The following is a 102,609-nucleotide window of genomic DNA, read 5'->3' as shown; positions in this document are numbered from 1 at the left end:
TTGATGAATATCTTTTGGAAGCTACATGGACGTTCATTTGGCTAAAGTGTGTATGATGTATTTTAGGGTTGTCACGGTATGAAAATTTAACCTCACGGTTATTGTGACCAAAATTATCACGGTTTTCGGTATTATCGCGGTATTTTTTAAACGGTGTTGCATATGTTCAGAAAGCATTGATAGTCCTGTTCTACACAAACTGAAATAGTTCTGAAAAGGTTTAACAGTGTTTATTAAACCTAAAATAACACAAAGCCTTAGCAAAAGTGCAACTTTTCACAAGTAAAGGAACAAATAGCTTATTTTTCTGGAACTTGTTACAGTAGTCAGTGCAGGTTTAAATTATACAAATCCAAACATTCAAAACATAAACAATATGTAAACAAATCAAAGAAACACCACTTGTTTTCTCATATACTTGTTTTCTTCATTATCAAAATGAAAATCTAAAACTCCAGTCCACACTTGACTTGAGCACTGTACAAGTCAACCTTAAAAAATATGTATTTAAAATAAATATCCACTTTAAACAAATTACTAAAATAACTACTACACTATGTAATCAAATCCAAATGTTCAAGTATAAATGGCATTGAATAAGTAAACAAATCCATGACAAGGAACTAATTGTATATTTCTCTTCATCATCAACAAATAAGATGCTTCATCCAGCAACAGGGTGTCCGTGACACGGTTTAAATGCTGGCAGAGGGCGCTGCGGCTGCAGTATATAGTGACTCGTTGCATTCTCCCTCAACCAAAAGTCCTCACGTCATGCATTTCAGCTAAAATGCTAATGTTAACTTACCTTGCACTGGCTGTGGAGACGTGGGTGATCGTCACGCAGATGTGCCATGAGATTTGAAGTGTTGCTGCCTTCTGCAGACACTTGTTTCCTGCACGTTCTGCAAACGGGATAGCCGTCTTCTATTAACTGTCCCTCAGCATTTTTCAGAAATCCCAAATATGCCCATACTTCCGATTTAGTCTTCTTTGAGGGCTGATGGATGTCCTGGGCGCTGCCGTCGCCTCCTTCGGCCATTATTTCAGCTTCAAAGTTTTGGTGCCGTTGCAAATTAAAAAGTGCGTGTGCGCGCCGCGGGAACTTCAGCTGAAGCGACGGTGGCTGGTAAGGGTCATCGCGCCGAAACCGCGGCCACGGTAAACCCACCGAGATAATATAGTTTTTTAAAAACTGGACGGTTATTTTTATTGTCAACTTTTTTACCGGGGTTTACCGCTATACCGGTTACCGTGACAACCCTAATGTATTTTTAATGTATCTTTGAATAGTAAGGTGAGAAATGTTAAGAAATTTTAAAATTGTCTCATGGGATGTATATGAAACATGTATTCTAATTATTTAATATTGATACTCGCTTTTGAGTAAACATGAGTTGAACATGAGCTACTCTTATTATGGTGAATTTAATATACTGTAATACTGAAAACACTTGCTACTATTCAACACAAATGCTCACTTCCATCCACTTGAAAATGAAAAAAATGTGTTAGGGTTTCTATGCGTAGGCTACATTAAGTGATATCCCATAAAAATGAAAGACCTTTACCCAAAATTTTTGTAGAGAAGATGACATGAAACATTAAACAACTGTACTTGATAATTAAAATGCCATCATGCAATCTGTTATTATTGTAGAATAATCTAGAACAGGTTTGAACAGTGTGGCTGTTGTAGTTTATGAGCTACAGCTGTTCCAGTGTTGGCCAGATGCTGAAAAAACGCATAAATCAGCCTTTGTTGAAGTTTCACAAATCAAGGAAAGGTTTCACAAATCCCAGACAAGGTTGTATGAAATCTGCTATTGTTGCAGAATAATCTAGAACAGGTTTGAACACGGTGGCTGTTATAGTTTTTGAGCTAGAGCAGATTAAAGATGGTCAGAATAGCGAAAAATTGGGTGTAATGGCCCTGTAGCCGTTTCCCGAATACTTCAGCCTCGTTGCAGCAGGCTGCTGTAAGACTATATTGGGCTCACTTCTGGCTGGCTGCTGTTCTTCCAGTTCGTCCTTCTGTGACTGCGTTGATGTTGACTGTGTTGGCGCTACAGCGTCTTCCACCACATCTTCAGGTCGTGTCTCCTCCAGGTCTTGCTCGGGCCCTGCCTCTGGCTCTGCTGACTCGAGCAGGTTAACAGCTGTCGGACGGCTGCTCGAGCAGCCCGACAGAAACTTCTGTAAAGCCCCCGCTGTCTCTTCTTTTGTTCCTCTTCATTTTTTTCTCTTTTTACGTTTTGCCGCACCCGAAAGCATCGTGAACGTTAGCCTACTCAAAAACACCTGCTAACTTTGTTGTGTCCCGCTCTGACTCTGACCGCTTCTCTGACATCCTTAATTGGGTGGCGCCCAAGTTGTAGGCTACAGTCATGGGCTGGCGTTAATGTGACGTAGCTAATGTAACCCTGTACCTCTACTGGCTGACCCTGATCTCTCTGACTGCACCTGTGTGTCGACCGGGGGCCCTCCAGAGCGCACATCTGCTCCTGACCCTCGTAAGGCCGCACCTGCACCTGTCTATAGCCTAAAGCATTCTTGGTATCAGTTTTCAGAATCCGACAATGTTTCTCTTGCTAGCCACACGTGTCTGTCTGATGCTAAACGTGGCTGTGCTTCCTCCACAGCCTCCTCTAATACGACAGTATGAGCCTGGGTCCTCTTCAGGTGTCTCACTCCGAGGACACCCAGATCTCTTGCTGTCTGACTACCGCCTGTTCACACATAAGAATTGTGTTAACATTAAACCCGCAATGGCCTGTACTCATGTAATGTTGCCAGGTAAACAGATGACCCAACCGCATCACCTGCTGTTCCAGCCAGTTCAGTCTGGTGGCGCTGTGGCTTTCACTAGTGAGCAATAGTTACAGAACCTTAACAACCATCTGCCTGCGGCGTTTTCTTTTCCACAGATAAATCTGAAGAAACCAGCTGAGGGCAGGATGACTCCTCATGATCAGATGGCCTCACATTCTGACCTCAATTTAGGTGATGAGGCCTGGTTCTCCATCTTTGCACCTAATTCTGGTCACACAAAAGTCACCGCTGGTAAACTGGTTAATAACCTTTCACAGAAACGGTCAGGTCCATACCTGACAAGTAATCCACTCTCTCCGGTTGTTTATCTGATCAAGATCACCAAAGATAACATGGATCCCATCTATTTATGGGTCCGCAGGAACAAAATCAAACTGCAAACGTTCCACTAATTTGGATGTTATTACAACCAATATAGCTGATTACCCAACCCGAACCGAGCCAGAAGGGGGTGAACTTCCATCCGCTCTTGCTGGGTTTTCTGATTCAGGTCACAGAAGTTCTGTTGAGTGTATGTGTGTGCGTGAATAGATTTCATGTCTAAACATATCATGCAGACTTGGTTGATTTTGTCGTGGTCATGCTGTGGTTTTCCATAATTATGTGATTTAAGTTCATAACTGTTCAAAGTGAGTAACTCCACTACCTGTTATGTTGATCCAAATTCCATTTTTCTTTATTTTTCAATTTCTATTGATTTTGAAAAGTTTTTTAGTTTAATCTTTTTGATAACTGATTTAAGTTCATTTTTATGATTCAGTTATTTACTAATCATTGATTCCTACTGTGATAGAGTCACATATAGGTTTAATTACTAACGATTTACATTATAGTGTTTTTATTCTTTATTTCATTACTTAGTTTAAGATGCTTTCATTCATATTTCTTTATGATTTCTTTATGATATCTACTATGGTGTCTTTATTTGACTTTTAGCCTCATGTTTTGGGGCTACAACCATTTTGCCCTTCTCTTTTGATAACATTTTGCTCAGAAACGTTGATTCCCCTAACATATAGTTAGGGGTTTTGTTAATTTAATTCTTTTTGCATCACCTTTTTCCAGTACACGTAGTGTATGGCATCCATCCATTTCACCTGGACTCTTTTCACATAATCTGCTCCACATAGGTACATACAGGTGTAGGTTTATTTTTGTTTGTTGATTTGCATCAGAAGCAATCTTCGTGTGTTTACTCTCATGTGCGCTTGTGTCTGCTCTACTCTTCTCCTGAGCTTCGCCGTTGGTCTTCGCTACCTGGGTGGACCTCTATGCTTTGCTGCCTGCTGCCTGGAGCTCCGGTTCGTTGAGTCTGGACGTCCTGTGGTCCTGCCGTGATGATGGGACCTGATCCAGCCTACTTTTCATCTGCCATCTTCCTACCTGTGGTCTATGCTGTGTGGGAACACAGAGCTCATTTATCCTTTTGAATTTCACTTCAAAGAATTACTAATGATCAGTTGCTGTTGAAATAGCTCCCTTCACAAGGATATACAAATGATCTACAGATTGTTGACTTATTCACCGGCATGGGGAATGCTTCCTCACTCCTTCTGCCTTCAACTGGGACATTACATCTGCCATTCCTCTACGGAGTCCTTTGGGCCTCTAGGATTGTACAACGCCAGGTGGTTACTGCTGACCACCGTGACCTTGAATCACTTAAATAAACTCTTTTTACTGTCAATCATCAAGGTTCATTATAACTGTGTTTAATTACTGAAATGAATTATTATTCTTTGGTTAATAATTATTTATGATAATCAGTAATGTTTGATCATGACAAGAAGAATCCTGTACACTTAGTCAGCTCACATAGGACACAGAGTGACTAGGTGAAAGGTAACTTGCACCCTCTTGATCTTTTCCCATACACACCAGAACCTTCTATCTTCAGGGAGGCGTGTTTCCGAGGGTTTGTTAAACCTTCCTTCTACATGTCAAAACCTGATTCGTTAGAATATGATAATAGCCATCCTTTTAAACAGAACTCTTGTCATTTGCGAGTGAGTTCTAGAGAAGGTTAGGACGGCCGACAAGCTAGTTACTCCGACACAACAAAACGACACCTGCAGAACAAGCTGACGCTACGAGATTCCTTAAGAATCTGCTCAGACGCAAAATTTCAGAACGGCTCATTTTAGGAGCATAGTTCCACATTCTCTGACACATTGTTTTCACATTCGGAGTGTTTATAGAGGCAGTACAGACCCACGTGGTACCACAAAATGGATGCAGAATGTGAGTTAGACTTTTTTTTATCTTGAAACTTGAAGTTTTTAATTGAGAAAATAAAAGCAGATTATATATATATATATATATGTATATATATATATATATATATATATATATATATATATATATATATATATATACATATATATATATATATATATATATATATATATATATATATATATATATATATATATATATATATATGTGTGTGTGTGTGTGTGTGTGTGTGTGTGTGTGTGTGTGTGTGTGTGTGCCAGTTTACTCAGACACAGACTGTTGTTTCCTTTTCTCTCCAGCAGATGGTGGTTTTTGAAACAAGGTCTGTGTTGTCTCACCAGACTCTAACCCCTTCTGCTCCTTCTGTCCAGCATAGCAGTAAATATTAACCTGAGCTTGTGTGTGTGTGTGTGTGTGTGTGTGGGGGGGGGGGGGGGGGGGTGTAATGTGGATAACATCACGCTTAAGCAGCATCCAGAATGTTGTTATGAACTCTCGCTGCTGGAGTGGCTCCGGATGAAGCTTTAAGGCAAATGTTTTTGGGTTCGAGCTAATGAGGTAGTCGTGGAGTGATGCCACTGCAGGGGCGCCTTTGTGTGAATGATGGTTTCAAAAGGTTTGCGCTCTGCAGCTGGGCTCTCTGCAGCCTGATTTGAACAACAAACCGAATTTCTGGGCTCCCCAATAGGCCAAAGGATCGTGAGCTTGTCGACACCATAAAGGAACTCTAGTTTAGATGATGCACACCACTGCTCACATAACACACAGATTACATAACCGAGCAAGTCGCTTACTGCTATCTAGATTAAAAGCCGCCTGATAGCATGTTGGAACCAAACTCTGAAGGGGTGAGGAGAAAGAAGCAGAGATTCAAGGCTCCCTGAACGTGTTTTTAACTGTAAACTCCAACAAAACAAGGCAGCCACACGTCTTCGTGATTAGGAAAACCTCAGAAGCCTTTCATGGGAGCGTCAGTGGACACATCTTGTGTGGCATTCGTCTCATTCAAAGACCAAACGCACTCGATCACGAGTTTCTGTCGGCAGCCGTGTGGGAAAGACGACAAAGATGCCATGCAGCATCAGGTTTTAAACAGTTAAGCAGAGATGAATCATCTTTTGTGGATTCTTGGGAGTGTTTGTGTAAATTTAGAAAAAAAAAACGTCTTCCCGGCCAAAGCGAACATGTTGCTCTGAAATATTTTTCAACATCTGCCGCCCATCAGGATGTCTGCCCTCTGAGCCGCTGCTGCATTCCTGAGCCGCTCCCTCTACCTGGATCTGAGAAGAAGCCCTTCCCTGTCGTTGCCCCTGAGCTCTGCTCTCGGTGTTTGTGCCATGCAGCTGCAGACGTCAAACCCCTTCCAGAAGAAAGAAGAACTCTGTGTCATAGCTGAATGATTTAATCATTGCACACGTTTTATGAATATTGGGGTATGCAGAGGGAAACCTGGTGACAGCAGATGATGACATAAAAACACGTCTAATTTCAGCGTAAACTTTGTTTTGCTCCAACTGAAGCCCATCCTGCTCCTGATCGTCGCTTACACGTGTCTATGGTGTCTAATCCCAGCCCGTTCACGTTAGTGTTTAAGATTCTTGGCATACTCTCACACTCATTGCTACTCACGGACTTAATCTTCACCCCCCTTCCTTCTCAGGAGCAGACAAGTGAACCGTTTAGCCGGATCAAATGAAAGCGGAACGGCATTCCGAAGCACAGGAAGTCAGGAGAGAGAGAACCTAGGTCTGAGTTGTATAAAAACACACGGGTTCGGCTCTGGATGACATAACAGGAGGAGTTCCCACTCTCCCTCCTGCCCTTCTGCACACAAGATGACTGTTTACTGTTTCTCGCAGTCAAACAAACCAGGATGAGTCCATTTCATGTTCCATAAATAAATCAGTTTTATTGTAGCATATAAAATTAAATCATTTTACAATTTATTCCAGTATTAAACATAATATCCAAATAAAGTAGCTACATTTTTTAAGATAAATAATAACAATATTAAAAACATTCATTCATCCTTTTGACATGTTTTGCGTTGGTTTTTTTGTTGGTTTTTCATGAAGGGACATCAATAGCTGCCACAAAACATGAGCAATAATGCCCACGTCAGGAGGGAAGGGACCTCGGCACTCGTTAAACAAGTCGAGGGGTCACGCCTCGAAGTCTCGTTCTTAGGATAGACAACGCTAACGGAAATTGTGGATGTGCATATCTACATATACACACGCAAGTCTACAGTCCGGGTCATGTCCGCCATGAAGGATCAAAATATACTGTACACAGTGAACAGATTTTAGCTACTAGCATAAATGTACAAATATTAATTACATCTTGCTCCATGACGAAGCTACTTTAAAGGCTCCATTAATATGAAGCAGCTTAGATAAGGGATGCTGATGTAGTCACAGCAGACAGTGCACTTCATTTAGTCCTTGTGATGTAAGCCCACAATTCCTTGGGAATCTAGTTACAACAAGAAGACGGAAGCTGGCTGGTGGTCTCGGTGTCCTCGCGCATTCATCTGGACCGCCAACGATGACGCGAGTCTTCCTCTCGCCTGACTGGGATCAGTCTCTGAACTTGTGGATGTCGTTGGAGAGGCGGTAGACGGGGTAGGAGGCTTCGTTGGCACGTGGACAGTTGTAAGTGCACTTGCAGGACTCGATCATCATGATGTTTTTATGGAAGGTCTCGCCGTCTTCGCAGCGGAACTTCACGCGGATGGTTCTGGTGTCGTGGGGGCTGCAGCAGCGGCCGTCCACGCACGCTCCGCAGTACCTGGGCTGGTACTTCTTCAAGCTGGAGCAGCCGGCGTAGGTAAACTTCACCGGCTGGCTGGACTTTTTGGTTCTGCTGCACTTCTTTCCTTTCTGCAGACATGAGCAGGAGAGAGATGATTAGTCCTGTGCACACACTCACACACCTACCCACCCAGCAGCATCATGCACACTCTCAAAACATCCGGTCGCTGTCGACTAGAGCTCACCTTCAGACTGGAGTAAGTTGAATGGGTGCATGGTCGCACTTCACAGATCCGCGTCTCTCTGACCAGCTTGCAGTCGCTGTTGTTGTTGGTCACTCTGGTGGACATGCCAGTTCCACAGCTCTTGGAGCACTGGGACCAGGGCGTGGTTTGGACAATGCACTTCTGGCTGTCAAACATGTGGACCTCAGGCTGTGATCTGAAAGCTGCAAAAGAAAATGAAATCACTGATTTATATATCACGATTACATAAGCACAGCTCCCCCCCCCCCCCCCCCCCCCCCCAAAAAAAACAAGTTTTCTGATGATTCTTACCAGGTAGGGATTTGAGTCCTCCTTTGCCAACTGGAACGAGCTCATTCTTTTTGGTAAGGTCCTTTTCCTGCTCATCAGTCAGCATGTCTTTGCCAAAGATCTTCTCTAAGATGTCCATCTGCTTGCCGTCATCGCACACCCACTCCTCACAGCACTGGCTTGCTACTTTGACCAGTCTGGGGCTGGCGCAGCCCAGGTTGGGCAGGGAGAGCTCCTGCGGGCACAGCGGCACGCATCCCACCGCTCCGTCGATGCATGTGCACTGGTGTTTACAGTTGGGCTGGAAGCTCTCTCCGTTTTGGTAGATCTTGCTGTTGTACTCACAGGGTCTGCCTTCTGACTTGGCTGCAGCACGGAAGAAGAAAAAACAGAAGGAAAGGAATGTTATTCTTTCCTGCTCTGTTCAGAGATGTCTGATAAAGACATCGCATGGCTGCCAGATATAAGGATCTGTGAAATTCTGAGGAGTCTTTTCTCCTTCACAGTGGGCTTTGAGGTTTTGACTAGTTTCTCCCTGGCTGCATTCCTCAGTGTTGAAATCACTCAGATCCTGAGTAAAATCCATCTTATTCAGGGGAGAAAGGGCTCCACGCTATCTCACAGGCACGCACATCTGGAGATGAGTACGTACCACGACAGATGCCTCGAGTTGAGGGAGCAGCAAAGCTGGCTCCGAAGTTACACTCCAGCCCTTTGGTGTGGTCGCACGGCTCGGTCAGGCTGCAGTCCTCGTTCAGCTGCCTGGCGCACACTTTGCAGCAGCCGTCCAGGACGACGCTCACGCCGGGAGCGCACTTGGGCATCTCCAGCGGGCACACGGAGGGGCAAGAGGAGGAGGAGAGGACCTGCGCGAAACCAGCAGGAACATTTAGATTAGAAAATACTGAAAGGCTTAAAAAACTACAAAACGTGTGGAAGTGTCTGAAATATATTTTTTGGGGGGGAGGGGATACATGAAGCAGTGTAAAAACTCACCAGGTTTAGGCTTCCGAGGAAAACAACAACAAACGTGGAAAACAGCATTTTGGACAGATTTCTAGTGCGCGTAAAGAGGAATCCTGTTCCCGGTTGAGGAAAAAGTCTGGGGTATTCCCTCTCTAGGTCTCGCGCTGTTTGCTCCTTGTCTCTGGCGTCCGGGGCTCCTTAGGAGTGGATGAGACTCTCGGTAAAGCGGTAGCAGTCTGCTGAGGTCTGGCCACCTCTGCGCTTATATCCACTAGTGGGAAGCTGACGTCGTCTCCGCTGAGCAGCTGCCAAGGAATGCCAGGAATGTTTCTCAGCGCATTTTCCATCCAAGACCTAAGCTCCACCCTGTCTATACCTTTCTCTTTTTTTCTTTCTCGGGTGGATTTTTCCTCCCTGCATCCCGTCTGAACACACTTTTCCAACCCATTTTTCTTTTATTTATCTTCTCTCTCAATTCCTGCTTCTCACATCCATCCACTCAGTTGTACTGAACTTAGGCGCTTTATGGATATTTATAATATTAGAATAAAATAATAGCATTTGTAACAAACAGGTGCGCGTGACACAAACATCAAACTCAAGCGTCCAGATGTTCTGAGTTAATATTCCTCGCTGCTTTTGATAATCGGGACTATTTTTGATATGAAGTGTTGAAGGCACACCTAGAACAGCAGGAGGTGCTTTTCTGTGTGACTCCAGGGCAGAAATACGTTTAACAATGTCTATTTCTGGCTCTCCAGCCTCTTTATTCGGGACAGCTAAGCGTTTCCAGATGCGCACCAGCGCGCCGACGTAACAATATTACCATATTTGGTATGGCAGTAGCCTACATAATCAACATATTTCCCCCTTTTTGTCCAGCATTCCTGACCGCTTAAAGGCTTGTTAAAATGTTTCCCATGCAGGGATTTTTTTATTATTATTATTTCATTCCTTGAGGCGCTCTGACTTTTAAACCATCCGCGTTTTGTTGAGGAAGAAAGTGAGTCATTTGCAACTTTCCTCGAGTCGCTGTGGGGATGATGGTTGGTGGTGGTGGTGTGTGTATGTGTGTATGTGTGTGTGTGTGTGTGGGGGGGGGGGGGGGGGGGGGGGGCTGTTTTACCCTCGGGGTCTCAAATCTCAAATGATTTCGACTGATCTTCACCTGACGGAAACGCGGTGCGTAAAGGCGCAACACGCTGCGGATTCCCAAGATGATTGACGATTGGAGAGCTTTTTTGGTGAGTTTTGGACTCTTTTTTTTAAATGAACCCAGTTTATGTATAAAAAAAACTCACAGAAGCCAATAATTGTCTTGGTTTAAGTTATTTTCGATTTTTGTTCTCCATCTAGACTAAGTTATGGTTTTTTGTAATTCCCTAATCCCAATTCTAGACACTAGATGGTGTTGTGACGAGATTCAGTCTGTGGATGATGTGTTCATGTGTTGTCACCGTGCCTGGACCCTGACTTTGTGTGTGTGTGTGTGTGTGTGTGTGTGTGTGTGTGTGTGTGTGTGTGTGTGTGTGTGTGTTATTGAGCACGTGGGAACTGTCCTGGTATGCAGCAGCCTATGTAACAAATGAATTTTCGAACCTAAGAGGAATTTCTCTAGTTTTAAAAATGATTTAAACTTTATTTTGAACAAAAAACTATCATTAAAAAGCTTAAAATAAAACAGGCTTTCATAACTGATTGAATAACATTTTTCAAAACCTCTCTTGCAGCACCTCTAAGTTCATGTGAACAAAAGCTGCTTGAATGCTGTTTATTGTCTGATTTGTGCCATATTTAATCAATCCTTTACAGTGACCTACATTTCCTTTTGTCTATCTGGCAGGAACAAACTATTGTCTTGTTTTCCCGTTAAATTCCACAAACCTTCCAGAGAGTACAAATAATGGAAAAAGAAGTTTTAGCAGTCAAACAAGAGCCTGTTATATTTTATTCCCGTTTTTCCGTAAAGGCAGTGGATAGTTTAGATGTTCTGAGCAGCTTCGCCACATCCAGACGGGATGTTTAAGTGATTTCATTGTTGATCACAGTTTGACAGATTGCGTGTGTTTTCTGTGGCTTGGTGTAATGGAAACCCATTGTCAGATCCCACCAGGACCACAGTTCAAAAGACAGTGGCGCTGAGGATTGATGCTGATGAAGTCTGTGGCCAGCAGCCCTCCATCCCTCCATTCAGAGAAAAACAGCAGGACAGCATGTTTAGGCCAGAGATTCCAGCGTAGCACACTTCCGATTGAATATCACGACTAGAATGCGTGCGTGTTGGTGGGGGCTTGTTTTCTGCACGGATGAGGCCAACAATAAAATACAGAGTCGAGGTCTGAAGGAGTACAGATCCTAGAAGACCGAAGGAAGACAGATGGACAAAAGCACAAACCACAAAGATTCCTGATATTCTTAAGTTAAAGCTGCAGTGTTTCATGTTTCAGATGAATGCTTCATTTATCAGTCGTGTTTCTGATGATTGGTGATAAAAGTCATGGTGTTATGGATGAATTTTGTCTCACTTTGTGGACATTTTTTAATTCAGTCTCACTGGAGGGTTTTCCTGACCTGGTAAGCCATCCTATACATGTAGTCTGGCCACTACCCACTGATGGTTCCCAGTCGTCGATGGGATCTGCGGTTGTCTATCAAACTGTCTCTGCATGCTGACAACAAATAACATGACACACTCACCGCTACGGATGTCGGTCGGTGAGACAGTCTGCCATACTCTATCAAAGAAGATGCAACTAACCTCATTTTTCTAAATAAACATGAATACTTCTATCTGCTCTTGACTCAGAAAAAGCCCGAGTCTAAACAGTCCAAAGTTGATGCCAAAGCTGTTCCAAAAGAGCTGTCGCCACATTAGTTTCACTCAGTCGCATCATCCCACCCATCAAACCAGAGCGCTGTGATTGGCCCACCATCAGACTGGCTAGAGCTGCTGAGGTTCAAATGGAGCGTTGCTAGATCAACATACAGAGCCCAATAAATGTGCTTCTGTCGGTCTAGATTTCTACACTAAGGTTTTCCAGCATGAATGACCTGTTTAAGGTCAAAGGTCAGACATTCTCCTTCATGCATTGATCAACGAACCAGCCACTCACTCACTAGTGATGTGTCAGTTGTGAACAAAAGTCGGTTCTTAGTGCACAAAACCAGTTCCAGACCGTCACACCACCACTATCTTGTTTGACTGCTGCTGGTAAGTTGTTTTTCTGTCACACAGCTTCCAAAAAGCTCCACGTTTATTTCATCCGTCCACAGAATGTTTTCCCAAAAGTCTTGGATATCAGCTCAAAGTTTTATTGTGTTGTAATTATGATAAGGAAGAGGGTTTGGTCTCCATCATAGAGGCCATTCCTCCTTAGGTATGGTTCTGAGTTATTCTGTACTTAAATGTTTTTGGAACTTTTAAACTACCTCATGCATTCAGACAGGTTCTATTGAAATTGGCTGTTGTTGGTTTAGCGCCCAGGAAACAGAACGTCTTGGCTAGCAGAAGCTAACCGTTAGCATTAACAACTCCACCACATGGCAGAACTCCTCCATCCATCCGCTTTTTGACCACTTATCCAGGGTTGGGTCGCGAGGCCAGTAGCCTAAGCAGAGAGGCCCAGACTTCCCTCTCCCCAGTCACTTGGACCAGCCCCTCTGGGGGAATCCCAAGGCGTTCCCTGGCCAGCCATGAGACGTGGTCCCTCCAGCATGTCCTGGGTTTTTCTTTGGGTCTCCTGCCAGTTGGATGTGCCCAGAAAACCTCACCAAGGAGGCATCCAGGGGGCATCCTAACGAGATGCCTGAGCCACCTCAACTGGCTCCTCTCAATGCGGAGGAGCAGCGGGTCTACTCCCTGGATGACTGAGCTTCTCACCCTATCTCTAGGGGAGAGCCCAGCCACCCTGTGGAGAAAACTCATTTCAGCTGCTTGTATCTGCGAGCTCATTCTTTCGGTCACCACCCAAAGCTCGTGGTCATAGGTGAGGGTAGGAGCGTAGATCAAACAGTAAATCAGCTCTCTCTTCACTGTGGCAGACTGGTACAACGCCCACATCACTGCAGATGCAGACACCAGTCCGCCTATCGATCTTGTGGTAGTACTCATTCAGGCTTGTATTTTTTGTGGCGATTAAACTTCAGCAGTGCAGAGCAAATAGGCAGACAAAGTCAAGTCCATTCACTTCCGGACCACTGGTCCCTGGAAGTTATAAAGAATGAATGCAAGTCAATGTAACAAAAAATGCTGTTTTCCAATCCCATTTATCTGCCATGGATTTCACATGTCTGTGAATTTTAAAGACACATTCTGATGACAAGGAAGCGCCTATTTTTGAACGGCGACAAAAGATTTTTTAGATTTTGTGTCAAATGACCTGTTGGACTACAAATGCGCATTACCAAACTTACATCATCGAACCAGATACGGAGAAGAGCAGAGGAAAAGCGCCTGTAAGTTTAGCAAACTTCAAATCCTTCTCTCAGGATGAAAGAACCACCATAAATTTGACCACGTGGTAAGTAGCAGCTACGCTAGGGCAGGGAAGATTCTGTGGTGACGTCTGATTTGTAGTCGTGCAAATTAGAACATTTACAAGCTGATGAATCTCAAAGTGCGTGACAGGCATGGCCGAAACACACATCATTACTTTTCATTTAAATCGAAGTACAACACGTGTGATTCAAGGCGTAACCCCGGTTTCACACTGCAAGCACTTGCAAACTTCAAAGCGGTCCTTTTCCCACCAGGAGAGTCTTGGCCGCTGCACGGCTTCCTCGCTGCGCCTCGCTGTACTCGCGAGATTCTAAAATCCCTCAAGACTTCCCACACCTTCCTCATGAGACAACGAATTCCCTCAAGATTTCCGCCATCCTTCCTCATCGAGAGATCACAACCCCCGTGACTTGCCAGGATTGAAGCCTCGTCGTCCATGCTGAGAATCACACCGTTGCACTTCTTGAAAGAAACTGGTGGTAAACAAAGCCGTTCGGTCACACGTGCTGACGCAAGTTACATATAACATCGCAATGTTGCATTTTATTTTGAAAATAGCCAGGGATTTTACACTGAACTGTGTGTGGCTTCCTGTCTCGCACTGGGCAGCAGTAGCTCAGGTGGTAGAGCGGTTTGCCTCATGATCGGAGGGTCATGGGTTCGATTCCAGCTCCCGCCAGGGGTATCCTGCTGTTGTGTCCTTGGGCAAGACACTTCACCCAACTTGCCTGTGTTAGTGGTGGTCAGAGGCGCCGACGGCACCAAATGGCAGCCTCGCCTCTGTCAGACCTCCCCAGGGCGGCTGTGGCTACAAGTAGCTTACCATCACTAGCAGTGTGTGAATGTGAGAGTGTGTGAAAGCATCTTTGGGTGTCTAGAAAAGCGCTATATAAGTTCAATGCATTATTATTATGTGAACTGCAGAAATTGGCGTATCCCAGACGCGGCTCGTGGAAAAAATAGAACTCTATCCTATCTTTCGCAGCGTGGCGCGAAATGCCTCTTCTGGGACGCGCCTGAAAATTGCCGTGTCGCGGCTGGTTTGAACCACTCCATAGACTATAATTGGATTCTATTTGAAGCTGTGTTGCTTAGCTACCGTTCCGTTCTGCTGATGCTTGCAGTGTGAAACCGGGGTAAGGCAAAGCAGATTAGAAAGTTGCTATTTGAGCCACATTCACTTGCATTCATTTTTTTCATTCTTCCGGGGAACCACAACCAGACCGGAAAGGGAGGAGACTTAGGCTCCTTATGGAGTCAGTGGTAGAGTTGCGAGATGTCCAACTATCAGGAAATAAGCATCCAAATTTGGTTGTCTGCAGCTATTTCCTCCTCCACCTGACTTCTACGTCCTCAAACAGGTGCACCTGAGTTTTTCCCCCAGAGAACAACTTACAAGGCATTTATTCCTACCAGAGACAACTGCAGGTGTACAAACAAATGAGAGGCGTTGGCCTGTAATTCTACTGGTTATTAATGAGGCCTGGATGTGGAACTAAACTCAGCCTAACACAGTTAATTCATGGTTTTCCTGAGGCTATTACATTTTCATACAGACATGTTTGCTTGCTTTTCTCTTATTAAATAATAATCAGAACTTTAGTGTACTCAAGTCATCTTTGTCTAATATACATTTTTGTTTGCTGATCTGAAGCACAGGAAGGTTTTTTACAGCCCTGGTAAATACAAGTTTAATTAACAAACAAAAAGTTGTGACAACAAGGGAAGAAAAAGCGGAAAGACAGCATTTTTGTGCATCGGTCAGTAAATAAGTAAACAAAAGTTCCTTTACGGTCAGATGTGGAAAACATGGATTTAAATATCCTGGGATCTGCTGAGGTGTGGTGTCAAAACCAAAAACAGAACCATGACAAACCCAAACACCATGAAATTCAATTCCAGTGCAACATTCGGAGTCATCCACTGTTGCTTTACAAAATAAAAACTAAACTTTGTACTTTCTTTGCGATTGAACCTGCCCAGTAGGATCGGATCGTAGCAGAGCTGCATCAAGGAAGCTGAAGTTATGAGTTGTGTGTTTGACATCTGCTGAAATGACAGAAAGGATGAAGATGTTCTTGTTTAGTCACCCGTGATGGGTTTAGTTTAGTGTAGAAACCACACATTGCTCCACTGTGAGGAATGTGTGAACTCAGGCATGATGCTGAATACCAAACATCAGCATCACCGTGATGCTTTTCATGTGTCGACTGCTCAAACTGTGACGGCACCAGTAAGAAAACCTACTAATCTAAGGGCTGCAGATCCACGCTTACATCTGTGAAATTATTAAACACACAGAGTTCAACTGAAAAGTACACTTACACAATATTGACTCATTATTACTTACGACTCAGTTTTAGGGCAAACATCAAATATTCGATCCCGGTTCAATGCTGCTGTTGTGTCCTTGGGCAAGACACGTAACCCACCTTGCCTGCTGCTGGTGGTCGGAGGGACCGGTGGCTCCTGTTCTCCGCAGGCCTCGCCTCTGTCAGTGCTCCCCCAAAGCAGCTGTGGTTCATCATCCCCAACGTGTGAACGTGTGGGCATGAATGGGTGAATGACAGATTGGGTTGTGAAGCACCTTGTGGGGTTGTATAACCCTAATCTTAAATTATACTTCTCCGTCAGCTCCCCCAGGGAGAGACGCACGCATGGACGGAGACATTTTGCCTTCGGACTTCTCCGTCTCCTGGGAGTCCCCGCCAGGACAGCAGAGGGCTGTTCTGCGGTATCCTGTCATGTATCCGCTCGAAGATGGTGAGTTTATTCTTGTGTTCAGACTTTTTAACAATGGACAAATTTGTCCCTCATTCTCCTTCACCTCGTCATGCGCTCGCCACCTCTAATCCCATGTTTCCCGTCATGTCCGTCCACCAGTAAAACGCTTGTGCGTATCTTTTCAGGCCTCCACTGAAAACATTTATATTTTTAGAGTTTTTCCACGAGGTATCCTTCAAGCCTCTCCGTGCCTGCCGCTAGATATCTTCAGCTCTCTTAATGTTTTTGAGGGCGCAACGGAGGCGCTGCTGTTGACGACAGCGGCATCCTGACCAATCACAAGCTTGCATTCTTCGTCTCGTTGGACTAATGTCCTGGCGAGCCTGCTGGAGAGGCTTTGAAAGGACGGATAATGGCGTTGCGTGTGTCCGTCCCGATGCAGACGGAGAAGTATAAATTAGGCTCAAGAAGGGTTAGGGTTATACAAATACAGACCACTCGCCATTCACACGCTAACCCAGTTTCCCTTCTAGAATCTATTCAAGCTCCTTAGCTTCTTACTTTGACAAAAACGTTTATTTCTTCATCATTTCTCTACATAAGATGATCTTTTGTTAGAAACTCTGGTGGTGAGCAATAAGCATTTCTTCAAGGACGTCAGGTGTTAAATTTAATAAAATTCTTTGGAAAAAAAAGTCAATAATCCCTTTTTTTGTGTGTAGATTGCAGATCTTGTTTTAGACCACAGCTTTTAAATGTAGGCCATTCAATTCCTCTCCTTCAGCATGTTGTCTGTCATTCAGCCGAATTCTATCTCTTTAATTGAAACGACTTGATTGCTGACAGTTAAATATGCATCATACACCTGTGTAGTCATGCTCATCCATGTTAGTTCTGACATCTAGAGTTTCCAGTCCAGCCGCAGAGCCATATAAAGACGTGCAGCTGGAGGACTGTGTCTGCTTTCACTGATTTAATTTCATAGCTGCACAATGTACCAGCCAGGTGTCTCCGGAGAACGAGGGCATTCCTTAAACCAAAGGAACCTAAATTCCTCAGCATGCCGTGAAAAGAGAAAAGAGAGGGTCTTTTCTTAAGCCCGGCCTGCGATGAGGAATGATGGAAAAAGGCAGGCTGGGCGGGGGCAGGTGTTAGTGTCGGGAGGTGGGTGGTGGTGTTTGGTGCTCTTGGCTGAAGTGGGAAATGGAATGCGGGGCTCCTTGGAATGTGCTGGAATGTTTGGAGCAGCAGTTGAAGACAATTTAGTGAATCTGGAACAGGAAAAGACAAACCGAGGTCCCGTGGAGGAAGAAAGTGCTTCTGGGATGTCTGAAGAAACATTCCATTCAGTCAGATGGCTTCAACGGGTCCAGAACCTTCCTTAGATGGCACCGTAGGGAATAATGGCCCCTTCCCTCGCTCCATTCCTCCCATACTTGCCCTACACTTCAGACAAGCAGAAAGCCCCCTTTTGATATTCTTTGCCCTTGAAGTTTGCGTACTGTGTTTCTGCCAGGAGCAAAGCTCTTAAATATGGAGTTGAAGTTGGAGTTGTGTTCTTCTGGGCTTTCTTTAGAAACCGTGTTCTGATATAATTTCAAAAACGATGTGATATGAATTAGATCTGCAACGAGGACACGTTTCCTTCTCAGCCACCTTTGTGTCGTTGATTCTGTTAGACAGCTGGGTAATTATGCTAAAGGATGTGCTTTCCAATCATTTTCTTTTGAGGTTTGTGTGTGTGTGTGTGTGTGTGTGTGTGTGTGCGTGCGTGTGTGTGTGTGTGTGCGTGCGTGTGCGCGTGCGTGCGTGCGTGTGTGTGTGTGTGTGTTAGGGGTTGTATCAACTAGTCGACTTTACTGCTCTGAAGTGACTTTTTGTGCCTTTCATCGACTAGTTGCTGTCACATGATAATGACCGACAAGATGCAGTCCCTGGAAAAGACAGCAGGTGACGAGCCCCTGCGCTTTGGGAGGCGATGCGCTGTGCCAGAGCGTCGGTATCTGACGCCCGCCATAAAACGGACATTTGACCGAATTGTGACCTTCACCCTCTTGCAATTTAACCTTCCCCTCACCCCCATCCTAACCTTAACCAGCTTGCGCATGCAAAGCTCTGATCGTTGACGCGCTCCAGACATCTGCGTCCTGAGCATGGCCACAGTAACATTATCAAATTAGGCGTTGCCACCTCAAAAACAAATTTAACACGAGATCGTTCATGTCGGCTCATTTCCTTTAATGTGTTCTGTCTTTTATTTTTGCCTGGTGCGTTTCGCTGCTGTGGAGTGGAGCGCATCACCTGTTTTGTCCTCGGTGATGCACCGCACTGGTGCAGCCAGCTCGCAGCGCACACTCCGCTGTTTTTGTGGTTGTTAGATCTTTTAGAACTGCAGCCAGGGCCAGATTAACACTTTGTTGTACCCTGGGCAACAATATTAAAGGGCCCCATCATCACGACCCAAGGATCACCATAATATGGTCACATACAGAATATTTTACTGTAATATGCAGTAAATATACTCAATACTTTGTAATAGTGTGATTAATTAAAGTGTAATTAATAGTATTAATAATATGAAATCTAAACTTAGAAAAGTAACTTGTGGAGTTCCGCAAGGATCTGTGTTGGGACCAAAGTGATTTTTACTTTATATAAATGATATTTGTACAGCTAGTGATATTTTAAAATATGTGATGTTTGCTGATGATACAAACTTATTTTGTTCTGGAGATAACATAAAGGAATTACTGAAAACAGTGGAAATAGAATTGATTAAGTTAAATAGATGGTTTGTATTTAATAAACTATCACTGGATGAAAGTAAAACAAAATTTATGTTGTTTGGAGGTATTAGGAGTAATATTGAAGTAAAACTGAATCTAAATAATGATGAAATTGAAAGAGTATATGAGACTACATTTTTAGAAGTAATAATTGATGATAAACTTCTTTGGAAGTCCCACATAGATCATGTGAAACGGAGATTATCTAAGTCTATTTCTATTCTTTTCGAAACAAGAGATTTATTTCACAAGAGCTGCCTTTATTTACTGTACACTTCCCTTTGCTTGCCTTATATGAGCTATTGTGTGGAAATTTGGGGGAAAACATACAAAACGTATCTGGATTCAATTTTTAAATTGCAAAAAAGAGCTATTAGAATAATAAATAAAGCTGGATATAGGGAGTCCACAAACCAATTTTTGTAGGATCAGCTAAGTTAAAATTTAAGGACATTATATATCTTAAAACTTTAGAAACGATGTACAGTGGGGCAAAAAAGTATTTAGTCAGCCACCGATTGTGCAAGTTCTCCCACTTAAAATGATGACAGAGGTCAGTAATTTACATCATAGGTACACTTCAACTGTGAGAGACAGAATGTGAAAAAAAATCCATGAATTCACATGGCAGGATTTTTAAAGAATTTATTTGTAAATCAGGGTGGAAAATAAGTATTTGGTCAATAACAAAAATTCAACTCAATACTTTGTAACATAACCTTTGTTGGCAATAACCAGAGGTGGAAAGAGTACAAAAATGTTGTACTTAAGTACAAGTATAATTACTTTCATGAAATTTTACTCAATTACAAGTAAAATTACCTGCCTCAAAATGTACTCAAGTAAAAGTAAAAAGTAGCTTATTTCAAATGTAGTCAGAGTAAAAGTTACTTAGTTACTTTTTTGACTGTGCAAGGACGGGCTCTTCTGAATAGTTAAAAAAAAGACAGTGGGGTATAAATGTCAAAGTGGCCGTTTTTTTAATTAAATGAACAAATATGCATATTGAAGTACAAAGGCAGTTACACTGCAAACTAGTAACATAAATTAGGTTATAGTCACAAGCCCATGACTTTTCCCTGAATGACCCCCCCGGCAGATCCTGATAGGCCTACCCAGTCTCTCAGCCTCTCCAGTAGCAGGTGATGGTCAACTGTGTCAAAGGCTGCAGTCAGGTCCAGCAGGACCAGAACAGAACAGTCCCCTTCATCACTGTGGGTCAGAAGGTCATTAGAGACCCTAAGAAGAGCTGTTTCAGTAGAATGAGCTCTACGAAAACCTGACTGGAAGCTATCATAGATGTTATGTTCATCAAGAGCAGCTGTGAGTTGTTTAGCCACAACCTTTTCCAAGATCTTGGAGATGAACGGAAGTTTGGAGATGGGTCTGAAGCTGCTATGGAGAGAGGGGTCGAGACTCGGTTTTTTAAGAAGCGGGTGGATTACAGCGTTCTTAAAGTAAGCAGGGACCTAACCAGAAACCAGAGAAGCATTAATAATAGAGAACACGCTGGGACCGATAGACTGAAAAGCACTTTTAAACAAAGATGAGGGTAAGATGTCGAGGGGGCATGCAGAGGTCTTCATAGAGTTAACTAGTTTGGTTAACTCAGGCAAAGAAATAGGAGCAAAGCTATCTAGGATGATGGGCCTGGTTGGAGTCGGGAGAGGCGGCGATAAGGCTGAAGGAGAGATGCTAGATCTAACCTTATTGACTTTGTCCACAAAGAAAGACAGAAAGTTCTCACAGTCTGTAACAGAGTGGATGGAGGCTGTAGGAGAGGCAGGAGAGACGATGCTGCTGATGGTGTTAAACAGCACCTTGGGGTTCCCTTTGCTCTGGGACACCAGGTTGGAGAAATAGGAAACCCTTGCGTCACTGACTGCAGAGTTAAAGGATGTCAGAAGATCCTTTAGGTGCAGCAAATGGACGTGGAGATAGGTTTTCTTCCACAAATGCTCAATTTTTCTGCACTGGCTCTTCAGGCTGCGAAGGCTGTCATTAAACCAGGGAGTAGGGTTCACTGCAGGAACTGATCTGGTTCTGACCAGACGGGGTTATCTGGGGGAGGATTAAGCTTACCAGTTGGTTTTAGAGGTATGGTGTTGTAGCATCATGAATGTCCTGTTTTTGACCTAAAGGTCATGATCTGCTGCTGCATAAAGTCTATATCTATATGAGATAGTGGCCAAGGTCTTTCATGCACTCTGCTCATCTGAACTGCTTCACATCTGTTACAGCGAAGACAAGGACTATTTTGATAAACCCATAATCAACAACTTTGTTAATTACCAATAATAATGTGAGCTCAATGTTCAATCAATCTGTGAAATAACAATGTTATTACTTGATATTATAATCCTGTGATCAGTAGTATTTTACAAGTTATTATAATCCTGGACATTTGCACTAGACACGGATGACACGTAATGCTAAAGTCACACGACACATTTCCTTTTGTCTGACCCAATCAGAACCTTCGCTTCTGGCGTGGGGCGTGGTTATCTGTGGTGTTTGTATAAACCCTCTTTTGCATGTCAAATTCTGATTCACCAGTAAACCAAAATATGACAATTATAAAAACTATTCCACGCCACCTTTTCTTTAGTTCAAGCGTTCTAGAGTAGTCTCGGACAGGCCATCCGGACTTCCTCTTCAGCCATAAAGAACCTCAACAAGCTGGATAAAATCTGTTGCAAGTTACACCTGACTGCAACGGTTCCTTCAGAATAAAAGCTGAACCTCACGACCCCTTCAGGGTCTCGGAGACACCAGTGATAACCTGTCGTGACCTGGAAGCATTCCAAGACTAGTTTGGTCGGCACTGCTGCTTTTCTACTGGCTTCGTTTCCAAAGAAGGTCCAAGAGGACCTCGACATTCTGGATCTGATCGGAGGCTTCCCCTGGGGTACGTCGACTGACAGATGGCGTTTCATGTGTGTTAGAAATCTACTAAAGTTTAGAGTGAAACAGTCACTCCCACTCTGAACTAACTGCTTCATCGGATCCGCTGGTTCTGATAATAACATTCCACACACACACCATCATCAGGCTGGTGACCATAACAGAGCTCTAATGTTTTTCATGAGCCGCGTCAACTCTGACAGGAAGTCAAACCAAAGCAGAAGAGACAGGGTGGTAAATTAAACAAAATAAAAGATACATTTCAAAATAAAACACTGCAAATGATAAATGTAATAATTTTTGTGTATCTAAACACAGAGATGAAAATGAACACACACACACACACACACACACACACACACACACACACACACACAGACACACACACACACACACACACACACACACACACACACACACACACACACACACACACACACACACACACACACACGCTCCTGCAGAGAAACACAGCGTTTCCATAACTTTAGATGCAGTTTTAACAGCAAAAGATGGATTTAACCCTCCCACTGTCCTAATGGGTGTGATCCGCGAGGAAAGTTGACCATTGAGCAGGGTTGATGGTTTATCACTTGGGTCCGTGTGGCAGGGGTGATGAGTAAGCACCACCTCACCCCTGCCACGTGGACCTCAAGGGATAAACGATCAACCCTGCTCAATGGTCAACTTTCCTCGTGGGATCACCCATAAAGACAGTGGGAGGGTTAATAAATGTGAATACAAACAAACACACAGCAGCAGGATCAGTGCAGTTTCCGATATCAGCAAGCGGGGCAAACTGGTTACACACACACACACACACACACACACACACACACACACACACACACACACACACACACACACGCGCACACGCACACACACACACACACACACACACACACACACACACACACACACACACACACACAGCAAGGACACGGGGGTGGGGTGGGTGGATTTGGAAAACAGTAGGCATAAGCAGAAGCTCCCGTTGAAAATCTCGCCTGATGTGAACAGAGGAGGAATGGACAGCGCACGAATTTCGTGAGCGATCCACTTCACGATGCTTTGCAGCTGGTGTGTTACGGGCGTTACGCTGAATTGCCGGCACAGTGTGTCTTATAAAAGCAGCTTTTGTAGTTTCAGATGGTAGGTAGATGGTGTTTTAAAAGGTATAGAAAATATTCTACTAAAGTTCAGGATTATGTGTGGTGGATGTAGGGCCCCCAAAGTAGCTCTGGCCCATGGGCTAAAATGCTTCTAAATCCGGCCCTGGTTTTGGTAATGAGATAATCTACAAAAATAAAACTGGGGAAATAGATGTATTTCTAAATATTTCACAGAGATTGCGAAAGCTTGATTGGGATTGCAGACTCTGCTGTTCTGATCCGGCGTGGCGCTGATCTCCATCAGCTCTGTGCGTTTCTGTCACTTGTTGGGCTGAACGTCGACAGACCTGCTGGCTGCACGTGATGAACGGTGCGCGTCACCGGTGCGCTGTCGCTCGCCTGGAGACCGGAGCTCGGTTGACTGACACTGAGTGCAGCAGGCAGCTACTGTAAATAAAGAATAAAACCCAACAAACTGAAATAGACAGAGCAGTCGGCATCGGGTCAGCAGAGACAGCTTCTCTCGTTCATTCGCTGAATTCTCTCTTGGTGATTTTCATTCATTCTTTTTTTTTTTCTCCCTCAGATTTGAGCTTGCCAAGAAAAAAGAGGGGGGAAACATGGCTGGTTTGATGGCAGGTTTTGGACACTACACTCACGCGCTCGTGCGGGGAGTCCCCGCGTCCCTGACCAGAGCGGCGCTCCGGATGCAGCCGACGGAGGTGGACCTGGACATGGCGCGGAGGGAGCACGAAGCCTACGTGGAGCTCCTGAGGGCGAGGCTTGGGCTGGAAGTGGTGGAGCTCCCCGCGGACGAGTCGCTCCCGGACTGCGTGTTCGTGGAGGACGCGGCCGTGGTGTGCGGGGAGACGGCGCTCATCACTAGACCCGGGGCTGAGAGCAGGAGGAGAGAGGTAGGAATGTGTCAGCATGATTCTACACCAAAAAAAAAAAAAAAAAAGTTTGATGTGAGGAGAAAGCATCCTCCCCTCCGGAGGATGCAGGGATGTTACAGAATATCACCCCTTAAACTAGATCGTGTCAGCTCCTTATTCAAATTAATTGTGGAAAACAGACTAGTCATTTTGTTGATGTTTGGCTGAATTGGCTCCAGGTTTGACAACGCCCCTTTCAAACAGCATTTTTGCTTAATAATCCATATTTTATGAAACTGCTGCACATAAAGCTGACAGGGTTTGAGTGTCTTCTTTTCCTTGATTTGTATTTTACTTCATAAAAATGTAAACTTCTGGCCTTGTTTGCATTAGATTGCTGATGAAGCATCCTAAAATTCAGCTGACAAAGTTTAAATTTAAAAAGAAGCTGTGATTCCTCATAAATTCCCTAAAAAGGATTTATTATGAGTGCAAATGGTTGTACTGTCCATGTGTGACATGTACTGAGGCAAAGGGAATGACGGATGTAGTGGAAGCCCCTGTCATGCCACATCAGAGTCACTTTACTTGGCTCACTGGTGCAAATGGTTCCCCCGCCTCACTGGCGGCAGCGATATTGACTGGAAAGCTCCGCTCAGCTACTCACATCATCACATATGACGCACATGGCGCAGGGGTTTTTGTCTTTTACATATAATCCCACACCAACAAAGCTCACATAACATTCTTTCACTTCTGCTGGGATTTTGTAACCAATCAGAAAAGGTTGATTAGCTTTATTGTCACTCTAGATTCCAGGAAGAAAACTTTGCAAAGTCTGCGATAGGTGCATAAATCATTTAAAATCAATCACTGATGAATGAATGCATGTGAGCAAAAATGCTGGTACCACAGAAGTGTTTGTAAAATTGTTACATGACACTTTTTATGCGATAAAGCGGGTTCATTGTTTTGCAAGAAATGGGTTGCTATTGTGCTTTTCATTTAACCCTCTCAGGCTCAAATAAGTTTTGATAAAAGGATGAAAAACTAAGTCCTTCAGGGGTACTTCTGAGTTAAAAAATGCTCATGAGATACGTGTGTGGAGTAACCAGGTAGGTAGGTTTTAACGTTGCTAATCTGCAACACCTGCCTCTAGAGGGTCAATGGGTTACATGGTCTGTGTGTGATATAGCGCCTTCTGGAGTTCTACAAACCCCCAAGGCGCTTTGCAACACATTCAGTCATTCACACACACATTCACACACTGGAGGTGTTGAGCTACATTGTACAGCTTCCCTGGGGCTCACTGACAGAGGCAAGGCTGCTGTACACAGGCGTTCTTCTGCAGCCAAGGAGGGCGAAGTGTTTTGCCCAAGGACACAAACACACATGAACAGGCTGAGCAGGGCTTGAACCTGCAACCTTCTGTTGACAGGGCGGACACCAAAGCCCTCTGCCACTGTCACACCAAGTCTGCATTGCTATTTTAAATCAAATGAGGTATTTATTATTATTATTATTATTATTGATTTAAAGTGATGGTTGGTTTAAAAAGCTCTAAAAATAAAAAAAAAATAACCATCTAAATTGAGATTACAATTTTTCAGGTAAGAGGCGACAGATTATATTTATATTTAAAAACATTTTCACAGTAATTATATGTCCAATCACGGACTCATCTTCATGGAATTTACTGCTTTTATCTTTATTATTATTATTTTTTTGTTTAAAATCTCTCCCTCTCTGCCTCCGTCGCTGCTTTATTTCTTTATTTAAACACATACATCGGAACAGTTTGTGCTCGCTCCAAGATGACACTGGCTCACAAGTCTGGTCATGAAGACATAACATTACCACTGCAGGAAAAACAAATGTGGGCTTGTTATCAGAAAAGCTTCACATGCTGCCGGTGAAATCGTGAACTCTGTCCAAACCCTTTGGACTGTATAGGGGAAAAAACTCTAAATCTTTTGATAAGAATTTGTAAAAAAAAAAAAAAAAGAAAAAAAAAAGAGAAGTTGTCTGTGGGAGAAGTGGTGCAGGAGTGTGCTTATCTAAGTTAAAAGGGTTTAATTACATGTTGCCGTTGTAGGAGTTTTTTCTCCAGGTCAGGTTTTAACCAGGCCCTGAGATCTGCCTGAAACTCTTTAACTTATTTTCTATAATCCTTATGAGAAGTCAGTACAGGTTAATGAGTTACCTGATCTGATCTGAAGGTCTTCCCCATGGTTCCTCGATGGGTGGGATCTTTTAGAGCTTATGGACTTTTATGGCCAAGAACACGTGAAGCAATAAAGTGGAGGTCATTTGGCGTTAGCTGTTGTCTAAACTCCCATGTTTTTGTTGACTTCTCCAAATGCTGTTTTTTATATCGGAGCTACTGTAACTGTATGCGAACCCTTTATGGTTCTGATCAATTAAAAAATGTTTAAAATAGGAAGTCATCTTGAGAATTGGTCGAAAATTGCTAGGCAGGGACACAACTTTATAACTTTAAAGCTCAACTTTACTCATATTTTTAAGACATTTGCAGTGGTCTCTAGTAGGAAAGTCGTCCTCTGGGGAAAAAAGCTCCGGCGCGCCTGTTTGGTAAGTCAGCTGGAGGAGAACCAGCTTCAGATGACAGGATTTGGATGCTTATTTCCTGATATTCAGACATCTCATCTCTGATTGGCTAACAGCAACATGACTCTACTACTGACTTTGTTTTGCAACGTTGATCTTTTATCTCCACAAATACCACAAGTCTGGAGGAGTTCTGCTGTGTGATGGCATTGCTAATGCTAATGGCTAGCTTCTACTAGCCGAAACATTTTTTGCTGTTTCCTGGACGCTGAACCAACAACAGCCTTCCCCGTCGTGAGCCAAGATAGATGAGTCCGTGAATGTCAAGTGACGTTAGAGTGACGTAGTTCTGCCAGGCTTTTGAAATCCTAGAGTTCAGAATCAGAAGCTAATGCAGACGATAGGTGTAGGAGACTATTTTCATGTTTATCCTGCATGAAAAACTCAGAGTAACTGATTATTTTCAAAATTAATAAGTAAAATAGTTTCTCAGTGTACCTGCTCATTAATAAACATGAAATTCTGCCAGACCTCCTGATTACATGTCCACATATGTTTCAGTTGGTTACTTTTATTTTACCAAGAACGATCCCATTGAGATTCAATGCTGGCCAAAACATCAGCTAAAAAAGTTCAAAATAAAAGAAGTACGGCCCAAAAACAGACAACATACATCAAGTACAAACAGTTTATAACCAGAACATTGCTTCCACTTGTTCACCTGCAGCACTTTGTTATCACTCACCTGCATCTGATAGTTTAATACTCCTTTATTCTAGATTTGGACAGTGTCATTGTTGGTGAGCTCTTATTTTAAGATGACTGCAATTTAAACCGGAATGAGGGTGCAAAAGCTTTGAAGACTTTTTACCCCCCAAACAAGAAGCTTCTGTTGGTGGTCTGATAGGAGCCAGGAGGTAACTGGAAGTAGTTCACGTCATACATTATTGGGACATTGTTCTAAAATCAAGGAAGAAGAAGTTGGACCCAGTCTGGAATGAGACTTCCCCATGATTAGTGTCACAAAACCCTCCTGGTCAGAAAGCAGTAATTGAGAAGGAGCCTAAATCTGTTTGACCATGTTTATATATAACTCCGTTCAGAAAGCTGTAGTTACTTGACTTGGCTCGGGGCTGCTATGGGTAGCCAGTGAAGCTCAGCGAGCACCTTTTTTGGTTGATCAGATGCCAGATTTGCCTCTGCTTCCTGAGCCATCTGTGGGGGGTTCAATCTGCATGCTGGGAAGTCGAGGCGAAATAATACCGAAGCATTTACCAAGAGTTGGCTAATGTACTGAGTGAAACACAAATATAACATGCTATGTTTTTTATACATTAGAGTACTTTGGAAAAGGGAACTGATCTCTTTTTATCTTCATCTGTCTGCGAGCTGACTAAAAATAGGATGGGAGGCAGATCTTTTAGCTATCAGGCTCCTCTCTTGTGGAACCAACTCTCAGCTTTAGTCCGTGAGGCAAACACCTTGTCTACTTTTATAACTCGGCTTAAAACATTTTATTTGATAGGGCCTATGGTTAAAATCTGATGTTAGCCCAGATCTGGACAAGTGGGGGAGTAGAGGGAGGTGGAGTGTACAGTCGGTAAAGACGACTCTCACTTGCCCTGCCTCCAACATGCCTCCATCTAAAAGGCTAGGTTATCCAGAGTTATCTCTGTAGTTATGCTGCTATAGACTTAGACTGCTGGAGGATACACTGACCACTTTCCACACTCGACTACTTTCTTCTACAATTTGCTCTTTAACTGTATTATTTTCTGCTATTTCAGCTGTTAACTTTATTTTTTCTCTTAAGTGTTTTTCTCCCCAGAAGAAGCTATAATGATGTTCTGTTGAGCTGTGGTGCCCTCATGGAGGGGGCCCTCGGCTTGAACAATGTTGCTAACCACTAAAACATTCTCCCTCTCCTGATAATAACATTTTACTTTCTTTGACATTGAATGTGCTACTACTGGTTTACCCGTTTAATTATAGATTCACTAGGATAAATAAAATAAAGTTTATCTCTCACCAAATAGAATATTTACTAAGAAATCACAATGTAACCATAGAAACACTACTTGGTATATATGGTGTGTGTGTGTGTGTGTGTGCGTGCGTGCGTGTGTGTGTGTGTGTGTGTGTGTGTGTGTGTGTGTGTGTGTGTGTGTGTGTGTGTGTGTGTGTGTGTGTGTGTGTGTGTGTGCTCTGTCTTCTCGATCCCCAGTGAGTCGTGGTGGATGGCTGCTTATACTGAGCCAGGATCCTCTGGAGGTTTCTTCCTGTTAAAAGGGAGTTTTCCTCTCCACTGTCGCTACATGCTTGCTTAGTATGAGGATTGCTGTAAAGTCACTGACACTCGTCAGTGACTTGATGCAATTTGTTGGGTTCCTTACATAGGAAACTTTTTACTGACTGGCTTAATGAACTGACCTGTATTGGAATGTTTACTATGTGAAGTGTTTTGGGATGACTCTTGTCGTGATTTGGCGCTATATAAATAAACTTGAATTAAATTGAATTGAATCTCAAAATCCCCGTTTTTTAATCCAGACTAAAATGAAGCTGGACTCAGATAAAAGAGTTCCTACATAGAAACACACATTTTTTTATGTAGTACTTAATAACCTGAAAGACTATCTTAGAGGCTTCCTTTGAGCTCGTCTCTGAAGGTGTGATGGTAACCACGAGTGAAAGTGGTTTTCAACACAAGAGTCTGTGCTTTTTTAGCGCAATAACAGTAAGAAGAGCAATTTCATGGATGAACAGTGTTGCAGTTCATAATCTGCTCAAACACAACCTGAGTATTTACTCTTCTGTCACCAGCTGAACAGGTTGTTAGCAGCGTTGGAGTTAGCCAGCAGTGGTTACCTTACTTGTCACTTTTTATTATCATCCCAGCTGTTTTGCAGTGATTGCTTAAAGCAATGATGTATTTAATATAATAGCATAACGCTGTTCGCTGTTACTCCTGGTCTATTTTACTCTACATAGTCTGGAAAATGGTGGTCATTAAAAAGTGTTAAATTCTCTCATGGCGGGAGTGTCTTTAGGTCTGAAGTCGAGATGGAAACTTCTGCTCCTCAGACACAATATTTAGGTCATGTTTTCACAGACGTAATATTTAGGTTTAGTCCTTGGAGTTTGCATTTCATACGGGCCCCTTTCCGGTCATGCCTCACGTAGCTGCCCCCAAACTGTAACCAGACAGTTACAGTGCAAAGGGGCCTTGTTTTGACTAGACAGCCAGCAGATGCTTATTCCTCCTCTGCTTTTACATGACTTCCCTGCCGGAACCGACCTCGCTTCCTTCAGGGAGACATGACATCCAAGTGTGAACGGGGAGGGGGAGGAAGGCGAGTCAACTGTAACCTTCCAGTAGCGTGTGGGCCGGGGTGAACGCGTCTTGCCCGACCGCCTGTCACATTCCTTCCACATCCAACATTCCCTTCCTGTTGCTGTTCCTCTGTCTGACCGCTTGTCTGGTGCTTCTGGTGTAACATCTCATTGCTGCTGCTAGTCATTATCTCACTAAGATTAAAGCATCGGATCACGTCGGGTCTTTGATGATATGAACAGTTTAAAATTAAACTACTAACCATTATGAAGAATAAGCATCCAATCAAAACTGTAGATGCTTCATGAAATCCATGAATCACATCTATGGAATAGAAAATTTAGATTCATGTTGGAAAAATTGTTATAATTTAATCTAAAATCACAAGTGAAAGGCCAGTGTTTGCATTTTTTGTAATAATAATGAATACAAGCCAAACCTCCGAGGTTTTTAAACATGCAGTAAGACGGGTTGCCATTTAAATTCTGAGAAAACTAATCAGCTGAAACTGTTTTCATGTGAGCTTTTGTCAAAACTCGTGAATGATTCAACCTCGTCATATTTCTGTAAACACAGAAGATGTCCCACTTCACTAACTGAGATAAACCTCTGCAGCTTTTAGGTTATAAAGTTTCCCTTGTTGTGATTTTTAAATATCTAACAACTCTTTTATTTTCACAAAAGTCCCAGTAAACGTCCCTCCTGTCCCGTACAAACCATCTATCTTAACTGTATTGGTTGTTAGAGAGCCAGAGGGAATATCATATTCCTTGCAGGCTGTTGTCATTAGTCCTGCTCGTCACTCTGGTTGTCAGCTATGGTCAATGCCCGTCTCTCTCTGTCGCCACCAAGCAACGAGTCTTCAGAGCCTTCATTTTATCTTCAGGCCCATTGATTTCATTTGACAGCCAACCCTGCTGGTAAAAATGAAGTTTTAACTGCATTCCCTTCATTAGCAACAAATTGTTTGTATATTTGTTGCAGATTTAATCTTAAGGGCTTTACCTACTGAATTTCCTGCAGTCGTGCAATATGAAGAACACGTAGAGATGTCCCTTTTATTTACCTCAGTATTTCTTCTCATGCTGGTTTAGTTATTTCCTCCATGTTGGATGGCGTCCTGGTAGAACAGACTAATGCAAAGCTCACTTCTGTTTTCAACATTGTTGTGGCAGCACCTGTCAGATGTATTTGGCCCGAGGATCACAGCATCAGCTACATCGTTGTTTTTACGTCTGCCTGACTCCCAGAACATTTATCATTACAAAACTATTTTTCTGACAAGAACATTTGGTGATTTCATTTTTTGGGTTTTTGATTAGTTCCAGTCATCATGTCTTTGCCTCTTGTGTGTAAAAATTGGTGTTTTATGCCTCCCGCAACACATTTGAGGGTCTCATTTGCTCAGTGCACAGATCTCAAATGTGACCTAAGGTGGAAACTATCTGAAGTATTTATTTAAAACAAAACTCTGATGTGGAAATGATTTTATCTTAAAGAAAAGTCTTGACTTGGTGTTGGAAAGTTCCTTCTGTGTTCTGTGGTTTGGGACTTTATGAACAATGCGGGGGTGACACAAGCCTGTTTTTTACCTCTTATCTTCAGGTCATACTTGCTGCCATCCTGTCTTGAAGCTTTCTTGCCTTTTTCCCCACAGATTCTCTATTTGTCATCCTACACAAATGCATTAAAGCACAATCCCAGCTAGCACAATCAAGCTAACTCCAGACAAAAAACGTATTAAAGAGAAAAGAACATTTTTACCTATTATTTTTGAAAATAGTCAGTCACTCTGAGTTAAAACATGCAGGCTGAACATGAAAATAGTCTCCTGCATTAGCGTCTGATAGAAAATAGATGGTGAAACTCTAGGATTAGAAAAGCCTGACAGATCTACGTCACTCTGTCACTTAATACAGTGGTTCCCAACCTTTTTCCCAAGGGACCCCTTTTTTACCAGTAAAATTTTTGTCGACCCCCTCCCATTCTCTCTTCCAGTACAAACAGTATTAAGAAATGATCAAATTGTTCAAGCACATTTTAATATGCTTTGATTTAATATATAACAGTAATAGTAGGCTCCAGTACAGAACAACGTCATTAACAAAACCAAACAGAGCATAATGTGCTTGACAGTTTGTATTACTTTTCTGAACACATTGTTTCTTGTAAACACGGATAAATCAATCATTCCTTTCAATAAACATTTGACACATAAAAAATACACAGAGCAAAATGTGCTTAAATGTGTATATTACTGTTTATACTAGATTATTTACTGTAAATGCTGTGATTAATCAACCAGTCCTATCTTTAATGAACTTTTGACACTTGAAAATAAAACAGTGAGCTGAGCAAAATGTTCTTAAAAGTGTGTTACTCTTTCTGTACTAATTATTTCCTGTCTTAATATCAGTAAACCTTTCACTCATGAAAAAAAATGTGAGCACAATGCAGGCTATAAACAAGTAATAAATGAAGTTTTAACCCCTTGAAGTGGAGAGGTCCTGGCGACCCACTGAGAGGCTTTGGCGCCCCCTTGTGGGGGTCGGGACCCCCAGGTTAGGAACCACTGACTTAATAGATATGGACCTACCCATCTTGACTTGCAGCGACGAAGGCTGTTGTTGGTTTTGGAAACAACCGAGAATGTCTTGGCTAGAAGAAGCTAAACAGTAGCATTAGCAAATCCACCACACGGCAGAACTCCTTCAGTTTTGTGTTATTTGCGGAGATTAAAAATTAAAGCTGCAAAGCAAATAGAGCCAGTGGTAGAGTCGCTTGTGTTGCTGTTGGCCAATCAGAGGTGAGCTGTCCAAATATCAGGAAATTAAACTCCAAATCCTGACGTCTGAAGCTCGTTTCTCCTCTGGCCTGATTCTCAGTGCTGAAACATTTACAACATAAATCACAGTGTGTGATTTACTGTCTAGCACTACGTGAACTGCGGAAATCAATGCATCCCAGAAGTGGGTTGCAGCAAAAATAGAACCCGATCCTATCTTCAGCGGCGTGGTGTGTCACTGCTGGTCTGAAACACTTCATAGACTACAATAGATTCTATTTGAAGCAGTGACATTCCTGATCAGTAAAGCCCTTTGGTGCCAGCGCTTTTCAGCGTTTTCACTGTTTTTTGAAGACTCAAAGAATGCTGTGCTCTATGATGATGCCAATGCTAAAACTACCAAAACAAAGAGTAGGCTCACCTCTTACATCAGGAAGAATCCGCGCGTTTCGTTATCCATTCTTTTATAAACCATTGTCAAATTGTGATCGGCAGAAGCTTTTCCAGTTCACGCCTCACTTTTTTTACAGCAGCGGCCCAAAACAATCTCCTAACACATGGATATTCTGCTTCCTGGTCACGTGACATGTGACGTACGTGGATGAACATCAGCTTTAGAGCTGGGATGTTTGTTCTCATGGTGCGGGGGCTCGTTCCGTCACCCACACAGTAAAAAGATGCAAATGAAGACTTTGTAATACATCTGATCTCAGTTTTTTTTCTCTTTCCAGACCCAGCGTCTAATATAGCGTCCTTCTTCATTCTATCGCTCAGATGAAGGATGCCGGTTGCAATGCAGCTTTGAATAAAAGCACTCTCAAATGAAACGCGCATTCGCTTCTTGGCCAAAGTAAAGAGGGAGATCATTCTCTTCGCTTGTTGTGTTTTATTTTTCCAGCAGTATTCTGTTGCTGCCACTTTTATTCTCATATGAGAAATGACATCACCACCCCTAATTGTAGAGCAGTTAAAGTAAGTGGGTTTAATAGAGGTCCAGTGATTTAGAGGCTTCAGGGGGGTGCCGTTCATTTTGCACTGGAGGTTCACAGAACAGAAGTCCTGGGCAGAATAAAACACCTACAAGCTTTATTCTCACCAAAACAGTTTAGATAATGAATTAAAACACATTTCTGCAGAACAGACAGAAAGCTAGACGTCTTCAGGCTTTCTCTGCCTGTTTGTAAATCACTCATCATACTGGTCATGTCCATGAATCTTCATATCCATAAAGCTTTTCAGCAGATGGAAGCATGAAGTGCTCCAAAATCTCCTGATAGCTAGCTGCATTGACCCTGCCGTTGATAAAACACAGTGGACCAACACCAGCAGCTGACATGGCACCCCAGACCATCACTGACTGTGGGAACTTGACACTGGACTTCAGGCATTTTGGCATTTCCCTCTGCCCAGTCTTCCTCCAGACTCTGGCACCTTGATTTCCGAATGACATGCAAAATTTGCTTTCATCCGAAAAAAGTACCCTGGACCACTGAGCAACAGTCCAGTGCTATTTCTCTGTAGCCCAGGTCAGGCGCTTCTGCCGCTGTTTCTGGTTCAAAAGTGGCTTGACCTGGGGAATGCGGCACCTGTAGCCCATTTCCTGCACACACCTGTACACGGTGGCTCTGGATGTTTCTACTCCAGACTCAGTCCACTGCTTCCGCAGGTCCCCTAAGGTCTGGAATCGGTCCTTCTCCACAATCTTCCTCAGGGTCCGGTCACCTCTTATCGTTGTGCAGCATTATCTGCCACACTTTTTCCTTCCCACAGACTTCCCACTGAGGTGCCTTGATACAGCACTCTGGGAACAGCCTATTCGTTCAGCAATTTCTTTCTGTGTCTTACCATCTTGCTTGAGGGTGTCAATGATGGCCTTCTGGACAGCAGTCAGGTCGGCAGTCTTACCCATTTTGAGTAATGAACCAGGCTGGGAGTTTTTAAAAGCCTCAGGAATCTTTTGCAGGTGTGTAGAGTTAATTAGTTGATTCAGATGATTAGGTTAATAGCTCGTTTATAGAACCTTTTCATGATATGCAAATTTTTTGAGATAGGAATTTTGGGTTTTCACGAGCTGTATGCCAAAATCATCAATATTAGAAACAATAAAAGGCCTGAACTACTTCAGTTGTGTGTAATGAATCTAATATATATGAAAGTCTAATGTTTATCAGTACATTACAGAAAATAATGAACTTAATCACAATATGCAAATTTTTTGAGAATGACCTATATTTGTGAAGTATATGTTGACAGAACTGGCGTCAATTCTCTTCCTCTCACCAGTATCGTGCTGCTTATGCCGTCCGGCGACTGCACCAACTGTACGTCATCATGAAGTCATGTTCTTGAGTCATTTAGAGCCAGCCCTCCTTGGAAGTGTTCTGGTTTTGGCGTAAATACTACCTTCTAGTTTCTCTGCAGGAAGTCGCACGAATGCACAATATGCATGTCTCCTCTCACACATGCACGACTACTGCGTGTGTGCATTCTCAGACACAGGACGTGAGACTGAAGTGTCTAGTTTCCACAAAAGTGGGAGATAGTATGTATCAGCTGAGTGTCAAAATGTCCTCAGACTGTCAGGAGGAGACTGGAGGTCCTGAGGAAAAAGCAGGTCTGTTGCATCTTTTTCACCTACATGTAATCTGTGGATGTGTCCAGAATTGTGGCACAACTGTGTATCCGTCCAAAGGACACACTACAGAACATTCTCAAATAATCTCTTCTCTTTAGTGAGATGTGTCATAAAGTGGCAGCAGACTTGATCACAGAAGCACAGATGGTTACATGAGGGCTGATATGAGTGGATGAAGGACAGGTGGTGAATAACAGTAAATTACACAGACTAATAAACTTAGAACACAAATCACCCAAATCATAAACTACAAAAGTATAAACAGCTGGAAATTTAGTGAGATCAAAACTAGGAATGTTCGATATCAGCTTTGCTACTGATATCCGATATATCGATCGAACTGAAACCAGTACAAACCAATACCAATCTTTCATTGCTTTTTATTGCTCATTGCTAATGAAAGGATTCTCATTGTCTTTATGAAAAAGAAATAGATATGTGGCAGGAACAGTGTGTGTGTGTGTGTGTGTGTGTGTGTGTGTGTGTGTTACCTCATCTGTTTGACTTGAGCTTTCAGTGTGGTGTGATGTACACTCAGTCTGTTCTCACGTCAAGCATCACACTGAAAACATTAATCTATCTATACTCTTCCATCTCTCTCCCTCTATCTCTCTCTCTCTCTCTCTCCCTTTCGGTCTAACTCTCCCTCCCTTTCTGTCTCTCTCTCTCTCCCTTTCTGCCCCTCTCTCTTTCTTTCTGTCTATCTCTCCCTCCCTTTCTGTCTCTCTCTCTCTCTCTCTCTCTCTCTCCCTCTCCCTTTCTGTCTATCTCCCTCCCTTTCTGTCTCTCTCTCTCTCTCTCCCTTTCTGCCTCTCTCTCTCCCTTTCTGCCTGTCTTTCTCTCCCTTTCTGCCTCTCTCTCTCTCCCTTTCTGTCTCTCTCTCTCTCTCTTTCTTTCTCTCTCTCTTTCTCTCCCTTTCGGTCTCTCTCTCCCTTTCTGTCTCTCTCTCTCTTTCTTTCTCTCTCTTTCTCTCTCTCCCTTTCTGTCTCTCTCTCTCTGTTTCTCTCTCTCTTTCCTTCTGTCTCTCTCTCTCTCTCTCTCTTTCTTTCTTTCTTTCTTTCTTTCTTTCTTTCTTTCTTTCTTTCTTTCTTTCTTTCCTTCTCTCTGTCTCTCTGTCTCTCTCTCTCTCTCTCTCTCTCTCCCTTTCTGCCTCTCTCTCTCTCCCTTTCGGTCTCTCTCTCTCCCTTTCTGTCTCTCTCTCTCTTTCTTTCTCTCTCTTTCTCTCTCTCCCTTTCTGTCTCTCTCTCTGTTTCTCTCTCTCTTTCCTTCTGTCTCTCTCTCTCTTTCCTTCTGTCTCTCTCTCTCCCTTTCTGCCTGTCTCTCTCTCCCTTTCTGCCTCTCTCTCTCTCCCTTTCGGTCTCTTTCTCTCCCTTTCTGTCTCTCTCTCTCTTTCTTTCTCTCTCTTTCTCTCTCTCCCTTTCTGTCTCTCTCTCTGTTTCTCTCTCTCTTTCCTTCTGTCTCTCTCTCTCTCTTTCCTTCTGTCTCTCTCTCTCTCTCTCTCTTTCTTTCTTTCTTTCTTTCTTTCTTTCTTTCCTTCTCTCTGTCTCTCTGTCTCTCTCTCTCTCTCTCTCTCTCTCTCTCTCTCTCTCTCTCTCTCTCTCTCTCTCTCTCTCTCTCTCTCTCTCTGGACAAATATGTTGCAAAAGCTCATTACTGGAACATGTTTACATCCATTAGAGTCACCTCGTTTTTGCTGGTAAAAGAATCCGGACAATGAAGAGTGCAGAATGTGTTGGACATTAGCCAAATATTTCACTATGAATTCAAATACATCATGGGATAATATTTATGGGATAATATTACATGGATTTACATCTGCTTTTGTATATAAAACAACAATCCTAATGAAACTCAGTTCACCCCTAATGGTCCTTGTGGTGATCCACACCAACATTTGTTGTTTTTCATCTCCGACTGGTTCACCCACGTACTCTTATTTTGAAAAGATTATTCCATAATCCTGGCAGACCCAATAAGAAAACAGTACATGCATAGCAGGTCGATTGTGTGTACATTGCGTGTTCACTCTTGGACTTGGTGCACATGTTCAGTGCTGTGAACAGTGTTACGTTTGGGCCGCTGCATGGCTGGTGGTAGTTACATAACTTCCTCTTTCCATTGTGTAACCGTGTTTGTTTAGATTTCTATCAAATGCTTTGGTGAAGAGGTGAGTCTGGTAGAGGCTCCGGAGGATACTCGGGCCCCAGAGGTGGAGCAGATGCGGCATTCTGTTGGCACTGCGCTTGGAAAAAAAGACATCAACAGTGTTGGGAAATGCTCCACAGGGGAGGTGGTGCAGGAGTTTTTTTTTCTTTCATTCATGTAGAGAATGAAATGTTAGTGTTAAGAGCTTTTACTTTCCATGTGGAAATAATTTTAGAATTTCTTTCCAATGTCAATTCGGGGCCAAATACTTCAGCATTGTTCAACCGTGTGTTGCCTTCGTTGATGTCTTCCAAAGCTGCTGTGTGTTTATACAGACTCCCTCCGCAGCCTGAATACCTTACCTGCTACAGTACTTTCATCCTGTGATGGTAGGCTGTGATGATAGACGCGCAGAAAGTGACTGGAGAAATACTGTTAAAAGGACCCTCATTTAAAAAAAAAAGCACAGTGTAGCTACAATATTCACAAATCTCACAAAATTCTCCTTCAGCCACATGTATCTGATAATAAAGTCATATATTTTGCTTGGATCACCTACCGACACAAGGTACTTAAAGGAAGTAAGAGCTACAAGATTTCAAAATGTTCTATTTTTTTCCTCCTTTTTCATAAACAGCCCCGTGGCCTTCGTCCACACTTGGCAGCCCAGAGACGATGATGTTTAGAGTAAAAAGGAAATCAACTCTGACAGAATGACAAGGTTTTCTGCTTCTTAGTGCTTACCATAAACTCATCTAATTGCTCTGGGGCTGCAGACCCACAATAAAGAGTCATCCGCTGGGGCCCGGAGCTGTGGGAAGCTTCATCTGACTTCCGAAAAAAGATTGTGTGTGTGTGTGTGCACATACACCCTAATATGCAATTAGCTTGTACATTTATGTAACATTTCTCTCTTTCACCTGCTTATACACTAATAAGAACTTTCATGTAACAGGCTAATCCTTCATGAGCTTCTGCAAGGGCATCATAAGTTCTGGTTAATAATAAAAACACAGCAGGGGGCATTGGGGGAATCACACCAGCGAGGCCAGCCTCTTGCTGAGTTTGGCTTCAGTGGAAGCAGCCTTGGCATGTGATCACATGTCAGGCTGCTGGGTCAGGAAGCTGACTGATGAACTGGAACCCATTGGCCAGCAGAGGATGTGCGTATCACCCTGTTAGCTAACAGGATTAGCACATCAACACTCCAGGAAGCTTGATTGCCAGTATCAACTGTAAAGGTCACACAGTTATATGAGTAGCCGTAATTGAGGGGCAGTGCCATTACTCAATCTAACCTGATAGGCTGGGTCTTGTAGAGTATCTTAGTTGTGAATTCTGGTCATATAGTTTTCACAGAAATGTGAACAACGGCTCCACGTCCTCTCGCTCAGACCGACTGTACTCCCAACCGTGCGCATTCCCCTCCTTCGTCTCTTCAACACTTCTCCGCATCCTCACACCTGGCCCCCAGAGATAAACTCCGCCCCCTTCACACCACACTATTCAGATCAACCATAATGCACATTTTCTTTTGGTTTCACATCTACCGTACACCCGGCTTTTTTTTTTCTTCGTTTACATTACCGCTACATCTGTCAGTGTTAGCGGTGTTTTAACCATCCTTTCTGCACCAAACGGGAGAAATAAGCTTTGGATGAACTAATGAAAAATCGTCATCAGAGGGTGGACATTACTCTTCAGAATTAGAGTCCGCCATTACCAGACAAATAGCATTGTCAATAATGAACAAACCTGTCTGTATTGTAAGTTTCTTTTCTCTATTTAATGTATCATTACATATAATATATATGTTATTATACCATATTTTCCGGACTATAAGTCGCACTTTTTTTCACAGTCTGGCTGGTCCTGTGACTTATATACCAAAGTGACTTATATACCAAATAATGTATACCGTGCTGCTGCGAGCCGGCTCCGGACCAGGAATGAGCTACCCTGCCCCGCTGGGAGGGTTTCAAACACCGTCATCCTCTGCTGGAGACCGTGAGGCGCTGCTGCGCCGGCGTTCTTTATTCTGTCATTGTTACCCGTACTTGTCTTGCAATGTGAAACGCTTGGTCTCAGATTTTGAAAGAAAAATAATACAATTTCCCCCCAAAATGCGACTTATAGTCCAGTGCGACTTATATATGTTTTTTTCTTCTTCATTATACATTTTATGGCTGGTACGACTTATACTCTGGAGCGATTTATACTCCGGAGCGACTTATACTCCGGCAAATATGGTATATAATATATATATATATATATATATATATATATATATATATATATATATTATTTGGGAATGTAAGAAAATATCGATATAGCAATATATCGCAATATGTTTTCCAGCGATATTATATCGATGTTCAAAAGCTGTGTATCAATTTTTTTGGAAGAATTTACGTGCAAACATTTGTGTATTTTCTTTTCTTTGGGTGCAAATCAAATGCAGTCCGCTAGTCAGCAGTAGTGTGCAATGGAGCTTGTTTCTACCACTGAAATGTAAACCTGTCACGACGTGCGCGGAGTGGAGCGGAGGAAAGGCGTGGATCCAGACCGGGGAGGAGACAGGCAGGCAGGTAGGATATCTTAACATGGGTTTATTAAGCACGCTGACACTGGAACAATGACACCACAAGGAACACAGAACAGCAGGGGTTTAAATACATGAGGAACAGGAGCTATGGTGATTGGGAAACAAGAGGCAGGTGGGAGCAATTAACGGAGACACAGACTACAACCTAGGAGAAGACAGGACAGGGTGTGACAAAACCCCTCTATTATGGTTCAGATACCTCATGTTAATCATGCTAAGTATCAGTTTGGACCATTTATTGAATTTTCCTACAATAATTTTAGTCTAAAAAAATCGCTAATATTGTCCGACTGAATGTAATGCAATATATCGTGATATATTGTATCGTCCCAAGTATCGTATCGCCAGAATTTCACCAATACACATCCCTAATATTATTATATGTAATAATATTCACCCTCTGTGAGCTCCACTCGTCTCCTCCGCTTCTCAGTCCGATGGGGGCAGTTTTCAAACTGTATAAACTCTGAAAATGTCAATAGAAACACCCAAAAGTCTTTTGCTCTGACTAAAGTTACACATATCCACTATCTTGTGGTGTAAATAAGTCACTTTATGAGGGATTATATTTGCAGCTAATGGGGTGAAATGAAACATTTTATTTTGAGTTTTACTTTATATTGTGCATTGTTGTAATGTCAGTGCTAGATGAACATTTTCATGGTTTTGTAATTGGTTTATTGCAATGCCTTGATTTAGGTGAGGTTAGTACACATCACGCCGTAAATTCTACGGTTCTAATTATTGACATTAATCGTTTATTTCTCTGTTTCGGTTTTCCGCCTTGGTTTCCTCATTTTCAGTTTTAATTTTGATACATCCCTACTTGCTATATTTTCGTTTATCAAAGCACACCATCTTCAGCAGAGGCCTTTAACAGACCCATTAGAAAATGTGCACCCATTTCTCATAAAACAGGACATTTCTCTTTGAACAGGTTCAAGTACATGGGAACCATTCTGTCATGTAAATTTCAGATTAAATTGTTGCCACTCTCTGTGGAAATTATTGGGAACCTCAAACAAAGTTTAGCTAAACATGCCAAAAACATTTCACAGCTTTGGCAGGTGCACAGCAATAACTACACCAGCAGACATGCCAGAGCTCATTAAGGAGAAGGCCTTTTCTGACTGGTGGCATTCACTGCACTTGGTCTAAAGTTAAAAGCTAAGTGATGGTGCATGAAATGATTTGTTCAAAAGAGATCAAAGAGAAATCAAAAGGTTGGTTGCCATGTTTCAGACAAATAATGTGGACAAACCACATTAAGGGCTTCAATTGCCAATGGAGGCAGCAAAAAGAGCACATTAATTCTATTTATTTTAAACTCAATCAATGTTGGTCTTAGAGGACCGCTCTGCACCACAAAACAGGTTTTTATTGTGATGAGCAGAAAGGAATAGAATCATGTTGCTCTGATCTGCTAGAAATGATTCAGCTGGTGGGATTTAGGTCCACTGCTGCTGGTTTATGTAAACAATTTAGATCCCAATTCTTTGGGTTTAGAGAGTATTTTTCAGTCACCGTAACTTTGCTTTCTGGTTTTCTGTTTATAGTCATGCTGAGTTAAGATTTTTTGTGTCGTTGTTTTCCTCCGTTCTCCGTTTCTGTCTATCATGTGAGTCAGTAATCCACTTTCCCGCTGATTATATTGGGTAACACTGAATATCATATGTAAAGCATAGTTTCACATATGATTAGGGTTTTGATAGTATTCTGCCCTCACTAGATGATGAAGCTGGGTTCTAGCTTGGCAGATAGCTTAAAGAGCAAGTCACCCCCTACCAGATTCTTACTCAACTCCCACTTCCTGTTTGAAAAATGCAACAAATGCTGTTGCCTAGCAGACCGAGAGGGTGGAGCCGCTAACAAATACACACACTCACGACATTGTGACATCATAACGTACCATCTAACATCATAGTGTACCTCTTAGCCAATAGCGACGGCAGATTTAAATTCAAATGCAGTGCTGAGTTTTTACCTGACGACGGCGCAACACTGACAGTTTTAGGCAGAATATTTAAATATTAACTAAGATGCACTAAAGTGCCGAATTATTGACTACACGTGTCTGCAGCACGATCAGACACTCATTGATATAGTTTATCAGGAAAAAAAAATGTTGATTTGGAGTGACTTGCTCTTTAACAGGTCCACGATAAACATTCAGGAGTCAGCAGGAAGGTTTTAGATATTTACTGTAGAAGGCACTGTAAAACTGCAATACAGAAAAACAATAAACGAATAATGTTACATTTGTGATGTATTTATATGTATTTTATATTAATAAACACTTAATAATGAACTTTCATGTACTTTATGTGTAAACCGTACAGATATAATAAAACAATTACAAGTGTTTTCCCAAGCACCTAGCGGTTAGCTCAATGCTAAGAATATATGTAAAATCCCATAGACGGGCTAAGGCATTAGCATCGCGACCATTTTTACCAGAGATTAAAATTTCCTCACACAATATTCTCAATTGTTACATAAAACTATAATAAATACGCTCAATGGAACGAACATATATGACTTACAGGCATGTGCTCTTTCAGGCTTTGCAAGAAAAGATGAACCAATATGCAGAAAATGTAACAGTTAGCTTAACGGTCATCTCCAGTTGAGAATAACTATGGCAAGTCTACCGGTACAAATTACGTACGCAAATGCACAGAGCTAAATTTACAGGTCTGCCTTAAAGGGGCGGCACAGATAGAGTTTTCTATTGTAACGATTAATTTCTGGGTATCTTAAGCACCAACCTTTGGTAGACTTGTGTAAACTACTATGGCTGCGCCTCGTGATTTTTATCTTGAGAGGCGCTATAGAAATGATATTTTCTTCTTCTTCTTCTTCTACTACAGCCTTTAATTCTTTTCCTCTGTGTGTTTGTAAGATCGTTGTCATCCAGACTCACAGACAACTCAGAGAAGCCAAGAAACAAATAGACAAACACTCGATAGCCAGACAATTTGGGTAAGAAAAAAACCCAGGATCCAAAGTGAGTCAAAGGAAAGCAAACATTTCAGAACGCTTGTCCCATTTACTTGAAATAGAAACATGTAAACACAGACCAGGTCAAAATGACCAAACGTTCAGCGTGTTTGCTTTGGACTGAACCTTTTCCTGTCCTGTCCAGTTTCCTCTTGTCTGCCGTGGGATGTTATTGATTGACTTCTTTTTATCCCTGCCACAATCTGTTGCTTTTGTTTTGTGTGCAGCACTTTACAAGATTCTGCACAGTAAGGTTATAGAGAAATGTATCTGATGTCTTCCACTATCTGTGAGGGAAAGTAGCAGTCTAAACATCTTTAAGAGTCGCTTAAAAGAGCGGCTGAGGGACACACAAACATGTGATCATGTCTAATACTTATATTTTTTATTTTGTCTGGGAAAACAGTTGGTACATTATTAAAAGGGAAACAACTGCTAGTGTAATGGGTGAATGTAATCTCACGACAGTCAGGGCATATGCAGTATTGGGGTTTGTGCAATACAATTGATGTGTTTCCGTTATTGTTATATGCTGTCCTCTGTGTCCACTTTCCTTGACATTTGTTTGTGTTAGTATAATGGGATGACTGTTTTTGTCTCTGTCACATGACTTGTAAATACTATCTCTGTATGTTTCCACTACTTTGTGTCTAACATCAACCTGCCGGAGGGTCTGGAGATGGAAATTAGCCCATGGCTATAATCTGGCATATTTACATTTATTGAAATGTTCATTAATATGTATTGCCCCTCTTCCTAAATAAATAAATAAAATAAATAAATAAATAAATGTCTGCAACAGAAATTACCCCAAATAAGTCCAGAGAGGCAATGACCGTCTACTTAATTAGCTGTGCTGACATAACTGTTGATGGGCTTCTATTATAACATAAATATTCATGAGGATACTCAAGAACAAAACTAGACTCACATAAAATTGTTAGTTTGGTGAATAACAAAACAATAAGTCAGAGTCAGTAACAAAATGTGAACTAATTCAATTTCAACTCAATTCAAGTATATAGCGCCAAATCACGACAAGAGTCGTCTCGAGGCACTTCACATAATAAAATATTCCAATACAGGTCAGTTCTTTAAGCCAATCAGAAAAAAGTTTCTTATAAAAGGAGCCCAGCAAATTGCATCTTTACAGCAATCCTCATACTAAGCAAGCATTTAGCGACAGTGGAGAGGAAAACTCCCTTTTAACAGGAAGAAACCTCCAGAGGATCCTGGCTCATTATAAGCAGCCATCCACCACGATTCACTGGGGATGGAGAAGACAGAGCACACACACACACACACACACACACACACACACACACACACACACACACACACACACACACACACACACACACACACACACACACACACACACACACACACACACACACACGCAAAACATCCATCCATCCATTTTCTGAACCTGCTTGTCCATGTAGGGTCCCGGGGGGGCTGGTGCCTATCCAGCGGTCAATGGGCAATCAGGCGGGGTACACCCTGGACAGAGTGCCAGTCCATCGCAGGGCAACACAGAAACACACGACAAACAATCATGCACACACACACTCACATCTAAGGACAATTTAGACAGACCAATTAACCTAACAGTCATGTTTTTGGACTGTGGGGGGAAGCCGGAGTACCTGGAGAGAACCCACGCATGCACAGGGAGAACATGCAAACTCCATGCAGAAAGACTCAAGGGAGAGCCCTGCCTCCCTTGCCCTCCTAAATAAAATGTGATCAATGTAATGGAAATAATCATTAAAACAATTGAAAGTTAGGCTGAGAAAGACAAAGCAAACATGATTTAAACATTTTATTTTTGTTGCCGTGGTCGCTTTAGAAATGCAGTACTTTTATGCTGTTATCAAATCTCAGAATGCTGCCACCAGTATTTATGTATAAGCGGCCATTTTGGACTTTTAGGGTGGGATTAAACAATGCTTTCCTTCAGAATTCTCATTCTAGGAGGTGGTTTTCCTGATAATTCGAGCTCCAAAGTTCAAGAGGAGCCCACGGTCATTTAATGCTTTGCTGATGAATTCACATCCGATGTGCATCTTGATGGTGACGTTAATGATTCTTGTTCAATATTAAATCAGATTAACTATCTGACTGTTATAAAAATTGTGCACTGTGGGTTTTTCTGCTTGTCTCGTCCGCAAGGCCCTGCAATTATGTTAACATGTTTTATTGCATCTTATCTATTTAAATGTGCCCAATTGAAAGTGAATGTGGTTTAAAATTTATTCCACGACAGAGAATCAGTTTGGTTTTAAAGGTAAACTTAGTACTGACTTGTGTATCTATGCTTTAAAAGAAACTGTAAGCAAATACATGAGGCATAATACTTCTGTTTTTATGTGTTTTTTAGACGCCTCTAAGGCCTTTGACAGAGTCAATCATCAGAAATTATTCATCAAGCTACAAAACAGAGGGGTCCCTTCTTACCTAGTTAGGATTTTGCACTTCTGGTACTCTCATCAACTGATGCAGGTAAAGTGGGGGACAGAAGTGTCTGAACCTTTCTCCGTATCAAATGGAGTCAGACAAGGCGGGATTCTGTCACCTGTCCTTTTTAACCTGTACCTTGACGAGTTGTCTGTTACTCTGAATGCTAGTAAGACTGGATGCTTGGTGGGTGACCGACTGGTAAATCATTTAATATATGCAGATGACCTAGTCCTCATGTCTCCCTATAGCGCAGGCCTGCAGCAGCTGCTCAGGGCATGTGCTAAGTATGGTGAGCAATATGACATCCTGTTTAACCCTAAAAAGAGTGTGGTTATGATTGCTGCTACTAAAGGGGACCTGAAGCTTAATTTTCCATCTTTTAACTTAACAAATCAGGTCCTGGAAGTGGTAAGCAAAGTAAAATATTTGGGGCACATTTTAAGAAGTGACCTCTGTGATGACGAGGACATTAAGAGGCAGTGTGGTAAGCTGTACATGCAGGCTAACACTCTGGCATGTAACTTTGGCATGTGCTCAGATCCTGTTAAAGTGTCCCTCTTTCGTTCCTTTTGTACTCCTCTCTATACAGCCCACTTGTGGTGCAACTATAGTAAGGTAGTAATGAAGAAGCTTCAAGTGGCTTATCAGGATGCTTTTAGAATCCTCATGAAGCTCCCTAGATGGACTTCGGCAAGTCACATGTTTGTTACGAGTAACATCCCAACTTTTCATGCGCTTCTGAGGCTCTTCATGTACAAATTCATCTGCCGACTGAGTTTGTCAGCTAACGCGGTTGTTAGAGCTCTGTCATCTTTATCTTACAGTGACACGAGGTACTCCTCAGTCCTTTTTAAACATTGGAGCAACTGCCTATACGGTTTGTAATTAGAATGTGTTTGTATTTTATTTTTTTTTTATTTATTTTTTATTTTTTTATTCTTGTTATGGACATATCCCTTGTCTGAAATAAAGTTTGATTGATTGATTATTCCCAAAAAAGTACGGATTTTTTGTCTTTTGTTTTAGGTGGTTAATTATTGCACAATGACATTTTCAAATTTTGTGAAAAAAAAGCATATTTTACATAATGTCTTTCACTGAATCATGGTAGAATGTCATGAAAGGATGAAAGTGAACGTTTGCTCCAATATTCTTGATATGTTCAATAATCTTCCATTCAAAATCCCATTTTTCTAACTAATATGTCCCTACCTTTGTGTCTGAGTGCTAATAAACACCACTGTATCAAAAAAAAACATTCATTTTCGTTCCATTATTCCCACTCATTGGCTTTGTTGAGACATCATAACAGGTTTCCTTTAATTACAACATTATTAGAACCTTCAATGTGACTTTTCCCTTTAAGGGTCAACCTTACTCATATTTTTAATACATTTGCAGTGGTCTCTAGTAGGAATGGATGCCTTGTAAATTGTTTTCTGGGGAAACAAAGCTCTGGTGTGCCTGTTTGAGGATATTAGGACATCTTTACTCTGACTAGCTAACAGCAACTCGACTCTACCATTGACTCTGTTTGCAACGTTGTAACGATCCAGGCTGTCTAGGGGGCCGAGGTAATAATTGAGGACGCATGTTCTCGTGTTAAAAGTAGCAAAACAACATTTATTTACATAAATATAAACACAAAACACAGACTAACAAGACACATCAGCAGCAACGCAAAACGAGTAACAACTAAACTCGCATATTAACCAAATTAATACCAAAACACAGAAAGACCATCGCATAATTTCCTAATTTCCAAGTGATGTCTTATTTAAAGCAAACGGCTATCGGTTAAACACAGAGAGTTTCCTAATCTCCCACCAAAGTTGTCACATTATACTTTAACTTAACAAAACCAAAACCAAAAGCTGCTGAGGAGACAGCACACCAGAGAGAACCTCCCTGGCCTGCTGCTCCCTGAACTGAGGGCTGGCTGACTTTTATGCTGCTAGCAGACCTGATCATCAGGATCAGCTGGGAGAGTCTAATTGGGAAGCAATTTAGTGAGATGGGAGACAGGTGCTGCATCTCCTCACACACACACACACACAGGGAAAATAAACCCTAATGCCCCTGGGCTGTAACAAACGTTGATGTTTTATCTCCACAAATAGCACAAACCTGAAGGAGTTCTGCTGTGTGGTGGAGTTGCTAACGCTAATGGTAAGCTTCTACTACCTGAGATATTCTCTGCAGCTTTATGGATGCTAAACTAAAAACAACCGCGAGGCAAAGGGAATGAGTCCATGAACGTGTGATGTGGATCCGTTCTCTGAACTGAGCGTTTCTCCGTCTGTTTTCTATTGGATGCTAATACAGGAAATCGGGGTAAACCATTTTCTCATTCAGCCTGCATGTTAAACTCAGAGTGACCGGTCATTTTCAAAACTAGTAAGTAAAAAATGTTTTCCTCAGTGAACCTGCTCTTTAATTCACAAAGCAAATCCATCTATTTACAGCAAACGGAGTTACATGTATAAGATGAACAACTTTAATAACAGTGAAATGAAAAAAAAAATCACCATTTCCTGCTTTGTCTGGCATTGGTGATGAACACTCATTGAATCTAAATTATCTGTTTTCTTTAGATGCTCATGGAAGTGACATTCACTTACTTCTGTGAATTAGTGAGGAAAAAAGACAGTAACTCCCATTTTTATCTTAACAATTACCGTAAATCCTCTAATACAGGCCGGTATTCAATTAAAGGCCGGGTCTCCAATTCTGGCCGGTGTCGGAGTCAGCGGAGGCAAATAATGGCCGGTATCTTATTGTGGCCGGATGGAATGTGGTAACAAGTAAGTACGAGCGTCCCAGCGGCAGGGTGTAGTCCCCAAATCAACCAGCAAGAGGCAGTAGAAGTTCACGCAGACCTTTTTTAGGCTTTTTCTTCAATGCTTTGTAACGCTACAGACACGATCCTCTATCACGCTCCTACCACACAGAGTCACGGTGTCAGTTAACCATGCTAATTCAACCCGCTCCACAGAACACACATCACCTTCCCTGTGGCTTACATAACACTCACACAACACGCAAATCAGCACATAGGAACTAGCAGAACGATAGGAAACACATATAACACAATACCCAGAATGCACCTGGCTTACAACCCCAGCCAGGTCATTACACTATCAAGTTCAAAGAGAACGTGCTGATTATGCTGCAGAACACTCTGGGGAGCAGCAGTAGGGGGTGTATGAACTACAGTAATCCCTCGTTTATCGCGGTAGATGCATTCCAGACCTGGCCGCGATAGGTGAAAATCCGCGAAGTAGGGACTCCCAGCATGCCCCTCGCGGGGATTCCCTCCACGTCACACCTACGTCACAAACCGCGGCTATAAACGGAAGTCGCCTTTCCAGCTCACCACTCAGTCATCGTTTCTTCAGATTCACGATCAGAGTTTCCAACCTACCGATCAATCCAACGAACTATCAGCTCATAGTAAGTTATCTTACTTACTTCTGGAAAGCCCGGCATTTCCGTGTCACTTCGTTGACGCTCGAACGCTCGGGGGTTTCCTAGAGCACCGACGCTCTCACTTCCGCGTCTGTGAAACCACGCTCCCTATTGAATTATCGTATGATCACATTCTCTGTGATCAGCAACGCGCTGTGCCGGACCGTAGGTACTGACACGCGATCGTTCATGTCGGTTCATTTCCTTTAATGTTTTCTGTCTTTTAGTTGCGCCTGATGTGTATCGCTGCTGTGGAGCGGGGCGCTTCACCTTGTCCTCCGACGCACAGATCACAGCAGGGAGCGCTCAGCTGTTTTCGCGGTCGGTAGATCTGCCTCCTGAGCACGGCCACAGTAACAATCAGGTGTTGCCACCTCAAAAACTAATTTAACACGCGATCGTTCATGTCAGTTCATTTCCTTTAATGTTTTCTGTCTTTTATTTGCGCCTGATGTGTTTCGCTGCATGCTGTGGAGCGGGACGCTGCGGGCATCACCTTGTCCTCCGACGCACTGATCACTGATACGGCTGCCAAACAGCGAGCGCTCCGCTGTTTTTGCGGTCGGTAGATCTTTTAGAACTGCAGTTCAAAGGTAACTCATGAGGTGAATATATATGAACCCAGGTAGCAGTTTTTCTTTAGGATTGAGAGGAGATGCAGGAAGATAATAAACAGACAGGACAGAAAAATAGTCAAATAAAAACAAGTTAGTTTTTGTACCTGCTGTTGCAACATACAGACACCATTGAAGGTCATCAGAAGTGAGGAACAGAAAATGAAATAATTATTTTAATGTTTAGAGCAGCAGGAACTCCGAGAGGCTGCAGGCGCATCAGTGAGTTTGCAGCCGCTGCGCAGGGGGAGGGGGGAGAGGGCTGAAGCAGGAACTACCGTTGTTAAAAGAAATGTGTTTAACTTTGAAAATGTGGGCGCAATTTTAATTGTCAAAAACTCCAGCGAACCATTAGTTCATTTTGCTCAAATAGAAATAGAGGCCTGCATCTAATACTGGCCCTCCTTCCAATAAAGGCCTGGAGCTTGATGAGCTTGAGTCAAATACAGGCCCGGGCCTGTATTAGAGGATTTACGGTAATCTGAACTTCATACCTTCCCCAACAGCTCTTTGTCCTCATTTTCATTAGTTCATCTTGTGTTTTTGTACTATGGAATTGCTCTTTTGCTCATACAGCTTTATTGATGTTTTAATTAACGGGGCGAAGAAAATCTTTGTGTTGATTTGATGACGAAGGATCTTCCTTAAATATCTAAGTTCAACAGCAGGGATTACATCAGCCCTTTAAAACACACCAATATGGTCTCACACACTTAAACAAGCACCAGCATGCTCTGTAAATGCTGTCATCCACCTAAATAGCTCTTCTCCTGCTGTGTATATTTAGCCGAGGTCATCATCATCCATCTCTGCCCTCTGAACTCCACAAAACCTCATCTGCTGATGTCATTCTCTCTCCTTCTCCACCTCTTGTTGCCCTGAGAACTTGCCTTGTATTAATTGTTTCTCCAGCCCACGCGGAAGATGACATCACATCTGCTAGAAGAGAGTTCCTCTGCACAGACTAGACCAAATATCCCCATCCTCCTTTCCTTTAGTCTCCTGCTTGTCTACATATAATATGCCCTTAGCATAGCATTGCCTGTAGGCAACGAACTGTAATTTTTGCCCTCATGCTGCCCCTTTTTTCTTCTTTTTTTTTTTTTTTTTTTTTTAAGAACACATCCCGTGAAAAGTAACGTGACAAATCTGTGACCAATGATAATAAGTGGGCTGAAAGTAGGGATTACATTTAATTTGGAGGTGGAACGATCCTGCAAGGAACCAAAGCCAGACAGAACACAGTTCCAACAAACACGTCTTTATGTAAGAAAATTAAGATGTTCATAAATATGACACAAATCAGTTTTGCATGAGGAAAAATCATATTTTCTCGTTTGTTTTTCTCAGGACATTATGCAGTTTTGTTTGGGGAATGAGTTTCAGGGACCTTTTATAGACCCCCAAGTTCCCCAGAACTGGGGTGAAACCATCTATTTTCCCTCCTAAAATTCTAAATTCATTCCATTGGAGGTTAGAAGTGAGATTCCTGTTGGCAGGAGCAAAGTTGTTCCCTGTTTGAACAACTGAAGGAAACTAATGTTATGAATTTATATTGATAATTAAAAGTCCATTAAAGGAGCAATATGTTAAAATTCTACAGTGAAATAATAAAGGAGCAATATGTTAAAATTCTACAGTGAAATAATAAAAAAGAGGGACTTTGTTACTGTTTGAGGTTGCTAAGTTTCCATCAAGCTAACGCTGCAGCGCCGGCATTTGTTTTTTGACACTGGCAGGCAAAAAGTTCCAGAGGTGTTTGAAGAACTGAAGTCAATAAACTGGAGCGACCCAGAAGTTATTTCAAGTACCCTTAAGAAGACACAGCATCATTTTTTTACTCTAATATCGGGTGAAGCAGGCTATAGGCTAACGTTTGGCTAACAATGCTAACAGTGAATTAGAAACAAACAGCTCCAAAAAATCTCAAGCTACATTTTCAATGATCAACAACTCCATATTACAGTAAAAAGTATTTGTGAAGTCAATGATGAGTCAATTGTGGTGTTTTACTTCCTTTAATGAGTTGTTCAGAGCTATAACAACAAGCTATAGCAAGAGCCATCTACACTTCCTATATTGCTGGAGAAATATTACCATAATAAGTGTAGTAAGTGCTCCCAACAGTAAAACTATTATGACAATGTATTATCAATTTACTGTGTATGACTCATCTTTGTTTGTCATCCAGAATATTCTGGTTATCCGTAGTCGGCAACTGTCATGAAATTGAACAGAACAGCAGTAAGAGAGAGTTTTCTTGCTTATATACTGTAGTAACCAAATTTGACCTGTCATTCTTACATATTGCACTTTTATTAATAATAATAATAATAATAATAATAATAATAATAATAATAATAATAATAATAATAATAATAATAATAATACATTTTATTTAAAAGTGCCTTTCTGGTCACTCAAGGACACTGTGCAGAATAAAAACACAAATCATTCAGTAAGTAAACATACGTAAACATGAACAAACAAGGCACTCTAAAATTCAAAGCTGATATGTGGTTATGAAGAGGTGAGTTTTGGGTTGTTTTTTGAATTCTGTGAATGAGTTAATGTTCTTGATGAGAGCGGGAAGGGAGTTCCAGAGTTTGGGAGCGGTGCAGCTGAAGGCTCTACTCCCCATGGTGCTGAGACGAAAGGAGGGCACAGAGAGATGAATGGAGGAGGAGGACCTGAGGGAACGGGACGAGGTGACAATGTGAACGAGATCTGTGAGGTAGTGAGGGGCGAGGTTATGGATGGCCTTGAAGGTGAGAAGGAGAATCTTGTAGTTAATCCTGGTGTGCACTGGTAGCCAATGGAGTTGTTTGAGGATGGGGGTGAAGTGATGAGAGATGGGAGTTTTAGTAATGATGCGTGCTGCTGCATTCTGAACCAACTGGAGCTTACGGAGGTTTTTCTGAGGGAGGCCTGAGAGAAGAGAGTTGCAATAATCGATACGTGATGTAACCAGACTATGGACAAGAATAGAAGTCGAGTGGACATCAAGGGAGGGGCGAAGACAATTAATGTTAGGAAGATGGCCGTGTGATGCTATTAAGATGGTTGATATCAATACTATGATGTCTAACAGAAATTTACCTGAAGAACGCCTCAGGCTCTGGTAAAATCTGATTAAATGAACCTGCAGGGTGACTAGATACTTTTCAGATCATAAAATAATTGTCAATAATGACTATTTTTATTTAATTTTTTTTAGAAAATCTGGAAACTTACAGAAATATTCCACCTGTGTTTGCCAGAGCTTTAAACTAAGATCACCTCATGTTGTTGAATGATGGTGCTAAAGCCATATTGGTCACATTTTGAGAGTAATTTCATGTGCAAAGGTTTGCAGTATTTCTCAAGCTTTGCCTTGGAGCCACAGAAATAACAAATATGGTCCACAATGATGAATTTAGGCAACAAGACACTGTTCAGCTGAACTTTGAAACTACAAGGTTGTGAGGTTTACCAACAGTTTTTAGTATTATTATTATTGTTGTTATTATTATTATTATTATCGGAAACAGTTTAAATTACCAGTTTACCTTTTCTCCATGACTCATTAAACAGATGGAAATGCAGGTCAGGAGAACAGTGAACTAAGCCTGATAAATCAAAACAGTGGAAATCTAATCTAATCATTCGGAACAGTGGTCCAGTCAGAAAAAAGTCTCACTGTGGTTGTTTCTGCCCACCTTCTCACTATTTCCCTCCATTTCTTCCCAGCAGCAGCCGAATCACAGAACCTGCTTTGTCCATCAGCTCTGCAGCAGCCGGCCCATTCGGTCCAGACTGAGCAACGCGCTGTAGGAGCCCGCTGACTTCAAACATGAGCTACTCCAGGAATGATAATGACAGAAACATGACTGGAAAAATAGGATTGTCCACCAAAAATACACTCTCCTCTTTTTTGTGTTGCTCATCTCTTTGTTGTGGCTTTTTTCTTTTTGCTCAGTGTGTTTTCTGTAACTGCCAGAAATAAGCCATTAGAATAATCAGTTGGCCTCCTTTTCTACCTGTTTCCTTTTGCTTGCTTGTGATTGGCTGAGCACTAGACATTAGGAGGAGGTTGGCTGAACATTAACAAAGAATTTTAAACAAACTTCCCAAGAAAGAGCACCTGTCTTGTGCCAGACCTGAGGAGGGACACACACAAACACACGCAGACATTCCCACTCTGCTCCGGTTCACATTCCAGTCCTCTGACAGCATGTCTGCTAATAAATGATCATATTCAACATTTGCAAAAAATATATAATTACACCTTTAGTTTGGAGAATTGTTTCCGATTTAATGTGCCTTTTGGAAATAAAACCAGATAATTATTATTAGATTGTTATTGGTTTTTAATGTTTTACAGAACAGTTTGGGTTTTTTATATTTGTTTTTGTGACTTTATTTGATCCTCTGGGCTTTTTGCAGCCTCACAGAACCTCACTTAAAGAGCAAGTCACCCTCTACCAGAGTCTTATTCCACAGAATCAAGTCAAAGTCAAACAAAAACGTGAATTTTTGCTGTCTAAAAAATCTTCCAGTGTCTTTGATGTGGGTTTAAATTGGTGGTTTCCAAAATTGGGATTGGGAAACGGCATGCTAGGTCTTGAATTTGTAGCAAGGTGGAGAAAGGATGGCCTGGGCAGGATTTGATCCCCAGACTCCTGGGTGAGAGTGACGCGCACTAACCAGTCAGCCAAAAGGATATCCCCTCACCCAAGTAGCCAGGTGCATGATCAATCGGGATACAGTGACAGGATGCTCACACTGTCACAAATTTATCCACAGAAAATAAATAAAACCAAAAAGTTACTCCCAAAAGCAAATGACTGGAAAAGCTAAATATAATATTTATCTGTTAATCTAAGACAGATTAATAAAGTTGGTCGTGTTTGCATGATGCCCTTCTTTAGTTTTCATTTTAGCTATGCTAGCGCAGTTAAACCAGAGAGATTGCAAGAATTCACTAGTTTTGTTAAAATAAAAAGAATCTATGCATTAATTAATATTGGCTTTATGGCTCTTTTGAGGTCTGGCTTTAAGCTTAATTGTTTTCTTGAAAAGATACACCATGTAAACAATAACCTCAACCCTAATCCTAATCCAATGACCAGAGATGTCACTCCCAGGAATCACAAACTAGCCTTTATGTTCCAACCTGACAGTTACAAAATGCTTAACTTCCCAGTTTTCGAACTCATGTTCAATCTTACCTCCTTACTTCATTTAGAGACTGTTATCCAGTTTCTGTGATGGCATCATGATTGTCACCATGCAGACAACTTTAAACACTCAGACAGAGGAAATGTTGCACACTGGACCCACAGGAATGTTCTTGCCATGTCCACGTAGCATCAAAGTCTTCTCAGGAATGCTGCCAGGCCTTCAGCCTTCACCTGCTCGCCGTGAGTCAGGATGACTGACGGACACTGATACAGACAGAAGGACTGTTTAAGGCTCTGGTGCAAGTATGGCTGATGACTCTGCCACATACAGAGTCATAGATGGAGAATGGATGGCGATATAATTATTAAATATTATCGTATTGAGTCAGTGATTCCCATATCTTTGGTCTTTCCTTAAAGCAAACCATAGTTGTCTAAACATTTACTATTCCTACTCTTTGGTGAAATTACTTAGACGATTTAAACAGATTTCAAGCAGTTGATGTAGATGTGAAATATTTCTGTTTATCCGGGAGGTTCGTGAGTCGAGCTTTAAGGATTAACCTGGACCAGCGAGGAAGAACAAAACCATTTATGGAGTCAGAAGAGGAAGACTGAATGATCAATGCCATTTTATGGCAGCTGTTGAACTTTTTCTTGTTCCGTCACACAAAGCATGTTTGGTCTCTTAGTCATATGCTGTTACTTTGTTCCTGGAGAAAAAGAAATCTCTACTATTGTTTATGAGGTTGATGCGTAATGGAAGTGGCAATAATACTACTTCCCATTCAAGAACAATGACCAGTGGAACAGAAGTAATCAAGTCCTTTGTAACGATAGTTCCGAAGGCGAATTTCAGACCCCCTGTTGCATTGTTTTAAACTCCTTTTTGTTTGTTTTCTTACACTGTAAGAAAGAATGTGCTTTTGTTTTGGAAAAATGACGTCACAGCTGAGGCTTTTACACGGAAAACGTTCTCGTCTGTCCGAAGCGTCTCCCTGAGGTGGAATAGTTGGTTGTGAAGCCAAATTATTGGTCATTCCTCCCTAGTTTGCCAGAGCAATCCACATTTTCCTTGGGCTAACACTCAGTTCATCTCTCCTACCATCTGTGTTATCCCCCTAGACCATTTATGACATCATCATCTGGAGATAACATGAGGACTGATGGCTTCTTAGTGAGGACAAAGGGTTTTGTGGCCAAACATCATAAGAAAGTTTAAAGGACTTAGATTTGTTTTATTGGATACGCGAGTAAATCGTTTCTGCCATGTCTTTTTTTATGGTTAGCTTTGATCTGGGATTTGAATGTTCTGGGCCTGACCTATTACCTCAGAGTAGGAGTCCATTTAAATGAGTCGGTGCAGAATGTCTTCCACCGAGTCATAGTTAAGTTCATTTTACATCAGATTCCACCATCAACCTTCTAAAAGCAAAACAATGAGAGTGCGTAATACTCGGTTTATTTAGTAAATTTCTGTATTTTGCAATAGTGCAGCGCATAGTTTGTGAGGACCTTGGAGACAGTGATGGAAAAAAAAGCAGAGGCACGATTAGACACAGAAATTAAAATGACAATTCAGACTCATCCTTTCAGCCTTCTGAATGGCGATCTCATCTTCAAAAAAGGGTCCTCTGTAACACTGAGAGCATATTGTCATGAGATTAAACTTAGAATTAGTATTAGTGCTTTAACAAAAGCTGTCTTAATGCAGAAATTGGTTGATGTGTTTTTTGTCTTTAAGATTACGGATAAGACATTCATGGAGCTAAAAACAAAGATGGCAGTTGCTTGTTTGAAACAGCTTTAACATCGACTTTGGACTATTTAGACTTGGGCTTTGCTTTGAGTCAACAGCAGATAGAGGTACTTAAGTTCTTCATTTGGACAAAGGATGCATTTGCGTCTTCTTCAGCGCTGTGGCGGACTGTCCCATTGACTGACATCCATAGCGGCGAGTATATCACGTTGTTCATTGTCCAATAGCATGCAGAGACAGATTGAAAGACAACCGTAAATCCCGCCCCAAGACTGAGTTCTGTCTATGGTTGTGATCAGACTATTTATTGTCATATATAATTCAATTCAAGTTTATTTATATAGCGCCAAATCACGACAAGAGTCGTCTCAAGGCACTTTACACCGTAAACATTCCAATACAGGCCAGTTCATTAAGCCAGTCAGTAAAATGTTTCCTATATAAGGAACCCAGCAGGTTGCATGGAGTCACTGACTAGTGTCAGTGTTTTTACAGCAGTTTTCATATTAAGCAAGCATGCAGCGAAAGTGGAGAGGAAAACTCCCTATAAGCAGGAAGAAACCTCCAGAGGATCCTGACTCAGTATAAGCAGCCATCCACCATGACTCATTAGGTGCTTTTATGAGACAGACCATGCCAGCAAATTGGCGTAATATTACCGCAATGGCACATCTATAAACGCGCCATGCTGGCATGGCGTTGCTCGAATATTGCGACATTCGTTCCGTCTCACTTGGTAGTAATATTGCGGTAATGGTCTGTCGTATGCGCCCTGGCGCAACAGAGGCCGATGTCATGATGACATGGGGAGTTATTGCTGAGCTCCGGCTGGCAAATTTATCGAAAATGAAAGTAAACACAGGCAATAAGGTTTGCTTTTTGAACAAAATCAGCTGACATGGCAAACTGGAGCGCCGCAGCGCTCCACGAGCCTCTCTGTTAGAGCTGAAGCTCAGATCACCAGAGACTGCACAGGGACTGATGGGGACAGACACCTTTAGGAGCTGCTTGTTAAAAAAAACAACGATCACGGCTTCAATCGCAATAAAAAGCAAGTTATGTCCAAGATAAATGGAAGTCTGTGGCAGCGCAGTGACCGACCCCATACCCCCTTTATGCCGCCATCACGATTGCGCCACATTACCGCCACGGTCTGATCTTATAAACGACCTTTATCCTCCCCAGGGAGCCGCGGCAAATCCCGTTTTGAAAACGCTATGGTCCTGTAAAAACAGCTAAAGGGGATTTGAGAAGACAGAGCACACACACACACACACACACGCAACATATATACCAAGTAGGGTTTCTATGGTTACAGATGGCTTGCCAGGCGAGTATTGAAATGTAATGAATTTTTTTTATTCCTTTTCTAGGTCTACTTTGAGGTTGCGTCCTCATTTTGTTTTGCCATTTGCAACAAAGATAGGTAAAGATTAACCCTCTCAGGCTCAAAATAAGTTTTGATAAAAGGACGAACAACTAAGTCCTTCAGGGGTACTTCTGAGTTAAAAAATGCTCATGAAATACGTACGTGGAGTAACCAAGTAGGTAGGTTTTGTTGCAAATCTGCAATGCCTGCCTCCAGAAGGTTAAGCCACACAATGAAAAATGCAAATTTTGAACCCCTTTGACATTTTTTTAAATAGGTCTCAACAAACCCAAATTAACCAGATTGAATCCAACATATGTGTGCACGTGGTAAATAGAAAATTCCCTGTTTTTGATATAATGCCTTGAAGAGTCCTAGAACCCCCCAAGGTGCTTTACAAAACAATCAGTCATTCACCAATGCACACACACACATTCACTCCCTGGTGGTGATGAGCTACAGTGTAGCCACATCTGAGGTGCAGTGACAGAGGCGATGCTGCCGCGCACAGGCGCCACCGATCCCTCTGACCACCACTAGTGTGCAGTGTGGGTTAAGTGTCTTGCCCAAGGACACAACAGCAGCATTCTCTGCCGATAATTAGTGTAACAACACATTAGTTTAGTATTTCCTGTTAAAATGATCCAATTGTTTGTATGAATTTATCTAGTCAAACATTGCTGTTGATGAAGTTTTTCCAGAGTTGCTCTTATTGAGGAAGATGATTTGGTGTAATAACTGCATGTGGGCTAAACATAGCCTGAATCCTCAACCAACAGGATTTCTTCAGCTCTCACTTAAGTATTTGTCATCGTGCAAAGACATGACCTTTGACCCATGAGTGAGTCACTGGCATATAGTCAGCAGCACACTTGCACGAGTACCCCAGCAGCTGTTGATTGGACAGTTGCACTGTAAATGTATGCTTGACTGATTATTTCAAGGCTCTGTGAGTTAGTGCGCTCTCTGCATGTGTTCACGCTGCTGAACTTTATGACCTCATCCCTGTAAGGCAGCAGCCTTGGCATACTTTTCTCAGCGTGCTTACCATAACAAGAGCTCTGTTAATGTGTTTTGTGTATTGAAAGGCTTAATCAGGATCCCATTTTATTTTTCCGCAACAGCTACATTTAGATCTAACTTTGGATTGGACAGTGCTAGGATTCCATCAGTGGTCCACCTCAGACCAACCACCAGGAGGTTGGTTCAGAATCAGAATCAGAATCTGAAGTTTTTATTGCCATATGTGTGCCAAGTCACAACATTAGGAAATTGCTGCGGTATTTTGGTGCAGAAGGTAAGATAGAAAAAAATAATAATTAAGAGATAAGCAAATATAAGAACTAATAAAACACTCATGATAAAATTATTAATGTAAAAAGTGGCAAGAATTAGAGAAGCAGCTATCTACTCCATGTAGGTATTAATCTGAGTATTTGTTGAATGGTTCAAGCACAGCATCGGGTCACGTGACTGGGACCAATCGATTTGAGTGGGCTGCCCTAGGATTTTCATTCAAAAGTCCAACCGCAGAGGGGAAGAAACTGTTTTTGTGGCGAGAGGTTCTGGTCCGAATGTATCTGAGCCTTCTGCCAGATGGGAGCGAGTCGAAGAGACTGTGTCCAGGGTGAGACGAGTCAGCTATTATCCGACCTGCACGCTTCAATGTCCTAGAGGTGTACAGATCTTGAATGGAGGGGAGTTTGCAGCCTTCTCTGCAGAGCGCACGACACGCTGCAGCCTCTTCTTGTCCCTGGCGGTAGCTCCAGCGTACCACACGGTGATTGAGGAGGTGAGGATGGACTCGATGATAGCGGTGTAGAACTGCCTCATCGACTGTGGTGATAGGTTGAATTTCTTCAACTGCCTCAGGAAGTACATCCTCTGCTGGGCCTTTTTTCTGATGGTGGTGATGGTGGGCTCCCATTTGAGGTCCTGGGTGATGGTGGTGCTCAGGAAGCGACATGAGTCCTCCATCGTGATGGGAGTGTCAGACAGGTTTAAGGGGGCGATGGGGTGTGTGTGTTTCCTAAAGTCCACAACAACCTCCGCTGTCTTCTGGGTGTTTAGCACCAGGTTGTTGTGGTTAGTGTTAGAAATGGGGACATTATTGTCTTCAGCTGCTTTAAACTTTTCCGAAGGCCTCGCATGCCAGAATCGCATCACAGAGTGACTCTCCACAAACCTACATCTTGCAGCACACTTTTACTCACAACTCCGACACTTAAGCCTAAAGCAGTCCAACCCTTATAAGGGAAAATGGGTTTTAAGTGAATCTGTTTTGCTGCTAACTGTGGTATTTGCAGCTGGGAAAGCCATCAACGCTGCAGAAAGGACATCATTCAGCGTTTGCTTTCTCTGCTTCCCCGCATGCATCCTGTGGCTCTGACCGACTGGTTGCTGGCGTTACGTAAAAGCCAGACTGCGTGCTTCTATATCATTTTTCCACTTCACTTTTGGATAAATGATTCAGCAGAGTCTGACAAAGTGGATGTTTTCAGTGCCTGGATATGAGTATAAACATTGTGCCTTTTTGTGAAGGGGGATGTGGGGGAGAGACTTCCTAACCCTTGCACTTCATAGACTGCTTGACTGATTGTTACTTATTAGGCACGTCCTCATGAGGTTGAACCTTAAATTATTGCTGTGCCTGATTTTAACATTATTTTTAAATTTAAACCCAGTTCATACAGGCAAGATGGAGAAATGGATCCCATCCACCCAAAACTCCAGTTTGACCCTGTTATTTGAAGAAAACGCTGTGTTTTGTTTTGTTTTCTTTATTTGCGGGCATTCAGACATTTCATACGCAGTTCAAAGCATGCACATAGTCAGAGTTTGCACATACAGAGTGATCTTCAAAGATCAGCGAATATGCAAAGAAAGGGAACATGCTGTTTTGACTTGAACTTGACTGCAGTCAGAGTCACGTTTGCACCAAGTCATGCATTCTTATTTTGTTAAAGTCTCCATGTTGAAGCAAAGGCTCGGCCGGGGGCTGTTTTCCTACAAGCTGCACTCGCCCAATGAGATCACACCATCCAGAATCCAAAGAATGTGAAACATGGCAAGGTTTAGGAGCTTCTGAACTGCACTATATGTTATCAGATGGAAGCGGGCTTATTGGGAGGGTGCAGGGAAGGAACGCGATCCACCTCTACAACAGTGAAATGATGGAGGAAGGAGGGATTGATCCGTTTCTTCACCTTATAGCTACGTCTCTAATCTGCAGATGCCAGGAATTCACTTCAACACCACTTCATTTATGTTGCCATTTTACATCTGATGTGGAGGATTAATATGCGTTACTCGAACACCAAGAGCGGCAGTCACTGTGCTCTGAATCAGCTCAAGAATGTGATGGCGATATTGTGATTTAATTTATAGATGAATTAGATTGGATCATTCATGAGATAAAGCATGCCAACCTAGGTGGTAGAGTCTCAAAGCTCATGCTTGAGCAAGCCATCCTATATTCGTTAATATATAGGCTGGCCACGACCTATAGACAGATCTCAGTTGTAGGGGTGGAATTCAAACTGTCTCTAAATGAGAGAGAGAGAGAGAGAGAGAGAGAGAGAGAGAGAGAGAGAGAGAGACTGTTGATAGAAAATACACAGAGCAAACCAAGTGGTAGAGTCATGATGCTGTTAGCCAATCAGAGGTGAGATGTCTGAAAATCTTCTGCTCAGCTCTCCAGTAACTCACTTTTAGTTCCTGAAACAGGAGCACCAGAGCTTTTTTTCCCTACAGACTGATTCACTGATTCATTTAGACCAGTGATACCCAACTCCCTCCCCTGACAGATGGTGTCCAGCATGTTTTACTGTTCTCCCTGCTTCAACACACCTGTGTCTAGGCAGCAGATGATTAACAGGCTTCTGTAGAGCTTGATGTGCTGCTAAACAGGTGAATAAAGTGTGTTGGATTAGAGAAACAACTAAAACATGCTGGATACCGACTCTCCGGGAAGGGAGTTGGGGATCACTGATTTATTTTGGGGCAGCAGTAGCTCAGGCGGTAGAGCGGGTTGCCTCATGATCGGAGGGTCATGGGTTCGATTTCAGCTCCTGCCAGGGGTATTCTGCTGTTGTGTCCTTGGGCAAGACACTTCACCCAACTTGCCTGTGTTGGTGGTGGTCAGAGGGGCCGACGGCACCAAATGGCATCCTCACCTCTGTCAGACCACCCCAGGGCGGCTGTGGCTACAAAGTAGCTTACCATCACTGGCAGTTTGTGATGTATGAGAGTGTTTGAAAGTGTTCTTGAGTGTCCTAAACAAGCGCTATATAAGTTTGATGATTATTATTATTAGTATTATTATTATATTATACAGACCAGGTTCGCTGATAGGGGAGGAGTACAAACAGGCACCTTCATCCTAAAGTTGAGGTCAGGTCAAAATCCATCTTTCCATTGGTTTTCCGCAAACTCTATTGGGAATCTTGAGGCATTGAGTTTGTTCTGTAATCTTATCCTCCCAAAATCTATCTCATAGACATTTTCTGGGATTTACCAGGTGGCGTCATAAATGGATACCTAAGCTAAGCGAGGACCCAGAATGTAGAGTGCCTACCACTGCAAGGCCCTTTTGAATCTCCAAGCCCCTGAAGCTTTCTCTAAGGCTGAGTTCAGACAGGAAAAGAGACTTCATTCTACTGCTTGAGAAACAGGGCTGAACTGGTGTTTAGCCTGTTGGCCCTTCTTATGCTGTAGCCTCAAGGTGCAGATGTGGTGGGAGGTGTGTAGTTGGGTTAGAGCTTTGGTGTGTGTGTTTTCTTTTTTATGGAGTTCAGGCAGATACGCTAGCTAGTTCCCCAAATGTCTGGAAAGTGTTTGGTTTCTATGACTGATGAGCATGAGGGCCCAAGGAAAAGAGGTGATCTCTGTCACCTTACAAGCTCAGGCCTCAGAAGTGTGTGTGTGTGTGTGTGTAGGAAAGTTACTGTAGCCCTCCTAGTAACACACATGGGTTACATGTGGAGCTTCAAAGACATAGCAAGTGAGTCTGACAGCTTGCAGCTTGTTATCACTGACAGGAAATCAGGAGGAGGCTGCCAGAGACTGGATTCAAGCTAGGTAACCAGATGACTGTGGTTACTGATAGGAGGGAAAAGGACAGTTCAGATTCCAGCAAGTGAATAAAATACCAATGAGTACAATCATCTATAGCTCTAAAATATGAAGTGTCCTCTAAAACAATGTCCTTTACTTTGCTCTAAAGAGATTTCCTTATTTTATTTCCATGTAAAGTTCCTAAAGTGGTAAACGATAGCATCTTACACTGAACAAAACTATAAACACAACACTTTTGTTTTTGCTCCCATTTTTCATGAGCTGAACTCAAACATCTGGGAATTTGTCTACATACACAAAACACCCATGACTCAAATATTGTTTTGAAATATGTCTACATGTATGTTAGTGAGCACTTTCCCTTTACGAAGATAATCCATCCCACCTCACAGGTGTGTGAAGACAGCATGAATAATGTACAGGTGTGCCTTAGACTGCCCACAATAAAAGGTCAGCCTGAAATGTGCAGTTAATTCAACAGCACAATGCCACAGATGCTGCAACCTTTGAGAGAGCGTGCAATTGGCATGCTGACTGCAGGAATGTCTACCAGAGCTGACGTCACAGAAAAGGCCATTCAAAATAAAAGAACCAAACAAACTTCTCAAAATTTCAAAAATATACTTAGAAATATACTTTTAAAACAAGAATCTTACAATGAAAAAAATAATGAACTTAAAACAAATATTTAGAGTAAATAAAATACAAATATATAATTAAATAAATAAATGAAATGAAATGAGGCATGTTTTGGTGTAATGAATTACGTATTTTTCTTTCCTTGCTACATAAACATGGCAGGAATGTTTGAGAAAATAATTTTTAGGGGAACGACAGTAATCAAGTGAGTTCTAAGGATTGACGGAATGGGATAATCGGGTCAAAAAATGGCATCGGATAAAAAAAAAGCATAAATGTCTTGCTGCGTGAACCGGGCTTATGCAAAAAACTGACCCCCAATATACACCGGGTGTTCCAACTTCTGCTCAAAATTCAACAGTCTTCATCCAGGTTTTCAAAGCAAGATGGAAGCTTCATTTCAGCTCCCTGATTTGTTGTTTTATCTGTTTTATGGGTTTTTGTTTTTATTCCATTGTGATTGTTTTTATTGGGTTTTCATTTCACGTGGACAGCAGTAGCTCAGGAGGTAGAGCGGGTTGTCCAGTAATCGAAAAGTTGCAGGTTCGATCCCGGCTCCGACCAGAAAATGCTGCTGTTGTGTCCTTTGGCAAGACACTTAACCCACCCTGCTGGTGGTTGTCGGAGGGACCAGTGGCACCAGCTCTCGGCAGCCTTGCCTCTGTCAGTGCGCCCCAGGGCAGCTGTAGCTGCTTCGTAGCTTCCCCACCAGGGTGTGAATGTGTGGGTGAATGACTGATTGTGTTTTGAAGCACCTTGGGGGGTTGTAGTATCCTAAGAAGGCACTATACAAATACAGGCCATTTACCATTTGACCATTTCTTCATTGTCATGTTGTTGTTCACTTTTAAGTTTTATTGTTTCCTCATCATCCTTCTTGGCTGGTGGTGGGAAGTCGCTTTATAAATGATGGATGCATGGATGAAGTGATTGATTGATTGATTTATGGATTGATTGATTGGTCTATTGATTGATTGATTGGTTGATTGATTGATTGATTGATTGATTGATTGGTTGGTTGGTTGATTGATTATCGACCAAGCATGTGATTGGAATGCTACCACAGCAAATTTCACTGTGCGTCGGTCCCTACGAGAAGTTTTAAATATGCAGTAAAAAAATTAAAGAAATTAGAATTGCTCCAAGCTAATTGCATATACCTTTGCAAATAAATAAATAAATAAATAAATAAAGGTTCTTTGAATAAATAAAAAAATATTCCTAAGAGGCACATTTGGAAAACTGTCATTCTGGTCTAAGATGCTATACTAACATGCACACATTTGCAAAGCTAGAGTTCTGTATATTTAGTTTGGATCCATATGTGTCTAGATAGACATTCAGGACATTTTTTTAATGTTTTTATGGCTCCTAGTTTTTCTCCCTCTTGATCCAACCCTGCTGGTTAACATTAGCACCTGACCTCTTGTTTCAAGCTCAAAGGAAGAAAAAAGAATCTTTCTGGGAAAGCCCTTCATTAGCATTTATGGGAAACGTTTTATGTTTTTTTAGGGAAGCACACATTCTCCTTTGCTTTACTTTTCCATACCACATTGTCCAGCATATCTAACTCTGCATGTGACGGGTGTTTTGGGAAATCCCTTTAAATGGGCTGTCAGTCTATAATGTACCTGGCAAACCGTCTTTCCTCCCTTTAGGGTTTCTTCCATTGCATTCTTTGGAAAACTTGGGTGTAACCTTGTGGTATGATGGTGTTTTCTCTTACCAGACTGCATCGTTTCCATATTTTTTTTTAATTTTATGACTATTCTGAACAGTGAAAAGATGAACATCTGTTGAAACACCAACAATGAGAAGAATACAGAAATGGAAATCCATCAAGACAATGTCTAACATCCAGTTTAAACAAAATACTCAAGATGTTTTAGTTACACTAGCTCTCAGCCAAATTAGAGTTTGCCTTTTTGCTGACACAGAGAACATAAATAATGTGATCTAAAACCAACAGTGTCAGAGTGCTTAGTGAGAGGGATTTTAGAGGGAACAGCTTGTGTCTCACGTAGCCCTTGTCCTCGCTGAGATTTGAAACTCCCTCACTACGACTGCCTGTATCTCCCTTTGGCTTTCATGACCTCTTAACGCGAGCATCCTCTCTCCCTCTCAGGAAGCCAACGCCATGAGAGGACTCCTTTTGTGGGAGGAAAGAGAGAAAAGAGGGGGAATCCTACAATTTGATGTGACTAACTCAAATGCTCCACCTTTCTGCTTGACCTCTCGTGCAGCTTCATCCTCCCATAACAGCAAAACAGATTTCTCCTAGACTGTAAAAGGCCGTGCTAAGCAGGGCGCCAGGCTAGAAAAATCCAGACAAACCTTCACAGCTCGTGTTTTACTGGACATTCCATTCTTTGGCACATCTTGGGCCTCAGAGTGTTGAAGAAAAGCTTAAGTAAGAGCCTGGGGTAGTTTTTGTTTAGCTTCCCAGGGACTTCCAGCTAGAACTAAAGCAAACATTGGGGATTTTTTCTCAGACCATCCCTGGCTATGTATCTTTGGTACACACAAGACGCGGGCCAAGTTTTGATTCTGTAGAGGTAATAAATGCTGGTTTATCACAGTGCTCAAAAACTAGCCCAGGGAGATGACTTTTTGTGAGCAGGCAGATTTCAACAGAACCTTTGGAGCTGTCAGATTTAGATGTTAGACTGCTTCAAACTTTTTTATACACCTCTGTTTTTAATATTCTGCACATTTTTCTAAATGAAGGGAAAACTTTGCAATTTTTTTAAAATAATTTTCTTGAGCCAGTATAAAATGACCCTTTACAGGGTTAACTCATTCACTGCCAATGTTTTTACTGTGTGGGCATTGGAACGAGCCCCCGCACCGTGAGAATAAACATCTCAGCTTTAAAGCCGATCTTCATCCGCATACGTCACACATCATGTGATCAGGAAGCAGAACATCCATGTGTTAGGAGATCGTTTTGGGCCGGTGCTGTAAAAAAAGTGGGGTGCGAACCAGAAAAGCTTCTGCCGATCACAGTTTAACAACGGATTATGAAAGAACAGATAAAGCTCGAAATGTGCAGATTCTTTCTGATGTAAGAGGCGAGTCTCCGCTTTGTTTTGGTTGTTTTTGCATCAAAATCATCATATCATCATATGTTGAATGAAAAAGTCCCACAAAAGTAACATTTTTGTTATTTTTGTTACATTCATGGACAAAAAGCCTCCATTTTAAAAAATTTCAGTGATATTTGTAATACAGAAAAACAACGCTGACAAGCATGTAATATTGATCTTAGTTTAAATTTTTTTCATTTTAATTTCTTCATTATTTATCATGTCAAGGAGGAAAATCAGCACATAAACAAATGAAAAGCTTTCTTTAGGGCAATTTTAAAAATTGCAATAAAATATATGGAAACATCAAAGGAACACTTTATTGACAGCATACATGTATTATAAATGATCGCATCAATAATACATTACCATAAACCATTGAATAGCCTAATGTGCTTAACTTGAAATGTTCCTAACATCACAGTGAATCACATTCAGCTTGGAATTTCCATGTTTTCTTCTTGATTAAAAAGGTTTTTTTTTAAGTCTGTAAAACAACATTTTTGGCTAAAACAATCAAGTTATTAATGCTGACAATAACACTCGAACCAGTTTGATTTATTTTGGAGAAAAATGTTTTTCTGAAGAAATATAAAGAATTAAAAACTTTCTAGACTTTCCTGAAAATTTGCACTTTCAGTGTTTGTGCTAGATCTTCCGTCTTTGGAACATTTTACTTTTTATCACCACGTAAATTATAGGATAGGCAGCTTAAGGCTTGACTTCAGAGCATTATCATCTTTCCTGTTGAGCACAAACATCCACTGCTGACGTCCAAACAACCAGAATTGCAGCGATCTTGGCTAAAGTCGCCAGATTATCTCTTCCAAAAACAGCAATTCATGAATATTTGGCCGTTAATGTGACGCGTAACAAATCTTCCATCAGTGGCAGGAACATTTTAAAGAGATATTGTTTTATAGGACCTGTTTAGCCAAGCATGGGTGCGTTTATTGTGTTTTTCCCTCTTGTTTGGGTACGATCTAATCTGTGGGGGTCAAATCCAATAAAAATGGAGGAGTTGATGCCAAGTTGAGTTGTATAGTCACTGAAGCCCCCTGTCTTCCCTTACGGCAACGGCTCAGGCCCATTCATAACCAGCTGCCTCAGTAACTCGGCTGTCCCATCGTTCGTAGCCAGCAGCTCTGCTGTATTTGTAGAAACGTGACAGCTAGAGTTAAGCAGGAGACACGCACCTCGGCAGCCCCGCTGACTGGAGCAAGCACTTTATTTTCTCAGGGACAGACACCAGTCTTATGAAACATACTCATGTTTCTGTTTATTTTTGTAGAGCTCAGTTCAGCATCGACGTCTACGTGAGGTGTCACAGAACAGAATGTTCACAAAGTCAGATGTTCTTCTATGGATGCGGTTTTGATTTTAACAAGTCCAAAATAATTTTTGTAATTTACTGATAATATGAATGCAAACCTGAGATACAGCAGTGATGTCACATGCAACCAATTTATAGCACCACTTATAAACGACCTAAGGCCCCCTGATGCCACCTCAACGCTGCGGTATTGTTTTAACTTTCATGAACTCACCAATCTTGACTCGAGACAGGGAAGGCAGTTGTATTTTAGCGTCCAGGAAACAGCAGACATTATAGTGATCATCAAATAAATGGATGCCATTCTGGGAATTATTGTTTTACTGGACAAACTCTGTGGCAGCTAAGATTGTGTCCCATTACCTTTAGCCCTAAAATAAATGATGATGGTATGAAACTCCTGTAGCTCAGACTACATACGCGACATATAAATTCAGTTGTTAAAGACTAATACTCCATTAAATTTTTAGTTAAACTAAAAACTTTTAAGAGTTTTAGTCAACTAAAACCAAGAAGCATCTTGATCTAAAAGACTAAGATGGCTGCCAAAACCAACACTGTCTAGAGGGCTTCACCGACTCAGTTGTATAACTGAGAAATATGTGCATCCATTCAAATTTCCACTTCGTTGATTGTCCCTGAAACAGAGTGTTTATTTTCTTCTCCTCTGGTCTTTGAATGTTGCATTAAGCTTGGTTTATGCTTGACGCATTCACTTTCCGCGCGGTGATGCGGCTCGCAGATGGAACGCGCTTCACAACTGGCAGCGTTTATGGTTTGTGCGGCTCGTCTCTGCGGTGAGCCAATATTCTCCCAAACTGTAGGGGGCAGCATGGAGCTCTACGGCATGCATCCAACACTACACCATAGTAGAAGTAGAAATTACTGTTTACAACATGGCATTTCAGCATTTTTAACAGCGTCCTCGTCTTTTCCGACAGTGCGAGCTATTTCTCTCCAAGAATTATTAACAACATGTTGATCACGGTGATCTCTGAGAGCTGAATCATACAAATGTCTGTATTTACAAACCTCTGCCATACTAGTTCTTGCCGGTCCGCCATGTTTTTCCGCGTCCGTCCGCGTGGTTAGAAATTTTCCGAGGTGCGCGTTGCGGAAATCTTGGGCCATGCGTAGACGCGGTGGAGGGGCGTGGTTGTTAAAATGACGCAACTTCGCCGCGCGGAGCCATGCGGACCTCGCGGACGCGTCAAGCATAAACCAACCTTAAGGCCTTGTGATCAGTGTCTCAGGTCTCTGTTGGTTATGACACACAGCATTCTCGCTTTAAACTGTTTGGACGCAGGTGTTCCGATCAGGAGTATTTTAATCAAATGTTTTTGACATTCTTGATTAACATCAGGGTATCATATGCGTCAGAATAATGTGATATTACACCTCAAATGATTTCTTATGTTTTATTTAGTACCTTTTAACGATACTAGGCTATTTCGTTCTGTTTTGACTGATTTTATAAACTTATCTTGTTTGGTTTGCCTACTGTTCCAATCGGTCTCAGTTTTCAGTTGCAACAGTTGGCTGTTTTCATTGGAGAAGTTATAACAACCCATCATTTTTTGGAAGAGATTGAGAAGACATGCAAGAAAAGGGGAGACGTTTCCAAGCTATTAAAAAAAATCTGACTTACTAATCGTGTTGAAAAACAGTAATTTGTTACAAAAAACCCACAAACCATCTGCCATGATTAATAAAATGACAGTGGCAGTTTACTGTCATATAAAGAGGTTAACCTCATTGTGTTTGAGGCTGAGAGGAATGTTGTATCCCCATTATGCTGGAGCGTGGGACTCCGTTGTCTGGTACACGGAGGCTAGGATGACCCTCAGGAATGCCATTGTTGTCTTCTCAATTCCCTCTCCAAATGAACCACGCTCTATCAGACTGATGGTCCTTTTTAGCAGAATGCGATATCCACGGGTACCAGGGGTAGGAGTGAAGAGAACTGCTTCATAAAAAGCCTCAAATAAAAGGCTGTTCTCTCTGCTCCATCTCCCCTGTCCTGTGCTGGAACGGCAGGAATGTGACAGGCAGACCGTCTGGCCCTCAGAGCCTTCAGCCTCTAATGAATTTTAAAAGGCCCTTTTCATTCAAAGCAGGGTGCTGACTAACAGCATGTCGCCTGGCCAAGCACTCAGGAGAAGAACGGGAGAGGAGAGAAGAAGTAAAAGGATCACTAGAGGGAGGAGGGGGAGGACTGGCAAAGTGAGTTGGCACCTTGGCGGGCTGGGGTATTGGATGTCCCTAACAGTAAGAGATAATAGGCCACTCTACATAAGAAGACACTATGGAAGCATTCCTGACCCTGGACCATGAGGGTCCAGAGAGAATAGAGGGAATGTGAGACAAAAAACGAGTGAAGATGGTGGAGTAGATAAATGGGTCACACATACTAGGTTTAACAAGTTCACAGCCTCAGGGGTGTTGGAACAAAAACATGTTAAAACTTCAATGTGTTTACTGTTCACTTTTGGATTTAATCTAGAACTCTTTGTGGTATGTTGGACTTTCACCAAATCGGTGAGGTAAAGAAGGGTCAGCAACGAAATAAAACATTAACGTGAAGCTCAACGTATTTTAATGGGCTGTGTTTGTAGGGGGTGGTGATAATGTCCTTGTGTAATGGACTGCGATGACTTATTCAGAAGACCTTTACCATGAATTGATGAGAACCTTAAAAGCACATCATTAACAGCATAGGTACATACAGGTGGAAGCGTCAAGGTATGAAGGCTTTTGTATTTCTTTGTTTTTTGGCTCAAGTGAACTGCCAACAGAAGAGTGTAACCCTGAGGTATGCCAAGACCTTGTATCTAAGGTGCTTATAATTTGTGAAAAATTAGAAATTTTTCATTTAATAACCTTACAAAAACACAATTTGATTTTATTTACCTGCAAACAGCCGCTTGTCCATAGGGGGTGCTAGGGCACCGCCCCACCAGTCTCCCAGGAAGAAGAAAAACGTAGGAATCACAACATTAAAAAAAAGAAAACATTAAAATTAAACAAAACAATCTATACATCATACAATACTGTGTATAATCTGCATTTAGGTATAGTTTTAAAATGTTATTTATACTTTTAACACTACCGAATCGTCTTGTGACGTATTTCCTAATACTTTTGGTGATATGGAGGAGCAGCGGCTCTACTCTGAATCTCTCCCAAATGTCCGAGCTCCTCACCCTATCACTAAGGCTGAGCCTAGCCAGTCCGCGGAGAAAAGTCATTCCGGCCGATTGAGTCCGTGATCTTGTTCTTTCGGTCATTACCCAAAGCTCATGACCATAGGTGAGAACTGGGCGGTAGATCGACTGATAAATCGAGAGCCTTGCTTGCCAGCTCAGCTCCTTCACCACAACAGAATCGGCTCAGCGTCCGCATCACTGCAGCAGCTGCTCCAATCTGCCTGTCGATCTCCCGCTTCCTCCTTCCCTCACTCGTGAACAAGACCCGGAGATACTTGAACTCCTCCATTTAAGACAGGACCTCTCTCCCGACCCGGAGTTGGCAAGCTGCCCTTTTTTTGTCGAGAACCATGGTCTCATACTTGGAGGTGCTGATCCTCATCCCAGCTACTTCACACTCAGCTGCGAACTTCCCCAGCAAGAACTGTATGTCAGAGCCTGATGAAGCTAGGAGGACCACATCATCCGCATAAAACATAGATGAGATTCTCCTGCTACCAAACTCCACACCACGGCTGCACCTAGAAATCCTGTCCATAAAGGTTATGAACAGGACCGGTGACAAAGGGCCGCCCTGGCGGAGTCCAACCCTCACTGGGTATAGGTCCGACTTACTGTCGGCTGTATGGTCCAAACTCACACTCCTCTGGCACAGGGACTGAATTGCCCTTAGCAAAAGACCATCCACTCCATACTCCTGGAAAATCTGTAAACATCTCCATCTCGCACTCCGTCCTCCACCACTCATGAGGAAGATACCAAGATACTTAAGCCCCCTTGCTTGAGGCAAAGATTCGTCCCTACTGAATACTATCTCAACCACCTTAACGTGCAGGAAGAGTTTTAGTACCCGTTTTAGAAAACTCTAATAGGGCATCCCATGGTAAAATAGCCTCGGGGGAGGGGCCAAATCAGGAATTTGAGCACCTAAGATTGAAACCTTTAGACAAATCATAGCAACCGTTAAATGATTTTGCTCTGCAGGTTGATCTAACAATGCTCCATTGTCCTTCAGCAGGTCTACCATTGTCTTGGCTAAGTGGAGGCCCGGCCAATCACAGTGCTCAATAGCGCTTTAATGTTAATTCTGTTTGTTTATTTTTGTTTTGTTTTGATTTAAACATGTTTTTTGATCCGTTGTTTTAAAGGAAAAATGAAAAACGCATCATTACAACAACAACAGGGATGGAACGGATAAAAACTAGCAGAATGATGGCAATAGAGAAAAGGCGCTCGTTTGTTCCGTTTTGACGTCAACTTTGCACAGTTATTTTCTTTTATTTGTCTATTTCTCTTTTGACTGATTTAATTCAATATGTTTCTTTATTATTACCCTGGTTTTTATGTCCTGTTAAGCACCTTGGGCCTCCACTAAGGTGGTAGAAGGTGCTTTTTAAATGAACAAATTGAATTGAATTGAACTTTGGACTATTTACATTTGGACTTTTCTTTGAGAGGTGCAGATGGAGGTACTTAAGTCCTTTATTTCGGGAAAAGATGCTGTATGGCGGACTACCTCGTCGACTGCTTTCCGTAGCGATGAATGCGGCACGTTGTTCGTCTGTCTGACTGGTTGTAGTTTTGACCAATTGTGTAAAGACAGTTTGAATTCCACCCCTACGACTGAGCTGTGTCTATGGGTCGTGATCAGACTGTATATTTAAAATATAGGATGGCATGTTATGAATCATTAGTTCCTGGGTTTATCATGTGGCTTGAGCTTGTTGATATCTGACATTATCCACATTATAATTCAGTTAACCTGAGATGTACGGCTCCAGCTCACAACCAAAACTTATGTACTTGGGTAACATAAATGTAATTACAACTGCTATGCCTTTTAGCATTCTTGCTTTCTATTCCTCTGATATTTATTTATGTAAACGCTAGCTGCGGTGTTTATTAGTGCGGCACGGTGGAGAAACGAGGGCCCAGCGGGTTTTGATCTCCAGACTCCAGGGTGAGAGTCACGAGCGCTAACCAATCAGCCAGAGGGACATCCGCTTGGCCAAGTAGCCAGGGCGCATGATCAGTCGGGATACAGTGACACTCACCCTGTCACATCAGGAAAAGGTCCTTATAGGTGTCAATGCATCCTCCCTTAATCACTTACAGAAAGTCCATAATGCTGCTGCAAGATTCCTTACCAATACAAACAGACAATGTCATATCACTCCCATCTTGGCTGGTTTACTCTGGCTCCCCGTGTACTTTGATGTTTAACTACAAAGCTTTCAATGATAAAGCTCCTACCTACCTGTCTGAGCTGCACACATATTACCTCCCCTCCTGATCACTATGATCTGTGGATCAGCACCAGCATCAGCTTTGCTGCTCCTGAGCTGTGGAACGCATTCCCTCTGGATGTGTCTCTGACATTGGCGCAGTTTAAATCATTCATGAAGTCGCATCTCTGTCATTTGGCCAGAAGTCGATGAACTTCTTCCTTTTTCTGTTTTTCGACTGATTCATATTCTATTTTATGCTTTACCCCTATTTTCAGTAGTTTTGTTTTGATGTGAAGTCTTTGTACTACGTGCTGTGCTGCTCCATACTCTGGTTTCAGTGTTTTTTAATGATTAGAACTTTTGCTTTTACTCATTATGAGGGGCTTTTAAAGAGACAATGTGCAGTTTTTACCATTGATCTCTAGAAATATCCATCAAATTTTTCTTGAAATTGAAATAAATGATGCCCAGTTGGTGGTTTTGTAACAAATAACCATACAACTTGGGTCTAAAATACATGAGAATGGGTCTAAATCTCTGGGCGGCACCATATTAGACGCCATGTTTCCTTCTACAGGAGCCCGTGAAGACAAAATGCATTTACTGGTTTGTAACAAACGGTTCCACCATTCATAAACATTGTTGTTTACCTCTTCACTCGTTGCCAGTGATGAAAGGGAGTCTGATGTGCTTGTCATTTTGCTGGAGGTTGAGCTCTCATAGATTTTTGACCCTAATAGCCTTCCATCGGTAAGATCTTACTCGAACACAAAACTACCGCCTGCTTGCAATGATTTAGGTATGTGCTGGGACTTATCACCAGGGAAAATACACATTGGCACTTTAAAGTTTATTTTTACTGCTACTCTTTATTTGTTTGGCTCTTTAGTCAGCTGATGTGCCGTTTTTAAATGTGACTTACACATAAATGTGGTATGGTATTTTATCTTTGTGCGTTTGTGAATGAAATAAAATTAACCAGCTTTTATTCATTTGTCTGCAGAACCAGGAAGCAAAACAAGAGAAACTCATGTTTTATGTACGCATTTGATGAAATTCATTTCATTCATGTACGTTGATGACTTATGATGAGTCACTGCCTGGTAGAATTGGAAGCACTGATGATTGCTCCACTGAAATGATGCACAAAGAACACGTGACTTGAACAAACATCAAACACATCACCCGTTTGGATAGTTACTCGTAATCTGACTCAGCTTTGTTTCCCATAAAACATATCTTCTATCCAACTAAATACGAAGCAGTAAGTGACTTGGCAAATTAAAAAACCCTGACAAAGAGCAGGATTCGTGGTTACCTTTAATCTGCTTGATGCAGTCACAAATCAATTTGTAAATTCTTTAATTTTTTTTTTTGGAAGGACTTTGCGTTCTTCCTGGTGAAGTGAAGCAAGAAAATGAGTCCGTGGTAAGGATGAAACATGGAAGGTGATTGGATTTGGAACAATCTAGACCAACGTAGATCGGATGACACTATTTAAACCAGAAGTTCTAAATATGGATTCGACACAAGTTTAAAAGTAACGTTTGGTTACTGAATGAAGTAATAAACAGACTTGTTGGTGGAGGTATACGGAAAGTACATCCGAACACTCATGTATCTCATTCAGACCGCCACCGTGTTATCAGGAAACGGCCTACCTGGATGGTCTCATGGGTTGGCTTCTTGCAGATGAGAAGAAACTGAAACAAAATGTTCAACCAAAATCACAGCGAGCAGGCTGAGGTCATAGTGAGATAGATATATTCCTTCAGTTTTTTAATGAGAAGGTCAATAGAATCCATCTCTCTTTACCTCATTCCTCCCCTCCCTCTCCTGATTTATTTGAACCCACCATTCCGTTCTCCTCCTTTGAACTTCCCCATCCCTCAGAAATATTAGATTACATCACCAAATCCAAACCTTCCACCTGTCAACTGGACCCTATTCCAACTGTTTTAGTTAAATCCTGCCTTTCTTCTCTGCTCCCTTTTATAACAGCCATTATTCATTCCTCACTATCCTCTGGTACGGTCCCATCCCTATTCAAATCCGCTTCAGTCAGCCCTATTCTAAAAAAAACCTGGTTTAGATCCCAATGATTTCAATAACCTCCGTCCCATTTCCCATCTTCCCTTCATTTCCAAAGTCCTTGAGAAAACTGTTGCATCTCAGCTCCATTCACATCTCACCCGCAATAACCTTTATGAACAGTTTCAGTCTGGCTTCCGTCCCCACCACAGCACAGAAACAGCTCTCATCAAGATCACTAACGACCTACTCATTGCTGCTGATTCTGGTTTAATCTCTATTCTTATTCTCCTCGATCTGAGTGCGGCCTTTGACACCATTTCTCATCCCATCCTCCTTAATAGACTCTATTCCTTAGGCATCACTCACACCCCCCTCCGCTGGTTTCAATCTTACCTTACTGGCCGCACTCAGTTCATCCAGTTAAAATCCTTTACCTCAGAACCCTCCCCAGTCAAGTCAGGTGTGCCCCAGGGCTCTGTCCTGGGGCCCCTCCTCTTCATAGTATATCTCCTCCCTATCGGCAAAATCTTCCGCAAATTCAATATCCAGTTTCACTGCTTTGCAGATGACACCCAGCTCTACATTTCCAGTAAGCCCAACTCAACTCTCCCACCATCCTCCCTTACACTCTGCCTCTCTGAAATCAAATCATGGTTCACCTCTAATTTCCTCAAACTCAACGGCAATAAAACTGAACTTCTTCTAGTTGGCACTAACTCCACCCTCTCAACATCTGACAGCTTTTCTTTAACTATTGACAGTGCCACAGTCTCCCCCTCACCTCATGTCAAGAGTCTGGGTGTCATTCTCGACAGCTCCCTTTCTTTTCAGGCTCACATTAATAACTTAATTCGGTCAGCATACTTCCATCTACGTTCCATAAACCGTCTTCGTCCCTCACTGACCCCTCACACTGCCGCCATTCTCGTCCACAGCCTCGTCACCTCCCGTCTCGACTATTGCAATTCACTTCTTTATGGTCTCCCCAACAAACTCCTTCATAAACTGCAACTGGTCCAGAATTCAGCAGCCCGTATTATCACCAGAACCCCTTCCTTTCACCACATCACGCCGGTTCTCCAGCAGCTCCACTGGCTCCCAGTTAAATTCAGGCCCATCTTCAAAATTCTCCTCCATACCTTCAAAGCAATCCACAACCTCTCTCCTCCATATATCTCAGACCTTATAAGTATTCACACCCCGTCCCGTTCACTCAGATCTTCTTCTTCCATCCATCTTGCGGTTCCTTCTGCCCGTCTCGCTACCATGGGGAGCAGAGCTTTCAGCCGCTCTGCTCCTCGACTCTGGAACTCACTTCCCCCAGACATCAGGAACATCGACAGTTTTACCCTTTTCCAATCAAAACTCAAAACACATATGTTTAAATCTGCCTACAACCTCTGATTTTATTGAAATGTTTCTCTCTGTTTTTTTCTTCTTTGGGTTTTATTATTGTTCTATTGTATTTTATTACGTGTTTTGTGTAAAGTGACCTTGGGTGTCCTGAAAGGCGCTTTGAAATAAAATGTATTATTATTATTATTATTATAGAGGCTTATGGAAACACTGATGCTCTGACTAACATGACCGGCCTCTGAAACTGCTCCCGCAGGAGCCCCAACAGAGCAGGACAGCAAAATCTCACTGGGCAGTCGGACAGTCGATCTGACCAGCTGGAGATCAGCCAAAAACGAATACCTGCTCTTCTCCCAGGTGCTCAGAAGAGATGACGTTGAGACAAAATGTAGATTTCCTTTTATTTTCCATCAGATGGTGCACCTCATATATGCCCAGTTTTTACAAGTAGCATCACTTTCTTCCTAATAAATGGATGGCATAGAACAATGGAACAGGACGTGTCTCCAGAGCTTGTTTGCCTTCGGCGTACCTGTTTTCCACAGCCTTGGCCTTGTAAAAGTTTTAACATACTTTCTACAAAATTACATCATTTCATAGCTTGTTAAAATGAAGTCATGGTAATGTGTAGGAGCATTTAGCTTCATTGTGCTAAAGCTAAGAACTGTGCTATCCAACATACTCCTCTAATGATCCTCACACCTTATTAAAACTGAACTACGTTTTCTACTTCTTTTGTGTTGAAAAACGCCAGTCTTCAGTTTTCTTTGTGTCTTGTTTCAGACAGATGCAGTGAAAAGGGCTCTAAAGGATCTGAATCTGAACATCGTGGAAATGACTGATGAGAACGCCACACTGGATGGGGGAGATGTGCTGTTTACAGGTAGGTTTTGGATGATTACATGACTTTCACCTGTGGAGGTTCCCAGATCTCTCCCCAGCTCATATGCAGGGATACCTAGGTCTCAGGACACCTGTGATATAATCTGTTCACCAATTTTTTGGTCTGCCCCAATAGGCGTGTTTTCACTATTGGAACTTCGGGGTAATTTTCACAGAAAGTGTCCACATCACCGGGCTCGCCAAACGGGCCATTTACTGGGCCATTTTCAGGAACCAACCGAGGCCCGGAAGAGTCACTGAGCAGAGCTTTTACGCTGACTGGTTGGACATTGTCCAAAACAACCGGCATTAGTAAAATTAAAATAGTTGCGCAAATTAAAAAAAATCCCAGCTGGTGCTGCTTTATCATAGCTGTAACTAAACTCCCAACACTGAAAAATGCAGCAGAATTCCCCCCACAGCAACACAATTTGTCATTTAACATTTTACATCGCACAGTCACTCTCCATGCCCTCCAAATGAATAAATTGCCATACTTTGACAGAATAAAACGTTTAATGTCCGTGTGTAGTTTCTGCCTTGTTGCTGCACACAGCACACAATAGGAAATGTCGACAAATTTAAAATTCAGCTGTGTGAACTAGGCCTTAACTACTTACACTATCATTTAGATCAGTGACCCACTTCTAACATGGAGATGATTATGCAATTTTGTCCAGTTGGAGGTATTGATAATCATCAAAGTTGCTTCACAGCTAGCAAAAACTGTCCCAGTGCCAGCTGAAGGTCCCAGTTCGATTTGGTCAACGGAAAAACAAACTGTAAAAGGTTGTGATGGAATCTGAATCTTTTCAGACTCAAGACCGGCTCCTTGGATGAACCTAGAAAATCTGTCTATAACAGTTTTAAAGTTAAAGTCCCATCAGTTGACACACACACTAATGTGTGTGGAAAATTTGTTCTCCGCATTTGACCCATCCCCCGGGGGAACGGTGAGCTGCGGACACAGCCGCGCTCGGGAACCATTTGGTGGTTTAACCCCCAATCCAACCCGTTAATGCTGAGTGTCAAGCAGGAAGGCATTGGGTCCCATTTTTTCAAAGTCTTTGGTATGACCCGACCAGGAATCGAACCCTGATCTCCCAGTCTCAGGGCGGACCACTAGGCCGCTGAGCTGGTTTTAACACACTGGTGATAATTGGCATCAACGGTTAGCCTAGAAATCCAGACCAACTGTTGCAGTAAAGACTTTGCTCTGCAGGTCAGTCTTGCCTAAGCAGGTCTAGCATTGACTTGACCAGTTTTGTGTCTTGCAAATCACAGTGCTCTATGTTTGTTAGGTGGACTTTACACTAGAGCTGCAACAAAATAGAATTACAAAGATGGGGTCAGCTCAGCAACCATGCTCATTTGAATCGGCTTTGGCATCAACTTCTTTAAGACATAAGCAGATAGAGGTACTTAAGCCAAAGGATGTATTTGCCTCTTCAACAGTGTATGGTGCAGGGGCGTGTCCAGGGAGTGGCCTGGGGTAGCACATGCCACCCTTAGAATCTGATTGGCCACCCCCAGGTGCCACCCCACTAAGTTCCAGTTTAAATTGACTTTACATTGTCGACAAAAGGCTTGGGTTGTAAACTCCAAAATAGTGTGTGGTTGCATGCACCTTTCACCTTGTTTTCTAGCCCAGGCATGTAGTATTAATATTATTTAATATTTTTTCATATTCACATACATAGTATTTAGAGTCCCACTCAACTCCAGTTGGTGGCAGTAATGCAACAAGAAGTGACTTGCTAACTACCACAAAGGTAGACGATGAAGAGGGGAAAAAAAGGTGATTGTGCAATGTAAAACAGAAAAATTCACTAGAAAGTAAATAAATAAATAAACAATTTGTGTAAATAAATAAATAAGCATAACCATTGGTGCCACCCATGAATAAACAAGTGCCCCACATGGGCCACCCCATTTTAAAAGTCCTGGACACGGCTCTGGAATGGTGGACTGCCCCATAGCACTGTCCAATTGGGTGTTGAGACAGTTTGATAGACAACCGTAGATTCCGCCCCACGAATGGGTGGATTAAATGGGTCGTGGCCAGATGCATTTACATATATAGGATGGGTTACCAGGTTAAACCCTATTGTAAACACTAGAGACATACAACTGTAAGGATTTAACCACCATCTCACTTATAATGGGGAAGCTTCTGACAAAAAGACCCTTGTCGAAAAAAATAAAATGCAAATACTTTAAAAAGTCTAAATTCAGTTTATACAAACAAATTAGCATATTGACACATTTTTATTAAGTATATAAATGATAAATGACCTGCACTTGTATAGCGCCTTTCAGAGCCAGAGGACTCCAAAGCGCTTTACACTGCAGCGTACCATTCATCCATTCACACACTGATGGTGAATGTAACCACAGCTGCTCTGGGGCACACTGACGGCAGCGGGGCTGCCAAGCACAGGCGCCACTGGTCCCTCTGATCACCACCAGCAGGCAAGGCGGGTTACGTGTCTTGCCCAAGGACACAACAGCAGAATTCTCTGTTTGGAGCAGGATCGAACCTGCAACCTTCTGATTACCTGACAATATGCTGAACCTCTTGAGCTACTGCTGCCCAAACGAGGTGTCTGAGTTTGACCTGGCGAGCGATCAGGGGTGAATATTAGAAGGTGTTGTAAGCAGGAAATCACAGACATCAGTCGCTCGTATGGACGTAGACGCCTGAACACTTTAGTGAATGTGTCTGTTCTCAGCAAGTCTCTTTCACTGCAGCCTTGGAAACAGACAAAGCTAGAAAACCCAAAACTTGGTTGCCTTTTCTTTAGAGCTTCGGTACATTCTTTTACACTTGTGGGTTTGTGCCATCGTTGCTACACAATCCAGAAGGAAAACAGAACAGTACACTTAATTAGGTTTTTAGACACTGGCTCTGAGCTGTCGTTCTCTTCAGCTGGAGCTGGTTTCACGTGGCCGAGCTAGAAACATTTCCTGCTGGCAGGGCCCCAGGTAATGGCTCATATTGTAAAGGCTCAGCAGCAACATAAGGAGCCCCTCCGTGAGCTCACTGCGCTGGTGGATCCCTGCCAGGCATTAGAAGTTCTGCTTGTATGTAACCCATCAGAACGACCACATGCAGAGAGAACACAGACACAAATGCATTGTTCTACTATGACTGCCAGATTCATAGACATTTTATACTCCTGAGCAGGTTTAGATTTTGAAACTTCATATTTATCTCAGAATGCCAAATTTTTTTCTTCTAGGTCAAGAATTTTTCGTGGGCCTTTCTAAACGAACGAATCAGAGAGGAGCTGAGATTCTCGCAGATGCATTTAAGGTGGGTTGGAGAGAAAAGGTAATGAGCCTGGTAAAGGTTACACGCAGTCAATTTTCTTAAGCCAAAAACAACTGAACGACTTGTGAAAGGAAGTAAAACGCCACGATCGACTCATTATTCTCTTCACACACACATTTCACAGTAATATCGAGTTGCTGGTGATTGCAAAAGCAGCTTGAAGTATTTATAGAGTTGACTATTTGATTCTAATTCACTGTTAGGATTGTTATCTGCATGTTAGCCTACACATAGTCTGCTTCATCTGATATTAGAGAATAACATAAAGATGGTGTGGCCTCTTAGGGGTACAAGAAATAACTTCTGGGTCACTCCTGTTTACTGGCTTTGGTTCTTTAAACAGCTCTGAAGCTTTTTGCCTGCTGGTGTCGAATTACAAATGCCAAAGCTGCTGTGTCAGTTCGCTGCAGATTTGGCAACCTCAAAACTCACAAAGTATAGGAAAGGCAGCTTTATTTATATAGCACATTTCATACACTGCGAAAACATTAAAACCAAAGTCACAACATAAAACAGCAGATTTTAAAGTCAGAATTAAAATACAAAAATTAGTTGTAAGAATAAGGTAAAAATGCAAAGTTAAAGACTGAGTAGTTACAGTGCAGAAGGTGCGGTATAAGTAGAGTCATTCAAAGTTTGATGAAAACATGAACGTTTTCCATTTTGATTTTAAAGTTACTGGAATTGGAGCACATTTAATGCCATGAGGAAGCTGATTCCATCTGTGTGCAGGATAGTAGCTAAAAGCAGCTTCAACCTGTTCGGTTCCGACCCGAGGATGCAAAGTGATCCAACAAGTATTTTTATCCCATGCTATTGAGTGATTTATAAACTAGTAGAAGTACTTTGAAATCAATTCTGTAGTTTACTGGTGACCAGTGTAGAGATTTAAGAACAGGAATGATGTGCTCGGTTCTCTTGGTTCTTGTTAAAGCTCTAGCAGCAGCATTCTGAATAAGCTGCAGTTGCTTCACAGCCAAGATTTTTCAACAACTGGACATCATTTTGTTCTATTTGAACGTGCTGATGGATATTTCCAGAGATTAACGGTAAAAACTACGCATTGTGTCTTTAAAAGGTAAATGTACTCTTTGGCCCCTGGTGGTCTGCACAACAATCTGGTCTAGTTTTTACAAAGTGGTAATCACCATTACATCACCCACTGTTTTGTGAAAACACTTTTAATCCCTGAGTGGAGAAGTGTCGAGCTGTGAAGTGAAACTCGAAACGTTCCCGGACTAAAGCACCAGTGAGAATATTGATTGATGCAAATGTAAGAAGTAATTAGTACACAGTGTCTCGGACCAGGGCTCAGCTGGTCTCGAGGCTTTTCTAATCAGCTTCTGATGTAAACCTCTGTCATCTCTGTTAGCTGTGATTAATCAGAGTTGATGTCAGAGATTTAATGTGAGGGAGTACATCATTTTATTCGGTTAATGACCATTTCGCCCAGTAGCCATTAATAATTTAATAAATCAGCTTGTTCACTCTTAGGCCTAGTCCACACGTAGCCGGGTTTAAAAAAACGAATATCCGCCCATCCAAAAACTTGCATCCACATCACCTCGTTTAAAGAAAACTGTCCACACGTACCCGGATAAATACGTTGTTAAGGACATGCCAGACCTGTAGGCGGCAGTACTTCCCCCGTTCTTAACGTCGTCCTTCGTCTGTGGTCTTCCGCAAGGAATAGTAATTCCGCTTGCAAAAACAAACCAGCAAAACGCGCTTGGACAGTTGATAAAGCGAGCGCAACTCTGAGGGCATCTATGATGTCAGCTAGTGTAAACAAAGGTCGCACACGTGATGTCAGCATTTTTTGTCGCAGAAAGTGATGTTGCGGACCTTAAAACCCTGGTTTTGTCCGTCCACACGCAGACACCCAAAACAGAGAAAACGCAGATCTTCACTTTGGCCGGAGTTTTTAAAAAGATCCGTTTTCGTGTGAAAAAACTCAGTTTTCGTGTGGATGACAGGCCAAAACGTAGAAATATATCTACGTTTTGGCAGATCCCCGGCTACGTGTGGACAGGGCCTTAGTTGCTACGTTGAGACGTTACTTACTAGACGACACTGATTAGTAGATTAATAAATAGATAAAGTCCCATCACCTCTTGGCTCCTTCATAGACCAAAAATGTTTTAGTGACTGATTTTTTTGCAGTGCTTGTCAAGCAACACCTTGCAGAAGTTTTGCATCATTTCGGTCTTTTTGAAGCCCTTCTGCGATTATGCAGTCTTTACAAGTACAGCCAAATTAACAACAGTGTGCTTTCACATTCCCAGAAACAATCCCCCAAAAACCCAGAGTATTCATTTAATTCATGTCAATTCTCTTTATTGTTATTGTAGTTTGTACAAAAAATGTAAGCGGAGTCAGGGGACTCCAAAGCGCTTTACACTATAGTCAGTGTAATTGTTCAAAGCCATTCACACACTGATGGTGATGAGCTACAATGTAGCTACAGCTGCACTGGGACAATCTAACCAAAGTGAGGCAGGTGCCACTTGCCCCTCCGACAACCATCAGCAGGTTTTGCCCAAGGACGCATCAACTGACACTAACGAGGCCTGGGTTCGAACCGACAGCCCACTTATTACAGGGCAGACTCCTATCCCCTAAGCTACCATCACCTTCTGAACAGTTATTGCACTAAAAACTGAAAGATTCATGTCAGGGAAAATTTAAGGCACGGCTCCTTCAAAAAGAGTCAAAGCATGACTCTCAAGCACCGACCGATTCCATCCGTCGTATCTGCTGCTGGGTAAAATTTAACGTTTTGTTACACAATCCTTTGCGCATCACATTTGGCTTCGCTTTGACACTTCACAAAGCAGATAAAGCAGCTGACAGGCAAATTCAGAAGTGGGTCATGATGTCAAGAGTGCAGCACATTACGGTAACTCGAACTGCCTTAAATTATTGCCTCCATTGTCCCATCTGCTTCTCATTCCTCCTGATGGATTCCTGAGTTTCTGCTATCTTTGATAAGATGGGGCGTAATGATGCGTCGCTGGCAAAGCACACCAGGAAAAATCACTTAAGCATCTATTATTGTTCTTTCCATTTTTTATCAGATTGATCCATCCTATCACTGTTGTTTTTTCCTCTAATTATCGAATTAGGGATCATTCCATCACCAGGTTTGTTTAATGATCCACAACTGCACACAGATGTGGGGACTCTTTTCTTTATGGTCCTCACAGATGTTGGAATAATGGGTGTTACTGATGGAATCACTGTTTGGTAAGTGATACAGAGGTTAAACCGTCACTTTCCTCTCCAAATTTCTACTAATAAGATGCAAACCACTAAGACACATATGTTCTAGGATATTTCATGGGCCCGTCGGTGCTGATAAAAGCAGCTTTCCCTTGCTCTGTATCCCTTTCATCTTGATGAGGGCAGAACAATGGCTTTTATTTCTAATTCCGCATAGAAACTTCCTGTTTTTTAGGATAAGGAATGATGAAAGTACAAAGTGAAAGCGGTTCCTACTGGAATCTCTAAACGTCAGCCAAGAAGAGAGTTCAGGAAAACATCACAATGGGGTAATTTAGGCTTTTTGCATGATGTATAGCAAATTTATTCAGTTATAATTTGCACAATTATACTGCTTCAGTTGAGCAGATAATGCACTGAGTTTCAGTTCATTCAGGTCTAACGGGAAGTCAAGTTTAAGTCATGTTGGAAATATGTTTTTTTTTTTTAAGGGGGACATTTAAAATTTTCACAGACACAGTGGTTTGAGTTTGTAAAATTAAACTCATAATTTAATGGTATTACGTCCCCGGCTCTCTAGGAGTGATGTGGAAGAGGGAGTAATAAAAGAGGTGTGCGGGTGAAATAATAAAGTGCTGTGTCACTAAAACAGAAGATTTTATTACAAAAGGGTATATTTACAACAACAACAATATATATATATATATATATATATATATATATATATATATATATATATATATATATATACATATATATGTAAAGCTACAGGGACTATATACAAAGGGGAGAACAGAAAACGCCAACAAGTACAAATAAGAAGAGCAGTCCTGATAAGCAGGAAAGCCCAGGGAGATCCAAAGTCAAGGTCATAAACGTTCTGAAGTCAAGTTACCAAACCATCTAATCCTAAATCCAAATTCAAATCCAAATAAGTCAAACACCAAAGACGAACGAGAGCAATACTAAGTTTACCAGCCAAGCACACGAGGAGAAGAGAATAGTATAAACTCCTTTGAGTCTACACTACCCTGAACCTTCTCACTGACTGAGGGCAGGAGAGCAGCTTTTAACAGCTGTCCAGTGATTAGTGATTACGAACAGCTGGGCACCGGGAGACTGGCGAGGCAGAAGCCACGGAGGCCATCTTGTGGCCGAAAAGGGGCAAGGCACGTAACAAATGAATCAACCATTTTTAGGTCAGTTTCAGGTCTGGGAAAGAACTGAGCAAATGTTTTATTCACCAGCTTGAGAGACTGAAATCTTGTGAAAAATTTAAAAATGTTCAAATGGATTTTTATTCAAAATAATCTGTTGGTTGTTTCGCCGCTGCCTGTATATGTAATGGACGGACCCTCCTCGCCGTCAGCTGTAGATCTCTGAAGAGCTAAAACGATGCGTCACACGTCTCGTCACTCCCGGAAAAAAACAAAAATGCAGCTGAGGGCTGTGAGGGTGGAAGCAGATGATTGACACCCATCAAACTGTGAGGCGATGAAGCTACAAGCAAACTGAGCTAATCAAAGCTAACGGAGGTTTAGCAACTCTGCAAGCCTCTGACTTCTAGGCTGTAACACTTTTAACCTGAGGCCGATGCTGAGGCCCCCCACCCCCCCCACCCCCCCAATTATTCATCATTTTAAGCTTTACTTACATCTAAACGGATGAGTTTTTTTTAAATAACTCTCTTCAGAGATGTCAGGACGGTAAACTTGAACTAATACACCTAAAATGTTTTTAAAATCAGGCTGTAAACATGTTTATTTCTGCTGTGAAGTTGGCATTTTTAACATGGGAGTCAATGGGATCCAGCCCCTAGTGGATGAGGGGGTAACTGCACACTTCTGTGTTGGCTTCACTTTTGGCAGGCGGAAGTTTCCCCTTGAGTTACACACAAAAAAGACTCCTTTGTTTCAACAGTTTGATAGAAATGTTCATTAATCAGAGGAAGATAGTGAAGATACAGTGCTTACCAGCTCAGTTATAAAATGGAAGGCTACTCCCACATGACTTTTTTTTCTCTCATCAACTAAAAACCTGCCTGCTGATCTTGCGTGCTACAACGTCATTACCTGTTTTTGTAGGTCTTCTAACTTTCGGCACACAGGTGTCTTGAAACCCGAAAAAACATCTCGAATCAGGCTCCTACAAGTTTCTGTGTAACCTTCCCATGAGCCCATGGGCTTAATGACCTCAGCTCTCAAACACGTTTCTGCCAACAACAGGGCTACTTTAATTTAATGACTATCCAAAACCCATCTAAGCATACAGAGAAGAATATTTATTATTATTATTATTATTATTATTATTATTATTATTATTATTACTATTATTACTGTTTAGGTGATTTTTGTCTGTAAATGCTTTTATCTGAAGCCACTTTTAACCCTGAATATTCCCGTTAAATTACATTTGTGAGAAAATCTTGTGTCAGCAGGTGAGAGCCCCATTTATTAAGTGTTTCACTTCGCTGCTCAGGTTTGACCCCAGAGTGTGCAGACATTACTGAAATTGTTTTGCCGCCTGTGTCTGTCATATCCTTGTGGGACATAACACATTCAGCCTGGATAATTGGGTTGTGTTTCACAGGACTACGCCGTTTCTACTGTGCCTGTGATGGCAGGGCTGCACCTGAAGAGCTTCTGCAGCATGGGAGGACCGGGACTCATTATCATCGGCTCCAGTGAACCAGCTCAGAAGGCCCTCAAAGTAGGGAGCTTGTGCATGCTTAGTGTTTATGATGCATTTAAATTGTGAATTTCCCCTCCTGAGGTGCAGTCATGGAAACCCAAGTTGTTGTTTTGCTGTCTTTGTCGATTTGCAAAGGATTCAACAAGAGTAACACTACAAGGCAGGGCAGCATTTATTTAGAGCAAGTTCCTGAACTGACAGCTTCTAACTGTAAAAACATTCATCTTTATTTAGGGGAAGTTTTAGCGTTTTGGAATGTGTACAGCAAATATTAATTAATAATTTACCTACTGAAGGACTGAAGAAGAAACAATTTTTTTATGTAGCGTCTCTCAAGATAAAAATCATAAGGCTCTTCACAAGAACAAAAAGAAAAATTAAAACAATTATTAAAAATATCCTAATAAGAAATTGAAGGAAAAACATTAAGACTGAAAATGTGATAAAAGATTAAAAAAAAAAAGGTAATCAGGGGATCCGTAAATTCTAGAATTGACAGAAACACCAGCTTGAAAACAAGCTAGTGAGGAAGAAGAGGATGAACAGGAGGTGACACCAAAGCCAGCCTGAACAGGTGAGTCTTCAGCTGCTTTTTGAAGGAGACCACTGAGTCCACTGATCTCAGGCTCAGGGGGAGAGAGTTCCAGAGTCTGGGGGTGCCAGCAGCAGGTGACCTCTCAGTAATAGTGAAAATGTTTATAAAGCTAACATTTTGGATTTTGAAGGAAACTTAAAGCTGCTGTAAGGAACAAGCCAAGTTTCGAACACTAAAACGGTCACAGAACATTCACCCCTCCCCACGGGTATCTTCCCTGGATCCGTGTCCACTGGAACCAAAAAGCCACATTGCGCTAAACATCAGTCTCCGTTTTCTAGGTCCAAATGCCTTGTGTTGTCCTTGACCTCAAATTATGTTGTATTTTTTGGGGGGACTTTGGTAGTTTGTCCTAAAGTTGAAGTGGTAGCAGCCGGCCGTTTCTCCTAATATGTTGTTGTTTCCAAATTTGCTATAATAGCTTTAAGACAACAAAAATGTTTTTAGCTGCATCAAACTAGCAGGAAGGAAGGCATTTACTGCAGGTGAGATTATATATATATATAACGCTCCAGGCTGTCTAGGGGGCCTGGGGTAACGAGGACACATGCTCGGGTGTTTAAAAGTTAACAAAAAAAAAAACTTATTTAAACCAAGGAAACTTAACACAACTGGACTAATCAGTGGCAACTAAACAGTAAAACAAAAATCTACTTAGCCAATATAACTACAAATCAGGGAATCCCCTGCACACACAAGAACATTAATGTTCATATCAGGGAAACCCCTGCACATAAAGACACAAATTGGCTAAAACAGACTAAAACAAAAGCACGCCGAGGAACCAACAGGACAGAGACCACATGTCCAGCCTGTTGCTCCCTGATGATGATGAGGGCTGGGTGGCTTTTATGCAGTGAGTCCTCATTCAACTGCTGATTGTCATTGCCACCAGCTGGGGCTTCTGGGTGGGGCCGGACAGGTGTGGGAGAAGCCAGGTGCTGCAAAACAGCTCCTCTCACACAAGAGGGATAAAACACAGGAGTAGAAATGAAATAAAGACATAAATGGCACCAGCCATAACTCTATATATATATATATTTATATATATATATATATATATATATATATATATATATATATATATATATATATATAATTTACACAGAAACACTCTAAAATAGTAAAAGTATTCCTTCAGTACAGCCTAATTAATTTCCATTCCCTGTTAATTTGCAGCGGCTGTCTTTGGCACTGGAACTCCGCCTTTAATTAAACAGCCGTGAGCTCATTACCACATGAAAGAAGTCTGGATGGAATTCCACAAGATGTTGGGCTTAAGGACAAGAGCCGGCTCATGGCCTGTCACAGGCAGATTGCTAGTTTACACCAGGAGAGTCCTAAATCTCAGAACATCCCGCTCCTGTTTGTATCCCTTAAATCCCCCAACATCTGCAAACAAAGCTTATTGAACACATGGGTGCATTTTTACTGGAGTTTGCATTTGCACACACACACACACACACACACACACACACACACACACACACCCCTCAGGCCTTGACTCATCCACTGTGACAGGTCTCCTCCACCCTTGCCTCCTAATGTCATATCGCCCCCTACTGGCAGAGTAATAATATGTGTCATTATAAAGCAAATTATGACGAACACTGTCTTGTTTTGTCTCCAAACGACATAATCAGGCAGCACATCCTGCTCAGGCTAAAAGGCGTTGATAAAAATGTTTACACATGAACAGAATAATCCATGAATTTGCACATAAGCTAATTACGCTTAAATCACAGCGATTCTGGCCTGTTTGATCACCCCAGTAATTGGTTACTGGAGTGGCCTCTAGCGATACTTAATGACAGAGCTCTTGCTTTCTAATTACAGCTTACGTCACCCTCTCTTGTAGCCATTAGCTTCTGTTTTATAAGCATTTTAACAGCCCCGTGTTTGTAATAATATTCTCTGTGCAAAGAGAGTAAGGTATTATGAATGCAGCTTTAATGAAGCCAGACTGCTTGTTTAAGATGCTGTTGTTATGACAGTGAGGCTCCTTGTCTGTGCATCCATGGTACAAGCACAAACTATGGGCTGAGCTTAATGAATTGTTCCTATCAGTATGGAGGTACATTTATCTTTTATTTTATCTTAGGTTTATATCGGGACAGCAGTATCTCAACAGGTTGAGCGGGCTGTCCAGTAATCGGAAGGTTGCAGGTTCGATCCCGATTCCGGACAGAGAATTCTGCCTTTGTGTCCTTGGGCAAGACACTAAACCCACCTTGTCTACTGGTGGTGGTCGGAGGGACCGGTGGCGCCTGTGCTCAGCAGCCTTGCCTCTGTCAGTGTGCCCCAGGGCAGCTGTGGCTACATTGTAGCTCATCACCATCAGTGTGTGAATGTGTGTGTGTGAATGGATGAATCATAAACTGTAGTGTAAAGCGCTTTGGAGTCCTTACTCTGAGAGGCGCTATACAAGTGCGGGTAATTTATCATTTATATGTGATAAAGACTGTTTTGTGTGACTTGTTATAGTCTGTACATATAAAGGCTAAGACGTTTGTATCTGAGTTCAGCTCCGCTGGGAATGGCTGAGTAGATTTTGTCATGCATCTGCAGCTGTCAATGCCAAGCTTCACACATCATGTCATTATCCCAAAATACAGCCCCTGTCATATGGTGCAGAGCCAGGGTCTTGTCCTCACATACACACACACACACACACACACACACACACACACACACACACACACACACACACACACACACACACACACACACACACCGCACCCTGCAGCAGACCACTGGGCAGATTTGACATCATCAGTCAGCCCTGCTTGACTCGTGAGGTCATTATTTTCTGCTGTTCAGGGTTAGATTTCCATTTCAACCATGCTGACATGATTTAGTTTCTTTGACGGTGAGGTGACAATGCAGTGAAAGTTGGTTGGCGGAAGGTGTTGAATTTTAAATGCATTTACACACACAAGTTTTTATTGCTTAACCCTCCCACTGTCCTAATGGGCGTGACCCCGTGAGGAAAGTTGACCATTGAGCAGGGTTGATGGTTTATCCCTTGGGTCCATGTGGCAGGGGTGAGGAGTGAGCACCACCTCACCCCTGCCACAAGGACCTCAAGGGATAAACCATCAATCCTGCTCAATGGCCAACTTTCCTCGCGGGGTCACCCATAAAGACAGTGGGAGGGTTAAAACAATGGTAAAAAAAAAATGCTAAGCTGCCTGCCACTGAATTGTCAGCTTTACTGATATTCAATTAAATGTTGGTGTCCCAGTAGCCAATAGGGATGTGCATTGGTGAAATTCTGGTGATACGATCCACATCACGATACAGGGGAGACGATACAATGTATCACGATATACTGCGATACATTCAGTCAGATGCGATTTTTTTTTTTTACTGAATGTATTGTAGGAATACTCAATAAACAGTCCAAATTGATACTTAAACATGTTTAACATGAGGTACAGTGCATCCGGAAAGTATTCATAGCGCTTCACTTATTCCACTTTTTTGTTTATGTTACAGCCAGGGGCGCCGATAAGATTTTTAAACCTGGGAGGACAAAGTACCAATGTACCCTCCCCCAAACACATACACACACACACACACACGCACACATGCACAAACTATTGCAAGCACCTAAACTAGAGCTAAGTCAGTTTGTGTAATTTCATCCAATGGTTTACGTAAAAACTAACACTTTTATATACGTGTTTGAAGCCATTGGGCAGTGGAACGCTGGCAGCAAAGCTCTGTCTGATCAACACTATTCAAATCAGTCATTTGTTCTTCTCCCAGTCGATTACTAACCAAAGCCTCATGCTTTATGCAAAACATGAAATGATTTTCAGCACACCAATCTTTACAGAAAACATAAAAGCCCTAAAAAACTGCACATAAAATATATTTAAAAAATGATATTGACTTATCACTTAGCTGTGGTTCCCAAACCTTTCAGCCTGACCAACAGATGTTCCTTCGTATTTTTACTTTATTTAGAAATTTTCATTATATTTGAAAAGTTTTATTTATATATAAATATATAAAGCTGTTATAAAATTTTATATTTAACTTTTTTTATGATTATGTGGCACACTTTGACTTCCATATAGAACACATCGGCATTTGCCTCTTTTTTACGGCTTTTTTTTTACAATGTTGCTACGTCTGTCACGTTAGCAGTGTTTTTACCATCATTTCCACATCCATCACGCCCCAGCGAAGGTTAAACCAACATCAAACCCAACGTTTGGTTCTTGTAAACTCCACACACCTCTCGTGCAGCACCAGCTGTCTGATGCTGCAGCAGCGTCAATCTCCCCAGCTGGATGAGTGAATTTCTTCATCAGAGTCAATAGTCTGCTTCATAATCAGAGTCAGTCATTAACAGACAAAGTGATCAGTCAGCAAAGACCAGACCTGCCGGCAATTATACGTTTTATCTAATATTTGCGCTCTTCATGTTGCGCACATCTCCTCCTCTCTCCGACTGGGTGCCTCTCGGCGGGAGGCGCTTTTCAAACTCTAAAAACTCCCAAACTTTGCTCAGCCTGAAGGTTACACATCTCCACTATCTTCTGATGTAAAGTAGTAACTTCATGAGGAATCGTATTTGTAGCTGAGACTCGTTAAAGTCAGCAATGAGGCTTTGGCGCTTATAACGAGTAAGTCCCAACACTGACAACAATGTACCAACATGCATAAACAAAAAGATCGTTCCCGCCTCCTTAGGCCTACATTGTTGGTCTTTTTTAAATACGCAGTAATCGTTGTTTGCCTTTTCCGCTTCATCCTGCATCCTAGCAGCAACCACTTTGGCGCCTCTGGAGTCGGTGTTTGTTTACGTCATGCTGCATTCAATGTAATTGGAAAAAGGAGCTTCAAGCACCTAACCTTGAATTTTGTTTTCTTCCTGGCCTTAGTGCAGGGACAGATCCCCCCGCCCCCCACCCTATCTGCGCACCTGGTTACAGCCTCGTTCCAAAATGGATTAAATTCATTTTGCCCATAAAATTCAACACACAACACCTCATAATGATAATATGAAAAGAAAGTGTCTTTGAAGTTGTTGCAAATTTATTAAAAATAAAAAACTTGAGAATATATATATATATTTATATATATATATTTATATATATATATATATATATATATATATATATATATATATTTCTCTCTCTCTCTCTCTCTCTCTCTCTCTCTCTCTCTCTCTCTCCCATATATATATATATATATACATCTAATGATTTGAGTGTCCTAATGTCCTTTTGAGCAGACCAGAGCACTCTCAACCCACCATACATGAAAAAAATATTGGATAAAATCATTTTTAGAGCCATTATGATTGAGATTGTCCAAAGGGGAGAATCAAGTCAAAAATGGGTAAAGTCATCTTTTTGTGTGAAAAGGGTTCATGTGCATTGAGCTCTGCTCCTTACATAAGGTCTCCATTTAAAAGTGTGCCTTTAACCTGTCGGTCTGTTGGATAGAGTTTAATGAAACTTTCAGAAATTAATTGTTGGTTACATTTACAAGGGATTAACCTTTGACATCATTCCATACACAGTTTAGTCAATTTTAACAAATAAAACTAGGCAAAAAATTAAAAACAAAGCAGAAATCAGAAGTTTTCTGTATCTACTGCACCATCTAGAGGCTGACAAATGCATCGCACCTTAAGCCTCTTGTCACCTTTTCTGAGTTTACGGTTGAAAGCAACACCTCTCGTTCATGAACGCACGTTTCTCATTTCGATTATTAGTGTCACGTTAAGCTGTTCAAATGTCATCATCACTGTGCAGCGCCACACACACTCGTTGAAACAGGAAGTTGACGAATGCTCACTGTTTGTTTTTATATCGCAAACAAACATGTTTAGTTTCACATGCGCTGCACATGATGAGGCATTTTTGAGACTGTATTCCTTCCATATTACACTTACTCATTAAGGACACCGAAGAACAATGATCTTATATTCAAGATTTGACCATAACATCTAAAATTGAATTCCATCCATCCTCTGTTCCCACTTATCCACGTAGGGTCGTGGGGGGCTGGTGCCCATCTCAAGCTGTCGTCGGGCAAACAGGCGGGGTACACCCTGGACAGGTTTCCAGTCCATCACAGGGCAACATAGAGACACACAAGACAAACAACCATGCACATACACTCACACCTAAAGACAATTTAGACAGACCAGTCAATCTGACAGTCATGTCCTTGGACTCTGGGAGGAAGCCGGAGTACCTGGAAAGAACCCATGCATGCACAGGGAGAACATGGGAAAGCAGAAAGAGCCCAGGACCTTCTTGCTGCAAGGCAACAGTGCTAACCACTGTGCCACCGTGCAGCCCAGTAAAATTTTATTTCCCAACATAATTTAAAATGATGTCTAAAATCTTTTAACAAAACATCAGCTGGAAATATGCATTTATTCAAAACATTGTAGAATTTTAATTAGATTTATTTTAGAGATTTCTTTCATCTACAAAGTAGGCGGTCTCATCAAAAATCCTGTTAGAGATGAGATTCTTTTCCAGCTGAGATGGGGTGAGAGGTGGTGGTCATACCGGGTCAGTGAGCAGTCCATCACAGAGCTAACAGAGCGCCTCATTCACCTCACGCTGATCTGCTTTTCCTTCTTAATTGACGGACTTAGAAGGAAGCAAATGGTAGTCAAACTTCTTGTTTGTAACCACAGCATTTATATTTAAGGCTCTGTAAAAAACCCTTGTTTATGAAAACATGTACTGTTCAGTGGACTTCAACAGGAAGCAATCCCTGACTCGCCTCTTAGTAACAGCTTTAAGTGAGATTGAGCTTGTTTGTGTTGCTGGTTTTTTAGTAAAAGGAGAGTTATAAAACCTTTAAGTCTTCAAAGGAGAGTCAAAGTTCAGGTCATGTTGATTATTGCGGCAGAAGGCATCAGGTCCAGTAAATGTCTTAAACATGCCCCTGCACAGAGTGCATTTTATTGCTTTCCAGTAAATATTTAGCTTCACTAGCTCCAACTGGGCCCATTTAGCTATTCAGTTACCTCTCTGTGTATTAGCTGGACCTCAGCCACTGTCCAGAAGGTCACCGTTGATTTGCTGTTGTTTTTCTCTTGGTTCACAGTCAAGACAGCTATGGAGACAGCTTAAAGACCCAATTCACCGAGAAACTGTTTTTTACTTTAAATTTTTGAAACATGACCAGTCACTCTGACTTTAACATACAGTCTAAATGTGAAAATGGTCTTCTATACATATTTCCTGCGTTAGCTGCAGATGAAAATAGACGGGGAACTGCTCGGATCAGAAAAGCCAGTCAGATCTACGTCACATTGTTAAATAAGAAGAAGAAGAAAAAAAAAGTATCATTTCTATAGCGCCTCTCAAGATAAAAATCACGAGGCGCTTCGAATAAGCATTCATGGACTCGCATATTTTGGCTCGTGATGGGGAAGGCTGTTGTTGATTTAGCGTTCAGGAGAGGGTGGAGCACTTATCGGTTAGCACACGCTAACCATTAGCATTAGCAACTCCACAACATAGAGGAACTCCTTCAGGCTTGTGTTATTTGTGGAGATAAAACATCAGCGTTGCAAAGCAAACAGTCAGTGATAGAGTTGCGTTACTGTTAGCCAATCAGAGGTGAAAGGCCAATCAGTCAAAATTTTGGGAAACAAGACTGAAAAACCTGCTGTCTTCAGCGCACTTCTACTGTAGCTCACTTCTGGTTCCTGAAACGGGAGCGCCAGGGGGTGGGGTTACTTGAATAAAAGAGTTCCCAGACCCATTGCTTCCCATAAGGAGGCATGGAGCTGGCTGGTCAGGCTAATTTTTCACAGGAAAGTCCTCCACAAATGTTCATGGTGGCTTTGCACATGGGCATCTGCTAGCAACTTGTTTTTATTAGCACAAGAAGTTTGATTTGACGTAAAATAGTGATGCTAAAAAAATTTTTTGTAGGAATTTGTTTCAGCAACTGACTTTTACTTCTCTGGGAAGAGCTGAAAGCCTTAAGGAGAAGTGAAAGGTACTGATTTCTCACCCTGTAAGCCCATTGTGTTTAAATTCATCAACATTTTTAATGGAAAATTGAATCCAAAATACAAGAAAATCTTCAGTTATCTTGCTGAAAACACCAAACAAAAGAGTAAAAAATCTTGGTGTAAATCTCATGACTCAAAATACCTCATCTAAATAATCTATTATTTCTTATTTATTTACTTTTTAAACACAGAGCAGTAAAAATGAGTTACAAACGGAAGTGGCGCCACCAACACCGGCGAGCCGAAACATGTCAGCTTCAGGTAAATTGTTAATCTTTACTGCGCTGACAAAGAACAAAGTAATGGATTATGAAATGACACACAGAACGAATGTACTGAAGACCTCATCTAAATGTTGACAGTTTCTTGGTGCACTGATCTGCTCATAAACATTAAGAGACACCTGCCTCACTCCCTTCTGGTCGTGACATCCTCAACACTCGACATCCACTCAGCACCACAGGCGCCTTTCCGCCCCCCTCCTACACCCGACGCCCTCGCCCCACCTTCAGCTCCTTCAGATTACATAAAAAACATGGCATCTGCTGAGAAGGAATGTCTGTCTGCTTCTGTGATCTCCATTAAGCCCCCCCCCCCCCCCCCCTCCAGGCAGCCACAGTGGTTTGGCGAGTAAAAGGATGCTGCTTTTTGGGTTCTGCTTCTGAGTCAGGGAATCTGCTTTGCCTTCCCGAACATCAGCGTGTGTGTTTTCTGTCTCTGATGGTGCAGATCATGCAGCAGATGAGCGACTACCGCTACGACAAACTGACGGTGCCTGATGATCTCGCTGCTAACTGCATCTACATGAACCTGCCCAACAAGGGACACGTGCTTCTGCACTGCACGGAAAAGGAGTTTCCAGAGAGCGTGAAGGTATCATCCAGCCTAAATCCCACACTTTACTCTCACTCAAGCACATAATTACAATGTCATCAAATATCTCTGAACTCACACCTGTGGAAGAATAAACCCAAGACAGCCACACTGGTTTGGTGGATCTGGTTTGAAGACTACTTTCACTTCGTTCTGTCCAGACCTCTGAGAAAAACTACTGTCAGCAGATTAGCCCCTTAGCTACAGGGTTACTTTACACTAACCACAGACGGCAAAAACAAAAGAAACTTTATTTTTCTGGAAGGTTACAGCAATGGTGTGGAAGACTCCTTCATTGAAGACCGTTCAGAGAGGAAAGGATAATAAAGGATTGTTTGACTTTTATTCAGACATATTGTGAGAATGTTGTTTTCTCTTTCTGTTCAGCGTCATAAAACTTCAATAACATACTTAGGCCCAACAAGCCTTTGACCCATGTTTGATAGCTCCTTGACATAAATGGCGTGTTATTGTCTCCGTTTGTCTGCTGGGTTTGGACGAACTGAGCAGTAGCTGTTATTTCGATGCATTGGGGAGAATCCAAAACAAAAAGCCATGGCGTTCTCACCAGATTGAACCTGGCAGCATGCAGACTGCATGGATGGTGCTCAGACCTCAAAATGTACTCTGTGGTTGAAGCCCCAATCCCTGCCAGCTATTTTTAGAAGGAAGAATTCACAAAATGATGTGTTTTTGGACCTAAACCCACAAAGACGTCTCAGGTTCTTTTTTTTTTTTTTTTTTTTCATTTCCAGAAATAATAACTCAGGGAAATTAACTTGAGCATGATAAAATCTATTTGGCTGCCTGCTTTTGGAGCACCTTTTAACAGAACATTTTTGTGATTATATGTTTATTCTATAAATTACTTTAGCGTATGTAGCTCCAACACGCTTAAAATGATCCTGACACAGACGTTTTGGCCCCAACCTGCACCTAAGGAACTGCAAATTAAAGTGGAAAAATAATAATAAGACCCGGCGTGCCGTGAAACAGCAGGGATCGTACTGCAGGTCTGGAGTTGGTTCATGTTTCCCAGGGGGACATTCTTGCTCCTTCTTCGTGTGAGATGTAGAGATTTGTGAGAATAATCACCCAGACGCTCTGCAAGACATCTACTCCTCTTTAACTCCGAGCACTGTCTCTCCCAACCTCCGGTCTATTTTTAGTCCCGTTACATAAGTGTTACACGCTAACAAAGGGAGGGGGTCGTGAGAGAGGACTGGTGGGGTCGGGCGGGGTGGAGGCGGGGCACGGCGACAGCTGTGGAGGCTTCGGTTTGGAGGTAAAAACCTGAGCAGACTGAAAGGTCCAGTAAAATACCACAGCATTTACGGCGTGGGATCGTGTCAGCCTGACCCAACGCATAAATCTCATTCACACTAACGAGAGCTGGGCTTGAAATGATCAAAAACAAAGAAGTCTTTGGATTAAGAAGTGCTGGGATTTACGGATGTTGTGTTTGGAGAATTCTGACTTGCCCTTCTGATTCAAAAACCTAAACAGTCATTTTTCCTGTAGTTTTCAGACAATAAATTTATTTAATAACCCTTAATTTTTCTAATCCTATAGTAGGTTTTTACTCTCTGACTCATAGTTGTTGCACACAGAAAAACTGAGGTCACAAGACACGAGAGAAAACAAAAATAAATCCATTTTCTCTTTAATTTTTGACATAAAAATTAAATAAAAATGACATGTGCAATTAGGAGAACCATCTGTTTCTTTCTGTTCAATCCCAAAGCCCTGGAAAGTACTGAGAGATGGAAAGTTCCTTTTGCAAATCTCAGATTGCTTCTGTAGCGGCCAGAAAATTACTTTTAATATTTTGTATGTCATCTTTTTGACAACGTTTTACCTCTGGCACGACTGCACACGGCTGGCTTACAAGCAGACAGTTTAAAACATGCAGGTTTCCACTGCAGGGCTACTCTACCACTATTGGAGATGCAACCTGAGTAAGAACTCTGTGGAAACATACATTGAATGTGTTAAAAAAGTCGGACAGCTTGTAGCATGTCAGTCTGTGCCGTCTCCAGCCTGCTTCCCTGGTAAAATCAGTAATGTAATGGCCACTGAAAAACAGTTTGTTCTGAGAAAAGCTGCTATAAGTCATAAGTATGCATACTTTTAAATTAGCATACCCCAATCCCCTTCAACATAGGCAATTTACACTGCCCAGCCAACAAAATAAAAGTCTTCACCTGGCTTTAACTAAGCAAACTGGTACGAGCCTCCTATTGGATAATGACTGCATGGGTGATTAGCTTTCAGGTGGCAACAAGTTATTTAACCAACTGGTGCAATGAGTTGCTTCTGTTTTCATAAATAACCATATGGAACGACACATCTGATGGCCGTGGAAAAGATGTTAGTCTCTATCTGTCTGTATGCATCAAGCAGAGAACACAGCTAAGGAGGTTGCAGAAACTACTCAAACTGGCTTAAGAACTGTCCAACTCATTCCATGCTGTAGTTGTTTTTTTAAAACACAGAGCAGTTTTTGTTTACCTGTTTTCCCGCTACGTTTCGTTTGCGGCTGCAAACATCGTCAGGCTGACGCTGATGGCAGCGTCACTTCCTTCTCCGTTTATCCGTGGGCAGCAGAGGACGTTTTCGCCCTCTGCTGCCCGTTCTGCCCTCTCCGACGATGCAGTCCCATGCGCGGTCCAACGTGTAAACTCCATCGTCCCTGTTCATGGTCCCACATCCACGTCTCCTTATCTCGATTGCTTCCTTTATTCATCTTTTGTATTTTTGTTGTTCGGTGTTTATGATCCTTGTGTTGTCCCAGTCCATTATATGGTTTTCTCTTGTGAAGTAATCTGTTACGGCCGACTTCTTTATTGTACTTTCTGCTTCTTCTTTTGCTGCTCTTGTGTGTTTTCGACTTGCCTCTTTCTCGCACTCCTTTCTGTGTTCTATTGTTCGTGTGTTGAGTTGGCGTCCAGTTTCTCCTACGTATGTTTGATTGCAGAGTTTGCATGGGATTTCGTAAATGACTCCACATTTATGTCCAGCTGGTATCTTATCTTTTGGGTGTACTAGTCTGTTTCTAACTGTTGTGTATGGTTTTGTTGGTGTGTTTATGTTGTGTTTTTTCATTGTTGCTCTTATTTTTTCTGTTATGCCTTTAATGTATGGTAAGGTAAGGGGAGTACAGGGTTAGCTACTGCTAATGTTTTTGTTGAACAAGAGGAAGCCACCATACCCCCCCCCACCCCCCCACCCACACACACACACACCTCCAATATGTTACATAGTTTAATTGATTTTAGAAGCAGGAACTGATACTAGACATCTACATCCACACAATTTTTGTTTATCGGTGTTACATCTCCATAATATGTTTATTTGATCCCTGTTGGTATTTTTTAAAGCCTCACTTGCTATCACAGCAGGGTTAAAGAAGGAAAAGTATCCTGGTTTGGAAGAGTGGAAGGAAAAGAGAGGTTTTCTCTTGGAAAATGTCCACGGGGTGACACACTTCTTTACAAGGGTCTTTGGGGAACGTTGTAACGCCTCTCACTCCAAATGTTCTTTTACTCTTTTTTGACTTTTTTCTTCTTCTAGGAAATAAAGAAGCATCCAACACTTGTTCTCTTGTCTCATATTTTGTGTCACTCTGCAGAGATTCACACTCATAATAGTTTGAAAGCTAAAGTAAGCAAGTCTGCGTGCTGTAAAAGTAATTTTAATAAAAAAATTAAAATAGCATATTTCTGTTGCTGGGAATTTGGGGCACATAAAACAAGAATGAACATGAATAGTGATATTCAACTAAATGCATTTTTTTTCTTCTAAAAGGTAACAATCTCTTCTTATTCTCTGACATTTGTGTGACTTACAGATGTTTGAAAAGCTGAAGGACTACATGCTGATTCCTGTGTGCAACTCGGAAAAGGTCAAGGTGGATGGAGCGCTCACATGCTGTTCTGTGCTCATCAACCAAAAGGCAAACATCTGAGCGCGCTTAGCAGCGGCCTGTTGGCATCTGATCTTCTCAGATCTTAAACATAAACAATCATGCACTTACAGAAACAAAATTTCAATGTTGATTTAGGGAAAAGTCTGAAAGAACTGAAGGGAAGCATCGGACCATTTCTAAAATCTGCTTAAATCACATGAAAACAACTTAAAACTGATTCAGCTCTTTTTATGTGAAATACTAATTGCACTCTCAAATCAGAGAAGTTTTTTTTCGAATGTACAATTTGATATTAACATGAAAAAAATCATTCATAAGACAAAACAAGTAATTTGCAGGGATTTTTCAGTCTCTGCTTCTTTTAATGTGAGTTTTATTCCTTTATTCTAACGGTTAAAGTTCATTTTCCAGTGAGAAGGGAAGGAAACAATGTGAATCAAATCCTCTAACTTGCAGAAAATGTTAGTTTGACCAATCAGTGAAAAATCCTCAGAAATAACAAACAGCACTTAGCCAGCTGATCTGTGCCACTGTACGATCAAATCTACCAGAGAGGTACAGAACAGAGCTCCAAGAGAAGAACAATGTGATTGAATTTAGGTTGCATCCTTTAAATGCACCATTTTAACTGTGACTTGCCTTTTTATGAGGTCTTGTGCCTAAAATGCAAATTAGGCTCATTTTTGAAGTCTGTCTGTAGATGTTGTGGGCTTTAAAAGCTCGCTGGACTGCAGTTAGGTAACCCTCTGCATTCAGAATCACTACTCAGTGGTTTTATCCCGGTCTCATTTAACAATCCTCATGTCAGTCTGAGGCGGGCGACCATGACGACATACAGCCCGACCTGAACATCCCACCTCGCCTGAATCCACCATGCTTCACTCTGTGATTGTTAGTGAAAGCAGAGGAAATGACATCAGGAGGTGACTCAAGCTCCCTCTGCAGACTTTAGCGTATGTGTGCAAGTGAGCAGTGATGAAGCACGGAAAGAATTCCTGTTCAGGAGGAGAAGCTTGTTCGGCCGTAAACACAAACTCTTTTCACTTCTGCCTGTCTCGCTTTCTCCCATCTTCACCTTTTAGCTCATGGACAGGTTTTGGATTATTTCATGGTTTTGGTTTCATACGCTCTGATGAACTGTGGATTTGATCACAGACATTAAGTTTCAGGTTTTCTTCTAATGCTTCAGTTGCTGAGAGGACCAGACTGACTATGTTTAAATACAACTAATAACATTATCTAAATGTTCTTCCCCTCACACGCAGTTAAAAAGTTGTTTGGTAGTTGTTTGGCTCTTGGTTGGCTGAACTGTGATTAGTTGTCCCAACATGCTCTTTGAGGGTGTATACTGTACTACTGTTGCCTTGATTCAGCCTAGTTTATTCTCATTCCATCTCAGGTCTATTCTTTTTCATATGAAATGTCAGTAATAATGTATTTGATTGTTTCCAGTTCCATCTATTTTATCAATAAATTAAGATCTAGTATCAGTCTTTGTTGTGTGATTTTATTAGAACTAAAGTTATTTAATTTCACAGCTTCTGAGAAACTATTTCTGCTTTTAAGTCTTACAGATGAAGATTACACAGCTTCAAAGCAGTGGTCAACTATCCGAGGAAAACTCATTTTTAGCTTGTTGATCTCTGCTGCCACCTAGTGGCAGAAAAGTAAAACAAATTACACATGTTTCTGCACAAATTTCAGGTACACAAAAAGTCTCTCTCTCTCTCTCTCTCTCTCTCTCTCTCTCTCTCTCTAAAAAATAAAAACAAATTAATTTGGCTTTAAAAACAAAACAAGTTGCTTTTTTATTTGAGTAAAAAATAAAACAAACCCATAATTTGTGGATAAATGTGACATTTACTAAATGAGATCAAAATACAAGCAGATGTTTATTTATATACAAATCCTGAAACCATTATAAACATAAAAAGGATCAGTTGGTGTTACTTTTAGTCACCAGCCATCATTTTTCTTTTATTCCTTTTTC

At 41.9% G+C, this 102,609-nt stretch overlaps 2 protein-coding genes across 3 annotated transcripts; one reads left to right on the top strand and one right to left on the bottom strand.

The window, feature by feature from the left end:
• Positions 1 to 6,949: 6,949 nt before the first annotated feature.
• Positions 6,950 to 9,560, bottom strand: ccn1 (cellular communication network factor 1). The gene is made up of 5 exons (XM_015971018.3): positions 9,353 to 9,560; positions 9,009 to 9,222; positions 8,378 to 8,722; positions 8,066 to 8,268; positions 6,950 to 7,949 (listed from the first exon to the last, which is right to left on the bottom strand). The coding sequence occupies exons 1-5, from the start codon at positions 9,398 to 9,400 to the stop codon at positions 7,647 to 7,649; spliced, it is 1,113 nt and encodes a 370-aa protein (XP_015826504.1). The 5' UTR covers positions 9,401 to 9,560; the 3' UTR covers positions 6,950 to 7,646.
• An 867-nt stretch (positions 9,561 to 10,427) lies between these two features.
• ddah1 (dimethylarginine dimethylaminohydrolase 1) lies at positions 10,428 to 100,915 on the top strand. Of its 2 annotated transcripts, none has more exons than XM_015971022.3 (7): positions 10,428 to 10,566; positions 23,933 to 24,260; positions 77,870 to 77,969; positions 81,211 to 81,284; positions 87,114 to 87,233; positions 96,548 to 96,691; positions 100,542 to 100,915. In XM_015971022.3, the coding sequence occupies exons 2-7, from the start codon at positions 23,967 to 23,969 to the stop codon at positions 100,656 to 100,658; spliced, it is 849 nt and encodes a 282-aa protein (XP_015826508.1). In that variant the 5' UTR covers positions 10,428 to 10,566; positions 23,933 to 23,966; the 3' UTR covers positions 100,659 to 100,915. The 2 variants fall into 2 exon arrangements, with proteins under 2 accessions (XP_015826508.1, XP_015826505.1); XM_015971019.3 differs by lacking the exon at positions 10,428 to 10,566 and adding an exon at positions 23,714 to 23,849.
• Positions 100,916 to 102,609: the final 1,694 nt, after the last annotated feature.

This window comes from Nothobranchius furzeri, chromosome 8 (assembly GCF_043380555.1).
Source record: "Nothobranchius furzeri strain GRZ-AD chromosome 8, NfurGRZ-RIMD1, whole genome shotgun sequence".
NCBI classification, from domain to species: domain Eukaryota; kingdom Metazoa; phylum Chordata; class Actinopteri; order Cyprinodontiformes; family Nothobranchiidae; genus Nothobranchius; species Nothobranchius furzeri.
Note: the sequence above shows the minus strand (reverse complement) of the source record. Positions and strands in the feature narration are given on the sequence as shown.

What these genes read in the sequence shown, in the direction of transcription:
- ccn1 (XM_015971018.3), bottom strand. Translation starts at nt 9,400, where the DNA reads ATGCTGTTTTCCACGTTTGTTGTTGTTTTCCTCGGAAGCCTAAACCTG. An exon ending in AGGACTCAAATCCCTACCTG is followed by an intron (nt 8,269 to 8,377) that starts GTAAGAATCATC and finishes TTTCTTTTGCAG; the next exon opens with CTTTCAGATCACAGCCTGAG. An exon ending in CAACTTACTCCAGTCTGAAG is followed by an intron (nt 7,950 to 8,065) that starts GTGAGCTCTAGT and finishes TCATGTCTGCAG; the next exon opens with AAAGGAAAGAAGTGCAGCAG.
- ddah1 (XM_015971022.3), top strand. Translation starts at nt 23,967, where the DNA reads ATGGCTGGTTTGATGGCAGGTTTTGGACACTACACTCACGCGCTCGTG. An exon ending in CTGAGAGCAGGAGGAGAGAG is followed by an intron (nt 24,261 to 77,869) that starts GTAGGAATGTGT and finishes GTCTTGTTTCAG; the next exon opens with ACAGATGCAGTGAAAAGGGC. An exon ending in TTCTCGCAGATGCATTTAAG is followed by an intron (nt 81,285 to 87,113) that starts GTGGGTTGGAGA and finishes TGTGTTTCACAG; the next exon opens with GACTACGCCGTTTCTACTGT.